The sequence below is a fragment of the Mustela nivalis genome, assembly GCF_964662115.1.
Source record: "Mustela nivalis genome assembly, chromosome: 15".
Lineage (NCBI taxonomy): Eukaryota > Metazoa > Chordata > Mammalia > Carnivora > Mustelidae > Mustela > Mustela nivalis.
This window is the reverse complement of record NC_139034.1, coordinates 57,307,361-57,451,539: the sequence shown is the minus strand read 5'-3', so window position 1 is coordinate 57,451,539 and position 144,179 is coordinate 57,307,361.

Here is a 144,179-nt window from a genome sequence, read left to right as displayed (position 1 = left end):
GGGGAATCATTTCTGCCTGGAGGTGCAGAGAGAAGATAGTATTTGAAGAGCAGAGTTCTAGTTCCAGACTGCATATTTTATTTATGCTCCAGCTTGGATGACATACATACATGTCAGAGTGGAAAACCAATTTGGAAAATCACTGTTCTTTGCCAGAGGGACTCATTGAATCATATGAATGGGAGGGAGTGACCCCTCACAGATCTGTGTGGAATTCATAAGGCAGAATGAAGGGAAATGTAGAGGTGGAGAGGTCAAGTAACAGAGGACTACAGAGTTGAGAATGAGGATTAATAAGTGAAATTGTTTTGGGGTTGAGGGAGTGTAAGAAATGGTGTGTGAGAGAGACAGTAAGAACTGGTCTTGGTGATAACTGAATTGCAAGCTCACTGAAAAGAATAATTTGGAGATAACTCATTTTGCCCCTGGAATTGTGGGCTAATGCTAGTCCTATTAGTGAAATAGAGAAATCAGGAAGTTGATTTCGGTGGGGTGGGGAGTGAGGTGGGGGGTAGGTGACAGTTGGAGTTTGAAGTGCTGCTAGAGAACCTACTCAGAGTAGGTTTATTTCTTGACCAAACTAGTATTAGTGAAAGTCTTATTTTAGGCAGATGGGCAAAGACAAAGGTTAGTAAAAGACAGCAATATCTGTTCTTCTCGAGAACTGTGAAATGTGTTACCTTCATCATTGCAGTTCTGAGATTTTGTTTCTCAAATTCCCAAGACTGAATTTCTGCCTAAATAAATAGCCATCAGATGACATTATGGGTCAATTTTTCATAGGGTATTATAGATAATCAATTTACAAAGCATTTGGGAAAATTTTCCTGTAGATGTTTTATTGGCTACTATTAGTGTCACATGTCAACCATCTATTACTTTGGATTTGCAACGGCAGCTACTCTTTTAGAAGAAATCTAATCAATTTGATGCATAGAGGTTTATTTTTGAGGTAAAATTCACACAATGGAGGAAAGCTCCTTTTGTTCCAATGAGACTATACCATGGTTTTAGGTTCCATTAGTATAGCAATATATAGTTACATTGTATATAAGTAGGCAGAATGATTGTGATCGATAAACTATGATGGTTTAATTCAAGAGTATGTTAGAAAATGAGAAAAATGGAGTTTTGGGAAAGTGCATTTTGTCCTTACAGTTGTAATACTATACATGGAAACAATCATCTCAGCTTTTTATAAAAGGCAAAACTGTCGGCCAAACTACATAAACTCCCCAGACTCCAGAGTAGAACCTCTGCCAGGGCTAATGTTGAGAGCAAATGTATCCGTTTTATTCCCAGACTGGTAACAGAGTCCATGTGTTTATTGGAACTTTGCCTCAGTCAAAGCCAGGAGTCTTTGGAATCTATAACATGGGCGGTTCTTAAGAGAAGCTTAACTGAATGAAATAAAATGAAACTAATAGGACGACATTTAATTTGTAGTTCTTGTTTTGCTTTTAGTTATGTGAATTAATTGGCATATAAATAACAAATGGGGGCCAAAAACGTAGGAATGGTCTGGAAAAGTCTCAATCAAGACCTTGGATATAGATGCAGATATGGCTGAAGACAAAGGTTTTCTTTCAGTGTCCTAGGAAAAAGCCCATGCTGTAGCAGTCACTTGGAAGGCTGAAGGAAGCTGACTGAAAATTATTTGCCTGATCAGTTGGAGGAGACAGGAACTGAGGAAGTGGATAGGTGGAGTTACTTGTTGAGGTGATGCAGGGAAGATACGAAACAATGGAGGGCACTCTGTATTCTTGAAGAGTAGCCTAGCCTGTGAGGAAGAAGGAAGGGCTGTGAATAGCCATGAGTGTGGGTTGCTGTTTGGCATCTAGTGTTGACATAATTCTTGCATAAAGCAATGCTCTTTATTCACTTTTGTTCTTGGTTCTCATTTGGCCACCCTGACTCCACCCAGTTCTTGTGAAATTGTCTCTGAAGATGGAAGGATTAGTATTCACCATTTTCTAAAACTTTTCTTAAGGAGAGTAACAAAATGTGACATCTGGTAGATGTATATTTTCATGGGAGTTTTGCTACAATATTATCTTACTATTATCTTCTTACAAATAGATCTCACTATTTTTTTCTTTCTTCAGAAATTCCTAACTTTTTATGGAATTTGAACTCGTGAAATAGACATGGAAACAAATGTGTCTAGTGGGTTTGCTGACTATAGTCTTAATGTGAGGAGAAGCACACATTGAGGTGGCTGGAGAAATCCTGATGACTAGGAAGTCTCCTAACTGTGAACTTTATGCCATGTTTTTGTTAAATTTTAGTCCCCCCACCCTCATCCCTGCCATGACATGACATATTTAAAGTACAGTTTCTAGAACTCAAGGACATGTTAAGTTCTAGCTATAAACTGAGACAGAAATCCTTAATCCACTAAAATATATTTATACATTTTCAAACCGGAGAGAAAGAGAAAAAAAGTAAGTCTTTTTTTTCTTAGAATATTACTTTAATTTTTTAATGATAAATTTTGGTTTATTTTTAATAGTTCTGAGAAATGTAGTCTCACTGTAGAATATTTAAAAAGTATTGAGTCTGGAAAGATGAGGATTAAATTTAATTATCCCTCCCCTTCTTCATCAGCGATACTGTGTTAGGGCTTTTATGTGTTTTCTCCTAGTCCCTTCTCTGTTACATCAATTTTGTCAAGAGTTTACAAAGTTAGCTCCATATTTTTTTTTTTAAGATTTTTAAAATTTATATGTCAGAGAGAGAGAGCGCATGAACACAGGCAGACAGAATGGCAGGCAGAGGCAGAGGGAGAAGCAGGCTCCCTGCCGAGCAAGGAGCCCGATGTGGGACTCGATCCCAGGACGCTGGGATCATGACCTGAGCCGAAGGCAGCTGCTTAACCAACTGAGCCACCCAGGCGTCCCAGTTAGCTCCGTATTTTATACATCTTTGTGTCCTACTTGTTTTTCTATAACATGAAAAAAATTCCATTGTCATTACAAAGCTTTAGAATAACCTGTTGTATAGGGGTAATATAACGTTTAATTATTGGGCCCTTTTTGGTTGGTACTAGTTATTTTTCAATTTTTGACACATAAATAAACCTGCCTATTTTTTCCCCATTGCCAATATTTCTGATCATAAATTGGAGACAAAATTTTTTCTTTTAATATATTTTTTTAAATTTGGGTATAGTGGACACACAATGTGATGTTGGTTTTAAGTGTCCAAGATCATGATTCAGATTCTCTATACTTTATGTTACACTCACCACAAGTGTAACTAACACTTGTCACTATACAGCGCTGTTACATTATCATTGGCTATATTCTCTATGCTGTACATTTTATCCCTGTGACTGTATTCATTCCATAAGTGGAAGCCTGTTTTCCCATTTCTCTTCATCCATTTTGCCCAACTTCTTCCCACTCCCCTACCCTTTAGCAACAATCAGTTTGTTCTCAGTGTTTATAGGGCTGATTCTACTTTTTGTTTGTTTGTTCATTTGTTGTTGTTTTTTTTTTTTTTAGATTCTACATATGAATAAAATCATATGCTATTTTTATTTCTCAGTCTGACTTATTTCACTGAGCATAATAGACCACATTATTTCTTAGGTTAGAGTCCTACACGTAGATTACTGTATCAAAGGATGGAATCATTTTTAAGGTTCTAGATACTAATCACCAAATCAGATAAGATAACTAGGTAAGTTTTATCTGTTCTCTTTTGTAGTGCATGAGAGTTTTCATCTCACTGTACTTTTCTCAGATTGTTATTAAATATTCAAAGAAAATTATATTTGGGTTTTAATTGGTGTTTCTTTAATGACAAGTAAAACAATTTTTTTTTCTCATAAAAATGTACCATTCAGATTTCTTCTTTAGTAGTTTGTTGGTCTTGTATAATTATGAAGGCTCTTTCCATCTCCATTTTACTTTCATTTTCAGAGTAGGTGGGAAACTAAAATCCATCTTTTTCCCTAGTCCCTAAATGTGAATTAGGTTGTACCAATCAGATAAAGGGACATGAGTTTTGAAAGGTGGAAGTGGGGACTGATTCTACCTTTCTGTTGCGAGGCTATAGAAATAGAATTACAGGTGAATTAGAGGCTTCCAAGAGGTGTGGAAGTTGATGGTACCCAGATTCCACATTCCATTGTTTTTACCACCTTCATGAATCGGGGGCACATGTGATGTTAGCAGCAAAGTTCTTAGCAGAGCGAAATTTGGATCCTGGACTCAATAATAAGATCTCAAGGCAGAAGCTGTATTGTGGCTCCCTGTTTTTCATTTCCCCAGCCCTTTAAAATATTTTGAAAGTATCTCTTAAATTTTTTCTGTTCGAAATATCTCAGATGGATTCTGTTCCTCGCACTGAGGCATGGCTGATACATTGCCCGTTTCTCAGGTCTTTAAGATTCTCTTTGTGGCATGTTTGCACAGGTCTAGGTACATAGGTCACTACAGATTTCTAGTGAAAGTCTTGAGCAAAATACTTTTTGCATCCAAAAAAATTGTAAAAAATGTAAAAAAAAATTGAAATTAAGTATTTAAATTAAATTAAGTAAAAAATTGAAATTAAGTATTTAATAACCCCTTCATTAAGAGTTTTTAGCCACTATACCCTAGTGTTAGTATATCTATTAGTATTCTTTATTCTTTCCAAATATATTTCTATTTTCTGAATTCCATCTCTTCTCTTTAGGCTACTCATTAATTCCCTTTATTACTTTTTCAAAATTATGAAACATATTTTAGCTTGTGACACATTTAGAAAACATAAAGGTTATAGTCATTTAGATTTTAAATACTTTTTACTTTTGTCATTATTATGTTTTTATACCCGTCAGAAAAGAGCTCCTTATTTTTCTTTTACTTCTCTTTTAGCTTCTTATTTTTCTTTAAAAAAATTTTTTTTTGGTATTAATATACTTTAATTTTTTTGAATGAACCTCAGAAATATGTTTTTAGGTTCTCAAAAGTAAGTCATGAGCTAGTTTTGGAAACATTGACCTCTTTATATTGCTGAATCCTTCCATCCATGAATATGGTTCACTTATCACTTATTCACATCTTTTCTTCATGTCTCTCCATAAAATATCAGTTATAATTTTCTTAATATATTTATCTTTCTTAGGATTATTCACAATCTTTTTTCCATTATGTTTTTTTTTTTAAAGATTTTACTTATTTATTTGACAAAGAGAGGGATCACAAGTAGGCAGAGAGGCAGGCAGAGAGAGAGAGGAGGAAGCAGGCTCCCTGCTGAGCAGAGAGCCCGATGCGGGACTTGATCCCAGGACCCTGAGATCATGACCTGAGCCGAAGGCAGCGGCTTAACCCACTGAGCCACCCAGGAGCCCTCCATTATGTTTTGAATCAATTTATCTGGGAAAGATTGGCTTTAGTGTATTTATTTACATCTGACTAGGTTTTTTTTTTTTTTTCTTTCTTCAGCTGATTCTCTTTATTGAATTAACATTTTAAAATCTTTAACAAACTTTATCTACCTCACACTGGAAAGCCAATTCTTCACATCAAGATGTAGGTATTCTAATAATTTTCATAAAGAAAAAAAGAACCTGAATCCACACTCATTTAAATAAAACTAATACATACCTACTGAAGTCTACATGTACATGGTCTTTTCACTAGTAAATGCTAATGGAAATATAATGAGAATTTTCCAATCTATATGGAGAAGCAGGGCACAAGTGCATGGACTTTGGATTGGTAGTAGGGGATTTTTATGTCCTCTGCCCATTTCTTGATTGGATTATTTGTTCTTTGGGTGTTGAGTTTGCTAAGTTCTTTATAGATTTTGGACACTAGTCCTTTATCTGATATGTCATTTGCAAATATCTTCTCCCATTTAGTCAGTTGTCTTTTGATTTTGTTAACTGTTTCCTTTGCTGTGCCAAAGCTTTTGATCTTGATGAAATCCCAATAGTTCATTTTTGCCCTTGCTTCCCTTGCCTTTAGCGATGTTCCTAGGAAGATGTTGCTGCAGCTGAGGTCGAAGAGGTTGCTGCCCGTGTTCTCCTCAAGGATTTTGATGGATTCCTTTTGCACATTGAGGTCCTTCATCCATTTTGAGTCTATTTTCGTGTGTGGTGTAAGGAAATGGTCCAATTTCATTTTTCCTTATGTGGCTGTCCAATTTTCCCAACACCATTTATTGAAGAGGCTGTCTTTTTTCCATTGGACCTTCTTTCCTGCTTTGTTGAAGATTAGTTGACCAAAGAGTTGAGGGTCTATTTCTGGGCTCTCTATTCTGTTCCATTGATCTATGTGTCTGTTTTTGTGCCAGTACCATGCTGTCTTGATGATGACAGCTTTGTAATAAAGCTTGAAGTCCGGAATTGTGATGCCACCAACGTTGGCTTTCTTTTTCAATATCCCTTTGGCTATTCGAAGTCTTTTCTGGTTCCATATAAATTTTAGCATTATTTGTTCCATTTCTTTGAAAAAAATGGATGGTACTTTGATAGGAATTGCATTAAATGTGTAGATTGCTTTAGGTAGCATAGACATTTTCACAATATTTATTCTTCCAATCCAGGAGCATGGAACATTTTTCCATTTCTTTGTGTCTTCCTCAATTTCTTTCATGAGTACTTTATAGTTTCTGAGTATAGATTCTGTGCCTCTTTGGTTAGGTTTAGTAGTAGGGTATTTTTAAAAAGCTGAGGAAAACATCCTGGTAGAGGAAAAACTATGCAGATAATAAAAAGATCAGTCATTGCCAGGAGTTTCAGGGGAGGGTAGAGAGGGATGAACAGATGAAGGACAGTGGATTTTTAGGGCAGTAGATCTCATCTGTATGATAATATAATAGTGGTTATATGGCATTATGCAAAATTCATAGAACTGGATAACACAAAGAGTAAGCCTTAATGTAATCTCTGGACTTTATACAATAGTTATGGATCAATACTATTTCATCATTTGTAACAAGTATACCAGACAAATGCAAGATGTTAATAATAAGGGAAACTGAGGGCAGAGGAGACAGAGAATATATGGGACCTCTCTTTATTTTCTGCTCAACTTTTCTCTAAATCTAAAGCTGCTCTAAAATGTGAAGTCTATTAATTAAAAGTAAAATAGAAGAACAACGCAGTAGGAATGATTTCGCAGAATAGTGTTGCCAAATTTGTTTAGACAAAAGTTGCAGTGGAAACTCAGAGGAAGGAGGTATTTCTTAAAGTGAATGTGGTCAGAAAGGATCGTACAAAATACAGAGTTTGATATTTTTGGAGGATTGAGTTAGATTGATGGGGATTTGCTGATTTGGCAGTGCTTAGTATGAGAAAAACATGGAAGTAGAAAGGTGTGAAATTTAAGACAGATGGCTAATAATTTGCCTCAAATACATTTTTTTCTGAGATGGAAAGTAGGCCTTATGTGGAGTTTAAGATAACATTTATGAAGGTCTTGAATGTCCGGCTGAAATGTTTAGACTTGTATCTCAAATTAACAGGAGCCACAGCAGGAAGATAACATGATCAAGGTGACCTTTGAGTGTTTAAAAGCAGAATTCTGTAAGGTAATTATAAGAATTCTGTGAAGGTACAAAAGGGGAAAATATTTTTCCCCCATCCCATTGCCTCAGGATGACACTTGTGGAGTTGGAGACAGAACACCCAGAGATACTGTTGATGCTGGGCCCAGATTTCTTCAGGTCTTTACAGTGGCCCCCAGCTCCTGTGCGCTTTCAGTCTAAGAGCCTGTACCTTCAGACCACCTTAGCCAACAGCCTGAGGGCTCCTGGAGCTGTTTTGCCTGCACATGTACAGAGAACCAGAAGCCTCTGTGAGGTACTGATTCCTTCTGACCCTCCCCACAGACTTTAGTTATATACCTTACTAGCTTCTGGGAACATTTCTTTTCTTTCTTTCTTTCTTTTTTTTTTTTTTTTTTAAGATTTTATTTATTTATTTGACAGAGAGAGAGAGAGAGAGAGAGAGAGATCACAAGTAGGCAGAGAAGCAGGCAGAGAGAGAGGAGGAAGCATGCTCCCTGCTGAGCAGAGAGCCCAATGTGGGGCTCTATCCCAGGACCCTGGGATCATGACCTGAGCCGAAGGCAGAGGCTTTAACCCACTGAACAACCCAGACACCCCTGGGAGCAGATCTTTATCACTTGTTTTATGACACTTTTTCTCAGAATTTGCTTTCAGGGTCTCTGACCCTGGAAAATTCTCTAGTAACAACTTTTGTGAGAGGTTTCTTTAAAACTCTGAAAAAACCTCTCCATCTTTCTGGGTGTCCATCTTATCTGATGAGATGGCTGGTTTGTGATTGTGATTTCTGAATTTCCCTTTAGCTTTAACGTTCTAAGATCCCAGCTCTAACTCTTCCACTGGGGTTCAGAGTGGGTACTGCAGTCCTGAAAAGATAAATCCCCATCTTTTTCTAGGGTTAGCTCTAATTCCAACATCAGCTCTTTAGGAATCATCTCTAGTACCAACTGAGATGAGAACAGTCAATGTGCCAGTGATTAACAATACATTGGCTTTATTAAAACCATTTGTTTAAGCAGTAAAGGTAATTTGTGAGAGAAAAATATATATATATACAAGTCAAAGGGGGATTGTTAAATTAGAGGAGAAGAAGGTGAGGATGCAAATTTTTCATCGTGAGTTGAAGAAAAAGACATCTGAGCAAAATAAGTGGAAGCTGGCCTGAAAGATCAAAAGACACATTTAAAATTTAAGTAATAAACATTTCGATGGGAAAAGGATGATTGGAAGTCAGTTTTAGTCAACAAATAAAACCTACTTTACTGTCACTTTATTTTCCTCAAAAAAGGCATTATTAAGGTTCTTAAAATGTAGTTTCTATCAGAACTTTATCTTATTGGAGCTTAGTAACAATAGACTTGAGAAGAAAATAGAAGGTCAAACATCTGAGAAGTGGGTTTACTCTTGGACAAAAGTGTGAAGAAAGCTGAGAGCCCCAAGTAGCCTTCTACCACTTCTTGCAATATTTCTCCCTCACATTCCTTCATGGTATCTGCTCATCAGATGCCATGGCCAGCCAAACATTGTCCCAAGGGACAGTTTCTCCTTCACACACCATCCTAGCCTCATCTTATTAGGGTTCTTCCTCTCTCACACAGTTTTTCTTTCCTCTGGACCCCACTTTCTGAGTGCCATTAGTGGATGGCAATGGCTTATTAATTACCTTAAGAAATCTATGCTAATGTGTTAGCTAGGTAACTAATTATCTTCTTGCACAGCAAGTTTTAATCCTTAAAAGTGAATGCTTAGCAATTTAGTCAATTATAGATCTGGTTAGGGGAGGGGAATATTTTTCAACAAAAGTTGCATTTTTTTTTCTGGCCCTTTTCCCTAAGAGGGACAATGACACAAATCTGTTCAAATAAATTAATGTTGCACTTTTGACCACTGCCCCATATGGCAGGAAGAGGATTATATGCCAACATGTAGGCTGAGTGATGTGCCCCACCAATCCTTTCATTGTATATTTGCATTAACAGGCATAGAATGGAGTGAATTCATTTGCCTGTTTTTCAGGATGATATTCACTGACCTATATATCTGCTAATCTGTGTAATATGTTTGTGTAGGAAAGTGCAGTTATAGAAAAACCTACAGCTTAGGAAAAGGGGACATTCCAGAGAGGTAACTTTCAATTTATCAAGATGGCCAATGGATTCTTTCAATGTTCCTCAAATCACAAAAATGACTTAATTTTTGGTAAGGATGATCCCCAAAGCTTTCTTTGGATAGTATGATAGAACACATAGGTGGCAGCACTAAGAACAGTTTGTTCTTGTGAAGTTGTGGAAGCAAAGCGCTGATTACAGAAGGCTTAAAAGCAAACAGGAAAAAAAAAAAAAAAGCAAACAGGAGAATTAGAGACAATGACTGACAACCTATTGGAGGAATTCTCCTGTAAATGGGAGGAAAGAAATGGTCAGTAGCTGGGAGTTAAGTGGGATCATGAGGGGATTGTCTTTATTTTATTGTGGGAAAAATAATAGTATTTTATATGTTAGTGGGAGAAATCAGTGAGAATGATAGGCTGATGATGTAAGAGAAAGGGGGGAGAATTGCTGGAGTGCTAATACTGGAAAGATGAGAATGGGCTCTGGCATTTGAGTCACTGAGAGATGGACTGGCCAATTTAGGGACATGGAAAGAGCATAGAAACGGGCAAGAACTGAGGATCTGGGCCCGCATGCAGGAGGGTGAGTAGATGTGATGGCAGGAGGTTGTGGAGTTCTCTAAAATTGCTTCCTTTAACAGGGAAATCAAGATAATTGCAGAGAATAAGGAAGGGGGAAGACAATGTAGGGGAAGAACCTTATGTTGATTAGAGAGTCTAGAGGGATGGCCTGGATATCCTGGGACTGGCATAAAATAAATGACTGTCTTGATTATCAGTTAGTGATTTTCAGGCCATTAACTGTGGCCAGGCTGTGAATGTTGGGCATGAGGGTTTTCTAGAGTTTTAGGTGTCTATCTTGATCTTTGCTGTTGGAGTCTTGCGGGTATCAGACAGACGGATAACATTCAATGCATAGACTCCTCCTAACTCATGATGATATGTTGCATACAATATCATTTCCCACCAGAATGAGTCCTAATGATTTTGTTTAGACATGCACTAATTCTAGGCTGATTGTGCCGTTGAAGTTAAGTGGAACTTTGAGAAAAGATCTTCCTGTTAAATCGACATAGCCACTGAACATATTTTCATCAATTTCAGAAAGCTGTGAACATAGATAATTATTACAGTTAATAAGAAAAATAAATTCCATCATCCTAATGAGGGCATATTTGTGGGTGCCAGAGATAGTTCTCCAAGTCATAAATACTCAGTATTTTTGTCCTTAGACTATGTCTCTGATGAAAATCTTTCAGCAGTTTCTTACCCCATATTGGAAGTACCTTCAGATGAAGGTTGGATAGTTTTTTAAGTTATATGCTTGGGGACCAAGAAGGGTCATGGGGAAAACATTTTGAGAGCACTCTTAGACCTGAGAGGAGAATTCAAACCAGAAACAAAGGTAAGTAACAACTTTCTCTTAGGAGAAGAGTATCACAGTTTTGTCTTTAAACAGTGTTAATTTCAATCCAGGGTGACTTTTTGGTTGACTGAGGAATGTCAGTAGCCACCGACTTCACAGAATCCTGAGGAAACTCAGCCTTTGGCTAGAGTAGATGTGAAAAGATCATGAAAACAAATGCCTTTAGGATGACTTTTCAACACGTGCAGAATTCTTCAAGTGAAGCTGATGTTATTAAGCCCATCTGCTGTAGGTCATTTAACACATAATCCATCCGCTAAAGGAAAGTACTGCCTTTCCAAGCCAAAAACAGGGAGAAAATATGTCTTTATAAGACCATTTCAAATTAATGCTGGCTGTTCCTGTCACTCTGAGTATGAGACAGGATCTAAAATGAACAAACATGCAGATGCCTCAGAGACAAATTTCCCAAGTTCTCCAAAAAATGGGGAAGAAAGAAAGTTAGAAGTAGCATTAAAAATGCTACTTCATAAAAAATGAAGTATGTTTTCGCCTTTTGAAACACGGTCCGTCTCTGGGAACATTTTTGTCCTGTTTGTAGGTGAAGATACTCTGGCAGTGAACATGGGCTGTGTTTCCAGCTGCTTTGGAGGCACATAGCCAGGGACTGGGACATGTCGTGAGTCTAAAAAGATTCTCTACTTTTGTGGAAGGCTTCCCTCTTTCCATTTTAATGGGGCTGCCAATATTAATTTTTGCCTTTCTGAACTTGTGGAGACAAAGTGTTACTAGTTGAAATTTTCCAAAGATGTAATAAAATGTTCATGAAACAACTCTTATTAAGCAAGTACTAAGTTAGAACTTAGTCTTCATGTATGGTTCTCTCTGGAGTATATTTTAAAGATTAAATAAATGGAAAATTTAGTCTAAAAGGAGCTATGCCCTTCCAATTTTAATTTTAAATTACTAGAACTTCAAGTTGGTATAAAGCAAAGTAAGTATTTGTAAACTATATATAGGCATTAAGCTTTATTTATCACAATAATTAGTTTAGTGTTTTATACCTATTTTGCCTGATAGGTAGATGAGTTTAAAGAATCAACATATGAGGGATGATTGTATCAGTTCAGTGACACATTATCTAATTATATGCCCTCAAAATCAAATGGTTGCAGTGAAGCAAAAAATTGATTCAAGTGCCCTGAATATCTGTGATGGTGATCAGCCAATCATTGTTTTTTTCTTTGTTTCTTTGTCTTAGTCACTCATCAAATAGTATTGCACTTTTGCTATTTGTCAGAAAGACTGTAGCAGGAACCAAGGTAGACATGGTCTCAGTGCTCAAAGGTCAGACTAGAGTCAGGCAGACTAGTATTAAACAAGAAATTGTAACAAGGTATGATGGATCCTGTAATAAGACAAGTATAGTTCTTAGAGGAACATATAGGAAAAAACATACAGGAACATGTAAAGAACAGTCGAGGGGTGGTGGATGGTCAAGAAAGCTTTCCCTAGGGAAATAAACACAAGAGACGAGACTGAAGACAGCAGCAGATCCAAAGGGCTGCAACCCACACCCTCTCTTTCTATCTTACTGGAGGCATTTCTACTCAGAAGCCATGTCAATGAGGAGTATCACCTAGGGACCAGAGATTTATAACCCTTTGTTCTTCAACTTACAGACTTTTACCAGAGCTTATTTATTATTATTATTTTTATCTCTGCACATATTGGGTATATGGCATATAGACATCTTAAAGTTCCTGTTTTCTGTCATGCCAAGTAGAGGAGGAGTTTGGGGTCATTATGGCATCAGCTTGTATTAATGATGGTTTGAGGAAAATGAATCATCATATTACACTCTATACATATGAACTCTGGCACCAGATCTTTTGTATATTACAGCCATCATAAATTCATATGTGAAGTCAAGATTATCTTCATCTGGCTGCAACCTGAAGAACTGAAGTGTATTTTAATTTCTTATATTTTGTTGTTTAATGTTAGTGCTGCCTAGGAAGAGCTATATGATAAGAGTGGTGGCTTCTTGAGGGTGTGTGTAATCATCCTGGAGATGTCAGTGGGAGCCTGTGATAATGATGCTGAAGAAGGTAGTTGGAAAATAACTTAAAGGTTTTTTCTGCAGAAGTGAGCAGAGCTTGGGAAGAATCAGGAAGAATTGTTCCTGATTGGCAAGATTTGAGCAATCAGCCTATTAGAAAAAATTCTAAAGCAGGAACAGATGTGTAGTGTTCTATGGACAAAGTCATGAAATGAGGGAATTTGGCTATGATCCCAGAATAGGAGAGGTCAAAGACTTTCATGAGGGGTATCAAGAGAATATTACAGTTTTGGGGTTTGAATGGCTACAGAGGAAATTTCAAATGGAATCTCTTGTGTGAATTTGGTCCTGGGTAGCAAAGGGCATGAAGTCTTACAATGAAAATGGCTGCAAGAAATAGTTCAGCCTTTGACTGATGGTAGAATTTTAAGGGAACTTAGAAGTTAGTCCCATAGACCCAAATGTCACTATAGTTGTTAGTACAGCCGTCTTAACAGTGCATGAGAAAAAGAGTGGCTGAACAAGGCACTTTTTTTTTTTTTAACTTCTGCTAAGCTGAGTAGTGTGAAATGGGGAGGAGAATATAGAAATACATAAATATTAAATATATAAATATATAAATATTTCTCCATGGAGGAGAAATTTTTTATGAAAGTCTAGATGGTGGCACCAAGTGGTTATCCATATAAGCAATCTCTCTCTCCCTGTTATGTTCTGGGGCCATATTTCATCTTGACCACCAAATCCAGTCAATAGCCACAGTCTGGTTAGCATGGTGCCATGATGACTCCATGGGGTATTTTGAGCCATTCTGTGCCATGTGAAGAGGCATGGTGTTTGGGGGCTTAATCATCCACACGCAATCCACAAACCTTGTCCATGTTTACCAATGATAGCTGAAAAGTAGAAAGTATAACTTTTTCTAAAATGATTTTACTTATTATTTGAGAGAGAAAGAGAGTGAGTGAGAGAGAGAACATGCACACAGGAATGGAGGGGAAGGAAGGGACAGAGTGAGGGAAGGGAAGAGGGAAAGAATCCTAGGCACGCTCTATGCTAAGCAGGAGCTGGATGCAGGACTCGATCCCATGACCCTGAGATCATGATCTGAGCCAAAACCAAGAGTCACACACTTAACTGACTGAGCCACCCAGGTGCCATGAAAGTACAACTCTTTGATAACAGGAGACTTTATTAGGAAGGAATTGAGAGTGAGGCCCAGAGCTGTATGTTGCTTATGTCTTCCTGAATTTGAATGAGTGAATCTCTGTCACAAATTAAACAAGATGTAAGCTTTCCATTTATTTGAACTTAATTGGGAACAAATTCCCAGAAGGATGATTTCAATACACCAGTTCATCTCCTAGGGTAACTTTATAAATTGAGAAGGCTCTGGGCTCATGGTGGCCTCTCTCTGAAGGTGTGTGAGAAGTACCCCCATAGTTTAGTGGAAAGTGATGCTACCTTATATTCTCAGCCAAATGAAAGGGTCTTTAAGAAGATCCCCTTTGAGGGGCGCCTGGGTGGCTCAGTGGGTTGAGCCTCTGCCTTTGGCTCAGGTCATGGTCTCAGGGTCCTGGGATCGAATTCTGCATTGGGCTCTCTGCTCAAGGGGAAGCCTGCTTCCCCCCTCACCCTCTGCCTGCCTCACTGTGTATATGTGATCTCTCTTTCTCTGTCAAATAAGTAAATAATAAAATCTTAAAAAAAAAAAAAAAAAAAGAAGATCCCTTTTGAGCTTCAAAAGCCGAACTTTGTGGTTAAGAGATGCAAAGGATTAATGGTAGGTTTAGGACCAAGAAAGCTCAAGTAAGATTGTAGAGTTGGGTGGGTCTGACTGTAGGAGGCAATTGGAAGGTAGAGCCAAGAAAAGCTCTGTAGTTAGAGGGTCTTAGTTTGCCCACAATTGTGGAGTTTCCTGATTTATGGCACTTTTGGTAATAGAACTGGGGTAGTCATGGGCAAACTAGGATGGTTGGTCACTCTGATATTGTGTTAAGATTGATCAGCACTCCTAGCATTTGCGAGGGAAGAGAGACCTGTTTTCTGTAGTCTAGATATGAACCACAAGGGAGAGAGCAGGCATGGGGTCATCTTGAGACTTATCCAGTACAGCCATCTGGATGGGCAGAGGAATATCAGTAGAGGGCATTCTGGAACATAGCATAGTATTCTGGAACATAGCTGAGAAAGGAGCCCAAGTGGCCTCTTGGAATAGGTACTTATTTGGCCTGGGGTGGTACAACTGCAGGCCAGCACAATCTAGCGGGGAACCTCTGAAGATCCAGTGAAAACATATCCTTGGAAAGAAAAAGTCACCTTTATTGGTGTGCCAGGTACCACTTGGAGATGCAGCTTTTACCATCTGGTGGGCCCAAAGCATGGGAAGCCACCTAGTCAGGGAAGAACTGGCCCATTTTCATACTCTTTCCTTCATCTCTGGCCAAGAATGAAATAGCAGCTGGAAGTCAAGTAGGGGCAGAAGTTTGCTGGATGAAATTGAAGAGAAGTACCATGTTCCTTTCCCTTGCAGGAAAGGAAGAAGATGTAGTAGTAATACTAAGTCAAGTGAGGATGTAATACTAAGTCAGGTCTGGTGTTTTGATACCTTGGATGGTACATTCTTATTTACTGTGTTTTAAAGTAACCAGAGTATACCTATTCCCCAATAATGAACAATGGTGCCTTGCAACAGACAGCTTTTCTCCAGAGGTAAAGGAGGATTATGTCCTGGGAGACAACAGTCAGGTTACATAATATTTGTAAAATATTCTGCACCTGCAGAAGGTAGGGTATTGACATCCTAATGAAAACACATACCCAGTAAATAATACAGAAATTCCAGGCCTATTCTGAGATAGTAAGTCCTAACCATGTCAGCAAGTATCGTATGTTTTAGAGCTCTCCTTTCCCAATTATATGCCAATGAGGAATAGGTATCATATCTTTAGATACTTCTGGGTTAGTTTTCTGTTTCCATTTTGGAAGAATCCAGAGTTGATGTCTGTGTACCCTGCTGTTAGAGTTCCTTACATTGAGAAAATTTTCTGATATTTTCAGGGCCATGCGTAAATGCAATCTTTAAACTTTCAGTTTGCTATGGTAGTAAATATGTAGGTATCTGGAAGGCCCACACTACAAGAACAACTGCTAAAAAGCTTTGCTCTTTCCCAAAGAAGAGTCCAGACCATTTATCACAGCCAGAGGCAATGCATGAAATGACGGTAACAAACAAATGAATGAGTGCCCAATAAATCACAGTAGCCTGATTAATCAATAAAGATATTGATTTTTTTAGTGATATTTTACATCCCCTCCCCCTCTCTCAACCAAGGGATTTACACAGGCCACTGAAAGATAAATTTATCTTCTATTCTTGGGGCTTGTATTTGACCTGTATAATAGGAATTGATCATTATCTAAATGTTGTTTTGGCTGGAATGTTGTAATTCGCTGTATTATAATGTCTAAAGTTGCCTGTACAGGTGCCACCATCTCTAGTTACATCTTTTTATAACACAGACTAATGATTGTTATCAGGAATCACCTCAGAACTCTCTTTCTGAATTATATGCCAATGAGGAATAATAATAATAGTAATAGTAATAATAGTAATAATAGTAGTAATAGTAATAGTAATAGTAATATTGACTGTAATAAAGACTGTTGTTAACCTGTGGCTAGTGTTCTCTATCAGAATCTTATGATGCTGCGCTGGGATGCCCAGTGCTATATCTTCTTCCTGAGGAAGAAAGGTTCCCAGTTCCACAGTGGGAAGCAGGGATTCCTACTTACAACTCTGGTACTGGGGGTCATGACTAGGTGGAATGTTGTGCACTTCTCTTGGGGTAGAAGAAAATGGGAGGGCATTTTGTCATCACTGACACATTTCCTAGCACAATGCCACCTCCCCTCTGTCTCTACTTTGGCCTCCCTATGAGGAGTACACAGCCTACCTCATAGGGCTGAGGCAGCCTCCTCATTTTCTCCTTTGTCCACAGCAACCTTGAGGGACTCAGTAGCAATTCCTCCAAAGTTTGAAGCAGTAAAATGTAAAGACATGCTTTTTTTAGTGTGGAAAATGGCACTGGATATTTCCTCATTAATGAATACTGATCTCTTATGATGCTGGTTAACATATTTTACAGTTTTTTGTTGATTTTTTTTTTTAGTAATTAGTTGGTTTTTGATCTTTGACTATAGATCTACATTCTGGTGTGCCTTTTTTTTTTTCCTCTTTAATTTAAGAACATTTCTTAAATCTCTTCTCGATGTATATTCATTCCCTAGATGGGTGTATCCAATTGCATGATTTAAATATCATGCATACGCTGGGGACTGCCAAATATATGACAATTCTTTTAGCCCCAGACTTACATATACAGCTGCTAATGTTGCATCTCCACTTAGATATGTCATAGGCATCTCTACCTTAACATGTACAAAATCGGAATACTTGGTATTCATCTACCCTAAAACCTGTTTTCACCCATACTTCCCCATTTCAGTAAGTGGCATTACTACCGACTTAGTTTTCTAAGCCAAGGTTTACCCAAGTCATCTTCACAGAGTTGACAGTGGGATTTTTTACAGGTGGTTCTAATTGTATCAAATTTAAATTGCTTCAGTGTCTTCCCACAGATTTTAAAAGATAATTAACCATCTTTATTGTAGTTGTCAAAGCTGTGCATAGTCTGGTGCCTCCCTCTTTTCATTTTGCTGCACGCTAGCTATACTGGCCTCCGTTCTTTCCCTGAACACATAATGTCTTTCCTGCTTTGGAATCTTTGCCTTTGTCTTCCTTCTGCCTAGAACTATGTTACTTCATATTTCTTATCTCAGGTTAAATATCGCTTCTTTAGAGATGCAATTTCTAACTCTCCCCACCAAAAATTATGTCCTTCCCCTGTTATTCTCAAAATATCTTTTATTTCCTATAGTCCAGTATCTCCATATGTAATTATTTTCTTCATTTATTTATTTGTTAATTTAGTGTCTTCACTTCAATCAAAAAATGTTTTTTAAAGCCAGTGCCCACATTTCTCTTGTCAATTAATAAATTCTCAGTGCCTAGACCTGTCTCAGCTTCTGGCATCTATAGACATTTTATATCTTACTTGCTAAAAAACTATATGCCTAAAATGGTGAGTAAACTACTGGACAACTGGTGTTTCCTTTTATCAAATCATTATCTATTACTAAAGGATTACAATACCTTGTGCTGTTGAAGGTGTGAGGCAGTTGCTCTCTCAAGCATAGTCAATAGAACTATAAATAGTGGAACTTTTCTGGAAGGCAGTCTGGTAATAGAAAATGTAAATGTATGTGCTATATGATCCAGCAAACCTTCTTTTAGAAGTCATCACAAAAAAAAAAAAAAAGAATTCATCACAAAATGGGAAGAGATTTATACCCAAGGAATAATAGTACAGAACTATTCATAATAGCACCAAACTGGAAACAGCCAAACACCCACTAAACTGGTTAAGTAAATTATGGTACATAAGTACAATTGAATAATAGGTGACCATTACAGATGGTATCAATCTATATTATTAACATGGATGAATGTCCATGACATATTGTTGAATGAAACTCTCAGATTACATATATTATGATTTATTCACACAAAGTTATTTGCATTGAGCTCTATGTATGTGTGTGTGCCTCTTTAGAGAGAAAATAGAAGCATGTTTATCCAAATGTTAGTAGTGGTTATATCTTCATAGTGGAAATTAGAAGGATTTTTGCTTTTCCTGCCATTCTTCAAGGAGAATGTATACCTTTAATACCAACAATAAAACTAGTTATTTATCAATCAATATACCAAACTTGCTGCTGGATTCAAATGGTAATATTTTATTTAGTTACTATGTATTTACAATATTTAATATATATTCACAAATAAGGTTTCTTTGTTGTTCTGTTTTATGGTTGTTTTGTTGGTTTTGATAGCAGGTTAGCTAGTTTAAAAAATTAAAATTATTATTATTATTTTTGGTGCTTCAGGACAGTAATACTTATAGGAATGATCACATTTTTTAAACTGATTATATCCAGGTCAGATGAACAGAAGTGGAAGAGGTGGTAATTCTTTGGTAACTTTTAAAATATCTTCTGTGAATACTAGACTGTTCTGAACTACTGTCTGTTTGATTAGTTAGTTTTGGTATTTTATATTTTCTTAGAAAATTTTTTATTTTCAAAGATACTGAGATAACATTTAAATGATTTTGCTTCAAAAATAGTATAATTCTGGTTATATTTCTGTTTTCTCACTTTTGCTCAACTAGCCTTACCAAAGTTTTATCTATTGTATTGTTTCAAAGTAACAGCTCTTTGAATAATTGATTTTACTGAATTCTTATTTTCTAATTGATTTACTCTTTTTTAATCAGCTTTTTATATTTATTAATGACATCATTTTAGCTTTCTTAAGTTCCGTTTCTAAATTTTTGAAGTAAATATTTTGTTCATTTATCTCATTTTTATTTAATTAAAAAAGAGCAGACTAATAAATCTAATTTTGGGAAGTAGAAGTTAGTAAATCTCATTTCCCATTTTCTATTATATGAACTCTCACTGGTAAGGATGATCAAATGGAGGAAAACCAAGAGGCAAATGTGGATTTTATAACTTAAAACACAGGGGTCTAATAAAAATTTGGATAAATAATCATTTATAAATAAAGAAATGAGAATAAACATTTATCCTACTTTATTTTCTTAGTGACATTAAGAAGACATTGTTCTCCTAAAACTAGAGCTGATGACATAACAAAGGAACAATTTAAGACCAAGGAAGACTTCTTAGTGTGTTTGTCTAATTAAAAGGGCAACAGTGAATTGTAGATACCATCCAATGAAAAGCAAATTGCTTTATTAAAAGTTATACTCAAAAATTTCTACAAAATTCATGAACCAGTACATGGAAATTCAAGAAAAGAGACATGATGAATATATATCAACTAGGCATATAATAAAATTTGTATGAGGAAAACAGGAAATATGAGAAAGAAATTGTCAAAGAAATTAAAAACAATGATGAAGATTCAAATATAAAGCAGAATGAAGAAACCTAACCTACATTTAGATAAATGTTGTTGATATTTTTGGGTTTTAAGGATAAATAAGAAATCTGTTGGTATTTAGGCAGAACAATCAAATGGCTTATGAAGGTAAAAGCACAAAGGCAAAATTTCTCCTTGTATCTCTTACCAATTGAGGGCCCTTCCTCAGTCTCTTGTGGGTAACTGACTTCTCCAATAGGCAAAAACACCCATATTAAGAAATAGTACTTTCCCCTGCTTGCTTAACTTGCTGTTTTGCTCATACCACATAGAAGTCAGATGTTCAGCAGGATCTGTGTGAATTCTGGAATCTGGCCACTTTCTCAGTGTTAGTGTGACTGATTAAGTTATTAATCTCTTTTAGGAGCTGATAACCCTCTTTTTCTGCTGTTTTGAGTTGAGGAGTGGGGAGGGGTGCTTATTAAGTTACACTGGAAAATTCTTTCAACTACTCCTTAGACAGCCTTTTTCATTGGTTGTAGTTTGGTAGGTCTTTACCTCAATCTTGTTTAATCTTTTTATATCTTTTTTTTTAAATAATGTGTAATGTATTGTTTCAGGGGTACAGATCTGTGATTCATCATTCTTACACAATTCATAACACTCACCATAGCACATACCCTCCCCAGTGTCCATCACCCAGCCACCCTTATGGAAAGGTCCTTAAAATTTTCTAGAATGTGGGTGGTACTCTCACCTAATTTCTAGTAATAATTGCTAATTATATTTCTTTAGATATGTAAGTGGAACAATTTATAGAGGTGCTAGAATTAAAGATATGGATTCCAATTGTTATCTTGGACCAGAAGTTTTCAAGATTACTCCATGTGAGACACTTGTTCCTGTCTGTCTGTGCCCCGTGTGTCCTACTTGGGAGATGTTTGGAGAGCGAAAGGGCAACTTCTGATTTTGAAGTATGTCCCCAAGATTTTTTTTCAGTGAAATTACCTATTGATTTAGTTTCTATAATAAGTGCTATACGATATAATTTTTGTATATAAGAATTTAGGAAAACTAAGTACTTTCTGGAACTTAAAAATAGTTCATTAACCAATGTTTATTTAATTATGGATCATTTATAAACTATTCTTACTTAAGTCAATGTTTCCCCTTAACCCAAAGTTTGTTCATGGTGTGTGTGTGTATGTGTGTGTGGCACTATTTAGTTTTTGTTAAAAAATAGAGGCGAGGTTTATGTAGCAAAGTCAGCAGAAATTTTCATGCTTCACAATTTTGTCACTGGAAGGTCCCCAAATTTCTTGATTCCTTGAGAGAATTTCTCAATGTGCATGTTAAAGAACAAGAAAAGAAAGTAGCATTTTTAATAAATGCTAAAAAAGCATTACTTGTGTCTTCAGAATACTATTTTGTAAAACAACAACAGGCTTATCTGTGTCCTTAATGTGGATTTGGAATGATTTGGGAAGACACAGATTGTTTTCTTTGATACAGTTTGAGGCATGAAATCTGCCATCTTGTTGGGCAAATATATATTGCATTTTGGGAGAGAAATATTAGAAACTGTGAATAAGAAGAGACACAGGTGCTATATTTAGTATTCTAAAGGTGTGCTTCAAGTGGTACAATAATGATTCTGATGAGCCAACTGTTTACACACATCACACACACACTGATTCCAGTGGTTGTAGAAAAGTAAATTTGTGACTTTGCAGAAGTGAATGTGGTCCATTTTCAGCATCGTTATGACCATTGACTGATTGCTTAGTCCACACATCTGTTGCAGTTGCCTTCTATGGTGATATTGCTTCTCTGTGTTAATTCCCTCCAAACTGAAAAATGCTGGAACAGTTAAGTAAAGTCTGAATTGTTGAACAAAAGACCATTTGCTCATCAGATTCCATTGATCTCTTCTGTGCCTGTATTTTGGGAAAACTTCTGGTTGAAGCTTTATCAATCTGATTCGAAATTTTATGAAGAATGAATTCCCACTAGCATCACACTGGTTTGATGTATATATTTCTATTTGCTGTATAAATCTCTTGATGTCTAGATTATGGGAATTGATAAAGTCCAATAGCTATAGCTAAAAACCAGAAAGAAACATATGTAAATATGTTATTATATATGTTACATATATTACTATATATAATAGTTTCTTCATCTAACCTATTCTCTTTCATTAATTGTAACTGTTTGATCAAATAGCATCTTGGAATACATTGCCATTCAAATATTTGAATTTAGATATGTGAGTAGATCACAGGGTCAACTACCCATGGACTCTCAAAGAGGAATGGCGGGGACTCTAAGTTGCCTGTTTCTGAAATGGCCCTATGGTGTTTAGATGAAGAATTGTGATATTCTGGATATAAAATTGGTGATCCTGAGGCTAATGAAATGAAACATCTCATTAACAACAAAAGTTCTGTACCCTATGTATCAAGTCTATAAGGAACTTCACAATGCTGGTCTCTTTTTTTCCTTTTATAAATATGATAGATGCATCTGCCTTTGTTAAGTCTTTAGATTCCCCAAATACATCTTCTTCCTTCTTCTGAAAAATCTGTGGCTTCCTCTCTTTCAACCCTCAGCTTCCTCATTTCTATTATTGAATCTTTTACTTGTTCTTCCTCTACTCCAAGATATTGCACCACTGGCAACCACTTTTGAGGCCCCTCTTCAAGCAAGAGAGTGGCACACAGGACTACCAAGAGTGGTAGAAGAAGGTGAGAGAAGAGAGGAGTCTCACTGTGTGGCCAGTTGAGTGCCCAGTCCCTGTCCATGGTTTTGGGGTTCTGGCAATGTTACCAGCATTATACTTCGTCTATGGTTTTTGGTTATAATTCTCTGTGTAAGAGTTTAACTATGGGGTGCCTGAGTAGCTCAGTGGGTTAAGTGAACGACTTTTGATTTCCACTCAGGTTTTGATCTCAGGGTTGTAAGGAGGGGCTTCACAGTTGTGGAGTCTGCTTGGGATTTTTTCCCTCTTCCTCTCCTCCTGCCCCTTGTCCAGCTCCCACTGTTTCTCTCTCTCTTTCATTCTCTCAAAATAAATAAAATCTTTTTTTTTTTTTTTTTAAAGAGTTACACTATGATCAGCTTGGAGGGTATAAAAACCATGGTCATTTGGGACTATACTGATTAAATAACAAGTATTTTGTACCTACAGACCAAATCATTTATATTACAACCATTTTGTTTTGGCAGAGTTTTAACTTACATTTATCTATTCTTTTATTCAAAAATAATTTTTAATAACTTCTAAAGTGGGAGTGAAGTAAAGTAGTCTTTAGAATTCCTACTATTCACAACAAACTGTAATGATTTTTCTTCCAAATGCTAATATTTAATTCATTTGTTAGGTACCCTTTTATCACAAAGTTTTTGTCCTTAGGCTTTGCTCAAGGGATTGGCACTCTTTGGATCTTAATATCATGACCAGTGAAATACAGACCACCAAGGCCAAACATCCTGAGTTTCAGAGTTTTGGAAGCATGGACTGAATTGCCTGCAGAGACTTTGGCCTAGAAGTGACACTAATTTGGTCTCTGACATAAGCAAGTTGATTCCTAGCCATAAAGGCAGTGGGATGTCAAATCGAACCAAGTTTTGCCTTCCTTAATCCCATCTGCCTCAATTACAGCTTAAGTATCTCTAGAGAAAAAGAGGAGGCTCCAAACATGATGTTGACTTTATGATACCATTAATACAAACCAAGATAAGATGGGTTAGATTCTTCCCACCCAATTAAAACAAATACATATTTTTGTTTCTTTTTTAATTAAGTTTTTAAATCTTAATTTCAGTATAATTAACATACAGTGCTATATTAGTTTCAGGTATACAATATAGTGATTCAAAACATGCATACATCACCCTACGCTCATCACAAGTGCACCCTTCTTAATCTCTATTGCCTGTTTCCTGCATCTCCCAGCCACCTCCCCTCTGGTAACCATCAATTTGTTTTTTATAGTTAAGAGTCTGTTTCTTGGTTTGGTTCTCTCTCTTTTTTTTTTCTTAAATTCCACATGTGAGTAGAATCATATGGTATTTCTCTTTCTCTGACTGATTTAGTTAGCATAATACTCTCTAGCTCCATCCATGTCATTGCAAATGACAAGATTTCATATATATACATATATATATATGTATATATATACACACACACACACACACACACATACACACATACATCCATTATATGTATGGGTGTGTGTTATTTATATATACATATACACATATATAATTATATTTAAAATTATATTAAAAATGTCCTTTTTTTAATCCATCCATCCACTGATGGACACTTGGGCTGCTTCCAAGTTTCCAGTATTATAAATAATGCTGCTGCAAACATAGGGGTGCATCTATCCCTTTGAATTAGTGGTTTTAACAAATACATTCTTTATTTGCATTTGTAAACTGTAAATCTCCAGTTGAAAAACCTGATTAAAGTTCCAAAATCTTGGAATGAGTCTTGCAGAGTTAAAGCTTGGTTGAGCTCCATGAATGCACAGTGAATGAACTCTAGAATGATTTCCCAGTCTCCAGTGTCGGCCCTTATGGTGGATGCTGAAATCAACCTACTTCTCTGCATTCAGGCTGCTTGGTTGTTTTTTTTTTAAGCAGTGGTACGTGATCCATATCTCCCCGGTCTCTTGTGGAAGTGTTCATTCTTACACATGGCCCCAGAACTGTTGTCAGTTTCCTTCCAGTGCACATTGCTGGATATTCTTCATTTGATTCTTGAGACCACTGGTCAGTTTTCTGTGGCATCCTGTGTGCTAGCAGGCTGACCTTTATGGATGGGTGGTTTGACCTTCCTTGCCCTCTGGATTCCATTTGAGGTTGGACTGTGGGATTCACAGGCAGAAATTGGAGGGTGGGATAAGAGAGTTTGGGGTACTTATTTCCCAGAGTCTCTTCTTGTTTGGTCATCTCTTGGTAGTGGCCATGTTCTACTAACATATGTGGTCAGTGTTTATAAACCACATATTCTGTCAGATGGTTTTTCCCTATTGCTATAGATCTCCCTGGGTTCCAGTTCCAGTTCCAGACCCTTCATCCTCTAGCAGGGTGAGTAGTGATCCCCAGTGATATTCAGATCCTAATCTCTAGAACTCATCAATATTACCTCATATAAAAAAGGGTATTTGCAGATGTGATTAAGTTAAGGATCTTGAGATAGAGAAATTATCCTGGGTTATCCAAGGGGGCCCTATAGAAAATATAATTTTCTTTTTTTAAGAAAATATTTATTTATTTGAAAGAGAAGAAAGAACGCAGGCAGGCATGGTGAGGGGAGGGGCAGAGGGAAAGAAATAGTCCCAAGCAAAGTTTCTGCTGAGCACAGAGCTCAGTTTCATGACCCATGAGATCATGACCTGAGCAGAAACCAAGAGTCAGACACCTGAGCAATTGAACCAACTAGGCACTCCCTGCAACCAAAAGATTTTATCTAGCTATTTATTTGAGAAAGAGAGAGAGTTTTCATGTATGCAAGCTGGGGAAGGGCAAAGAGGGAGGAAGTGGCAGAAGGAGAGGGAGAGAATCTCAAGCAGACTCCCCCCTGAACACAGAGCCTGATATGGGGCTCAGTTTCATGACCCAGAGACCATGACCTCAGCCGAAATCAGGAATTTGATGCTTAACCAACTGAGCCAACCTAGTGCCTTAGTTAAAAATATTCTTAAAAGAGAATATAGGGAGATTTGACTACATACAGATGAGGGGAAAAAACATGTGCTAGAAGCAAAGTCAGAAGGAGTAAATGCTACACTGTTAGCTTGAAAGATGAAGGGACCACAAGCCTAAATGCAAGGAATGAAAGTCAATTATCATATGGTTTCACTTACTTGTGGAGTATAAGGAATAACATGGAAGACATTAGAAGGAAACGAAAAGTGATTTGGGGGAAATCAGAGTGGGATATGAACCATGAGAGACTGTGGACTCTGAGAAACAAACTGAGGGTTTTGGAAGGCGGGTGGGGAGATGCATGAGCCTGGTGGTGGGTATTAAGAAGGGCGTGTATTGCTTGGAGCCCTGGGTGTGGTGCATAAACAATGAATCTTGGAACACTGAAAAAATAAAATTAAAGAAGACGCTGAAAAAGACAGGAAAATAGATTTTTCCATACCGCCTCATGAGGGAGAGGGAGAGTGTCTCTGCCAGCCAACACCTTGATTTTAGCTCAGTAAGATTGATTTTGGACTTCTGGTCTCCAGAGCTATAAGAAAAAAAAAATTCTGTTGTTTTAAGTCACTTAGTGTGGTAAATTTTTTCAGCAGCAATAGGAAACTAACACATTTCCCCTTGCCATTGTAAGCATAGTGGAAACTCTTCTTGCTGTTGCCAGTCTGGGTTGCTGCACCACCGCCTTGGTCTCCCTTACCCTGCTCTCACCTTTGTAAGATGTCCTGTTCCTTATACTCTATTGAGTTACCTTTGATACAATGCCACTTGTTTCCTGCTGGGTCCCCGACTGATACACCTTGCTTCCTCTTCTAAGGCCAGGAGAACTAAGAACCATGACAAGGAATTCTCATTTAATTTTCAGTGAGCTCCAAGAGGAAAGGACAACAGGTTTTACTTTGTTATGGTTGTTTTAATAAATGGATTAATTAGTACAGGAACATTGTCAAGCTGTATTTGGGAAGAGTACCAGTGGAGCAAGAAACAAAGGATCCTAAAATTATGTCATTTACATTTATGTAAATATACCATATGATGTGAGCTACACATGATGTCATTAGTTTTTCATAAATAGCCTTTTCGTTGTCAAAGCAAGGGTTTATCTTGCCAACCACAATATGAAAATGAAATAACTCTTACCAAAAGAATTCATTTTTAAAATATTTCAGATGATATGTATACTTTGAAACACAGGCTTTCTGAAAAAGCTCTTTTTTGTTGCTGGCTCATAAGTACTAGTCTGGAAAGTGAAGATTTTCAGATGTTATTACATACACACACAAAATCTAACAGTTTATTTTGTGGTATTTTATTCCCACTAAAGACATTAAAAGTGATTTTTGTGGTTTGCAACTCTAGAACATAAATGTATTAAGTGATAGTAAGCTGAGGTCCAGAATTAGTCTGTAAGCTAGATAACTTTTACACTTATGCCCTTATAGAATAACAAAACATATTATTCTCTAGAGGACAGATTTAATAGCTTTTTATAGATCTGAACTGAGCAATTATTCCAAAACCTCGCTATTTGACCTTTCTCGTCATTGTTGTTAGTGCTATAAAAAGTATTATGTATGTAGTGCTGGGCACTGAGCAGGAATCTTGGGCATGCACTATCCCTAAATGCTAAGCTTTAATCTTTCGCCGTAGCTCTTCTATTCTGAAGGGAAAGGTTTGCTCATGGAAACTAAAAGCAGCAGACAGGCCTTTGAAAGCATGTAGAAGGGTGCTTTATAAGTATTCAGTGAAATACTTATCTTTCTTTTTACTTATGGACCCCTGATTGACTGATTGTCTGCAGTCCTCCAAATAACATAATTTCCACTCCTTACATGAACAGTTGAATTCCATTCAACACTCTTCCTGGACATATTTTTTCTTTATAACACTCATTACTTGCAAAATTATTCTGTTTAATGTTTGTGTTTAATGTATTTTATCCTGTTTCATGTAATGTTTTATGTACTTAATGTATCCTGTTTAATGTAATATGATAATGTATTAATGTAAAATTATTTGTTTTTGAAGTCTGCCTTCTCCACAAGAATATAAACCCCATGAGAATTAGTACCTGCTATATCCCTAGATCTTTGCAAGTACTTGGCATGTATTAGGGATACAAAAAATATTTGTTAAATGAATGATGATGCTATCAGCTTTGAACCTTTAGGTGGTCAAGTTGACTGTGTCACAGGTTATTTAATGTAGCTATGTTTATAACACTACATATTTTCTCACTGGATAAAAAACCACTGTAGTATGTTGGGCCAAAGAGTATGTCCCAGACAGATTTCATCATCAAAGTAGACCTAGAGTTCAGGCCATGCCCCATCCATCCAGAGATGTTCCATTGCTCAGGAGTCAGGGATAAGCCCTTGTTACCATTGATGCTTTACTTTAAACAATTTAAAAACATGCTGTAACTCCCACTCCTGTACTCCCAGAGTAGGGACAAGGATTAAAAGGCTCCAGGAGTTTCCAATCTCAGTGGAAAATTGGCTGTCACATGGAACGAGATATATACTAACTGATTTTGCCATGCAATTGGGTTCTTAATGAAAGCAGCGTAAAACAAAACTGCACCCCTCTGTATTTCATTTGGGCATCTTGTACCTGGAATAAAGTGTAACTTCTGTAAATCTTTAAGTTGGATTCAATAAAGCAATAATACTCTACTGTGCAAACTGACCGTTTAGCTTAACGACTGATTTGTTACACCATTAACTTGTCCCATGCCTTGTCTTAGGGCTCTTTGCTAACTGAGTAGCTGTTAACTATTGTAATGAACAGATTCTTCCAAGGGGAAAAACCTCTTAAGCTGGGAAGTTAGTGATATCACTGGCTGATGTATTAAAGGTGGCCTTGGAATAATGAATAGATTTTTAAGGTTATTAAAGTTTAATCATAGAGGCATTGTAGGATCCTAAAAAATAATTTAGAAATAAAATCAGCGAAAGAAAAAGGCATGTTGAATCTTGTCAAGGTTTGCAATTTGCATGTTACATGTCAAACTTTTTAGCTGCTATTATAAAAAAACCTCTGTAGTCAAATTACATCGTGTGGAAATGTAGTACTATTATTAGGAGTAGCAGCCATGGTATGTATTCTCTTTTTCTGACCAGTGTACTCTGATGTAAAAATATCTCTCATGGTCTCCTAAGAAATAGATGAAGTCATGGAGGCAATCCATTTGGAATTATAGTAAACTGGTGGAATGGTGTAGCATCTTCAGGAAAAAGTCCTTACAAATAGAGCAAGGAATGGTTATGCTTACTAATCACAGGTAGCCTGCTCTGGATATCTACACTGAAGATAGTATCTCCTTGTCCTTATAGCACAGTCTTACCAACTTTTATAGAAAGGTACTCAAATCATTTACTTCTCCAATGTCTTCTACTTTGAGTTTTTATAAAATGCAAGGGCCCCTTTCTCCTGTGAAGCAGAGTCATCTCATATTCTTTTACAAAGCAAGCTATCTGGAAGTTCTTGATATGCGATTTTCCAGGATTATATTAGTATCTGTTCTTTCAAGAACATATTAAATGAAAAATAATGAAGTCATAAAAGCCTTGGAGGAAAACACCCATGAATACACACATATCACAGGGTAGGAGGGTTATTCATTATTGAAAGGCTTTCTCAGATTAGCGGTAAAGGCAAAATTCACAGTTGAAATGTTCATACACTTCATCACAAAAATAAAAAAAATTACTTTTGAATGCAAACTACTATAAAGTTAAAAGGAAAACTAGAGACTGGACAACAATACTTCTACATAATAGATTAAATACTTCTATGTAATACTTCTACATAATAGATTAAATGTTAATTTGCTAAGTGTAAGAAATAGTCTTAACCCACTGAGCCACCCAGGCGCCCCAAGAAGCAGTCTTATAAGTAAGAAGAATTGGAAGTAATGCAAATATCCAACAATGGGAGATTGACAGAATAAATGATGGGCACCCATAGAGCAAAATAAAAATATGTAGTCTTAAAAATGTAATTTCATAGGGGCGCCTGGGTGGCTCAGTGGGTTAAAGCCTCTGCTTTTGGCTCAGGTCATGATCCCAGGGTCCTGGGATCGAGCCCCACATCAGGCTCTCTGCTTAGCGGGGAGCCTGCTTCCTCCTCTCTCTCTGCCTGCCTCTCTGCCTACTTGTGATCTCTGTCTGTCAAATAAATAAATAAAATATATATATATATATAAAAATGTAATTTCATATAGGACTTGGGAAGGTATTCGTAATATAGCTAAATGAGTGTGGCAGTTATACAGGATATATAGTGTGACAAATATATTTTTATTTTTACTAACTGTTAAATGACCAGGACAGAATTCTGGAAGGCTTAACAATAAAATGTTTATAATGATCATCTCTGGTGGTAATATTTCAGGTGATTTTTAAATTATGTTATTCTAAGTTATCTAAAATGAGCATACAGTGCTTAAGTAAAAGTAAAAAATGCATCAAAACATATTAAATACACTGCAGATATATCATAGATGTCAGGCTGCTGTTTAAAACATTCTTCTACTTTTATTTTATTTTTGGTGAATTATCATTGAAAGCTTTTTTGAGTCGATGCCTTTGCAAACCATATTAAATCTTCCTGATGCTGGTCATTACAGCACCATTGCTCATGCTGGTAATAAAGACTCTGGCCATAAACCCTGCTCCTGGCATGGCTGTGCTAACATATCTCCATGCCAGGAACATAGTTAGGGGAATGAACACTGGACAAATTACATTAAAAATTTGCTGCCACAGTTTAAATACTTTTTCTACATATCTCATTGTGGTCTACCACTGGTATTCTGAGTAGGTACTAAAGGGACCAATTCTTGCTTTTACATTGTTTTCTCTATTCCCCCCTCCCCATCATAATAGAAGTATGATGCTATGTGTAATTCAACTATTAGTGGTGCCTCCTAAGTCTCTGTTCAAATCCTGCTACTGCCACTTTGCTAATGTGTGACCTTGGACAAGTCACTTCTCCTCTGTTCTTTGGTTTTCATATATTTGTAGGATGGGGTTGATACTGCTTCTCATCTCATAAGGTTGAGAGGATTAAATGGGATAATAGTTATAAAGAACCAAGGTAGTGATTGGCTCATAATAAGTACTCAAGGTATGTTAGCTATAATTGCCACACTGCTCATAACCTGTTAAAAACTCCCAAGTTAAGAGAATGTCCTTCTTTGGTCATTGTATGATTCTAAGTGTAGCTGAAAGGGCTGGTTCACTCATATCCATAGGGTTCTAACTGTGAGCTAACCACCTGGCTTTCAATCATTTCCACAATTCTAGAAGTTGACATTATTTTCTATTTTCAGATGGTAATACTGAGTTTCATTAGGACCTATTCTCTTCCAATCCCTCATAGCCCTTCCCTCTATTTATTCTGTCTGGCTTCCTGTTATAGCAGCCCCTAGAATCTCACAGGTGTGAATTCCAGCAGTTCTCCCGGCCACCTTCCCTCCATCAGACCTGGCACTTTTCAGGGGGGATTTGAAGAGTTCTGACTATGGAGCATATGAAAAGAATTGCTGGTCATTCTGCTATGGCCCTTAATATAGAAAGTAGACTCTAGTAAGTAGATTTTGGTCAATCCTGTCGAACGAGCCCTGTTTAGAACTTCTTTTCCTCTTGATTTTAGGTGCTACCTTCTGTTCAGTTATATCAGAACAGAAGTCTTGCTGAACTCGTGTTTCTGCTCCCTCTGCCATACCATATCCATTAAAACTCTCTGCCCAGATCTCTACCTATTGTGTACCTATTTCCTTTTCCTCTTCCATGCTCTGTTTTGTCCACTGTAGGACATTCATTGACAGAAACCACCTGCTTACTTGAGCCTCTGCCTAATGGCCGTTGGCTCCTTCAATGTACTATTGGCCAAAGCAGATTTTGTTTCTGCTGGAGAATCATTGGATCAGCAGCATGCTGTCTGTATTAGCTCTGTTAGGTCTGTGGGTCCTTCCAAACCTATCCATCTTGCCAAAAATGAAGCTCCATTTATGGGATCTGTAATCTGTTCATGTTAGAATCCTCTTCTCAATTCCTTTTGTGGTCACTGATGCCATCCAATAAATTAACTCCTCTTCCCCTTTCTATGAGGACTGGGGGAGGTGACATCATTACTGACTTATCTCCATGTGGGGAGCCTGGGAAATTATTCATACAGAAGATGCTTCTTTCTTCTGAATGGAGGAAGAGGTCAACTGGCCATTTCAACTCATGCTCAAAAAGCAAAAATGAGGTCATTTAACCTGAAATAATAAAATTGTTTGTAAAATTGTATTGATGTCTTAAACCTTTAGTGTTTAAGCATTTTGTCATCAGCTGTCAAGAGATAAAGATGTTCACAGAAAGCAGAAAATATAAAAGTCAATTCTCTGACTAGAGTGGAAAACTGCATTATTTGAAATTCTCTTGCCTGTCTCCTATAAAACTGAAGACACGTAAAAATAACCTCTTATTTGCATATAAAATGGTTGCATAAAATTGGTCTATAGCTTATCTGATGCTGTAAACACAAGGAAAGAAGAAAATACACATTTGTATGTACAGCTTATGTTAAAAAGTCTTATTAAACCTAAATTATGCATTTCCATTCAGGAAAAACTTCTCCACTAATAGAAAACTGCAGCCATTTTGCTTGGCAAAACACTCCAAAAGTTCACATGGTAGGAAGTATTTTGCTATGTTTATATAAGCTGTTGGTTATATACCAAAGCAAAGTATTTGATTAAAATACCATTTGTTAGCCTCCTGTGGAATGTGGCTGCACTACTGAGAAAGTGTCATTATTTTTGAGGTTGGTAATTGTGAATCATAGAGAGAGCAGAAGTAGGCAGAGACTGCAATGCAGACCCGATGCCCGTGAGAGCAGAGAAGGAAGGAAACAGGAGGACTGGACAGGAAGATTTTCAGACTAGTGCAGCTCTGAGATAGGCTCAGCTAGACTAATAAGGAGCTGGAGAGTAGAATGCTCATTAGCAGAGTTTCCTTTGGGCAGGAGCAGCCTGGAGAGTACATGGCCTCAGCATGAGTGCCTCAGCACATCCTGAAGTGTGGAGCTGTTAGCTAAGTGCAATCTTTGCAGCGTGTTCTCTCTTGAATGGAGATTGGAATGTGTACCTCCATGCTTGTCTTGCTACCATGGTAGCCATTTGCTGCCTCCAAGCAGATGTTCTTACATGCTATCCAGCTCTTCTAGTTGGCACTCGCAGGAAGATTTATCTGATATACTATAATGTTCCATAGCTATAACCAGACTCTTGCATCTTATTTTTTTAATAAAAATTTTAAATTAGTTTTGGTATCAAGGGTTGGTAATCATGAAGCATTTTTCTCCTGAAGTTCTTCACAAAATGAAATAAACTTAAAGGAGTAAAGGCAGTCTTTTATCTGATAAATTGGTTTCTTCTCTTCTCCCTTATCAGGACAGAGCATTCTTGGTGCCTGCTACCCAACATATCCTAGTGACTGACTAGAAATAAAACTCCTGTGGGGAGAAATAATTGCCATATATCATCAAATCCTTGATCCTCAAGTATCTTCTCCATTATTTTTTCCTACTTCTGGCCTCCCTGTTCCAGTTTGATTTGCCACTATTGAAGTTACGAATGGCTTTCTAATGACTTGATGGGGTGGGCTGGATTTAAGAAGGTGATGGGCATGCAAGTAATCTCTACTGATTGTAGATTAAGTTACTTAAAGCCAAGACTTAATTTCTAAAAATTATCTTTGTTTATAGGATGAAAGACATAACAGGTACTCAATTCTTGAATGATTGAACACATAATGATGTAGATGTTGGATAGGAGCCAAATGCAGTTCACTTGGGATGCATTTGGTAGTGATAGAAGGATCTGTGGTGCTCTTGTGAGTGTCGTTGTCTTCCTCTTGGGAGTTTCTAAGCCAGGAAATTTTATTATGGTGTCTAGATGCTACCTGAAAGATACAGAAAGACTTACGTGATAAGAAATGGGGGGTGCCTGGGTGGCTCAATGGGTTAAGCCTCTGCCTTCGGCTTAGATCATGATCTCAGGGTCCTGGGATCGTTTCCCACATCAGGCTCGCTGCTCAGCAGGGAGCCTGCTTCCTTCACTCTCTCTCTCTCTGCCTACTTGTGATCTCTCTCTGTCAAATAAATAAATCTTAAAAAAAAAAAAAAGAAATGGGAGGCAAGTTTAAAGACAGGGAGCATAATTGTAAAACTTATAAAGAGTTGGTGCATTGAGTGATGGGGCATTAGTGGAAAGTCTTAGAGGAAGCAAAAAAATATAGTAAGATTGGAACAGTATGGGCTTGTTGAACAAATGTGGCCTATTGCCTGTTTTTATAAATAAAGTTTTATTGGGACATACCCATTTCAATATGCTTACACATTCCTGTGGTTGCTTTCATCCCACAACAGCAGAGTTGAGTAATTGATAAAGCCAAAAACTTTTATTATCAGGCTCTTTACAGAAAATATGATCACTGAAATAGAGACTAAGAGTAGACATGATGAAGACCAATAGCATCAATTTTAGTTTTGTCTGGAAGCAGGAAGACTTTTTTGGAGATTTCCATTGATATAGTCTCAATATTTTGGTAACATTGGATCTTACTTCTATTACCTATCTCCTAGATATCTCTCTTTTTCCACACTCGTCACTTTTTCCTTCTTCAGCCCCCCTCCCACTGCATTTGCTTTACTCTTCATCTTCTTGTGTCATTTCTTTTCCTTTCCCTTGCTATCTTTTTCTTCTTTGCCACCTCAGGAATCTTAATTCCCCAAATTTTCTGCCAAGTTGTTAATAATACATACATAGGGAAACAGGGTTTAAATTATAGATTCATTGTACTTAGACTTTAATTTGTCTTTTTTCAGAGGTGGCATTTCTAGGACCATGTTTTCCTAAGGCAGAGCTCATCTGCGCTCTTCCACGAAGAACAGAATCCTGCAGTGGATTTCACACTAAATCCGCTCCCATCACTTGCTTTAGATGCATCTTGCTATACCAGTTTATGTGAGTGTCACCACCTGCAGCTTAAATAATGGACAATTTCACTGACTCAGTATAGCCTTTGGCTCTTATGTCATATTTCTTCCCTGCCTCCTCTAAAGAAATGCCCGTTTTTTTCCTTCCCCAGGTTATTACAAATCTAGTCACTATCACAGTAGCACAGTTTTCTAGTCCCTTTAGTTTTGCTCATATTGATTTTTAGCTCTATTTTATTTACATTGCTTTTAAAGTAGTATGTGGGCATTTTCATTCATACAGGTGGCTCAATGAAAGAACACTGTGCTCTTTGTACTCAACAAGCAATTTTTCTCATTTGAGATCCCTTTTAAATTAAAGTAATATAATAAGTAGTTAGTGCTTCCTGTAAGAGATTATTATCATTGCATACCATATACCATGAATACTATCATTTATCATGAGCAAACCAAAATAAAGAGGATTTGTGTACTATCAGTTAAGTTGGCCCAAAGTCAGTCATACACAACACCAAATTCCCACATATCTTCAACTTACAATCTATTCAATGAACATCTACTTCCTGCTTAACAGATTGTCAGAAAACCACACAGTATTACAAGATTTTCCTAGATCTTTTTTGAAAGGTTAACTTATGAACAAATGAAAGGTAAAAGAAAGACATAATATGAGCAAGTAAGTTTTTTTTGCAATTAAGAACTTTGATGCAACTTAAAGTAATGATAACGTAATTATCTGTAGTAGCATGCTCCTGTTAAAATTGCAGAGTAAGCCACATTAAAATGTTGAAGGGGGAATTTCAACTACTTAGGCAACAGTGATAGGCATGATGACTTAATTATTTTTTTTTGGAAACTGAATTTGAAGATCTTTATGAAGATTTAAATGATGGTCACTCAGATGAGTAAGAAGGAGGCATTAGTTTAGGGTTGCTGCCATTGTGAAGACAGAATTTCATGCAGATTCCAGTTTGAAGGAGAATGATCCAGAATGGCAGTTCAGAATTTCTTACTTTCTTTTTCTGTGAATTTCTGGACCTGCTTTGACTAATTCCCCAGGGAGTGATTTCCACAAAAGAGAAGGTGACAGGAGAGCTTCAGGCATCCAGTATAAGCCGCCCTTGACCCTGAAAACCCCTTGAAGCCTCTTGAATTAAACAAGGCCACAAAAATATCACTAATATTTATGATTTCTTTTTAAAAATTTGTTAGAGAGAGAGCACGAGTGGGGATGGGAGGACAGAAGGAGAGGGAGAAGCAGACTACCTGCTGAGTTGGGAGACCGCCCTGATGCAGGCTTGATTCCAGGACCCTAGAATCATGACCTGAGCTAAAGGCCAATGCTTAACCAATTGAGCCACCCAGGTGCCCCAATATTTATGATTTCTAATTTTATGTTTAAATAAGTTTAATGAACATCCTTACGTACATTTTTTCTTAGAATAAATAAATAGGAATGGAAGTTTGGGTCAGAAAATAAATATATTTTGAAGCTTTTGATACTTACTGCAGAAATGCACAGTAAAAAATGTGTAATAATTTACAGTCTGATGGCATTGTATGAGTGATCCTATTTCCCATTCCTTACTTCATCCAACCCTCTAACATTTACTAGTTTTCAAAAGTACTTGTCAGCTTGATAGATAAAACGTGGCAATTTATTTTATTAATTTGTGTCTTTTTGATAATAGAAATTTAGACAAGTTTTCACATTTTTATAGCACGTAAATATTCCCTACCTCTCGTGATATTTGTTCAATTTGTTTAACTTTTCCATCTTTCTCACATCATTACTCTGTGTCTTCCTGGTCTTTATCTATGTTTAGATAGAAGAACTTTTTTCAACAGATAAGGATAACAGAGCTGTTCAGACCAGTAAAGAAGTTTCTAACAGGATACTCAATATAGAATAGTTTACCTTTTGAGGCAATGGACTTCTTGCTGGAAGCATCCATCTTTGGGGATTTCTTCAGTTGTTGGAAGTTTAGAATAGAAAAATTTGGCTGTCTCTTCAACCTCTGAAACCCTGAGATCCCTCTGAATTTTTGCACTATGGTTCCTAGAGAAATTAAAAAACAAAACAAAACAAAACAAAACAAAAAAACACATAAGACTTTTGTCCCAGTAGTTGAGTTATTAGAAAACACCTGCTCCTTATAGAAAGTAAGAACCAGTAAGGTAACTTTGGAGACTTAAATGAGCCTCAACTCAACTGTTTACCCACAAAGACTGGGAGGGGCATGTTCTACTGCAATGAAATCTCAGACAGTGACTCAGCATGTGCAAACTAGGTGTTCATTACACACTGTTTTGAAGTAATGTAGTCAGGAAACACCAATAGCAGTAATCATCTTGACACAAAATATGACATTAGTTTTTTTTTTCCCGGTTTCAATGTAAACAGTGCATTTATAGTCCACTTAACACTAAAAGGTAATTTTCTCCTAATGAACAGAAGAGTTGTTAAAAAAAAAAAAGTCATGGTATATAAAGAGAGGTGACTATTTTTAATGGAATTATGCATGCTTGATTCTTATTACCATAATTAGCTTTTCCCCTGTTATGTGTTTTGTGGGTTTGTATTCTAGGAGAGTGTTAAATCAATAGCAGCCTCATCAGTGTCTGGAAAAAAGTTCAAGCCAAATGAACTTTCCCATATGGATGTAAATAAACTGCCATAAATTAACATGAGGGCTTTTTTCATCCTCTTGTAGAGCCTGAAATCACCAAGAATACATCTTTTTAGACATACAGTTATATCACATTTGGGGTGGGGGAAAGGTACCAAACAAAGTAAAAATATGAAAGAATATGCTGTTGTGTCAGCTTTTCTGATTTCTTCCCCTAGTATTCCTATTTCCTATGAAGTAATTAGGAATCCTTCTTATAGTAAGATGAATTATTTTACAAGTTGAGGCAATATAAAAAAAGAAGAAGAAAAGGATACAATATACAGAAACAAAAAGTGAGGACCAGGGTTTGCCTATAGCTCTCATTATAGTATAGAACTATTGTGAATTATCTTGCAATTATATTTTTAAAAAATTCTCTTAAGGGATTTTGTCCCATTGGTAGGTTTCTTGCAACATCATCACCTCATATCATTAATATCATCAAACATCACAGAAGGTCCTATTCTGCATAAAATGTATTAGTATTACTTCAATTTGGAGCTCATGATTTGATGCTGATGCCAATGTTGGTGATAAATGTCTGGCACTTACAGTGTACCAGGGTCGTGGGCTATGCCCTTTGGAGGTGTTACATTACCTCATTTAATGCTCATAACAATCTAATGAGGCAGATACTATTATTAAAATCCATTTTAAGGGGCACCTGGGTGGCTCAGTCAATTAAGCATCTGCCTTTGGCTCAGGCTATGATCCTGGGGCCCTGGGATCAAGCCCCTCAGTGGGCTCCCTGCTAAGCTGGGGAGCCTGCTTCTCCCTCTCCCTGCTGATGCTCTCTCTCACTATCTCTGTTGCCATCTCGTTCTCTCTCTCTCTCTCAAATAAATAAAATGTTTGGAAAAATAAAAATTAAAATCCACTTTAAGATGAGGAAACTGAACTTCAGAAAACTTAAATAACGTGACCAAAGTTGTCTACCTAATAAAAGATAGAACCGAGGAGTTCAGACTCCAGAGCCTACACTCTTCAGCAATATGATTTGTTAGCTACCCACCAACCATCTCAGAGAGGAAAATTTGAAAACTGACAGACTTAAAGGAAATGTGCACAACATAAACTGTGTAGGCTTTTAGAAAGCCAAGGACTAGAACGTGGTGGGGAGCTCTGAGTGGTGAGATGAGGATGATGATGTGTATCATACAGAGTGAGAATCGCCACTGGCAGTATTGGGAAGCAGGCTCAGTTTCAGTTTGGAATCCTCCAGTTTTCCTTTCCTGTCTTTTCCCACCTGGTACACTGCTTTGCTTTCATTCTCTATTTTCTTCCTCAGTGAAATGTCTACTAGAGTCCAAAGGTCTTCGCTGAGTTTTAGTAATAAGATTTAAGGTCTGTCTTATGGTAATAACCTTGTTTGTGTATTATTCTTATGGTATATACACAAACTGTGAAGGTTTAGGTATTGTAAAACTTAGCGAGAATTTTTCAGTCACTTCCTCATGGAAGACTCATGAAAGCTAATTCAAAATTAAAAAATGAGAGAGGTAAGGAACTCAAGGCAGTTTTTAAGAACTCTTTAGAGCTCAAAGGCATCAACTTTCCATTCTCGGAAAATGGGCTGTGAGTTATAGAGGACCCTGAGACCAAAATAAGAGCTGGAGGGTAAGTTTGTAGGGGCTGACTTGGGTTAAACCAGGAGAAAGGTTGCTTGTTAGCACTTGTTCTTCCAGCAGAGGCCCTGGAATGTGGACAAGGGAGCCCACTTTGGTCTAATTCTGGGTCTGTTAATGGCCAGAGACTTATCCTCAGCAAAGTAATTAAGCTCAATTTTCTCATTTGTATCACAGAGTTGATAGAGCCTTCCTCATTGTAATTGCCTGAGGATTTGATGTTTGAACATCTGTAGAACTCGTAGGACTAAACCACACCTAGCAAATAGTAGATGTTCTACTAAAATGGTAGTTTCCATCTTCCTCCACTCTTCATTCATTCCTGGTGGTGAAAATAAGATGTTCCCCACAATTTGGAGACTGGTAACTGCTTAGTGCCTCAAAGGTTAACCAATTTGTAGGAGAGCATCATCAGTGAAATTACAGCTACCATTGACTGAACATACTGAGCGATTCTGTGCTAGCTATTCTTGTGTTATTTCACAAGTCAGCCTTACGATATGCTTGTGAGATAGATGCAATTATTTTCTGTTTATGGAGGGGGAAGCTGTAACTCTTGCCCAAACTCTTGTCACATACTTGGGATTCCCTGGGCCAGTATTTATATCCAATATTATTAAACTCAAAAACCCATCTTTTCACTCAAATAAGTGCTTACATTAAAGGTCATTTTACTGAAATCATTACTGGGAAATTTAGAGTGCAAGTCTACCTTTTATTCCCTAGCTTATTCTTAATTTTTCCCTTAACTTTTAATTTTTTGGAAATTTTATTTTGTAATATTTGATTCATATAAGGAATGATCATATGCATGATACATTAAGGTTATAAAGCGAGATAACATAAACACTTTGAATCCATTTCCAATTTAAGAACTAAGAAATTTCCAGCTTTTTGGACTTACCTGTGTGTTCCTTCTGGATCTTTTTTCCTGTTTGCTTTTCCCTTATTTTAGTCAGACCAGGAAAGACAAATACCATATGATTTCACTTCTATGTGGAATCTATAAAACAAAACAAATGAATAAACAAACAAGCACAAAGCAGAATCAGATCAATACATATAGAGGACAAACTGATGGTTACTAGAGGGAAGAGGGCGGGGAAGATGGACAAAATAGGTGTAAAGGAAGTAGGGTAGGCTCCCAGTTATGGGATGAATAAACCATTAGAATAAAAGGTACAGTGCAAGGAATATAGTCAATAATATTATTTTAACATTGTATGGTGACAGATGGTAGCTATACTTGGAGTAAGCATAGCATAACATTCAGAGAAGTTCAATCACTATGTTGTATACCTGAAACTAATGTACATCATCTGTCAACTACACCCAAATAAATTAAAAAAAAATCAGTATCATCCCATATATAAGTATCTCTAGGCAATTCTTTTTTAAAAATTAACATATAATGTATTATTGCTTCAGGTGTACAGGTCTGTGAATCATCAGGCTTACACGCTTGACAGCACTCACCATAGCACATGCCCTCCCCAGTGTCCATAACCCAGCCACCCTATCCCTCCCTCCTGCACCCCCCAGCAACTCTCAGTTTGTCTTGTGAGATTAAGAGTCTCTCTTATGGTTAGTCTCCCTCCCAATCCCATCTTGCTTCATTTTTTCTCTCCTTACCCACCATGACCCCCCACCCTGCCTCTCAAATTCCTCCTATCAGAGAGAGAATATGATAGTTGTCTTTCTCTGATTGGCTTATTTTGCTTAGCATAATACCCTCTAGTTCTATCCACATCGTTACAAATGGCAAGATTTTGTTTCTTCTGATGGGTGCATAGTATCCATTTTAGATAGATACCACCTCTTCTTTATCCATTCATCTGTTGATGTACATCTAGGTTCTTTCCATAGTTTGGCTATTGTGGACATCACTGTTATAAGCATTTCGGGTTCATGTGCCCCTTTGGGTAACTACATTTGTACCTTTAGGGTAAATACCCAATAGTGTAGTTGCTGGGTCATAGGGTAGCTCTATTTTCAACTTTCTGAGGAACCTCCATACTGTATTCCAGAGTGGCTGAACCAGCTTGCATTCCCACCAACAGTATCTGTCGCCAGCATCTGTCATTTCCTGACTTGTTAATTTTAGCCATTATGACTGGTGTGAGGTGGTATCTCACTGTGGTTTTGATTTGTATTTCTCTGATGATGCCAAGTGATATTGAACACTTTTTCATGTGTCTATTGGCCATTTCGATGTCTTCTTTGCAGTAATGTCTGTTCATGTCTTCTGCCCATTTTCTTTTTTTTAAAGGTTTTATTTATTTGACAGAGAGAGACACAGTGAGACAGGCAACACAAGCAGGGAAGTAGGAGAGGGAGAAGAAGGCTTCCCGCTGAGCAGGGAGCCCAGTGTCGGGCCCCATCCCAGGATCCTGGGATCATGACCTGAGCCAAAGGCAGACACAAAGGCAGACTGCTAAAAATCAGTTGAGAATATTTGTGTGAGTCTGTCTCTGGATTCTTTAGCTTCTTCCATGGATCTATGATTCTGTCTCCACACACTTTGCTGTCTCTATTACTATAGCCATGTAATAAGCCCTAATATCAGAGTGATTTCTTCCACTATGTTCTTTGTTGTCAAATTGTTTTAGCTATTCAAAGAGCTGTGCCTTTCTATATGAGTTTCTGAAGGAACTTGCTATGCCTACAAAAAATTTTCAATAGAATTTTGATAGGCATTACATTAAATCTAAAAATCAATTGGTGAAGAATTGATATCTTTGGGCGCCTGGGTGGCTCAGTGGGTTAAGCTGCTGCCTTCGGCTCGGGTCATGGTCTCAGGGTCCTGGGATCGAGTCCCGCATTGGGCTCTCTGCTCAGCAGGGAGCCTGCTTCCCCCCTCTTTCTCTGCCTGACTCTCTGCCTACTTATGATCTCTCTCTCTCTCTCTCTGTCAAATAAATAAATAAAATCTTTAAAAAAAAAAAAAAAAAGAATTGATATCTTTACCATAGTGAGTCTTCAACTTATAAAGACAGTATGTCTCCCCATTTATTTAGGACATTGATTCATTTCATCTGTATTTTTTGATTTTCAGTATATAGATCCTATACATGCTGTATTTTAAATATACCTAAGTACTTCATTTCTTTTCAAACAGTTCTCAATAGGATTGTAATTTTAATCTTGGTTTTTGCTGCTTATTGTGATTGATTTCTTATGTTATTTGTTATCTTTTGAACTTTTTGAACTCATCTGTTAGTTCTAGGATAATTTTTATAGATTTCTTAGGATTTTCTGTGTAGATAACCATGTTATATGCAAGGGAGACAGTTTTATTTCTTTCTTTCCAATTTATATGCTTTTTTTTTTTTTTTTGCCTTATTGCAATGGCTAGAATTTCCAGTAGTATATTGAATAAGAGTGGTGAGAGTAGGTGTCAAAGATCCTTACATTGTTGATATTACAGGAAAAGCATTCAGCCTTTCATCATTAAGTATGATGTTAGCAGCAGGTTTTTTGTGGATGTTTTTATCAAGTTGAGGTTAACAACTTACTGAGAGTTTCTATTATGAGAGGTATTGGATTCTGTCAAATGCTTTTTCTATGCCAAATGACATGACCATTTAATTTGATTAGTTTTTCTTTTCTGTTCTTTTTTTGTCTTCAGAAGCAAAGGAAAAGAAACAGACTCTGCACTATGTTCTGGGCTTTTCAGCTGACAATAGTCATCGTTTATTACAGTTTTTGAACACATTAGAAAGTAAATCTCTACTGTAGATAGCCCTGTAAATCCAAAGCTATAGGAGGTTTAGAAAAATATGGGTTTTAGCAGCAGGTGTAAAATGATGACAGCACTAAAAATCTAATGTTGAATTTTTCTAAGTCCTTAGAGGTAACACTGGGCACGAGTCAGTCATGTTTCAATCTTTAAGGAGATGGAGAAGACATTTTGTTCCTAAATTCTTTCCCATTACTTTGTACTATGGAATCACATAGTTGATAGACTGAGTGAAAAGTAATACAGACGTTTGCTACCATCAACTGCTTATACTTCTGATTCACATTCTTAGAAAGATAAAATGCAAAGCAAACTGTTAGCAAAAATCCTCTCAAGTTTGACATAAAATGGGCTGTCCTGCTGGAATTAGACAGTGCATGCCAAAGCATTGTCTTCCAGATCAACTTCAAGCCATGAAATATTTGCACACAACGGACTTATTTATATTTTCTCTGTGTTATTCATCCCTCTTTTGGACAGGGCTTGGGCTGGGAAGTGGAGCAAATGCAAAGGGAAATGGGTAATGGACCTTGGTACTAAGGAGAAAGAAAGACTCGGAAATAGCTCTGAGGATATGGCGTAAGTATAGCTAAGATATGGATGAAATGTGACAAAGAAAAGCATCCAAATGCTTCATTTCTGTGACAACCTAAGTCCATATATTTGAAATAATTGGTGTGACAATCAAAACCTTTCAGTTTCTGTGTGGGTATTTGTTATATTGTCAACATTGTCCAGTTTTGAATGTAAACCTTCATTTGGTTTTGTAGCATGATAGGTTCTTTATAGCTCATTTGTTTCCTTTCTTATAAAATGTGTTGTTGCAGCTCTAATAATATGCTTTTGATGACATCACAGATGATTCATCTGTTAGTCTCATCACTCAACACACTAGGCCACACTGGCAGAAATCCTTCCTGCATTTATGCTACCTAATTTGAAAACTACTGTCAAATACTTCAAGAAAGAGAAAGAAACCCCAAGAGAATTAGGTGATAATATTATTCAGTGATATCTATTGAGAGCATTTACTTAATCAAAATAAAAGATGTGACACCTGGTATGCATCTGTCACTCTCGCTAGCTGGTGCAGAAGGAGAAAGACGGCTTGGGCTATGAAATACCTTCCATTGTGGAATCTTGCCTGAGTAGTGGTTGAGCAAGGAGGTGAAGGGAGAAGAAAGCTACCCGAGCTTAGTTCAGCAACATCTCCTGACTTCCTGAAAAATCACTTTGATGTCCTATGAAGTAAGTTCTTTGCAGTAAGTCCTTTCATATTTTGTACCCCTCTTCACCAATCTCTTTATTAGCCCCTGTCATTTATCAGAGAGAGAAAAAAATCTTCTGATAATTACTTCTTTGAGGGAGTCTGAGAGAAGCAAGTCATAGAGGAAAACAAAGACAGGCGGAGAAGAAGAGAGCAGGAATCCCAGAAGGGGAAATGGATAGTAAGTGGAAAGCCATTTGGCATTTGAATCTACCTCACCAAATTTTAGTTGAAAAGTATGCCATTAAAATAACCAGGACTTGGCATTTTAAGGGCTTATCTGGGGTATTTTATATTCTTGTCTTCAGATTCTGGGCCTGTTTTATGCTGATAAGAATGCTGTTTACTTTTTTTGCATTTTAGAATGCCAATATTTGGAGAAATCTAGAGTCTTTTTGAGTATTTTTATTTCACTGATTTTAGAAACACTTTTAGAATCTCAAATCACACCACTGCCAATACCCTCATATGTAAAATGTAGCTAATAAGGGTATCTATTTCCTAAAGTTATAAAAGGAGGAAATGAGCTGATATTTGTAAAGGGCTTAGAAATTCCTGACAAGGTAAATGCTATGTAAATGTTTATTAAATCGAAAAATAAAAAAAAATTAAAATTAAAATCTATAAAAGGGAATAATGAAATATTGAATAAAATACACTTTGGTAAGTGAGATTGTCAGTCATCATTGCACTTGATCTATGTTGAATTATTTCCAAAATTAGGTTGATAACTCCAGAGAAGTTCAATGTTGTTTCTGCCCCCTCATCCCATCGTTGGATGATGCTAAAGTTCCATATGGGTGTTACCTCTTATAGGTGACACAGGAAACACTAGTTTTAATTATTTCTAAACTCTTCTGTGGTGCTGAGGAGGACGCTTATTCTTTTTTTTTTTTTTTTCCCATTTCATTTTATTTTTTTTTCAGTGTTCCAAAATTCATTGTTTATGTACCTCACTCAGTGCACTCAGGATTGCTCATGCAATCCGTGCCCTCCTTAATACCTGCCACCAGGTTCAGCCATCGTCCCCACCCCCTCCCCTCCACAACCTTCAGTTTGTTTCTCAGAGTCCACAGTCTCTCATGGTTTGTCTCTCCCTCCGATCTCCCTCCCAGTGTCCTCTCTGTTATTCCTTATGCTCTGCAAGTAAGTGAGACCATATGATAATTGACTCTCTCTGCTTGATTTATTTCACTCAGGACACTTGTTCTTAGTTACTTAGGTTTTGGTAAGAAGATAATTGCATCATCTGGTGGTCTGGCTGAGATATGGCCCAGGGTAGCCAGATGGTGGCTGCCTTTACCCAGTAAAAAGTTTCTCTGGCTTGAAATGTGGTGAGCAACATCATTTGGCCTCTCTTTCAGGAAGAAGTTCAAAGTTGTTTCCAATTCCATGTTTTCTTTCTGTGTTCCTATTGAGTCTCTTACCATGTATTTCAGAAGCAATGCCAGAATAAAGCACTTACTTCTTTGACTGATACATTTACATTAATCATCACCCTTTCACCAGAACCTGACCTACAATTCCCCAAAGACAGATTTCTTGCTGATATTTTTGCAACAGGCTCAAAATATTAAGGCTGGAAATCTACCAGGGCTCGGGCTATTGATCACACTCCTGCTAGTCCCTGGCTATTGCTTGGCATTTTAGTTTATGGTTGTATTCAGGCTTTAGGGATTGGTGCACTAACCATTCACTATTGTAGATGGACATTGGATGAAAGCCTGACTTAAGGTTTGCAAAATAATCACCGTTTCCTGTTAACCAAGCCAACCAATTTTTAAAGTTTCCAGACAAGATGTCTACAGGCTCAATTAGGGTCTCAGTGCTAAAGAAACTGTACCAGATCTGTGAACTCAAAATACCAAGAGTATGTTCACCTAAAAAAATACCTGTGGCCATGTACATTCTTTAGACTCTTATCTTAGGAACAGAGACAACAGTTGCTTTTTATTTGTAATATTGAATGGTTAGAGTACCAGTCAAGAGTACCTAGGGACTTAGAGTCTCTCCTATCTTCCACGGATGTGTTAATTAAATTATACCTTTATGGTCTACCTGCTATATCAGGAACCTTTGGTTGAAAATTACTATCAAATGGGTTTCTGGATTTCAAACCTGGCTAGATGACTGATTCCCCATTTATCCCATTGTCTTCTATGAACAATTAAAAGAACAACTGGAACTGCTGCAGTGTGTTATGTGATGGCCATGTGCCTGATACTGTGCTAAGTACAATCAGTAAGCGTTGTCTCATTTCACACTCACATTACCCCCTTGAGCTAGCTATCATTCTGTCCATTTTATTGCTAAAGAAATCATTACTCAGGTGACTTACTTAATCATATAATAGTAAAGAGATAGAGATGAGATTTGAATCTAGGCTATTCTGAAGATAAAGCCCATACTTTCAGTCACTATGCAAATTTGCTTTCTCAACGGCAAGATTGCTCATTCTCTTTATTGAAGAGTTACCCAAATCTCTTGGTACATATGACAAGACAAGTGCACCAGTATGTCTGCCATGACAAGGAATACTGGCTAAGAAGTTAAAAGGAACCTAAATTCCATATTCATCCTGGGATGATCCCAGGATCAACATGGAATTGGAAACAACTTTGAACTTCTTCCTGAAAGAGAGGCCAAATGATGTTGCTCACCACATTTCAGAATTCTTTTAAAGTATCCATATCAACATTTCAACATTTGTACCTCATGCCTTCTCAAGAACTTGTTAATGCCATTGATTTTCTATGTATATTAATCTGTCTGTTAATGAAGAGAATCTATTCCAATGACATAAGATACACACAGCATTAATTTTTTACAGATGTGAGAGCAAATAGTCCATAATCAGCTCCTTGGCATCATCTTTGAGAACCCAAAGCTTGGCCATGTTTTTGTCCCAACTATCCTCAGGAAAGCCCCTCATTTGACCCATTTTATCTTCTCTAAGAGACCATGTTTCATAAGTATCTCATTATAATGAGCAATATTATGCACACAAAAAATTAAAGACCACTGAAAAAGAATTTTTTTCATTAACTATTCATGAGTATGTAGCTGGAAAGAGTTAAAAATTATTCAGAACAGGCAGATATAATAGAAAAAGATTGGAATATAACAGTAGTAAAGCAACTATTTAAATGAGAATCTTTGAACTGTGACATCCTATACCAGGTCACCTTTCAACATGGATGACCTTCATACTCTGTTTGTTTCTTTTTTTTTTTTTTAATTTTAAATTTTAAATTTTTATAAACATATTTTTATCTCCAGGGGTACAGGTCTGTGAATCGCCAGGTTTACACACTTCACAGCATTCATCAAGGCACATACCCTCCCCAATGTCCATAACCCCACCCCCCTTCTCCCACCCCCCTCCCCCAGCAACTCTGTTTGTTTCTTAAACCCTAATCTTATCCCTCATCACCCTTCTTGGGTCTTGTCACTCCATGCATTCTAACCCTTTCCCCCAAGTGAGTATTTATCTTGCCTGTCACATCTAATGCCTTTTTGGTTGAGTTACTCAGGATGGCAAAGGAAGGAAATGGAGGGAAAACAAAGAGAAGAGGAAGTCAGGAGAAGAATAATGAATACTTTTGAAAGAATATTATTGTCTGGGGTGCCTAGGTGGATCAGTGGATTAAAGCCTCTGCCTTCGGCTCAGGTCATGATCCCAGGATCCTGGGATAGAGCCCAGCATTGGGCTCTCTGCTCAGCAGGGAGCCTGCTTCCTCCTCCTCTCTCTCTCTCTCTCTTTCTATCTCTCTCTGCCTGCCTCTCTGCCTACTTGTGATCTCTGTCAAATAAATAAATAAAATCTTTAAAAAATTTTTCTAAAAAAGAATATTATTGTCTTAGTCAGTTTGGGCTACTATAAAAATTCTCCATAGACTGGTTGACTTGCACAACAAATAGTTATTTCTCACAGTTCTGGAGACTGGGAAGTCCAAGATCAATACTCCTATGGATCTAGTTTTGATGAGGTATTTCTTGCTGGTTTGCAGATGACCATCTTCTTATTATATTCTCACATAGTGGAGAGCAGAGAGTTCTGGTCTCTGAGTATCCTTGCAAGGTCACTTAGAGTATTCCTGAAGGTTCCACCCTCACGACCTAATCACCTACTGAAGGCCCCATCTCCAAATACCATGATATAGGGGATTTAAGTTTCAACATATGAATTTTGAAAAAACACATTCAGTCCATAGCAATCATTAAGATTATGCCCTATTTTCTAGTTAAATTTTTCCTTTCTGAAGTGTTTTACTAAAATAGAATAGCAGGGGCATATTTTACTCAATTGTCTTTACTAACTAAAATTCCAAAAGATTACAAATAACTGACTACTATAATATTTTTAATAATACTTTTATAATAATAATTACAAACATATGGGTAGTCTATACAAATGTTAAGTATCTCTTAAAATCCTCAGGTTATAATCAACAGTATTAATACGATATATTATATTATAATATAAAATAATAATCAAACAGTAATACATGGCTCTGTTTTCTTGTGTGTGTGTGTGTGTGTGTGTGTTTGTATAGTGGTGTTGTTAAAATATTTAAAAGTGAGACATCTTGTAATAGTTATCATATCTCTAAGCTGATTAGAGTTTTAATTGGAATCCAGTTAAATTCAAGACAAAACTTATAGCACCAACTAAATGAGTTTTTAATTTTTCATTGCCTTTATTTGAAAGGAGACTTCAGAGTCTTGCAAAATTTATCTACAAATTAATGAATGTATTCACTTTAAACAAAATAAACACAAGGTTCTATTTCATGCCCATTACGGGCATTAATTTCATCACTGTTTGAAGAAACACTTGTAAGGATGACAAAGATTGTCTAGGGTTATAACCAACCTTGAAATTTTACTGCTTTGCACTCAGATAGGTATCTCCTTGGCCTTTAATTTATGTATTTTCTTTTATATATTTTATGATAACTGGGAAACTAAACATAGAAATGCTCATTTAATTTTCTTTAGAAAAAAATGTAAAAACATATTCCTAGATATAGAACAGATGCAGAGGACTTGCATTGAAAATAGTAGAAAACTGTCATGTCAGCCCTCACAATCACATTTTTTCACCTGCTTGGGGAATTGTACATCTCTGGCTTGTTGAACACATTCTTGACTGTAAAATTGAAGACTGCCAGATCAAAAACGCTGCCTTAAGCATGTTATTTCTTAGCTTATATTTTATACTAAGAAGGAAAAAAACCATTAAACTACATACTAAAGCATAATGGAATGGTGTTAAAGAATGAAACCGATTTTAAGAAGACATAAGTTACAGAGATACCTTTGAAGATCAATCAAGATTAATTTATATAGCATTCTTTAATGTCTAGATTTACTGAATGTGGACAATCTAAGCCAAACTGCAATACTTAGTCACTTAGACCACAGGCCCCTTTAATCCTAAAAACATTCCTGAATTTGAGTAAATACCCACATTAAAATGGTGCAGTTTATACTTTAATGCTCAGCCCTTGAAAAAAATTTTTGCTAGAAGATGTAATTTTCCTTTGTCTCTAAAATTCTTTTATTTATTACTACATTAAATGAATCAGTAAAATATTTTAGAAAATAAATGTGTTCTATATTTATATATGAAGATAAGCAACCTAAATTTTTAGATCCTAAAAATGTTTAGTTCCTAAAAATGCCCCAAGAACTAAAAAGAGTTTTTAAGTAAAGCAATCTATAGTTGGCTTTTATGAAGGGCTCATTCTATGTCATGTATGCTTTATATACATTATCTCATTAAACCATCACTTCCATTTTATGAGGTCTACATTTATATCATCTCCATTTTTCAGATGAGGAAATGAAGACCTAGAGAGGGTGAGGAGCTTACCTAAGGTCACACAGGTGGCAAATGATGGAGTAGGGATTTGAACTTGGTAGTCTGATGCTATGGTCATAATCTTAACCTCCATGCAGTAATATATGAGTTAGGGACCAAAAGAGAATAAAATCTATATTTTTTGTTAAAAATTTAAAAAATTAAAATTAAATTTATAAATTTATAATATTTATAAATATAATATTTATATATAATATATAAACACATATATATTTATATATGTGTGTATATATATTAAATATATATATTATATATATAAAGTAACTTAAAGGATAGCTGTCTTAGTTGCCAGACCAGACAGAACTATAACTTTTAAAACTGCAGTGATCTTTAGCACATCTTGGCCTGCCTCATAAATTCTTGGAATGCCCCTTCACAATGTAGATTTCCTTGAAGTTTCAGAATTGACTGGGAAGGACCAGCTCCTCTCTGGCCAGGGCTGACAAGGCTGTGACGTCAGCCACCAGGTGATGCACGTGATTAGGTTCGTGAAAGAACAGAGAATAAAGAGATTTTGAAAACCTAAGCCCATTGTGGAGAAAGAAGTGTGCCTTTGAGCATGACTATAGTAAAATAGGGAATTTAGGAAGGCCAATACTCCAAAAAGTAGTATGAAATCATGCCCTTTTATTTACTTTATTTTTAAAAGTTTTAACTATATATTTGACACAGGGAGAGGGAGTGAGTACAAGGAGGAGGAGCAGCAGGGAGAGGAAGATGGAGAAACAAGCTTCCCACTGAGAACAGGGAACCTGATGTGGGGCTCAATCCCAGGACTCTGGGATTGAGACCTGAGCAGAAGGAAGATGCTTAACAGACTGAGCCCCCTAGATGTCCCGAGATCATGTCCTTTTAAAAAAACATGAAACCTGAAACTTTCTTGTAATGGACTATGAGATCAACTACCAGGCCGTAGGTTCAGTAGGAACAATAAGTAAGCATTCAGAAGCAAAAATGAGGAAGAGTCTAAGAACTAGATAGTCTAGGTACTAAATAGTAGTTAAACTAACCACTTTAAACCTACATAATATTGATTGTCCTAAGGAATGCAGATGATAGTTCCTGATGAGCATTGTCTTTTAGGAGAGGCTATGTTGGGGGCATGATCTTTGGCTTTTGTCTGTAAGATTTTTTCTTATTAAAACCTCAGTGAGATGACAGTTATTTCACATGTGCTTTCAGATTTTGCTTCCCTTATTCCTGATGGTCTCTGCTTTGTATGGTCAAGGATTTTATTGTTTAGGATGAGGCGTATGAATTTGTAGAATTATCTGTCTAATATCCCCATCATTATTCCCTGTTTAGTATTCCTGGCCTTCCTCCCTGTGTTATGTGAATCGTTATCTGATTCTGTTTATGTCACTGTCATCTGCACCTCATGATTATATTTGTGACCTTGGTCATATCACTCATTCTCTCTGTCTCAGTACCCTCCTGTGATAAAGAAGAATGACAGTTACTTTTAAGCTCTTTAGAGAAAGATGTATATCCTTAGTTATTTGTAAAATATTTATCAGAGTCCTGGGAAATATAAAACTGAGAATGTACTTAAAAAATATGGCTTTTGAAAATCTATTTTTTTGTTATTGTCTCATTTTCAAAAACTAGGCAGTTAACCCAAGTGTAACACCATTGTAAACAGTTGTTGTATATTTGAACATTTTACTGTGCTAGATCCTGCACACTATAAATAAATCATGGTCCCTTTCAACTAGGAGAGTGAGCATGATTTGCTCAGAATATTGGAGACATATAAACAAATAAACTAGATAAAATACATGTGTTGTCCTAATTGTTCCAAATCCAGGGAAGTTAACATGTCTTTGAATAAAACATAGATCCCAAGATCCATTCAGTAATTTCAACCAATATTTAAGCAAATACAACCAGTATAAATAGAATCAAATATTTGGGTGCTAGATTTTTTTCTGACCACTAGAATTATAAGAAGATTAAGCTCTTAAAAAAAAAAAAAAGATTTTACTTAAGGGCACCTGAGTGTCTGCCTTCGACTCAGGTCATGATCTCAGGGTCCTGGGATTGAGCCCCACATCGGACTTCCTGCTCAGCCAGGATTCTGCTTCTCCCTCTCCTCCTGCTCATGTACCTGCTCTCTGTCTCTCTCTCATGGATATACTTTCTCTCTAATAAATGAATAAAATCTTAGAAAAAACAAAAGATTTTATTTATTTATTTGAGAGAGAGCAAGAGCACATGAGCCAAAGGAGATGGGTAAAGGGAGATGGGCAGAGAAAGAGGAACAAGCAGACTCCCTTCTGAGCAGGGAGCCCGAGGCAGAGTTCCGTGCTAGGACCCTGAGATCATTACCAAGATCATGACCTGAGCTGTGGCCAGACTCTTAACCTACTAAGCCACACAGGTGCCCCAAGAAGATTAAGCTCTTTTGAAAAAATTTTTATTTATTTTTAAATTTTTATTTTTTTTTAATTTATTTGACAGAGAGACAGCGAGAGAGGGAACATAAGCAGGGGGAGTGAGAGAGGGAGAAGCAGGCTTCCTGCTAAGCAAGGAGCCTGATGCGGGCCTGGATCCCAGGACTCTGGGATCATGACCTGAGCTGAAGGCAGCCACTTAACTGACTGAGCCACCCAGGGGGCCCTAATTTTATTTTTTTAAAGTTTAATTTTATTTTTTCAATGTTTCAAGATTCATTGTATGTGCACCACACCCACTGCTCCTTACAACAAATGGAAGAGTAAGCACTTATTGAGTTTATAGACTAATGGGAGAGATAGATATTGTCCTAAAGAGAAGATATAGGAACAATGTCACTAGAGGGAAATTAAATATCTTAAAGCAGTTAACAGTTTATATAGCTTTGTATTTTAGAAATATTACTCTGAGTTTCCTGTGAAGAAAATTGGCAAGTAGGGAATCAAAGCAAAACTGGACAGAAGACCAATTCGTAGGCTATGAAATGCTGACAACATGCAAGATTCTTTGTTAAGCACTGAAAATTCTAGAATAATATATATGACACATGAATTTGCCTCCAAAGTAAGGTAAGAAGGTAAGGTAAAGAGGCCATTCCAATTATTGTACAGGAGGAACTGCCTGAGAGTAGATGAAGAGGATGGTGGGTTTTAATTCTTAACATCCAGGAGTGTCTTTCCAAGGAAAATAAGATCCAGATGAGTCTTAACTAGTTATTCAGCATATGCTGAATCTTCCCTTGGGTTAAAAGTCTTCCGTGTCACCTCCCCAAGTAAAGTAAGAAGTCTGTGTGGTTGTAAGCCCTTGAATGACATATTCATATAGCTAGTCCATTTTATTTCACTCTCTCCTTCCTGCTCAGCTTTCTCAGCCTCTCCTGCTGCTTTTAGCCACTTCTAGTCCCCAAAGGGAGCTGGAGAGTGAGGTAGGGCAGGAAGCAGAGAAAGCATGGCAATGAAAAGGAACATATAAAGGGATGGAAGATGAACATTTAAAATAAAAAGTGTTCAAGTGGGGAAAGAGGCATTTGGAAAGAAATGGAGTTTGTGAAAGGAATAAAAATGAGAATATGAAGAGGAAAAGGTGAGGGAAAACATGAATAGAAAGGATGATAATGCCAGAGTTTCTTAATCATTGTGATGGCTTTTTTGCTGATTTATTATGAGAAGTAGTAAATAGGGGGCCTTTATTAGATCACCAGTTCTTATCATCTTTTGTTTTTTTCCCCACTGTGAACACACATGGGAATGGTGGTCACATGCAAGGCAGACACTCATGGATATACCCAGGCTTATGAGCAATTTACAGCATATTAATTTTAATTTTATTCATTTTTCTTTGAGCTAAGAATGTATATTATAAGCAAATAGGTAAAAGTGATCTTGTTACAGAAATAACTAATTTATCTTAAAAATTAAAAACCTTTCAAACATTTAATTATTATTATAAATTACTTCTTAGAATTCTCACAACCAATTAGAGCACCTAGTTTGAGGATAACTGCAAGTTATTTATGAAATTTTGTATGGCAGTTTGCTGCAAAATAGAGAATAGTAGCTGGGGTAGTGCAATCAATTCAGCATATAAGTTTTGAGTGTCTTTAATGTGCTAGACATATTGACCTTGATCACTTGTCATAAGCTCTTTAAGAGCAATATCCTTCTTGATCCTGTTTCTTCTTTCTTCCTTTTCCTCTCCCTTGTATCTTAGCTTCTATTATTCATGATATATACTGCATGTTCTACAAATAAATGCATGAATTACGGTGCTTTGGTGCTTTATAATGCAAATGATATAGAGACTCCCTCTATGTACCATTTTATTTATTTATTTATTTATCTATTTTTAAAGAGTTTATTTATTTATTTGACAGACAGAGATCACAAGTAGGCAGAGAGGTAGGCAGAGAGAGAGGAGGAAGCAGGCTTCCTGAGATCATGACCTGAGCTGAAGGCAGCGGCTTAACCCACTGAGCCACCCAGGCGCCCCTCTATGTACCATTTTAAACCAAGGGGAAGAAAACACATGTGATTAAAATTGTGATGATGTGATTTCTTCATATGTGAGTGTTATTGGTTTCTTCCTTGTCCTCTTGGAGAAAATAAAAATCAGACTGGTGAGAAACCAAGCGACACTCAGAGAAGTAGGAGAACTCAGGTTTATTTTATGTCCGCAGACCCAGATGAGCTTGAACTCGAAATTCTGGGCCCTGGGTAGTGGGATTACAGAGCTTTTATAGGACAGGGCAGGAGGTCAGGTTCCAAGAGCTGTGCTGACTGCTGGTAGGTGGTTTTAAATTGGGGAGGAGAGTTGATTTAGGTAGGAATAGCGGTTAGGGGAGTGCAGGCTCCTGGCAGAAAGCCTGTCTACAGAAGCAGAAACAGCTTGTTACCTCTTGCTCCCCGTGGAGCTTCTGGTTATCTCTTGCTATTGCTAGTGACTAACCATCTTCTAGGGCCTGCCCCTGGGCCTGCTCTGGGTAATTTTCCTCTTCAGTCCCAAGTTTATATCACTCAAATCCTGTCACGTTTAAAAGAATTCTGTCTTTTCCAGGGACGTTCCAAGTTTTGCAACACACAGAATTAAGAATATCTGAATACTGATGCAAAAAACAAACAACAGATAAATAAGAAGCTAATTCAATCTAGAAGGTTAAGAAAAAAAATGCCATGGGTGATGTGTTTTTGAAGTAGTGTCGTTGGGGTCTGGAGCCAAAAGTCAAGAAAGAATTCTCGAGATGTCTTCATTGCAAAAAGATGTTTTTATTAAAGCACGGGACAGGACTCATGGGCAGAAAGAGCTGTTTCCCTGGGACTGTGAGGAGCAACTGATGATATACTTTGAGGTTGGGGGATGTAAAGGTAAGGGAGGTTCCAAAAGGATTTTTAGATGCCAGAGAAGACAGGATACCAAAGGCCTTGCTATTTGTCAAACCAAGGTTATTTTTACCTCTGGTAAGGCATTAATATTAAGAAAGTTGGGAGCTTCCTGGAGGCACATTATACTCTGCCTGCCTCAAGTATTTGTCAGTGGCCTGCAGGTTATAAGGACATTTAAGTTTTATCTACATATCCTTCTGCCTTTGTTCCCCACATCGTGGGTATTGGGTGAATGAGTGAGGGTTTAGCATGTGAATTGTTCTAGAGCAGTTGGAGATAATGAAAAAGAATTAAGAAATGGCAAAAGAACTTTTTGAGAAGCATTATTGTGGGTTATAAATTGGATAGCATATACAAATGGAGATGAAAATACAAACTGGAATTATATTGTAAATATTTTAATTGTTGGACTGTGCTTTGGATGTACTTTTATATAGACACTGAGTCCCATGGGATCCTAGCTTTTTGACAGGCTACATTATTATTGAAGACATAAGGCAATACGTTTTAATGGAGGTAACAATATGCTCACAGGGCCCAGAGAAAAATTCTGATGGGGTATTGATATTTAAACAGGTTTTTAAGGCTGTGAGAAGTCCTTAGAGTTGTGTGATGCTTAAGCCATGTAAATATCTAAAAGTTCTTTTTTTATTCTGTACTTTCTTTTCTTAAAGTAATTTATTTTTTAAAATGTTCTTTACAAATGCTTATTGAAAAGGATATATGCACCCCTATGTTTATTGCAGCATTATTTACAATAGTCAAGATACAGAAGCAACTCAATGTCCACTGATAGACGAATGGATAACAAAAAGATGTGATACATATATATGTATGTACATATATATTTGTGTGTATATGTATATTATTATATATACACACATACAGTATTACTCAGCCATAAAAAAAAAAGAATGAAATTTTGCTATTCACAATAATATGGATGGGCCTAGAGGGTATTATACTAAGTGAATCAAGTCAGAGAAAGACAAATACCATATGATTTTACTTATATGTGAAATGGTTGACAGAGGGAGGAGTAGGAGAGAATGGTCAAAATGAGTGAAAGGAAGTGGGAGTATAGCTTTCAGTTATGGAATGAATAAGTCATAGGACTAAAAAGCACAGGATAGGAAATATAGTCAATGGTATTATAGTAGTAATAATGCATGGTGACAGATGGTAGCTACATTTGCGGTGAGCATACGATAACATATAGACACTGAATCACTCTGTTGTGCACCTGAAACTAATGTAATACCACATGTCAACTACAATCCGATAAAAAAGTGTTCTTTACAACAACAGCAACAAGTCCTTAGGGGAGGAGGCAAGACATTCCATGATGAAGATAGTATCTCAGAAAACATCAAGTTGTTGTTTGAAAGTATAGAATCTTCCTTGTATTGAAATGTAGATTTTATAGTAAAGTGTGATAGGAAATGAAGTAAAAAATTTGTTATAACTACTCTTAATTTTGAATGCTTAGTAAACACCAGGTATTAAACAATTATCTTAACCTTTGTAGCCAAGTTGTGACTACATTCATCATCATCGTCAAGGTAAATAGTTAAAAGAGTACTGATAAAAGAGTACTAGTGACTGTTGACACTCAAAGAGAAATAGAAGCTTAAAATAGAAGTGGTTAAGAATAGTGGAGACAATAGAAATCAGTATCTCAAATCAGGGGAGAAATGTTCCAAGAAGATGAATGTGGGCCGCAGTGCCAGACTTCAGTAGTTTGAGGCCTGAAAGGAGAGAGTAGGAGCTAATATGTAGGCATCATTATTCACATTTCAGGAGAGCATTTTCAGTTGTCTATTGGAAATGGAAATTATATTAGAGGAGGCTGCAGGGAATGTATGAGGAAGTAGACGCAGCAGAGAACCTGCTGTTCTTAAGGATTAATGGCCCTCCAATGGTCACAAATGGGAGACTGACTCATGGTATCAACAAGAGCTAAGACTCTTCTATAGATGAAGAAGGAGGAACAACAAAGACAGCAGACTTGATCTGTGGGAGATAAAACATCCCTGATGTAGGGGCGCTTGGGTGGCTCAGTGGGTTGAAACCTCTGCCTTCAGCTCAGGTCATGATCCCAGGGTCCTGGGATCGAGCCCCGCATCCGGCTCTCTGCTTGGCAGGGAGCCTGCCTCCCCCTCTCTGTGCCTGCCTCTCTGCCTACTTGTGATTTCTGTTCAAATAAATAAATAAATAAATAAATAAAATCTTTAAAAAAAGACCCAAAAGACAAAACCAAAAAAACATCCCTGATGTAAGCAATGAGAGGGAATGGATCCATAGCCAGGTGGAAGAAGAGTTGCCCTTGGGAGGGAGAGACACCACAGCATGGCAGAGTTGGGTGGAGGGCTTCAATGTTGATCTGACTCTACACTGAGTTTTTGTTTACTGTTTTGTACCATATCTCCCTATTTCTACAGAAGCAAATAAGTCAAACCTGGTAAGAGGACCACTGTGATAATCATAGTAGCCAGGGCACTGTAGGGTGCTGAGATTGTTTCCAGTGTTTTGTCAGAATCAATGTTTCAAGCCTTCTTCATAAAGTAGCTATGGCTTTTCTGAGCAATGGAGAAATGGAACCCGTGTATCAGGTCACATTTATTTATATCTAGGTTCAGCATGGACCAGACAGGGCATAGTGTGAAATACAGGTTATGCAGGGATTTAGCTTCCAACCTCTCACCCCCTCTCAGAGAAAACCTTCCTCAGTGGATTCTGTAATTATAATACCAATTATATCCAACGAGATGTTTAGCCATTCGTCTATCCCATAATATTCCTGGGGTGTGCAGTTGCCCAGGAGCACAGAGTCCTGTCCAAGTACATTCACACTGCAGGCAGTGTTAGCTGCACACAATTTATGTTGGACTCTGTTTCAGCTTGTTGGACTTATTTTTTTTTGTTGTTTTCTTAGAGGATAATTTTTCCTTACTTAATTGAAATCTACTGTTTAGACAAGGAATAAAGACCCACTGATTTTCAGAGCAGATGCTCCATTAGGTCTGGCTTCATGAATTGGAAACCAAATATAATCACATGGTATATTATCTGAATGCCTTCCTAAGCAGTAGACTGTCTTCTCACACTTACCTGTTGCTGTCTAGGGCCTCAAAAATTAGATATTTGTAATTTTTTTCTTTGTAGCTTTTATTTTCTTATTTACCCTATGAGACTGTAAACATTTCTGAGGTGGTGTGGTGAGAGAGTCTTAATCAATTAACTCCATTGAGGATTTCCCTTACATATGGTATTTCTCAAGATATTTTATGTTATGTAATCAGACCCTAAAAAACTTCAAGAAGATAGGACAGATACCCCCCTCATTTTATAGATGAGGAAACTGAGGTTCAGAGATTAAATGGCTAGCCTATGTTAGGAAGATGTTAAACTAGAAGGAGGAGGCAGGTCACTGTAGTACTTAGAATCATCTTATCTTCCTTACTTAATTGCATAAGAATCAGGGCCTCAGGGCACCTGGGTGGGTCAGTGGGTTAAAGCCTCTGCCTTCAGCTTCACGTCATGATCCCAGCCAGGTTCCTGGGATCGAGTCCCATATCGGGCTCTCTGCTAAGCGGGGAGCCTGCTTCCAGCCCCCACCCCTCCCACCGCTCTCTGCCTGCCTCTCTGCCTACTTGTGTTCTCTATCAAATAAATAAATAAAATCTTAAAAAAAAAAAAATCAGGGCCTCATGGTCCTAGGAACAAGGACTTTTAGCCAGATTTGAAACCAAATGCCAAATGTGTCACTGTGTCACATTAAGAATTACCATATCTGAGTGGCTCAGTCGGTTAAGCAGCTGACTTAATTTCAGCTCAGGTCATGATCTCAGGGTTGTGGGATTGAGCCTCATGTCAAGAGGGATTCTCTCTCTCCCTCGCTTTCTGTCTCTCATCCTGCTTGCACGTGCGTGTGCGCGCGCACACACACACACACTCTCTCTCTCTCTGTCTCTCTCAATAAATAAGCAAAATCTTTTAAAAAAGTTATGATTTCTTGAGTACCTCCTATGTGCCAGCCACTTATCAATCACACACATTACTGCAAAGTTGGTAGTATTATCCACATTTTAATAAATAGAAAGCTGTTACTTAAAATGACGAATTGGCTGGTGGTGGGCGAGATAATAATATGTGATAGAGTCCGGATCTGAACATTAGTCTGCCTGGTTTACCCTGTGCGCCTTATTGGAGTTCACAGCTTATATGCCATGTGACCATTTCAGTTTCAGTTTCCATATCTTTAAAAATAGATAGATTGTACATACCTTGTAGGGTGTTTTGACAGTCACCTAAGAACGCAAGGAAAGTATCTAATGCAGTAACTTCTGCTGCTTCAGTGGCAGTGATGGGTGCTGTTTGGCACTCTCAGTTGGTGACTGCTGGAGCTGGAGCTTTGTTCTACATTTTCTGATTTCCAGCTCCCTCTCACAAGCCATGTGATGCTGAGGAAAGGTCTTGTGGGGCAGACAAAGAAACACGAGGAGGAAAAGCAAACAGGATAGAGAGTGGGGACAGTCGGCAGTGACAGTTCAAAATATAATGATGGGCAAGTGGCTAATCAAGAAGGGACCCTAGGGGAGGATTCAGTCATGTGTGCGGAGGAATGGCTGTGAAGTAAAAATAGTCCCAGTGGGAAGAGAGGCATTGATGGATGTGAAAGCAAGCAGAGACATCTTTTAGCTTCATTTACCATTTATTTGACTTGAGGTGAAGTAGGAGAAAAGATCCATTTAAAATGGATTTCAAATTATGAAATTAAAGAAGCTGCAAATTGCAGGTATAGAAATTGCCAATGATCTGACCATATGAAACTGCAGAAAGGATCAAATAAATACAATTAAGACATAATTGGAGTTAAAGATGGATACAGAGTTTGTAAGAAAGGACCAGACTATTTTGAATGAGTTTGCTCATCTGTTTACTTGTTCATTAAGTACTGCTCAGTTCCGGCCATCAGGGAGGTACAGTGATAGCAGTTAACAATACAAAGGTGAAAAAAGAATGGCCCTTTCCTCAAGGAGTTCAGATTCTGGCACAGAAACATATGTAAGGAAATAACTGTAACATGACATGATAAACCCCATTAAGGAGCCTTGTATAAGAGTATGATTAGAGAACAGAATAGGAACACTTAATATAGCCTGGAAGAACAGGTTAGGAACTAATTAACTAATGAGTTAAAATTACCATTTTTGTGGAGGATCAGTAGCAGTTCTGAAGGAAAAGTGGAGATTGTTCCAGAAAGAAGAAATAAGTACAGAGACACAGATACATCCTGTGCTCAAGGATATGCGATGTGTTACTGCTGGAGTGTTGGGTGGAAGATAACACAGAGAGCAATTTGTTATGAAGTTTGTAATTATATTTGTGGGAAATGGGGAGTCTTGGGAGGATTTGAAGCACAGAGAAAATCTTTTGGGGGGCAGTGTGGCAGAAGCAGGTGGATTCAGAGATCACTGCCTTCATCCAGGTGAGAGATGTAAGCTGAAATAAGGTAGCAGAATGGAGAATAGGGTCAGAATATGTCATCTTCAGGTTTTTTTTTTTTTTAAGTTTTCATATAATTTGTAATTTCAAAGTAGCTGGCAACAACCCAGGCCCTTAGCTCTCTCTCCAGTCAAGTTTCTGACTCCAAGCATAGAAGGAAAGGTTAAGCTTGGAACTGGAAGGAGAAATCTTTTGATGTGGGTAGATATTTCTGTTGGAGGAAATGTAGACTAAGCCCAGGCCAGACCTCATGGGTGGGTGGGAATATGGACGATAATTGCGGTTCTGTGGCCCCACTTTGCAGAGCAGACTTAATGCTCTGAGCCAGCACTCCTGAAAACTATTGAGGGAATTAGCTCAGCTCAAAGGTTCTGGAGCCTATAAATGGAACTCCTACATTAGAGGCAGCAACTCCAAGAGCTGTTTGGTTTAAAGGGAGTTAGGTAAAAAAAAAGTGTCAGAACTGGGAACAGCTAATGACTTATATAAAAATTACAAAATATATTTAACATACAAATGTTAGAAGTCTTTTTCATAACATTTAGAAATTTTTATATTTGCAATAAAATGTACTAGTTTGTTAATTGCTCAAAAATAGTTCAAAATTCATGGTTGTAAGTAAGTCATTCAAAACTCCTAATATCATATAAATTATTCCAAAGGAAAAACACTGATGTTATTTTAGGTATCTTAGTGTTAAATAAAGGAAATACCTTCGTGGTTATTTTGCTCTGGTATTACAAAGGTTAAATGAAATGGCTTTCCAACTTGTGGAATCCTTATACTTCACCAACAAGAATGAGAGATATTCCAGAAAAGTAGGGTAGATTCAACTTCCAAAAGACACAAGGAATTTAAAAACTTCAGATGAATGATTCCTAGCCACATTTTAGAATGGGTTAGTAAGACAGAAGATTGCTAATTGAAGAAAGGAAGCAGTAATCACTAGGAGCCTGGGAGTGCTCCAAGAATATCCAAACAAAAATAATTTCATTTCCTCTGTGGATGATGCTGTGAGAATCTATAGACCAAGACAATGCTTTATATATATAGTTATTTTCATTTTAGCAAGATGATATTTGAGAAATGTTTGTGTGACTAAAAAGAGAATGATTATACCATTAAGTCATATTTATACATGTTTAATCTGTCTGTCACTTTGGAGCAAAAGTCTGCACACTTTTGCCAGAAAATGCCAGAGAGCAAATATTTTAGGCTTTGTGGCTAATGGTCACTTTTACAGCTACTCAACTCTGCCATTGTAGTATGAGTGCAGCCATAGAAACACATAAATGTGTGACTGACAGGAGTTCCAATAAAACTTTCTTTATAAAAACAGAAGGCAAGTTGAATTCTACCCATAGGGTTTAGTTTGTTGATACCTGGATTAGGATGTTAAATAATGAGTCAAGATCAATCTGGACTAAAGTATATAGTGGCATGCTGTAGGATCCCACTTGAGACTATGCTTTGTTAAAAAATGTTATCCAGGGGCGCCTGGGTGGCTCAGTGGGTTAAGCTGCTGCCTTCGGCTCAGGTCGTGATCCCGGGGTCCTGGGATCGAGCCCCGCATCGGGCTCTCTGCTCAGCAGGGAGCCTGCTTCCTCCTCTCTCTCTGCCTGCCTCTCTGCCTGCTTGTGATCTCTCTCTGTCAAATAAATAAGTAAAATCTTAAAAAAATGTTATCCATATTGTCAATGAAATAGAAGGCAACTTAATCATATTCTTGAATAATAAAAACTGAAGCTAAACAGCTAACATTAGAAGATAGGATTCAAAATGGTTATTTGATGGATGAGTAATGAGCAAAAATAAGAAAGGTGAAATTGAGTAGGGCTAAATTTCAAGTTGTATCCTAAAGTTAAAAAAGAATGCTAAAGTGCAGAAAGAGATTTTACTTGATAGTTATTCCTGTGGAAAAAAAGATCTCTGTGCAACAGATGAAAAATATTTTCTTTTTAAAGATTTTATTTATTTATTTAACAGACAGAGATCACAACTAGGCAGAGGCAGGCAGAGAGAGAGGAAGGGAAGCAGGCTCCCTGCTAGGCAGAGAGCCTGATGCAGGGCTCGATCCCATGACCCTGGGATCATAACCTGAGCCAAACGCAGAGGCTTTAACCCACTGAGCCACCCAGGCGCCCCTACAAAAATTTCTAAAAATTTATTTATTTGGTGGGGGGCAGAGAGAGAGAGAAACTCAAGCAGACTCTGTGTAGAGCACCCAGCCCAATGTGGGACTTGATATCATGACTGAGATTACGACTTGAGCTGAAACCAGGAGTCAGACGCTGAAGCAACTGCACCACTCAGGTGCCCTCAGACCAAAATGTGTTCAGTGAGCCAGTGATGTAAGGTGGTTACCAAGAAGGCTGAGGATACCTTAAGCTGCAGTAACCAAGTAGAGTGCCCATGGCAAGATAAGTTGTGACCCCACCGGGTTTGCTGTGGACCAGAGTCTACTGGAGAGCTGTGTTCAGTTTCAGTATTATGTTTTATTAAATATTTTGCCATGTAAATCAAGGACAGACACCCCTTGGTTAGAGAAGGATATGAATATCTAAGGTGCTTACTCCTTAAACTGTTATAAATATTTTATGAAAGTATATTTAGTTGAAAAACAGTCATTTTAGAAGTTGCAAATAATTTCTGCCTTTTGGGGGAGTACAGGAATGAGGGCATATCTTTCCTTTGTTCTGGGAGAAAACATTTTGATAACCATCTTTAGTTACATATGACCTGATTTTGGTTTAGAAACCTCTGATTTAGCAGAGTGATTCAAATGGAGGCATTTTAGACAAACTTTAAGAATATAGCTGAGAAAGTCAATTATCATATGGTTTCACTTACTTGTGGAGCATAAGGAAGGAATAACATGGAGGACATTAGGAAAAGGAAAGGAAAAGTGAATTGGGGTACATTGGAGGCGGGTAGGAATCACGAAAGACTGTGGACTCTGAGAAACAAACTGAGAGTTTTGGAGGGGAGGGGGTTTGGAGGAGGGGTGTGCCTGGTGGTGGGTACTAAGGAGGGCAGGTATTGCATGGAGCACTGGGTTTGGTGCATAAACAATGAATCCTGGAACAATGAAAAAATAAAATTAAAGAAAAAAGAACATGTTCACATTAGAAGAACTCTGCCATTGAAGATGATCCGCATGTGTGTGCATGTGTGTGTTCTGATCTAAGTAGGACTTTGTTTATGGAAGGTTGGGAGATGAGCCTAGAACAGGAAGGCTATGTTAGTTTGGAAGATAGATTTTGCTTTGAACTTGAGCTGGGCTTAGTTAAGCACTACCAGGCCTGCCTCCATGTGTGCTCCTCATGGCATATTATCTGACAATGCATAACCTTGGACTATTGTGATATTCTTGTCCTGGTGATGTAGGCTTATATAGCATCCATAAAGAGGGTGATGGAGTTTCCCTGCAATGCAGTGGATGGTTCCTCTATAAATCATTTCTATTCTCTATTCTTGTGGGGCTGAAGGAAGTAGGGCTGGAACTCTTTTGGTGGGAATTCATTGGTGGGAATTCATTGGTGGGAATTGACCTGAGCCTGTGAATGCTTCATAGGAAGTAGCTAGGGACTCAGGGTGGGGCTGGCCTTGGGAATGCTAAGACCATCCATTTCTACTGGCAGTTGTTATTTCTCTGTTGCTGTTATCCTCAGGCCTTCCATCATATCTTGCTAAAATCATAATTTGCACTCAGCAGGACTTTGGGAATTAAAAAAGGTACCTATGGAAAGTAGGAGAAATCTAGGGAGGTTAGTTGTGAGTTAGCAAAAAGTCAATTGCAAGAACGTAAGAAACAGTCTGAAGTAAGAGTTGTCAGAAGTGACATATATTAATAAGGGTAGATCTGTGGAATGTGAGGTACTTCCCTGAAATTCCCAGAATATGCTAAAATACCAGGACAGGACTCTCATTTAAAAAAAAAAAAATGGACTTCAGGTGTTCTTAAAATCACCAAAACTTAATCTTTCATTATTTGATACTAAAAGGCAAAGTAGACATTTGAGTATGGCAAAATAAATTTGATATTTCCCTTTCTCCACTTGGAAACTACTCAAAGAACAGAAGAAAAATGAGCAAAAAATATTTTTTTGATAAAACCAGAAAGCATCTGGAACCCTGACCCACATTACAAGAGACAGGGCTACTAAAAACAATAAAGAGAGTAGAGAGAGCCTACTAGTGGTTAGAGTTAGGGGCCAGTAAATTACACTTTTCCAAGGTGAGAGGCATTCACCTGTTTGCACAGTTAGGTAGAAGGTATAGGACCTGTGGAGGGGAGACTTGGGTCATGAAATGGTTCCTCTCCAGAGGAAGCACAGCTGAATAGGGACTCACACAGATAAACTGTATTGGCTAAAGTGGTCTGGTCGTGGAGTGGGGACCTTTGTGGAGGAAGAATATCTTTCGATGGTGAATATTTTTAGTGCTGTCTGCCTATCTCAGTAGGACAGGAGAAGTACATGCTAAAGAATATAATCTTATTGCCAGTGAGAATATAAAATGGCACAACCAATTTGGAAAAATTGTTGTCAGTTTTTTAAGTTGTTATTCTGAGCCACACAGGTGCCCCTATACTAAACTTTCTTCTAGTTCACTAATACTCTCTGATAGTAAACTCATCTCTTAATTGCTTCATTTCTAAATTATTTCAAAACCTACCATTTACTTTGTAGATTCAGTTCTCTATGAAATTTTCTATATTTTAAACTATTTTCTTGAACATACACATTAGTTATTTTAATATCCCCTTATGATCATTCCAGTACTTACATTACTCTGGGTTCATTACTTTTTTTTTTCCTTTTTTCTTTTTGTCATTTGATCCTACTTACAGTTATGCTTGGAAAGTTTGGATTGCATGCTTTACATTGTGTATAAAAATTTAAAAATTTTTTAATAATATCACCTTCCTTCTGAGAGAATTATTTTTTTTCCAGAAGGCAGTTAGAGGTTAATCATTTAGATCTGATCAATGATGAGGTAAACTGAGGCTGATTTTCAGACAGGTCTCTTTCTGGTTTGTTCTTATTACTACTATCTGTTATCCTTCTGAAGTTTAACTTAAACGTCTGGTGAGTTTATAACCCCTGACCTTTGGAAGACCCTGAACTCATATTTTGACTTCTAGGGTCTGTGAAAATGTGAAAAAAACAAAAACAAAAACAGGAAAGATTCTGTTTAGTTTTTAAAGATCTTAGCAGCTCAGGGTGATTTATTTAATTTAATTTTTAATTTTTTAATTTTTTTTTTACCTCCTACTCCATTCAGCCAGTAACTAAAAGGGCAAAAGCCAAGCTGAACAATGGTTTACTTCCCTATGATTCTCTTTTCTCCTGGATTTTGGCTCTTTACATTCTGATTGCCTTTAGAATTTTGAATTCAAATTTTTCCTCCAAGCTCAGCATGGCTGCTATATGATTGGGGCTGCAGCTTTTTGTATGATTTCTATGAATCATGCTGGGAATTAGAAAATGTGTCCAAGAATAAAGTGGTTGTTAATGTGAGGTTTACCTCAGTGTGCTTCTCTTTTCACTCAAGAGTTTAATCCCTCAAGTCTGGGCTTCCTTGGTTGCTCTCAGATGCCTTTGAAAAGTTGTTCAGTTTTCTGCATTTTATTAATCTTTTAGGATTGTCCAAGTCAGAAAGTCTGGTTTCATATAAGCTATATATTGTTGATATGAGTAGAAGATCTCTGTTGTTTCTTATACATTAGAAGGCATGAGAATCATTTGGAGTGCTTGAAAACTATATTTTGGGGCCCCATAGCTGAAGATTATAATTTATATCTGCATTATTAACAAAGTACCAGATCATTTTGATATAGTTAGTATTACAGTCCAAAATTTACATCTTTTAGATTCTACAGGTCAAATCCTACCATCTACTTTTTTTCTTGTGATAAAATAAATTTATTTTTTTATTGACAACAATATTAAACACTAAGAAGGCAGCTAGTATCACCACAAACTTTTGGTTTCCTTTTTGAGGGGTAAAGGGCTATAAAAGCCAAAGAATAGAAACTTAAGAAAGGAAAGTGGGGGAGGATTCTATTTGCTGGGGGTGCAAAACTCCGTAGGCTTGAAATTAATAAAGAACCTATTAGTCATTAACTTTTCAATAAGATGACTTGGTAGTTCCATAGAGGATCCATATTCAGGCTATTGGAATTCATTCAACATCAGCCTGCCCTAAATGTAATTATCACTGAATTGATTCACATTCTATCACGGCACATTCTCAGATGAATTCTTTTGATGTATAGATCTTGCAACTTCTTTCCTTATTATGATCTGTAAGATGAGATTGTCTAAGGCTGGAACGATTCCCAGTTGTGTGTGTGCACGTACATGTGCATTGGTGTGCACATATGTATGTATATGTGTGTTTGGTTTGATTTTGTTTTAAAGTTATTGCAGTTGTATCTCTGCTGGGCTATTTCTATCAATATGTAACCTCTGTAAGTCTCTACTCTTCTGTTAAATGAAAAGGAAAATGCCTAGTTTACAACTCTATTTAATCTTTTGGGGATCAATTGAGACTATTCTTGTGAAATTGTTTTGTAATAATAATAAACATTAAATTTTTTATTAGTTATTTAAAGAGACAGAGGTACTGTAGGCAACAATTTAGGAGAATGAAAGCTCAAGATTTGCTAGCAGCCTGGTTGTTCAATATGCCTGGAGTGAGGTGAATATAAAAAAAAAAAAATAGTGAAACAGTGGGCAGTAGGGTTAGGGCCAAATCATGGAGGTCTTGATTACCAGGCCAAATTTGGACTTTTATTCATTATGCAATGCAAATTATTGCCTGATGACTAGAGGGTTGAATGATAAGACAAAAAATTATGCAGCATTAAGTATAAGATGTCCTTGAATGGAGCAATGAGGAATTAATTGGTTATTGAAATATTCTAGGTGAGAGGTTTTGAGGCTCTGAAAGGGAGAAGTGAAAATGAAATTGAAGGGATTTGAGAGGAGTTGACAGAATCAGTTCATCTTAGACATGAAGAAAAGATGAATAGGAATATTTGTACTATCTTTACTTTTAACTTTTGATAACTGGGAGATTTAATAAAAGTAGGGAACACAGTATGGCCCCAAGTCTCAAGCTTACATCTGTTTTAATAATAGCCTTTTTTAAAAAATATATAGTTTCAAAAGAGATTTTTGTGTTGTATGCAGTTCTTTTTCTCAAACTTCCCTCACATATGTGCTTTCATTGTTTTAAATTATGAGTATTAGATATTCAGTAGTATTCCATGTCTCATATATACGAGCCAACATTCTAACTTCCATGTGTTTATTTTTACATAAAACACATTTACTGAATTTTTCTGACACTACATTATATTATGTGTGTAAAGGCTAAATCTGGAATAGTTTAGCAGATAAAAATCCATTCTCCCAGTAAGCACAAGGGATTAACACAGACACCTCCCATTAATGTTAATCATCCAGCTTCTTGGCCATGAACATTTCACCACATTCAGGGGAAGAGGTCACACATGAAGAGGAAGAAGAGAGACAAGTAAATCATTTCCATATAGTGTATTGTATTAGCCATTAAAAAATGTATAAAAGACATTTATAAAATGAAGCGTCCCCCCCCCCAAAAAAAAAAAAACTTAAGGAGCATCACTTCCTTCTCAAATCTCTCAGATTAGCTTTGGATGAAATGACCTTCTTCTATCTGTGTTCTGAGTTGATAGGACTTGGCTCTTGATTATGTTTTCTGTTTATGTTCAATACCTGCCCTACAATCTAACATTTCATTGAAATGCTTCCTATGCTTCAGAAATAATAATAGCTACTAATTACTGAATGGCCAGTCTGCGTTAGTTGTTTAAGATCAGAGGTTCTCAAAGCGTGATTGCTAGACTCTCAGCATCAGTATCACCTGAGAACTTGTTAGAAATGCAGATTCTTGGCCTCCACTCCTGAACTATAAAATGAAAATGCCAAGGGATGGAGCCGATCACCTCATCTTTTAACAGGTTCTGCAGATGATTCTAATGGACTTTGACTTTTGGGAACTACTGTGGTAGACACAGTTCCAATCACAGTATGCCTACCTGTTAGGAATTGCCTTCTTTTTTGATGTCAAAACTGAGTCATTGAGAGCTAAAGTAACTTTCTCAAAGTTGTATGGGTCTATGATCTCAAAAGCAGGTCTGTAATATACTTTATATCTCACCACACCTACTGTATAGTATATTTTGACTAAAGACTAAATTAAATGTACTCATGCCATAGAAAAGCAAGGCTCAATTAATGACTTTTGTTATGTTATGAGGCCATGGGCAAAATATTTGGCCCTTTTGTGCTTGTTTATTCATACCTGGAGTAGGCTTGGGGATCATTTCAGCTCAGTATGTGTGTGATCAGCTAACCAATATGTCAGTACCCACAAATATGAGACAAGGAACTAAGCTGTGTGAGGTGACTAGAAAGATAAATGACTAGAAAATGCATTTCTAAAAGATAGTTACGCAAATAGCAAGAAAAAAATATGTTGATGAATTGATTTATCTTTATTTATTTATTTTTGTAATCTCTAACAGGTAAATCTCTACTGAATAGTATTAACAGCTTTCCATGTTTTAAGCTAAATTGAAACATTTGGCCCTAACAGTGAATGCATCATAGACAGTGTGAATTTTTAGTCCCTTATTCTTATCTTGCTCTTCTTTCCCTTCAAGGAATGATATTACTTCTCCTCATGTAAGATTACAATAGTGTGGTTACTGTCTGGTAAACCCTGTACATGTCACTGATCCCACTCCTCCAAGGAAACTGGCTTTTCTCAGATTGGTCCTTATTCATTTCACTAATATTTATAGAAACCTGTTATGTTCCCAGTATTGTGTACTGGATGGAATGTAGGTGGTAACCAGAGATATAACACATTCTCTACCTTATGGCCTTTGCCTGATAGTGAGTGTAAGTCATATACATACCACGAATGATTAAACAAAGCAACACGGTAAGAAATGTCATAGAGGAGAGTCATGCTCTTAGTGTGCTATGCATTTAGCGACTAGAGTAAGACGTTTGGGTTAGAGTGATATTGAAAAAATTCATACTGAAAGCCAAAAGCCTAGGGAGTATCCAGAGAAGAAGATAACAAAGGAGAGTGCACGTTATTCTTGGGCAGTGCGCTTTCTTCTCACCACTCCATCTCTCCCCTAGAACCTCTTTGCTCCTACTCTCAGGGAAACCCTGAACTGTCAGTATGCACTTATGTGGCCCAGTAACTGAGAGCTAGTATTAACTTGCACAATGGTTATATTTTCTATTCTGTTTTCAGTCTGCGTAATCTGGGATCTGTATTCAGAGGTAAAGGAAAGAGTCACACATTTTTCTGAGAGCCTTATTGACTTGTGTAAAATATTAATCTGACTTCATAGGAAAGAAATGGAGTGGGTGAGGGAAATGCTCATTGGTGAGGAAGAGGTAGAGGTGGGGTTCTAAGTTTGCATGGATCTTCCAGCGTTGGGAAACTCTGCATCCAGGAGGCCTTTGGGTGCCATCCTCATCTGTATGCTGTGACAGTCTGTGTTCCCAACATGGGTGCACTGAAGAACCTGCAGCTCGGTCCAAGAGCTCCTCCTGAAAGCAATTATCAGGGTTCACCATATGATTTTAATTCTTTGGGGATAAAAGAGAGACTTCACCACTTTTTGAAAAGGGTCTGAGCAGGAATGTTGGTAGCTTATGCATTATTTAGAGCCTGTCATCCTGCCTCGGTCTCACAAAGGAGAATGACAGCATTGTCACAGTGGTTTCAATGTATGTGATGGTGGAAATAGAGATGTTGGATTTTGTAGTTTCTCGGAATTACCTGTAATCTGATGACCTCTAATTAGCTTGGTTGAGGATATTAAGCCTTCATTTTTTTTTTCATCTATCACTGAAGATAGGTGTCTGGTATCTCATTATATTAAAAAGCCATATTACATATACATATACATTTGAGAAATGTTGTATAATGATAAAATTATTAAGTGCAGCTCATATTCCATCCAAAGTTTTGCATATGAAAGATTAGAGGATATTGCATGGACACTGCTGATAGGATTTAACTCATTCTTATTTCCAATAATGCTGCATAGAAATATTTTACTTTGTTTTACGACATTTTCAGTGAGGTACTTGGAAATTTGGATAAGACTGTTCCATCAAGACACATCAATAAAAATGCTTGGCAGCAGCATTTTATAATTCCTGTGCTCCTTTCCTTTGACCATTCAAAAGATCTCTTTTGATCTGCTCATGAGAGGAAGGAAGCTTATGTTTGAAACCTTTGAGTCAACTCTGCCCTTCCATGCTGAGCAGTTGCTAGGCTTTTTCACTTTCATTTGTACATGCTTCTGGAAACTTCTCCTATGAAAATTTCCCTCTCCCACTCCTATAAATCAGCCCTTCTTACCTCAATTCCTGTGGGCTTTTACCTTTCTCTAATACAGTGCTTGGGCTTTGTATTACCAGAATCATCTTATCTGAACACATCTTCAGTCACATTACTGTCAATCTAGAAATCTTCAGTAACGTCTATTTGGTCCCCATATAAATTATGAACTCCTCAGTGTAATAATTTGAGTCATCTTACAAAGAATATTGGTTAGTTCTACCTGGCCTATACTCTAAGTAGCCTGGGCTATAGCTATTTCTTGGTTTTTTTTTTTTTTTTAAGTTGTTTTTGAAATTCTTTTAGGTTTACAGTACAATTGAGAGGAAGGTACAAAGATTTCCTATATACCCCTTACTCACCACCCACCCCCCCTACACCTATAGCTCCCATCATTACCAACATCACTCTTGAGAATGGTACATTTTTACCAAGGTTGAATTTACATTAACATGTCAAATTTACTCCGAATGTGTAGTTACCTGAGGGTTCACTCTTAGTGTTGTACGCTCTGTGGTTTTGGAGAAATGTATGATGACATATAACCATCATTATAATACAATAAATGAGTATTTTTACTGGCCTGAAAATCATCTATGGTTTACTTATTCATCCACCTCCCCAAGCCTTGGTCAACCACCTATCTTTTTTATTGTCTCTGTAGAGTTTTTTTTTTTTTTTATAAATATTTTGTTTATTTATTTGACAGAGAAAAAGAGATCACAAGCAGGTAGAGAGGCAGGCAGAGAGAGAGAGGGGGAAGCAGGCTCCCCGCTGAGCAGAGAGCCTGATGCAGGGCTCGATCCCAGGACCCTGAGGCCATGACCTGAGCCGAAGACAGAGGCTTAACCCACTGAGCCACCCAGGCGCCCCTTGTCTCTGTAGTTTTATCTTTTCTAGAAAGTTATATAGTTGAAATCATATAGTATGTAGCTTTCTCATATTGGCTTCTTTCACTTAATAATATGTATTTAAGTTTCCTTCATGTCTTTTTATGACTTGACCAGTACCACACTGTCTTGATTACTATAACTTTATATTAAGTCTCATTACTGTAGCTTTATAATAAATCTTCATGTTGGATAGCATCAATCCTTTAACTTTGTTCTTTTCCTTTAATATTCTATTGGCTATCCTGGGTCTTTTGCCTCTTCATATAATCATAAGACCCATTTTGTTGATATCCACAAAATAACTTGTAGGAATTTTTATTTGGATTGCAATAAATCTGTAGACCAACTTGGGAAGAACTGACTTCTTGATGATATTGACTCTTCCTATCCACAAACTTGGAATATTTCTCCATTTATTTAGTTCTTCTTTGATTTCATTCTTCATAATTTTGCTTTTCTTCTATAGATCTTATATTTATTTTGCTGGATTTATAACTATTTCAATTTTTTGGTGCTAATGTAAATAGTATTGTGTTTTTAAGTTCAAATTCCACTTGTCCTTTGTTGGTATATAGTAAAGAAATTGACTTTTGTATATTGATTATTTGTGTATGTGTATATATATATATATATATATATATATATATATATATATATAACAATCTTACTATAATTGCTTATTAGTTCCAAGAATTTTTTTGGTTGTTGATTATTTTAGTTTTTCTACATAGATGACCATAGCATCTATGAACAAAGACAGGTCTTCCTTCTTAATCTGTGTGCCTTTTGTTTCTCTTTCTTATTGTATTACAGTAGCAAGTATTTGCAGACCAGTATTGTAAAGGAGTGGTGGGAGGGGACGTCCTTGCTTTGTATCTGATCTTAGTGTGAAAGCTTCAAGTTTCTCACTATTGAATATGAACTGTTTCTTATTGACATACCATGCTTTTATTTTAGTAATTTTTAATTTTCAAGTTAGACATAATAGCTCTACGAAATTAAGAGATTGTTGCCTTAATCTCTAAGGTTTCAAATCATAACCATTTCTTAACATCTATAAAATGCTACTTCCTCAATGAAAATTTTCTGATTGCTCACAGTCAGATATTCTTTCATTTGAACCTCTGTGTATAGGTTATCTTTTGCATAAAAAAATACAGCAAACTTAGTGGTAGTTAAAATAACATGCAAGTGTTATCTTACAGTTTCTGTGGGGAAGGAGCTCTGGCATAGCTTAGCTGGTCCTCTGTTTAGGGTCTCGTAAGGCATAATCAAGGTGTCAGCCATCTGGATTGGGTTTTCATGTAGAAGCTTAACTAGACCATCTATTTCTAAGCTCATTCAGGTTGTTGGCAGAATTCATTTCTCTGCCACTGCAGGTTTTGTAGATTTTTCCAAGTGAGCAATGGAGAGAGAGGATCTCCAGTAAGATGGGCTCTATGCCTTACATAATCATGTACATGTTATCGTACATATTGAATCACATTTGCCACTTTCTACTAGTTGGAATCAAGTCAACAGGTCTGGTCCAGTCTCAAGGGGAAGGAATTACACAAAGGCATGAACATCTTAAGAGTCATGGGCACCTCCTTAGAATCTGTCTGCCATGGTCTTCATTATATTTTCTGCTTCTCTTATGGTACATTTTATGCCTCTGCTATCTTTTAAGAACTGAGTTTCTCTTTTCTAGATTTTTTTTTTCAGCTCCATAGGTTCAATGATAGCCTATTTATGCTTTATTATGCCTACACTCTTCTGTGCAAAGTATTTGTGGGTTAAAAAGCTTATGAAGTCAGTTGATCATTAGATGCTTATATTTTTCTGTAAAGTCCATGTTTTTTCTCTTTATCACAGATTATAAGCTTTTATTTTATTTTTATTTTTTAAAGACTTATTTATTTATATTAGAGAGGTGGGGAGGGGCAGAGGAGAGAGAGTCCTAAATAGTCTCTGCACTGAGCAAGGAGCCTGATTCGGGGCTTGATTTCATGACCCTAAGATCAAGATCTGAACCAAAACCAAGTCAGATACTTAACCAACTGCACCATCCAAGTGCCCCAAACTCTTAAAAGGCAAGAGAGATATTTGTAACTTAGTTTGTATAACATCTAGTTAGGAACAAATTAGCAATTAACATTATACTCTTATCTCATTGAATAAATATTTTAGAGTCTGTAACTATTAAATACTTCGGTTTGTAAGATGAATATAATCTTGCCCTCAAGATGACAGAAATATTATACCCTGTAAGATGTGTTACATGAAGAATGCCGTGATGTCTTTGGTTCTTTGGGAATATGATGCCTCTCATATCAGGATACTTGATTTTCCCCCTTTTCTTAGCTTTGCTGAAATTTTAGCTATTATAGAGTGCTTCCAAACATCTTGAAATAAGGGAACTAGATAAGGGGTGTTATTTCTGGGGTAAAGGAAAGTGCTTGGTCATGGTCAGAAGGTATTGAAAGAGAGGTTCTGGAAAGGAAGGATAAAAAAATAAAGTGATCTAGCCTTCAGTGAAAGGGTTTTTTATAGGATTATTGTTCTTTGAGATATTAAAGGTGCTATTTGAAAAAAAGAGTGCTACTGTCCAAGAACTTAGAATGATGTTAAACAGATTCAGAAGGACATCCTTCAGACTACTTGATATGCTAATGAGCATCTTATTCTTCTAAGAGTAAGATTTAACGTGCAGGTTCTCTGAAATTTATTTCTTTTTGGAGACAAAAAGATATATATATATATATATATATATATAGAGAGAGAGAGAGAGAGAGAGAGAGAGAGAGAGAGAGAGAGAACAGAGAATTTCCTAGTTGGTTAAAAAAAACAAGTTGAAAGAAATGGCATCTTAAATCCTTCATTGACTACAGGGGACCCCCTCCCCTCTAATCAAAGTATTGATTAGAGCTGTATAGATATGAATGGGTAGGTGGAGAACACCTTTGTCTATTAAAGGAATAATGTTATTTTTATCCATCTATGTTTGCATCTTGAGTTTAAATAACTTGAACACAGCTTTTTCATTAGTTAGTGAATCTATGAGGAGAAAGACCCATCCATGGTCAATATAGTACTTAGCCATTTGAACAAGAATAAAAAATATACAAAAAAATACATATTTTTGACAGAAACTGAGTAGATAATAGCTATATATACCCTTATGGAATTAGAAGCTAAATATGGTACCCCCAAATTTAAGCTAAATATATTTCTGTATCTTGCCATACAATGTTGAATTTCTGTCAACCTGTTTACTAAAAAGAGCATAAGGTTTTTCTGTAATAGTTAAAAGTTTGTTGTTCTAGATCCAAGACCTGACGTTTTATAAACTTCATAGTGATTGTTAAAAAAAAATCCAAACAACCCTATTTGTTAGGATGTTTACTCTAGAGAATTGTGTTTTTCTTAGAAGTGTAAGCTGTTTTTGCCATAGGAGGTTGAATCTGTTCAACCACTTTTGAAGTTAACCTGCTAAATATAATTTTACTGATCCAATTACAATTAGTCAACTGATAAATGAGATCAGAAAATTCTGGAATGTTATTTAAAAGCATTCCTCTAAGTATAAGTCTATGTAAGTAAATATTAAATGTATTTCTAATTGAGCTTCAAAAACTTCAAAAACAAAATTAAATGACACAAACACCATTCTTTCTTAAAAACAAAACAAAACAAAACCAAAACCGACACTGAAATTCTAAACAGCAATGAAATGATCGTGATGCTCTTAAGAGAAAGGATGAAATAAAGCAGCAATATCTGGTTGGAAGAAAGGTGAGGGAATGGAATAAAAAGTTTTAGAAATGTTGAATTTGAGGGTAAATTGAACTGGAAAGAGATAACATTCTAATGTCACAGGAGTGGGAGTCAAAGCTCTGGGAAAAAGTCTGGGGGGAAAGAGCAAAACTTACATTTATTATAGTCAATTCTGGAAATATATCAGTAAGTACCAGGTAAAAGGGTCAGAGAGACTCTGTGGAGGAATCATTAGAAGAATATCTATCCATCCATCCATCCATCCATCCCAAGTTTTTATTTAAATTCCAGCTAGTTAACATATAGTATACTATTAGTTCCAGGTGTACAATTTAGTGATTCAATACTTACATCAACATCTGGTGCTCATCACAAGTGTCCTCCTTTATCCACAATACCTATTTCTCCCATTCCCTCAAGCACCTCCCCTCTGGTAACCGTCAGTTTGTTTTCTACAGTTAAGAGTCTGTTTCTTGGCTTTTCTTCCCCCCCCCCCCCCACCATGTTCATTTGTTTTGTTTCTTAAATTCCACATATGAGGACACCTGGGTGACTCAGTGGGTTAAGCCACTGACTTCGGCTCAGGTCATGATCTCAGGGTCCTGGGATCGAGTCCTGCACTGAGCTCTCTGCTCAGCAGGGAGCCTGCTTCCCCCTCTCTCTCTCTCTCTGCCTGCCTCTCTGTCTACTTGTGATCTGTCTCTGTCAAATAAATAAATAAAATCTTTTAAAAAATTCCACATATGAGTGAAATCATATGGTATTTGCTTCCTCTGACTGACTCTTATTTTGTTTAGCATAACACTCTTTAGTTCCTCCATGTCATTTCAAATGGCAAGGTTTCATTCTTTTTTTATAGCTAAGTAATATTCCATTGTGTGTTTGGGGACGTGTATGTGTGTGTATGTGTATTTACCACCACCTTCCACCATCTTCTTCCATTGTGTGTGTGTGTGTGTCTGTATGTGTGTGTATATTCTCTTCACCCATTCATCAGTAGGTGGATATTTGGGTTCTTTCCGTAATTTGACTATAGTTGATAATGCTGCTATAAACATCAGGATGCATTTATTTCTTTGAATTAGTACTTTTGTATTCTTTGGGTAAATACCTAATAAAATTGCTGATCATATGGTAGTTCTATTTTTAATTTTTAAGGAACTTCCATACTATTTTCCAGAGTGGTCGCACCCAGTTTGCATTCACACCATTGGTGTTAAGAGTGTTGCTCTTTCTCTGTATCCTTACCAATACTTTTTGTTTCCTGTGTTGTTAATTTTAGCATTTCTGGCTGGGGTGAGGTGGTATCTCATTGCAGTTTTGATTTGTATTTCCCTGATGACAAGTAATGTTGAGCTTCTCTTCATATGCCTATTGCCCATCTGTATGTCTTCTTTGGAGAAATACCTTTTCAAGTCTTCTGCCCATTTTTAACTGAATTATTTGGTTTTAGGATGTTGAGTTGTATAAGTTCTTTATAGATCTTGAAAACTAACCCTTTATCAAAGATGGCACTTGCAAATATGTTTTCCCATTCTGTGGATTGTCTTTCAATTTTGTTGATCATTTTCTTTGTTGTGCAGGAGCTTTTTATTTTGATGAAATCCCAATAGTTTCATTTTTCTTTTTTTTCCTTGCCACAGGAGATGTATCTAATAAGAAATTACTATGGCCAATGTTAAACAGGTTACTGCCTGTGTTCTCCTCTAGAATTTTTACGTTTTCATGTCTCACATTTAGGTCTTTAATCCACTTTGAATTTATTTTTGTGTATGGTATAACAAAGTGACACAGTTTCATTCTTTTGGAGTTTTTCCAACACATTTATTGAAGATACTTTTTCCGTTGGATATTCTTTCTTGATTTGTCAAAGATTAATTGACCATATAGTTGTGGGTTTACTCCTGGGATTTTAATCTGATTCCATTGATCTATATGTCTCTTTTTGTGCCAGTACCATACTGTCTTGATCACTACAGCTTTGTAATATATCCCGAAGTCTGGAATTAGAAGAAGTATTTAAATACACTGAAGCAAGACAGGCAAACTTTGTCAAATACATATGGGTTCTTAGAAAAATCTTGTAAGTAGACGATCTGGGAGGAGTACTCTTTTCCATCTAATGTTGGAAGAACTGAAAAAAAAAGTTAATGAAATTCCCAAGTGTATAATGTCAAAAAAAGTGATGACTTTCAAAAATTTCTTTGAGGAACTGAATGACTAGAACTTGCAAAGTCTGTTTCCCATTCTTCATATAATTTCCCTCTTAAGTGGCTCATTCTCAGCAAGATCTCTGACCACCTGCATTCAAATTAGTGTCACTCTTTCACTCTCTTTTTAACACTTATAAAACTTACATGAAATCAACCAGTTGTTATAATATATATATATATATATATATATATATATATATATATATATACACACACACACACACACACAAACATATTATATATATATATGATATATTATTATATAGTTAGGTATTTATTAGTCTATCACTTGTATGTCTCCCCACCTCTCCATGTTAGCATATAAGCTCCATGAGTTTACACCATAGAAATTCAGTAGATATTGAATTAATCCTTCATTATTTAAAAGGATGAGTATGCATATGCTATCACCACCACCCAGTTCTAGGGTATGTGAGAGACATGAGAAGGCTATTCCATTAAGTCTTAATTCTCCAGGTCTGGCCTGGCTTGGGAGGGAACATATAAGACTTAATCTTATCAGGTCTTTTTTTTCCCTCTTTGTTGTGTTTTCATTGTGTTCTCATTGTTGTGTTCTCATTGTTGTGATGTAGTTACTTAATTAAGTTCTGAACACCTATTAGAAAATTCTTCAATAGCCATATTGTGAATCTAACTTCTCATGGCAGGCTTAAAGTTATTCCAATATTTGGGATGGAGGTAGGGGTTATCACCAAACTTGGGCTGATCATTCAGAAAACCCTTCTGAGGAAGGCATCTGGGCCTATGTAGCTTTCAAACTGGCTTGGAATCAGATTTCTTTCTGAATGCCTGGGCAGAATCCTGACCCTCACCTTCTGACAGTTACCCTACTGGAGGCCTTTCAATTGCAGCTCTCTACTAATAGTTTAGTGAAAAATGCTGAGAGCATCTTTTCCTCTTTATCTTGTGTTCTTGCTAAACTGACTGAGTTCAATAGCAGCTCTGGAAAGCATTCTAATAATCTCCAAAGTGTTTAAGAAGCATTACTCACATTATCACAGAAACATGTCTTGCTCCAGAAATGTATTTACTGTTCTTTTAGAAACACAGATGCAGTCTAGGTAAATAATACAAAACAGTTCCTTTCTTGCCAAGGGAAAATGCTGTTTTTGTATTTATCTATTTAAAAGGCAAATGAAATCATTTGTACTGAGGGAAGATGTATGCTAGATCAAGATCTTAGACTTGCTCACTTCTTATTAACCTATATATTTATTTATCACTATCTTTTCAAGTTTATCTTTATTTGGTTTACCTGTGGAAGACCTTCTTTTAAGTCAGTCTGGTTATAATAAAATACATTGTTTTAACTCCTTCATGGATAGGAGACATGGGTTCTGTTAATTTACCATCTAGAAGTGTGTTGTAAGAAAAGGGTCTTGGGTAAATATTGGAATGATAAATTTAAAGTCATAACATTTAGAGATGATCTATTGTCTTATGAAGTTTTAAACTTATTTAGAATGTCAAATGTAACTAATCCTTTGTTGAGAGAGAGTATGACTGGATGAACACTAGCAGCAAAGAACAGGCATTTTCTGGCTTTCTTCCTTCGAGTGCATGATGTTAAGAGCTATTCCATTTACAGTTAGATGGTCATTTTCTGAATGGCAATGTTTTAAGTGTGATGATTCTTCTTTATTGTATCTCAACTGCATGCATACAATTTAACATATATTATGTGGTTGAAGTAATTCAAGTTATTGATGTAAATCTATAAAATAATATAAGCAAAGTGCCTGGCTCATGGTATATACTCAGTAAATGAATATTGAATGAATGTGTCCTTGCTACTTTAATTCCATTTCCAATATTGAAATACCATGTAAATTCTGTGGAAAACCATTGCTCATAAGATTGGAAGGGGAAGGCATTTTCAATCTGGAGCTCTGTGGTATATTTGTCAAAGAGCTCTAAGTGCAGCTAAAGCAGCTGGCTAAGGTAGAAACTTTAGATATTGCTATTGGATTTATTTTGAATACAAGAAGAGAAGAAAATTGTTTACTGTGGGAGTTCTGTTGATTCTCCTCTGTTCCTAGACCTAGTCTAGAGACCCGATAGAGACCAAAGTATATGAGCTAGTCTGAAATGAGTGTGCACATTTTTGAGCCTCAGGCATTTTTTTGTTCTACCCAATTGTCTCTTAGAGAAAATCTCAGAATGAGGTAGTGGGAAGATTTGAGGAGGTCCGGAATTCTGTTTTGTGCTCAGCACCGTGGGGGTGAGGAGCTGAACTGCTGGCCACTGGTGTGGTGCATGACCTGGGTGTCATATGTTATCTGACATCACTGTTGAACTCCTGGTGGCTCAAAAAATATAAAATCTAATGAAAAGTAGTACACAGAGCCAGAATGAATCAGCTATTTATTCCTTCTGTATTGGAATTTATTTTTAAAATGAAAATTAAGCCTTAATTTATAAAATTTAAAAACCATGAGTCATGAAGTGGGAAAACTTCCCAAGGGACATTAATTTGTCCCTCTTGCATATCTAGTCAACTACATAGATTATACAAAGAAATTGGGAATTTGGATGAATCTTTAACTTACATTTTGTCTTTTTTGAGAGACTCAACTGTTCTTATCTAGGTGGTTTGATGTTTTGTTGACATTCATTCCTGCAACATTCCTGTGAATTAGGGAAGTGGAAAAAATTTTCTCCCGTTTCCATAACACAATGTCCTATGATGAACTCCTCTGTGAATTTCCACATCTGCCTTATATGCTTCCTCTGGGCATTAATTTCCTAAAAGTTTAAATATCAGTCAGCTGTGCACCCTGCCTGCCAACTGCATCATGGACAGATCACTTTTCATGAAACTTAGTTTTGGCATCAGGTCACGTTTAACATATTTTTATGATTATTGCTGGCACAGAGTATAGAACTATGCGTTTACCTCTTATGAAAGCTGGAATAATGTAAATGCCTTACACTTGTAAGACTGAAGGGAAGGTTAAATAGGAATTATAGAAAACACTGAAGTTCCTGCCACACAATAACTGTTTCCTATAAAGATTGACCAAAACCTGATGCTAACTGCCTAGAGTTGGCTGTGATTTTAAATATGTTAATTGGCTTTTAATTGTAAATCTATTTTTACATTATGAAAAAGAGAAAATTCTTCATATAACACATAGAAAGCACATTACAACAGACTATGAAGATTCTCTTCTTCTTCTTCTTTTTTTTTTTTTAAAGATTTTACTCATTTATTAGAGAGAGAGATCGTAAGCCCAGGGAGGAACAAAAGAGGGAGAGAAAGGGAGAGGAAAGAATCTCAATCAGACTCTGAGCTGAGCATGGAGCCCAAGGCAGGGCTTAATCTCACAACCCAGAGCTTATGACCTGAGCCAAAACCAAGAGTCGGACGCTTAACTAACTGAGCCACTGAGGTGCCCTAAAGATTCTCTTTTCTTGATATTACATTGTATCCTTATTTATTCTCTTTCTTCATTTTACATGATTGGGGATGAGCTAGTTCCCAGAATTCCAACTGAAGTAAGTCAATAGTAGACTTTGAGAGTACAGGACAATAAAATATATAAATACCCATATTCTGTTGTTTCTTTGGGCAGGATTTTCTGGAAGCACTATAGAGCACCATGCAGGAAGACAGGTGGTCTTGTCTTCATCCCAGCTCTGCTCTGAGTCTCTGAGTCAGTCACTTATCAGACTGGAATCTCAAGTTCTTCATCTGTAAAGGGGAAACAGCAAAACACTTACTGTGTAAACCCCATAGGGTTGCTATAATGCCCGAATGAGATAATGTCAGTGAAAATTCTCTGGAAATTGGAAGGCATTACACAAGTATAAGGTATTAAAATTGCCAAGGGACTGTTGAGATTTTCCTAACCATTTCAAAACTAAAATAATCACTGTGGGTGGAGACCCATGCATGGATTCTTCCTAAAAAGAATAGTGGAAAATAAGCAGTTGTTTTCTGGAATTTTCCACATTTAATGACAATAGTTACTACTATCATTTGAAATTCTAAGAAAAGATAAGTTACTGGTTTCTTAACACATTTAGTAATTTTAATCTTTTCTATGTATGATATTCCTTATTCCGTGCCTTTAACGACTTATTATTATTTTTTAAAATTTCTTTTCAGTGTTCCAGAATTCATTGTTTATGTACCACATCCAGTGCTCCTTTTTAATATTTTATTTATTTATTTGACAGAGAGAGATCACAAGTAGGCAGAGAGGCAGGCAGAGAGAGGGGGGAAGCAGGCTTCCCGCTGAGCAGAGAGCCCGATGCAGGGCTAAATCCCAGGCTCAATCCCAGGATCCTGAGATCATGACCTGAGCTGAAGGCAGCGACTTAACCCACTGAGCCACCCAGGCTGCCCTTTTTTTACCCAGAAACCTGAATCATATTACTCTGGGGGAAAGTGAGATATCTATCCATGGAATAAAACTGTTTTGTAATCATAACTAAATCTGGAATGCAAAGGTATATGACAGATTTCAGTTTAAGCTGCCCAGTATCTAACATTGGGAGGAAAATATTCACTTGAAATCAAGAACCTTGACAGTATGTCAGTAGGATATAAAACTTGATCTCTGACAAAAGAATAGCATAGGATATTAGATAACATGGAGTGACAACATTAGGATTAGTAAATAACATTGAATTTTCATATCTCAAAACACTTTAATGTGGTTTTAGAGACATAAATGTCATTAGTTAACATATGTTGGAAATAATGTACATCTACGGTATCATGTGTTCATTCAATAGATATTTTTCTCATATGCTATATGTCAGGCACTGTGTAAGTCATAGGATACAGAGGTGAATATGTCGGCCTTTTCCTCTGTGTTGATGGATTAAACCAAGGTTAAATCTTGGAGTATTTTTAAAAACCTGTACTCCAATCCTAAAGATTCAGATTTAGAGATTCTGTAGTGGCATCTGAACAAGTAGATTAAGAAACACCATCATCAGTAACAAAAGCAACTCCTTTGGGGTTTTGATGTGTCACTCTTGTTAATAACCACTACTCAACATGCTAATAGGTGGGGACAGACATAGCAAGGTAAGAACAATTTCTGAGTCATGAACAGGATATTATGGCATCCCAAAATAGGGACACTGAATCTGTTCTCAGAGGGGGTTGGATAGGGAATTATTTCTGGAGAAGGTGATATCTAATCTCAAATATTTTGTGTTATTTTTCTAATTACAAACTTAATGTAGGGAACCAATGAAGAGCACACACATAAAAAATAAAAAAAATTACCATTTAATATCTGACTTTGATGGTCTTAAATTTTGCTATAACGTGTAGAGAGTAGGTTTTTTTCCCTGAACTATTCAGTTTTGCATATTCTAGATTTTTGGATGTAAGGTCTTTAATCAATTCTGAAATACAGAGAAATATATCATCATTACCTTTGAATTTTTCTCTCATCCTTTTTGTCATTTTCTGGGATTTCTGTTGTGTATCTGTCAGTATTTTATTCTGTTCTCCCTCTTAATTTCATCTCTTTATAACTTTTTTGTTTTTATAGATTCTGCAGTTTATTTCATCTATTTTATTTTATTTTTTGACTGTTATATTTTCAGTATCCAGTATTTCTATTTGATTATTCTTTTTGACTTCTGGTGCCTGTTTCATACAATCTATAACCTGAACTATTTCTTTGAGAATTTTATTCTTGTTTTTTGTCCTACTTTATGTAATAAAGCTTTTCTTTGTAACAAATGTCCTTTGTATTATTTATCTATTGCCACACAACAAATTTATGACAAATTATCTTAACACTTAATGACTTTAGAAAACAGTAATCTTTTTTTGCCATTCATGGTTTCTGTGGTTCTGAAATTCAGACAGTGTACAATAGGGATAGTTTGTTTCTGTTCCACACTCTCTGGGGCCTCAGCTGGAAGACTTCAAGCATGGGGACTGGAATGATATGAATTGCATTTTCTCACATTTCTAGTAGTGGATGCAGGTGTTGGCTGGAGGCTGGCTGGGGGTGTCCACAAGAAAACCCAGATGTGACTTCTCTATTTGGCTTAAGTTTCCTCACAACATGGTGTCTGGATTCCAAAAGAGAAAGAGAGAGAAGGAAAAAGAAGAATCAGGCAGAGTTGTAATACTTTCTTGGACTAGCCTTGGAAGTCAGATAGATCACTTTTTTCTTATTCCACTCTTTGAAGCAGGTATGAATCTCTGTCCAAATTCACAAGGAAAGAATATAGACCATAAATCTTGGTGAAGGGAGTGAAAGTTACACTGTAAGAAGAGCATGTTAGAATGAATGAACTTATAGGTGTGGGCATCTTTGTAAAGTATAATTTCTCATATACTCTTTATCATCTAGTTGTTCTTGTCCATGAGCTCAGTTTCACTTGGCGCTATAACTATACTATTTATAATTTGCAAGGTGTGATGAGCCAGAGCACTACCTTTGTAGACCAAGAATCTAAGACAGGCTTCTCTTTCTCTTCCAGAGAGAGGATTCTAGAAATACTTCTTTATTTCTCTGTGAGAGGTTCTTACAGGTTAGTTGTTTGTACCTGAGCTCTCCCCTTTCATTCCTATATATGTCTTAATTAATTTTTTTAGAGGAATTCAGTAGCTCAAGCTAGTTTATCATCTGTCAGGAGCTGAAGTTTTTTAATATCCTTCTTTACCTAGTAGTCTATAATTAAAGCCTTGATTTCTTCTTTGCCCTAGGACAAAGAACAGTGTGGTTTTGTTTCCTTACATTTCTGTTTGATTGGGGTTTTAAATTTCTTAAAAAATTTTCCATCTTTATTGCATCATGGTCAAAGTGACTTACACTATTTCTACTTTTTTGGAATTTGAAGTTAAATATATATTTTTTGTTACTGCTTAAAGAAATCTTGAAGAAAAAGTATTATTTTGGGGGGGGAGCTTTTTTTTTTTTTTTTCCTTGCTTGGATTCCTTTTAGAATTCTCTTTTTATCTTTGAAATTCAGAAAATGTTCAAGCCAGTTCCAGATAATGGCCTCTTTTTGTTATTATGATGTTACAAAACAAACCATTTTAATTTGCAAGTTCAGGTTTACATATACCTCAGGATTTTTTCCTATATTGTATCTATAATTATTCCTGGGGTTTCATATCTTCCTTAAAAGGGCTTTTCCATCTATTCTTAAATCTCAAGTTTATTAAGCTATTTTGAATGCAGTCAGATCTTTAGTCTTATCTGGAGTGATTTTTTTATTAATGTAAAGTAAGTAGCTTCTAATTATTTAATTTTCTTTCAGAATTTATATATAGTTCAAATAGCAGTGATTTAAAATGACACATTTAATGATTTTAAAATTCCCACACATGTTTAGAAATAATTCTGTGCTAGCATATTGTGCATTGATCTATTTTTCTATTTCTTTTGATATCTCCAGTACTGTTTTAATTATAGAAGCTTTACATGTATTTTCATACTATTTCAAGGCACATTACCTACTCTTTTCCCCCCCTTTTGGTGTTTTTCAGATTTTCATATGTATGTTTTCCAAATGGACTTTTGAAATTCATCTAATAATTTTGATGCTTATTACTTCTATATTACTACCAATCAGTACTCTAGGAAAGAAATGTTCTACATTGCATTGTCCAATATGATAGTCACATGTGATGATTGAGCACTTGAGATTTGGCTAATGCAACTGAGGAACTTATTTTTTTTTTCATTTCTGAGTATTTCTTTATTAGAAAAGAAATTAACCATTCACACTGGAGACTACAGAAGGAAATTAACTTAATATGGAAATTCTAGAACAAACTTTACAATAAGGGACTCAAGTTTTCATAAAGTAGAAAGAAAAAAGAGAGAGAGAAAATCATTTTGGACTGTGTTTCTCAAATTCAGCCACTTTCTCAGACATATTCTTAAGAGAGCGTTTGCAAATTTTCTCTGATAATATTTAAATTTTATATTTTATTTCTCTTTATAATATAAACAAGTTAATACTCATTCAGGATTATGTGGACAACCATCTTACATAACAGAGGTGCTACAGCCACTGTATTTGTACCTCTGATTCTGGTGGCGTCCACTAAATGAAGACCAACTGTGCTTAAATTTTCATATGGTGTTTCTCAGATTGGGTCCTCAAGACTCTTCATGGAGTTGTTGAACATTTCCTATGAGATTTGTGAGTTTTCAAGGTTAAGAACTGGTTCAGAGCAGAAATTCTCAAGATGGGATGGGGTGGGATGGGGTGATGACTGGGAAGACAGATGTAGCTTAGAAAAGCACATTCAAAATACCTATTATTTTTGTAATGCAAATTCTATAAAGTTAGACTCAATAAAATAGGCATCAGCAGAAAACCAGTTATAGATTCATCCTAAAGGGTGTAGGATAAACTTGGTTGAAAAACACTGGCTTAGAGGTAGAGGAGTCCTAGCATATAGAGAATAGTCAGTAAGAAGCATGTGTCAAAGAGAAATAACATCCTTTGAGTCACTGAGTGAATCCTAAGCCATAACTTGTCACAGCTTTTTCAAACCCAAAGGGCCAGTTGAGAGGTACTCAAGATGTCCATCAACCTTCTCAGACCTGTGATTTGGGGCAAGTTGATCCACTTTTAAAATTCAGTCAAAAGAAGGAAAAGCTGTTTTTGCCAAAAAATGTGCCCTGCTTCTTTCGTGCTCTCTCTTTTTTGGTGAATTTATCTCAGAATTTTAAGGAAAAAGTTGTTAGCCCCAGAAACATCCACCAGGAAGTTTGGTCATTTGCAATGCCATCCAGCTCTCAAGGGGGATATCAGCCTGGGGGCTGCTCTGTAATTAGTGTAGAGCTCCAATTTGCTTTAGCTGCTTCAACAGTTCTCCACTCTGATGCATTTCGATCAGATTAGTGCATCCACCTATACAATCTTTAAAGACCCAAGGTACTATTCTGGCTCCTGTGAGCTGTTGCAAATAATCCTGAATCTTGATTGTGTCACTGGTGGCTATGATATTGTCAAATTCCAAAAACCCTTGTTTGGAGGGCAATGGCTGAGGAGTTCGTAGATCCTTCTGCAGTAGAGGCAGGTGGGCTTGACGAACACAGCCACCTTCTCAGGTTGGGTTTTGCTGTCCACAAACTCTTGAGCCCATGCTGACAGGCAGCTGCCTCCTGGGGAGGAGTCCTCAATTGTAGGTATTTCTTAGGGTATAAACCCTTGAATTTTAAATTTAACATAATTTAATTATATTTAAATTTAAATAGCCACATATGGTAATGGATACTGTATTGGACAATGAAACTCTAAGGCCAGAAATAAGTAGGGAGAAAATAGATCATAGATATTCCTATGAGGGGCCCTTTATTTTTCTTATTTTCTTTTTAATGTGTGCTGATGTCAAAGTATGCAGGTAAAGTTCTTTATGCAGGCTTCTCTTCAGCCTAGATTCATGTCCAGGGACATGGTGTGACTGACCTGCTTTCTTCTTGGTGCCACTAACGATTGCATCAGGGAAGGGACCCACCATATCTAGTAATCCTGTATGTCTTAGATTATTCAGTTGTCACAACAGGTCTTAAATGACCTATAATAGCAGAAATCGAGTGCTTTTTGTTTATTCCCCTATTTGCTCTCATCCTCTCAAATGGGAAGTTAATGAGTTTCTAACAGGAGCTCTTCTTTGACTCACTTCCCATGTTAATTAACTACTGTCACAGTTTAGGTAGTAGAATCTTAGTTGTTGCTTTCTTATTTTGATTTAGAATTTCTAGCATTCCAATTCAGGAATCCATAGCTCCTGCTGCCTCAGTAACCATGTTGTATTGAATAAGCCAACCATCTGAATATCTGTCCTGCTGATGCTACATTCTTCTAGCTGTCTAGATCATTGTATTTTGTTTCATATGACCTTGACCCCTTCGCCATAACTGCTTGGATCATAGGTATCTGAATCTGACTCACAAATGCATAGACTGAGCAGCAATCTATGTGGTGGCATTAAAAAATAAGTTGAGCCAATTTATTTCTTTTCCAAGTCTGAGCTAAGAAAATCTAAGTAAATGATTCAGGGAGCCTTGCAGTAGTTGGTTAAGAATCCGTTAGGAAGAATCAGCACCATATCAGTTTTATTGTAGTCACTCACAGACTGATGAGGGACCAGAAACTTCAGTAACCATGTTGTATTGAATAAGCCAACCATCTGAATATCTGTCCTGCTGATGCTACATTCTTCTAGCTGTCTAGATCATTGTATTTTGTTTCATATGACCTTGACCCCTTCGCCATAACTGCTTGGATCATAGGTATCTGAATCTGACTCACAAATGCATAGACTGAGCAGCAATCTATGTGGTGGCATTAAAAAATAAGTTGAGCCAATTTATTTCTTTTCCAAGTCTGAGCTAAGAAAATCTAAGTAAATGATTCAGGGAGCCTTGCAGTAGTTGGTTAAGAATCCGTTAGGAAGAATCAGCACCATATCAGTTTTATTGTAGTCACTCACAGACTGATGAGGGACCAGAAACTAAGAGTAAGCAGAGGGAGCTAACTGGTTGCTATAGAACCTAGTGTGGAAGTGAGAGCCTGCTGCCTCACTTCCACCAGGTGAAACAAGTGCAGTTAAATAAAGTTGCCTCGGTTTCTGATGTCATTACGGTCCCAAAGTATAAAAATGTTAACAATAGCCATTTATTTAAATTTATATAATTTAGTATTTATTTTTAAACCACTTTATTGAGGTATGATTAGCACAAAAAACTGTACATAGTCAATGTATATATTATTTGTTTTCTGAGGATAACTTCTCGAGATTAGTTTCAGTTCTTTACAATTAAAAGAGTCTTGTCTGAAGGCTTGATAGAAGTTTTCACTAATTTTATATTTTGTTTGGTTCTGTTTGGGAGGAAATGGTGATTAGATACCTTTGCTCATGTCTCTCTTTTTCTTGAAAATTACCTGAGGGATGTGTGTTTGTGTGTGTAGTATATATATGATAGAAGGGAGAACATTCAGGGTCACCTGGGTGGCTCAGGTGGTTAAGCATCTTCCTTTGGCTCAGTTCATGATCTCATGGACTTGGGATCAAGCCCTGTATTGAGTTCCCCACTTAGCTGGGAGTCTGCTTCTCCCTCTCCACTTGCCCCTTCTTTTCCCTCTGCTCTTCCCTTTCCTCTTGCCCCCCCCCCGCTTGTGCATTTTCTCCCTCTCTCTCTCTCTCAAAACAAATAAAATCTTAAAAAAAAAAAAAAAAGGAAGGGAGAATATTTAGGCAGAGAAAACAGTATAAGGAGTGAAAGGCAAGAAAACAAGAAGTAGTACAATATGGATTAAAGTATGGATTTTTGTCTTGTTTATGCTGATCTTAAGAGATGCAAATGAGAGGAATTTTCTCTCCTTATCCTGATCATTCATTCATTTATGAATCTATGTATCCACCCAGCAACTGTTTGTTCAGTAACTTAATATGTGCCAGGCCCTGTTACAGGCAATCAAGATATATGCATTTGACAGAAGAGACAAAAAGGCCTGCCATCCTAAGGCTTAGGGGAGATATCATCAGCAATGAGAAAAATAAGTAAATAAATCTTTCAGCATATTAAAGTGAAAAGTGCTATGGAAAAAAATACTAGATTAAGTAGTCTAGGGGAATTGAGATACCTATAGGGTGTAGAGAGAGATGAGAAATGAGACGGCATTTTTGTCCTCATCTCATGGAGAAAGTCAACTACTTCTGTTATGGTGTCCATTGGGCAGAAAAAAGGGTCTGAATAACATTTTGTTTCAGGACTGATAAAAGATGCTGTGAGGTGCCTGGAGGACATCCCCTTACCTAGGTTTTTCTTTGGGGCCTTATTTCTCTTGAGTGAGGCTGGAGTTCTGGATGGAAGAGGAGGAAATGGTCTTCCCAGAATAATGGGAGCTGTATGTGGGAAAGGTTTCCAGAGGATTTCCATTAGTGGCACAGACCTACCCATGTGCTTCAGAGTATTGCCACTCTGGCCAGTGGCTGTCATGAGTGTCTTACGAGCAAGATGCAGTTAAAGAAGAGGGGGGGCATAGTTATGAAGGACATAACCTGAGCAGCATGAGATTAGTGTCCAGGGGAGGGTGAGGGAGCAGTTGGAAGGAAACCTCATGAATGAACAGAGTCACAGTGAAAGTGTGATCTCCATAAACTAAAGGCCATGACTTCTATTTTTATTTCCCGTATACCAGAGAAGACTCCAGTTTATTTTGCAAGACCAGGGAGGTTTGACAAACTCAAAGAAAGAAACAGTGAATATTTTATTATCCTCAGAACACGATATGTTTGATTGAAAAATTAATGTTATGTTTCTTGATCTGAGTGTGAAAATCTTCATTCCTGCCACATATGTTAAAGAGTTTTGTCTTTACTCAACAGTCAGTGAAGAGATAATGAAAAATTTTAAGGAGAGTGACACCACAAATTTGTATTTTAAATACAACTTTGTGTTGATGGATTTAAAGGGCATGGACAATAGTTAGAAGCCATCACACATTTGTCAGTGAGAGTTGATAGAACCCCCATAGAGTAGAGCCAATAGGGAAACTGAGGAGAAAGTTTGTTTCTCGATTGAGAGCTCAAATTGACACTAGATCTGTGGCCCAAGTAACTGGGTAGATAGGTGTTGTATCATTGACACAAAAAAGACAGAGGGTTGGTTGAATTTATTATATTGTGGTGCCTGTGATATCTCAAGGAGATATTGAGAAGGTGCTGTCTAGGGTTAAGCTGGATACCTGAGTGTGATGTTCAGGAAAGTATTCTAAGCTAGAGTCATGATGTAGATTGGTCCAGTTGAGGGTGAAGGGAATTGAAGGCATTGGTAAGTATATTCAGCACGTCCCCAGGAAGAGGACAGGAAGGGACTTGGCAGGGATTATGTGTAGGATGTAGTCAGAGCTAAAGAGGCTGTATCAGAGAAAGTCTCTCAAATTCTTCATTAACCTAGTATCACCTTGATATCACAGAGATATATGCTCTTAATGTTTCAGATAATTTTTGTTTTGTTACTTTTAAGTAAATACCATGATGGTAAGTGAAAAATTCCTCCAGATACATTTGGCAGAAAAAGAGCTCCATGAAATAATTCACACACACTGAAGTATTTGGTGGCTAAATCCATTTGTTAAATGCGGTCTAGTTTATACCCCATTGGAGATTCATGATAGCCATTAACACAAAAATTTCAAGAAAACCTTCTGCATTAAGAAACCAGTTTAACCTGGTATTTCTCAGAATTCCCCTACCATAAAACTTTCCTTTTAAAGTTCAATAGCTATTAATATTCCTCTAGAATGATTATGAGAAAGAACAAATCTAGGAAAAGATGGAAACTAACTCCTGTTTATTATCTCACAGCTGAGGTAGGATCAGATATGAAATCATTGGTCCAAAAGAAAATCATTTCAGAATGCTTGTAGGGTCCATCTATACTGCCACTACAAAGATGACTGACTAAAAGTTACTTCTTAAAATTTCTGGTATATTTTGTAGCTGCTACCATAGTACTATTTTCTTTACTCTCCTTCTCTTTCTCCTTTCTCTTCCCCCTCCTACTTCACTCCTTTGTCTCCTACTTTTTTCTCCCTTCTTTTTCCCTTCTTCTCTCTCTCCCTTCTGCTTTCCTCTCTATCTTAAGTAACTATAATCACAATGTACGTACTCTTCCCATACTAAAAATGCTAAAAATACTTGTTATAGTATTATAAAAATTTTCATTAAAAGTTTCAGTGGTTGCCTAACATTTTATTTTGTGGATTTATTATAATTAATCATGCCTCTAAAGGACCCTTGTTTCAAATGCATTGTTAGATAATACGCTGTGATAAATATGCTTACATTGAGTTTTTCTGCAGTTTGAGATATTTTCTCAGTAATTAAAAATTTTTAATTTAAAGTGTATCTTTTCATAAGCATATTTGAACAGTTTATCTATTTCCACAATGTGATGGCAGCAATAAAAATCTATCAGCATTTTTATTAGGAATGATTCTTCTAATGATTAAAAATACTGTACTAGGACTTGATAAGTAAAACAGTATTTGCATCACTCTCCATCAACTTCTCCCTTACAATGATTTCTCCCTCATTCCTTTTTTAGTTTCTCCCATGCAACCTACAAACCCATCTTCTTTACCCCCACTTAAATCTTATTTTCTTTTTATTCACACCTTTCCTCATCAAACCCCTTGAAAAAAAAATCCAGACTCACTTTTCACCTTCCAGTCGACCATGCACATTCTGCAATCAAGCATCTGCTATCACAACATAAAACACTTCACACATTGGATTCTATTTTATCTTCTGCTAGACTGTATGTGCCTTAGAGTCAGGAAGGTTGGTCTTGGTATCTATAGCATTGGCACCAAATGTATAGTGAAGAAAACAAATTCTTTCAACAAACATGGTATGATGTTCATAGAATGATGTTTATCCATTCTTCACTTAAGCATACATAAAATGAATTCATATTTCTTTGGCTTTTGGAGTAATAGAAATCCAATATAACTTTTTTTTAGCAGTTATTCTATATTGTAATTCCTTTCCCTTAGCATTCACTGGGATGGTCTGTCTTTCTGTTTGTGTCTGTTTGTGTATCTACCTCCTTAATTGCCTGCCAGATATATCTATCATCTGATTATCCATTTTTCTATTTTTGTTAAATTCTGAATCTTTACTAAGTTTCTATAAGTTGACTTGATAATGCTCTGATGGTTGTCAATGCAAGATAATTTGTACCATAGATGCAGGTATGGCATATTTTCTTTGAGATGATGTTACTCATAACTGTAGGAATAGAGTTTGTGACTAGGATCACAGAGGCCACTGTGGTTCAGGGAGTCAGATGAACTATGGAAGCCACTCGTGTAAAGGGTTTGTGTCACATTATTCCATCTCTTAAAAGAAGATACTTGGAGTACCTGGGTGACTCAGTCGGTTAAGTGTCTGCCTTGGGTTCAGGTCATGATCCCAGAGTCCTGGGTTCAAGCCCCAGGTCATCAAGCTCCCCGTTGAGCAGAGAGTCTGCTTCTCATTTTCCCTCTGCCTCTCCTCTCCTGCTCCTTCTCTCTCTCTTGTTCACTTTCTCTTTCTCAAATAAATAAATAAAATTTTTAAAGAAAAGAAGATATTGCCAATTACATGACTCAGCTGTGTGATCAAAACACTGTACATGCTGCCAATACCAAAGGAAATAAGGAAGAAGTCCCTTATTTGGAGCAATTTTTCTAATTGAAGTAAATAACACATATGTATCACTGGGAAAATGTACATGCACATATGTTTGCATTGTGTCCACTACTAAGGAATTACTAAAGCTATTATAGGATTTTGAATGAGTTTATCTGGAAAGACTGTGAGAGAGATCAATATTAAGTCATATTAAGAACTTTCATCTTAAGACAAAGAGAGGGTTGCTTTGAAGAGGAGGATAAAAGCTTGGGGTAGAGAAAGAGGTGTGTTTGAAAGGTAACAGTGAAAGTGAGAAAAATGGTAGACAATTGTGATGATGTCTATTCATACATGTAAGAAGCAGTTCTAAATCATTTCTCAGCTGAGCAAAAGGTGCTGAATATGAGTAAACATCATAGGGCAGGAAGTTGTTGGTATTTAACAAAAGAGATTGTTGCCTTGGCATACAATTATGGATATAAGACTGAAAAGGCAAAGGAAGAAATATGAGTATATGACATGGTGTATAGCCTTGAAGAAGAGTAAAGATACAGATGAGATTACAAGCCTGTGATTGGTCATTATGCTTATGGAGACATTGGGCTAGTTCCTGACAAAACCCTGTGTCTGAATGGAAGATACCATTCTATACAACAGAAAGGGGGCGTGGCAGGAAGAGAGAGCAAGTCTCGGGAATCATAACTTTTAAAAGTAATATTGAACAAAATGTAACTGAATTATTTAAGAGAAGGAATGGCAGGGGGAGAAAGCATCTTGCACAGTACTGCTTCCTAGGAGAGTTAGCAAAAGAGCCCCCAAATAAGTGGTTTTTCTAGAGGTTTGTGTGCAAAGGCAGATGGGGTTCCAGAGCAACCCTTCTCACGAATTCATCAAAGAGGATGAATTCATGAGAGGCAATTGAGAGGACATTTTGTGAGAAGGAATATGAGAGAATGTTTCTGCCATAAAAATGCCTTCTTTCAACCTTAAGAGTGAGGAAAACATTAAATTACATCAACTGTGGAGTTTAAATTTATTTTGTTATAATATAGTTAAAGAAAATAACTTGTGAATGCCAGTAATGAGAGAATATTTATAAAACCTTCTTTCTCTTATTTTCCTTAATCAAATTATTACTCAGCAATGTGGTGCCTAAGAGTCTTTATTGGTTTTACTTTGTTTTTAGAGATTGCTTTTGTAAATCGTAGGGGAGTAGTGCTGTCTGTCGTTAGTACAGTTGCTGCCTCCTTAAGGCTTTTCTGAAATTAGAAGATAATGGTAGTTGGTGTGTTAATCCTGTGCAAAGGCGATATGTGGAAAGGGAAACACTTGAGTCTGAAGATTTAATTGATCATCAATCAGGTTTGCCTTTTTTAAAATGTTAAATAATCACCAGTTTGTGAGCAATAAAGCCAGTATCTAAGAATCAACGAGAGCATATCACAATGGGTTAAAAAATATGTTCATATACTTGTTTTTGCTACCCAAGATAAAATCAAGTTTGAGAAATAAATAATACTTTGGTGGTTAGTAAGTGTTCAGAAGTACCTAATTTTAACCCAATTTTTAAAAATAAATTTTGTTAAAAAATAATATAGAAATTAAATGCACACGAACACTAAGAATAGAGCTTGATGAATTAGTACAAAGGGAATACATCTGTGTAAGCATCCCCTAGAACGAGAATTAGGATAGAAACAGTACCCAGATATTCTCCTTGTTACTTTCCTCATACTCCTTCTCAAAAGCAACAGCTGTCCTGAAATCTAACATCATAAATTAGTACTGCCTGCTTTTAAAAATATATTTAAATCCATTGTACAGTGTGTATTCTTTTGTGTGCCTTCTTTTGCTCATCATTATGTTCATGTGATTCATCCATATTGTTGAATATAGTGGTAGTTCATGGCTGTGAATTATTTTCATATTTGAAAGAAAAATGACCCATGTTATTAAAAATTGGGAAAATAAATGTAAAAGACTGCTCCTTATTAATATTCAAATATGGGTATAATAGTGATTTTGAGAAGCCTAAACCTCAAGACCGATTGCTTCAGAGTTCGCTGCTGAAACTATGTGAGAACAGGTAGCCTATTAGGCAGATGATCCCAAGAAACACCAACAGGGGAGTGTGGAGAAGAGATGAAGAACAGAAGAACTAAAGAGGGTCAGTAAAGAGATTGCTGCTGCTTTTGACAATTGAGGCACAATTCCACTGAACACCTCTGGGAGATGATGTAGAAATCACCAATAATGATCCCAGCCAAGGGACAAAGAAGCTGGGATAGTTATTCACACCTTTCACTTTAGTTGGAGACTGCTCTCCATGGTGTAAACTCTGTGGTAATTCCAGTCCACTGTGCACATAGGCAGAATATGTTCTCACAGTTGAAGAGAGCTGTCAGAGAGTTGCAGGTAGTTTGCCAGCAGAACTTGCAACTAGAAAGCCAGGTGGTGAGAAAGTGTTAAGTAGAACAACATCTGCTACAAATACGATCTCAACCAAAAGACTAAAGTAAAACACAATAATGAATTACTGTTTGGCAAGTAGCTGTGGTCAGAGTCACTACGAAGAAACATTAAGTGTTTGAATAATCATCTTTATATCTTGAGGAACACTCTATTTCTAATGAACACATATATATTTCCTTGGGGTTCCAAGTTGGGTCTTTGTTTTGAATGCTTGGCGAGGTATTGGTTGTGGGCACCTAGGAATAGGGGCTATATGATCATAGCCATGGTTCTCTATTGCAAATTCTTGATTTACTTTGATAATTAGCCATTTGTAATTGACCTCTAAAGAACACTGGATTAAAAATCAATTGCGGAGGTTACATGAAGAAATTGAATTGTGAAGTCCAAAATAGTCCACCAATTTGAATTTTTTAAACTTGGTCTTTGATAAAGAATTAGATTAAAATTGACCTTTGATTTTCTATGACAGACTATTGCTGTGTTTGCATGAGTTTCAAATTTAGAAGTAACAACTCACTTCTGTTATTTGGAGAGCTTGGAAACCTTTTAGTTTGCAAAAGAAAGGTATATTATGATGTATAAAATTATTTATGAATTTTCATTTCCTCCTTACTGTCTGGAAAGCACTTGAAAACGATACCCATGAACTTTGCATATTCATGATTGTGTAGAAATGGTATTATTCAGAATTCGGTTTAAAACTATTGCTCTTAGCATATTTTTCCAGCTCCCACTTCACTCATCAAAACTACCCGGAGATGAATATAGTTCTAAGAAGCTAGGTAACTTTGTCAGCTCATTTTAAAAAATCTTTGTTTTGAGTAGCCTACTGTATTTTCAATACTGTTGAATGGAAATTCCCTTTCATGAAGTTCTTACTCATTCTCCTCCATCTTGACACAAGGGCAGGTCAGAGCACTTTTGTTCATTTTTTCCTGGAAAACAGGCAGAGACATACAATACTCTTACCACTCCTTTCCCATTAAATTATCTGTTTTTAGGCTGATCCTTAAATTGTTCATAAGAACATGGTGCCAGATCCCTTTTTCCTGCTTTTTTTGTTCAAACTTACATTTGTTGATGATGTTTTGGTGGTGTATTATCCAGAACAGAGACCAATATCCAAGGTGTGCTCCTTCCTTGAAATATTATAGAAATCTTTATTCTCATATTTTTAGGAGCTGTTTCTCTTAATAAGGAGTAGGATGAATTAGGAAATCTTTGTTTTGACACAAACTGAAATAGAGTTTGAAAGTTGCTGTGTGTATCGGGAACCATGAGAGGTTTTAAGGGGGAAATTGTACAACTAGTTTCAAGTTTTATAAAAGTAACTTTGGTAGCAGTAAAGTATAGGTATTATAAGGGAAAATAACAATTTATGATTGAATTCACTCTATTTTCACATCATCTATAGATTTGATTAATAAGCAATCAATGTCTATATCTAAGACATCGTGATACACGCACTGGACAGGAAAGTGAGGAAAATACAGTCCCACAGGATCAAACAAGTTCCTCCTTCCAAATTACTTACACTTTCTTCAGTATGATCATTCAGCCACTTACATCTCCATCCAGTGCAGTTTTATCTTGGACACCAGGTGCTAATAAAAATAATGATGATTGAACCATTTTTATCACTTATAGGATACAGACACTGCTCTAAGTGCTTTAAATATTAACTTACTTAAATTTTCTTCCTAACTCTATGAGGTAGTGTACTTTTCATTATCGTTTATAAATGAGGATACTTGGACCCATAATTTAAGTAGTATGTACAGCATCCCACAGCTGGTAAGTGGCAGAGCTACATTCCAAGTCAGAGTTTTGGCTTAAGTACATTCCCTGAACCTGTTCACTACACTACCTCAAAGGAGTCAAGACAATGTAGAATGAATATCACCTAATTTGACCATACAGAAAAAAACCTCATTTCATGGGTTCTTGAAAGAGATGTTTATACTACTCCAAGAAAACTCAATCTGTGGGAATAAGGACTGGAAGACAGGAATAGTAAGACTGTGTGTTTCTTGCCACTTTTGAGAGTAAATATATTTCAGTTGAGAAATGGGTTCTTTAAATAGGTAAAGGAAGTCCCCTTCTGCCAAAAATAAATTATAAGTGGTGTTTAATTTCATTTTTTTTTTTTTGAAAACCATCCAGTTTTTCTTGCAGAGTATTTTATTAATAGTTAAGCTACTTTTTAAAATTCCAGTTTACACTGAATTGAATATAATCACTAGTTCATATTTAGAGGGGGTTTTATTTTATTTTAAAGATTTTATTTGTTGATTTGACAGAGAGAGACAGCAAGAGAGGGAACACAACCAGGGGGAGTGGAAGAGAGAGAAGCAGGCTTCCCACTGAGCAGGGAGCCCAATGTAGGCCTCAATCCCAGGATTCTGGGATCATGACATGAGCTAAAGGCAGACGCTTAATGGCTGAGCCACCCAGGTGCCCCAAGAGTGTTTTAAATCTAAAAAAAGAAATCCATGTTCTCTTGAGGTTCAATTTTAGTACTTGCCCCCAAACTTTTCCATTTATAGTCAATTCTTGTTCTTCATGGTAGTTATGTTGTATAAAGTTAGTACAAACACTGTATTAGTGAATATTGGCCCACTGGTCCTAAGAAATACAGAATTGGGTTCCTGTGAGCTTCTCGGTACAGTATTTTTGTCAACCAATCAATATGTAACCTTGTTTAAGTGTGTTTCTGTTTAAAGATACCTTTTTAAATATGTACTGTTGATGCATTAACACCAAACGCACAACAGCACTAAACTCATGCCTGAATGAAGCTTATCTAACATATGTATTTTCTTTGTAAGACACACCCAGCATAGCCTTCTTGCATTAAGGACTTAAGCATTATGCTTGAAAAACATTTTAAACAGAACAATCGGCAACATAAACATAAAAATGCAAAAATCTAGCACTAACTAAACAAAAAAAAAGAGGATACTTATGTACAGTATCAGGGCTGAAACAAGGCAAAAGTTAAATTGCGACTTTTGATTTCAATTGGGAATGTGCATGCTGGGTGACTCAAATTTCTTACTACCTTCACATGTCCACAAATGACAATGAAAACATTATCGGTATTGATTTTGGAGTAATAAGTAAATTTTAGCAAGTCGGCAAATTAAAAAATACAGAATCTGAATAATGGGGATCAACTTCCCTTTGTATTTTATTAAAACACAGTTAAGGCATCATGCCTGAAAGGATTCAGAAATCTCTAGTATTTTTTTCTCAAGGAAATTATTTCTCCAAGTTATCGCAGTGTTTTTAGATCATCTTTTAAAAAGGAGAGTCAGAATTATTATTCGAAATGGTTAAGACTTCTCTTGCTGAGAAGTATTAATGAGATTAACTGGGTTTAAAGTCTACATTTTTTTCTTTCCTTATCTCTTGGGATCACTGGGGATTACAGGTATTATCATTAGATAAAGCTTTATGAAATAGTTTTAAATATCTTCATATAACAAGCTATTAAAAAAGCTAAATTTGTCAGACTCCTGGAGATCAAAGGCAGAGATGAAAAGTAGGTAGGGAAAAAAAGACATGTTACTCTATAAAGTGGCAATAATAAACTTGATGACCAGCTCTGCAGCACAGAATATGAAAACCACAGGACAATGGACTGTCATCTTCAAGAGCTGAAAGGACAGAACTGCCATCCTGGAATCATATCAATTGTGGAAATACCCTTCAAAATTGAAAGCTAAATAAAGACTGTTTAAGATGAGGAGAATGTTAGACAATTTGACAGGAGCACACCTGCAGTACAAAAATATTAACAAGTTCAGGCTGGAGAAAAGTGATCCTTGGCAGAAATTGTAGGAAGGAATAAAGTAATAAAACAATAAAATACAGTGGAAAGGTACATGCGTGGGTAAAGATAACACAATATTGACTTTTCAAAATAAAAACAATAAAGTCTTGTAGGGTTTATAATATATATTAGAAGTAAGATATATGAAAACAATAAAGAAAAGGGGCAAAGTATGTAAGCAAAGTTAAATGCTTGTGAGTTCCTTACTTGAGAAGTAGTAGAAGCACTTAGTTACGGTGAAATGTAGTAAATGAAGGATGGGCATTGTAAGCTCTAGAGTAACCACAAAATAATCCAAGAATGTATAACTTCGAGAAGAAAAAGAGAATAATAAAAGCTACTTGATTCATCAAAAAGAATGTAAGAAAGGAAGAATAAAGGAACAAAGAATAAAAGGAAAAAGTAGTAAACAGGAAGTTCTTAGGCATAAGCATAACTACTTTAATTACATTAAATGTAAATAAAATAAGCAATTCAATAAGAGTTAAGATTATCAACCTAAATAAAAAAATAAACCTCAAAATCCAAATGTATGCTCTTTGTAAGAAACACTAAAAATATTGTATATTTTATGTATAAAAATATTGTATATTACAGACATAAAAATTGGATTCAAAGTAAAGGATGGAAAAGACAGATAATTTTCTTTTCTTTTTTTTTTAATTTTTAAAAAATATTTTGTGTATTTTTGCGAGAGAGAGAGAGAGAGAGAACAAGCATGAGCAGGGGGAGAGGGGCTCAGCAGGGAGCCCAATGTGGAACTCAGTTTTGGGACCCTAGGATCATCAACTGAGCCAAAGGCAGATGCTTAACCAACTGAGCCATCCAGGCACCCAGGAAAAAAAATAATTTAGCACTAACACCAAAAAGCTAATGTACCTACATTAATATAAGATAGGATATATTTTGAGATAAGAAAAGGATTTCATAATCTTTAATTTCCTTTCCATCAGAACATACAAAAGTCCTAAATTTGTATGTACCTAGTAGCAAAATTCAAAATATAAAAAGCCAAAGTTGACAAAGTTAGAAGGTTTAATTAACATCTTTATAATCAGAAGTGGGGTTTTACCATACCATTTCAGTTATGGACGAAAGAAGAAGACAGAAAAATCATTAAAAATACAGAAGATTTTCATATTACAACTAAGAAACTTGACCAAACTGAAAAATATACAATGTAAGTATAACTTGAGATATAACTAATTCAGAATGCACATTATTTTCAATGGCAAATGGAACATTGTCAAAAATAGACTCTATGCTGGACCATAACTTAAGACAGTGACTTTCAAAGGGCTGAAATATACAGAGCATATTCTCTGACTGTAATGTAATGAAACTAGAAATTAATAATGTAAGCATTATTAGAAAATCTTCGAGAGCTTTAGAATGTGATTATTAGTAAATGAAGAAATCACAGTGGAAATTAGAAATTAATGCATGATCTTGGAAATAGATCATGAAAGTACAACATATCAAAACTCCCTCAGTGGGAGTTGTAAAGGTTGGGACACTAGATATTTGGTCTAAACTCTTCTCTCCCCAAAGAGAAGATGGGAGTTGTGAGTTCCCTCCTGAATATATGTTGCTGCCAGGGGTAAAGTTTATGGAGAGTGTGTCTGAGCCTTTTCTGCCTGTTTAAATGTGGGTTTTTCCTCATTTGCCAGACATATGAGAGTTACTTAGTTTCTGGATTTCTTTCAGAGGGAATTACTCTGAGTGAACCTATAGATTTGGTGGGTCCTTGGGAGGAGGACTGTTCAGGGTCCTCATAGGTTGCCTGTTATCTTAGACTGGAACTCCTGCGGTGACATGGTCATCCTTGTTTTGTTCCTGTTTCAAATAAAACATTCAATATTTCACTATAAATATGACATTTGGTGGGTAGTGCCTTAACAATTTTTTTTTAGAGGATTCTTTTCTTTTCTTTTCTTTTTAATTTGATAGACAGGGATCACAAGCAGGCAGAGAGGCAGGCAGAGAGAGGAAGGGAGGCAGGCTCCTCGATGAGCAGAGAGCCAGATGTGGGGCTTGATCTTAGGACCCTGGGATCATGACCTGATTAGAAGGCAGAGGCTTTAACCCACTGAGCCACCCACGCGCCCCTGCCTTAACAAATTTTAAGAGATCGTTTATATTATTAGTTTTCTAGGTTTGTTTAAAAATCATGAATATATGTTTCCTCTTGTCAAATGCTTCCTTACAATTATGAGAATTATTGTATGGGATTCTACATTCTGTTAAAATGTTGAAATGTACTGATTGATTTTTAATGTTAATGCAACATTGCATTACCAGAATATGACTTGGTCAGTATGGTTAATCAATATTATATATCGCTGCGTTGAATTTGCTAGCATTAAGGATATTGTGTCTATGTTTATAAGAGACATTGGTCTGTAATTTTATTTGTTTGTTTGTTTGTTTGTTATATCTTTTTCAGGGTTTTGGTATTAGGGTTACACTGGTCTAAGAAAACAGGTTAAGCAATCTTTCCTTCTCCTCTTGAAAACGTTTTCATAATATCAATGCTATATCTTTCTTAAATATTAGATTTCATCAGTGAAGTCATGTAGGCCTTGATCTTTCTTTATGGAAAGCTTTTTGTTTTTTTTAAAAAAAAACACAATTTTTAAAATCAATAGGGGTATTCAAATTTTGTCTCATTTTTTGTCAATTTACTTAATTTGCATTTTTCAAAATATCTGCTGGATTTGTTAGCACAAAATTATTCATAAGACCCTCACATTTTGTTAAGTTTTACTTATTTATTTGAGAGAGAGAAAGAGAGAGAGAACATGCAGTTTTGGGGGAGGAGCAGAAGTAGTGGGAGAATCCTAAGCAAACTCTGCATTGAGCAAGGAACCCAACATGATTCTCTATTTCATAAACCTGAGATCATGACCTGAACCAAATCAAGGGTCAGATGCTCAACTGACCATGCCACCCAGGTGCCCCAGATTCTCATATTTGTTTTAATAATTGTAGAATCTACAATGATAGTTTCTTTTTTCATTCATAATGTTGGTGATTTGTGTTCCTTTTTTTGTGATCGGTGTAACTAAGGCTTTTAAAAAATATTTTGTCACTATCATTTGTCTATTCATTTTATTGATTTCTGCTCTTATCTTGAACAGAAATATTTTTCTATATTTTTATTTTGGGTTTTCTTTGTTATTTTTCCATCTTCTTCAGGTAGAGTTTTAGGTCATGGATTTTTTTTGACCTTCTTATTTTCTAATTTAAACATTTAAAGCTATATGTTTTCTTTGAGATACATATATTCTGATATGTTATATTTTCATTATCATTCTGTGAAAATTTTTTATGATTTCTATTGTGATTTCTTTAACACATGGATTATTTAGACATGTACTGTGTAATTTCTGACTTGTGTTTTTCTCTTTATTTTCTTCCTATTAATTTTTTAAATTCAAATATAATGAACATACTGTGTTATATTAGCATCAGGTATACAATATACTACAACAGTTTTATTCATTTCTCAGTGAGTTTTAGAGAAATGTACTCTTAGTCACCATTATCTATTTTACCCATCCCCTCACCCATCTTTCCTCTGGAAATCATGTTTGTTCTCTCATTTAAGAGTTCTTTTTAAATTTCTCCCTTTCTCCCTCCCTTCCTTCCTTCCTTCCTTCTTTCTTGTTTCTTAAATTCCACATATGAGTGAAATCATATGGTATTTGTCTTTCCCTGACTGACTTATTTCACTTACCATTTTTCCCTCTAGGTCCATCTATATTGTTGAAAATGGCAAGATTTCATTCTTTTTTATGGCAGAGTATTATTCCATTGTGTGTGTGTGTGTGTGTGTGTGTGTGTGTGTGTGTACGTATATATGTATATATAATGTATATATGTATATGCACACATACCACATCTTCTTTATCCATTGATCCACTGACGGACGCTTGGATTGCTTCCTTAGCTTGGCTATTTCAAATAATACTTCAATAAACATAGGAGTACATATATCCTTTCTAATGAGTATTTCAGTTTCTTTGGGTAAATACCCAGTAGAGAGATTAGTGGAATATATGGTAATTCTATTTTTAATATTTTGAGGATCTTACATATTGTTTTCCACAGTGGCTGCACTAATCTATATTCCCAGCAACAGTGCATGAGGATTCCTTTTTCTCTACATCCTCATCAAAACTTATTATTTCTTGTGTTTTACTTTTAGTCATACTGGCAGGTATAAAATGATATCTCATCATGATTTTGTTTTTTTAAGTGAACTCATAACCTCAAGATCAAGCCAGGCATCCCTCTTTGTGATTTTACTTTACATTTTCCTGATGATTAGTGATGTGAAACATCTTCTCATGTGTCTATTGGTCATGTGTATGTCTTCTTTGGAAAAATGTCTATTCAGGTTCTCCTATTTATTTTTCTTTTAAAAAATTTTTTATTTATTTATGTGACAGACAGAGATCACAAGTAGGTGGAAAGGGGGGCAGAGAGAGAGAGGAAGAAGCAGGCTCCCTGCTGAGCAGAGAGCCTGATGCGGGGCTCAATTCCAGGACCCTGGATCATGACCTGAGCCGAAGGCAGAGGCTTAGCCCACTGAGCCACCCAGGCACCCTCATGTTCTCCTACTTTAATCAGATTGTGGGTTTTTTATTTTGTTTTGGTGTTGAGTTATGTAAGTTCTTTACATATTTCGGATATTAACCCCTAATGAGATATATCATTCACAAATATCTTGTTCCATTTGGTAGGTTGCCTTTTTGTTTTGTTGATGTTTTCCTTCACTCTGTAAAAGCCTTTTATTTTTATATAATCCCAGTAGTTTAATTTTGCTTTCGATTCCTTTGCCTGAAGAGACATAACCAGAAAAATGATTCTATGGCTGATGTCAAAGAGATTACTTCTTATGTTTTTTTTTTTAAGGAATTTTTTTGATTTCAGGTCTCACATTTTAGGTCGTTAATCCATTTGAGTTTATTTCTGGGCTCTCTGTTCTGTTCTAATGATGTGTGTGTCTATTTTTGTGCCAGTACCATACTGGTTTGATTTTTAGAGTTTTGTAATTTACCTTGAAATCTGGGATTGTGATACCTCCAGCTTTGTTCTTCTTTTTCAATTTTGCTTTGGCTATTCAGAGTCTTTTGTAATTCCATACAAATATTAGGTATTTGTTCTATTTCTGTGAAAATTACTGTTGGTATTTTGATAGGAATTGCACTGATGCTATAGATTGCTTTGGGTTAGTAAGGACATTTTAACAATACTGGTTTCAATCTCTGAGCATGGAATATCTTCCATTTGTTTGTGTCATCTTCAATTCCTTTCATCAGTGTTTTATAGTTTTCAGAGTGCAGGTGTTTCACCTTTTTGGTTAAGTTTATCTCTTTGGTGTTGTAAGTGGGATTTTTTTTTTATGGTACACAAACTTTTATTGAAGTAAAATTTACATACTACAAAATGCACCTACCATAACTGTACAGGTCATTGATTTTTTTAGTAGGGGGTTGTTTTCTTAATTTCTCTTTCTGCTGCTTCATTATTAGTGTATAGAAATGCAACAGATTTCTATATATCAATCTTCTATCCTGTGATTTTACTGAATTAATTTGTCATTCTAGTAGTTTTTTGGTGATCTTCAGCATTTTCTCTATATAATATCATGTTATCTGCAAATAGTGAAAATTTTATTTCTTCTTTACCATTTTGAATGCCTTTTTTTTTTGAATGCCTTTTATTCCTTTTCCTTGTCTAATTTTTATGTCTAGGACTTCTGGTACTATGTTGAATGAAAGTGGCGAGAATGGACGTCCTTGTCTTGTTCCTGATCTCAGAGGACAAGCTCTCAGGTTTTTACCATTGCATATGATTTTAGCTGTAGAATGGCCTACTATGTTGAGTATGTTCCCTCTAAAACTACTTTGTTGAGAGTTTTGTAATAAATGGATGTCTGTTGTACTTTGCCACGTGCTTCTTCTGCATCTATTGAAATGGTCATATGGTTTTTATCCTTTATCTTGTTAATGTGATGTATCTCCTCTTGATTTTTAATTTAATTCTCTTGTAACAAGAACATATGTACATATGATTATAATCCTCTTATGTGCAAACTCATTTTATGGCCTCACATATGGTCTGGCTTGGTCAATATACTATGTCAGGCAGAGAGGCAGGCAGAGAGAGAGAGGAAGAGGAAGCAGACTCCCTGCTGAGCAAAAAGCCCGATGCAGGGCTCGATCCCTGGATGCTGGGATCATGACCTGGGCTGAAGGCAGAGGCTTTAGCCCACTGAGCCACCCAGGCACCCCTGTACCCTTTAAAATTATGTACATTTTGAAGTTATTAGGACTAGTGTTTAGCGTCCATTAGATCAATGTTCAGTTTTCTATATCTTATTAAATTTTATCAGATTGTTCTCTTGATTTATGAGAGAGGGGCATTAAAATCACCAGTTGTGCTTTTGGTCTTGCCTATTTCTCCCTTTAATTCTGTCAATTTTTTCTTTATGCTTTGAAGCTCTGTTTTTTATATATTTAAATAAATAAATTTATTTATTTCCCTTTTTAAATTAACCTTTTCATTATTGTTGAAATTTCCTTTTTGTCTGTACAATCTACTGTATCTAATTTTAATGTAACCACCACAGCCTTCTTTATTTATTTATTTATTTATTTATTTATCAGAGAGAGAGGGGGGAGAGAGCAAGCACAGGCAGACAGAATGGCAGGCAGAGGCAGAGGGAGAAGCAGGCTCCCCGCCGATCAAGGAGCCCGATATGGGACTCGATCCCAGGACGCCGGGATCATGACCTGAGCCGAAGGCAGCTGCCCAACCAACTGAGCCACCCAGGCGTCCCCACCACCACAGCCTTCTTATACTTACTTTGTGGCAGAAGATTCCCAAGAGCGTCCCTAAGATTTATTGTCCTAGTCCCCAGAATTATGAATATGATGATAATAATTTCTATAATTATGGTATATTATATGGGAAAAAAGGAGATTATTGGGGTAGGCCTGCTCTAATTGTATGAGCTGATTGATCGAGACAACTGGCTGATCACAGAAATCAGAGAGATTGTAAGTATAAGGGGTTTTGACAAAAGGAAGGTTCTCCATTGCTGGGACAAAGAAAGTCATATAGAAAGATCTGAGAGAGGACTCACATTGCTGAAAGTGATCTCTAGTTGACAATGAGAAAGAACATGGTACATCTGGCATACAACTGCAATAAAACTGAATTTGGCAACCACCTGCATGAGCTTCATAGCAGCTTCTCCTCAGAGCCTCTAAATAAGAGCCTACGCTGGACAGTACCTTGATTTTGTGAGACCCTGAACAAAGACTCCAGTTGAGCCTGCCTGGACTTCTGACTTAAAGACACTAGGAGATAGGAAGTGTGAGTTGTTTCAAGCTGCTAAGATTGGGGTAATATGCAAAGCAGAAATTTTAAAAAAGTAAAGAAACTAATACACTTTGCATGATATATATTTCTTCTATCCATTTATTTATTTAGAGAGAAAGTGAGGGAAGTGAGAGAGAGAGAATGTTAAGCAGGTTCCTCTCGTGCATATTTTCCTTTATGTCATAATGCATACTTGTAATAGCTGCTTTAATATTGCTATCTGCCAGATACAGCTTCTTGGTCATCGTAGGATTTATTTCTGTTGAATGTCTTTTTTCTTGTAGAATGGGTCTTACTTTATTGGTTCTTTGCGTGTTAAGTTACTTAGGGTTGTACACTGTACATTGTGAAAGTTACAGAGTAGACACTTTAAATTCTGTTGCATACTTTTAAAGAGTCCAGATTTTTTAAAAAATTAGACATTATCCTTCACTGGATTCATATTGAAATACTGTGTCTTTGACAATGGCTCAAGTCTCATTTCAGTTCTTTTCTTTAGCCGGGCTTCCTTGAGTCTTCCCTACACATGCATTGTTTATGGTTCAGCCAGATATTTGGATATAGCCAGAATCTGGGACTCTCTCTTTCTGAAACCACCTTTCTAGGATTTTCCTTTTCATTTTCCATTAAGGAATTCTGTTCTATGAGTCTTCAGACCAGAGAGATTATTGCTTTTTTTAAAGGTTTTATTTTAATTCCAGCTAGTTTACATATGGTATTATATTTAGTTTTAGGTGTGCAATACAGTGATTCAGCAAATTCTATATATCTCCCTGTGCTCATCACAACAAGTGCACTCCTTAATCCCCATGACCTATTAAATCTATCTCCCCACCCACCTGCTCTGTGGTAACCATCAGTTGGTTTTCTGTAGTTAAGAATCTGTTTCTTGATTTCTCTTTTTTTTGGCTTTGCTTATTTATTCTGTTTCTTAAATTCCACATATGAGTGAAATCATATGGTACTTTTTTTTCTGATTTATTTCACTTAACATTACACCTGCTAGTTCCATTTGTGTCTTTGCAAATAGCAAGATTTCCTTCTTTATGGCTAAATACTATTCCTTTGTATTTATATAACACCCTTTCTTTATCCATTCATCAATGGATAGGCACTTGCACTGCTTCCATATCTTGGCTATTGTAAGCAATGCTGCTATACACATAGGGGTGCATGTATTCCTTTGAATTAGTGCTCTTGTATTTTTTGTGTAAATATCCAGCAGTGTGATTGCTGGATCATAAGATAGTTAAAATAGGGATGCCTGGGTGGCTCAGTTGGTTAAGCATCTGCCTTCACCCCAGGTCAGCAGCCCAATGTGGGGCTCTCTGCTCAGCTGGGAGCCTTTGCTTCTCCCTGCTCATGCTCTCTGGTGCTCTCTCTCACAAATAAATAAAGTCTTAAAAAAAATAAGGCAGTTAAAATAGTTTTAACTTTTTGAGGAACCTCACCACTGTTTTCCATAGTGGCTGTACCAGTGTGCCTTCCCACCAACAGTGTAAGAGGGTTCCTTTTTCTCTGGATCCTCATGAGTACCTATTGTTTCTTGTGTTGTTAATTATAGCCATTCTGACAGGTGATATCCCACTGTAGTTTTGATTTGCATTTCCCTGACAAAAGGTGATGATATGCTTCTTTTCATGTGTCTATTGACCATCTGTATTTCTTCTTTAGAGAAATGCCTGTTCATATCTTCTGCCCATTTTCAATTGGACTATTTGTTTTTGTGTGTGTGTTGGGTTTTACAACTTCTTTATATATTATTGGACAATAAAGCTTTATCAGATTGTCATTTGCAAATATCTCCTCTTACTCTATGGGTTGCTTTTTAGTTTTCTTGTTTTTTTTCCTTTGCTCTGCAGAGCTTTTAATTCTGACATAGTCCTGATAGTTTATTTTTGCGTTTGTTTCCCTGCTTCAGGAAACATATCTAGAAAGAAGTTGCTATGGCTAATGTCAGAGAGGTTCTGCCTGTGTTCTCTTCCAGGATTTTTATGGTTTCAGGTCATATCTTTCATTTCAAATTTATTTTTGTGTATGTTGTAAGAAAGTGGTCCAGTTTCATTCTTTTTTGCCTTTTTGTCCAGTTTTCCCAATACTATTTGTTGAGGAGACTGTCTTTTTGCCATTGGATATTCTTTCCTGCTTTTGCAAAGATTAATTGACCATATAATTGTGAGTTTATTTCTGGATTTTTTATTCTGTTTCATGAGTATATATGTCTATTTTTGTGTCAGTTTCATACTGTTGTGATTAGTATAGCTTTGTAATATAACTTGAAGTCCAGAGTTCTGATGCCTCCAGCTTTGCTTTTCTTTTTCAAGATTGCGTTGGCTATTTGGAATCTTTTGTGGTTTCCTACAAATTTTAGGATTGTTTGTTCCAGTTCTGTGAAAATCACTGTTGGAATTAAATGTGTATGTTGCTTTTGGTAGTATAGACATTGTACCAATATTTGTTCTTCCAATCCATGAACATGGAATATCTTTCCATTTCTTTATGTCATCTTCCGTTTCTTTCATCAGTGTTTTATATTTTTTGGAGTATAGTTTGTTCACCTCTTTGGTTAGGTTTATTCCTGTGTATTTTATTATATTGAATGCAATTGTAAGTGGGATTATTTCCTTAATTTCTCTTTCTGCTTCTTCATTATTGGCATGCAGAAATGCAACAGATTTCTGTGCATTGATTTTGTATTCTGCGACTTTACTGAATTCATTTATCAGTTCCAGCAGCTTCTTTGGTGGGGTCTTTCAGGTTTTCTATGTAGAGTATCATGCCATCTGAAAATAGAGAAAGTTTTACTTCTTCCTTGCCAATCTGGATGCCTTTTAATTCTTTTTGTTGTCTGATTGCTGTAGGCAGGGCTTCCATTACTATGTTGAATAAAAATAGTGAAAATGGACATCCTTGTCTTGTTCCTGACCTTAGGGGGAAGAAAGCTCTCAGTTTTTTTTCCATACAGGATGAATTTAGCTGTGGGTTTTTCATATATGGCCTTTATTATGTTGAGGTATGTTCCCTCTCAACTTACTTTGTCGAGGGTTTTTTTTTTTTTTTTTAAATCATGAACAGATGTTGTGCTTTGTCAGATGCTTTTTCTGCACCTATTGAAATGATCATATGATTTTTATCCTTTCTCTTATTGATGTGATGTATTACACTGATTGATTTGTGAATAGTGAGCCACCCTTGCAAACCAGAAATAAATCCCACTTGATTGTGGTGAATGAATTTTTAATGTATCATTGGACTTGGTTTACTAATGTTTTGTTGAGGATTTTTTTCATCTATGTACATCAGAGATATTGGCCTGTAGTTCTCTTTTTTATGTGATGTCTTTATGTGATTTTGGTATCAGGGTAATGTTGGCCTCATAGAATGAATTTGGAAATTTTCCTTCTGTTTCTATTTTTTGGTATAGCTTGAGGAGAATAAATATTAACTCTTCCTTAAATGTTTTATAGGTATCATATTGACAATCTAATTCTAAAATGCATGCAGATATTAAAATACCTGAGATAGCCAAGACAAACTTGAAGAATAAAAGTGAACAACTTACACTAGCAGATATAAGATTTATTTATTATATAGCCACAGAAATGAAGACAGTATTAGTTTAGAAATAGATCCACATGTATATGGTCATCTGTTTTATGACAGAGAAACCACTGCAGTTTGTGGGAAGAAGGCAGTGTGGGAGTATAGTTTTTTCAATAAATGGTGCTAGGTCAACTGGATAACCATATGGAGAAAAAGTTAACAGTGACCCCTATCTCACATCGTATGCAAAGATTCATGTGAGATGATAGACCTAAATGTGAAATACAAAGCAATAAAACTTCTAGAAAATACATAAAGAGTATATTTCAGAACTTAAATTGAATTATCTACATCAAAATATCCTAATCACAAAAGAATTTTGTGATTCTTCACTAAAATTAAACCCCTTGGCTAATCAAAACACAATCAGGAATGAAAGGGCAAGTCAAACACTAGGAGAAAACATTAGTAATACACATTGTTAGATGTATCTGTTAGTTAAATGCCTTTTAATAAAATCTACCCATCCACCCATCCATCCATCCTACATCACTGTTAACAACTCAGTAAGAAAAAATGAGCAAAAAACCAAAACAGCAACTTGAATATATTTGGATATTTGAATAAGGATATTTGAATGCAGTATTACCAAAAGATTCTCAAAGTCATAAATTTGAACAAATTTAATTATATATACAGTCTGAACTACCACATACCAAGCAGAATGGCTAAAATGAGAAGAACTGGTGATATACTGGCAACCATACAGGGGGTGGTAGAAGTGCAAATAGTTAGACAACTTTGTAAAACTGTCATGAGAAAGTTTCAAAGCTCAACATTTCCATTCCTTCTAACCCTTAGTAGCAGTCCTGAGCATATATCCAACGGAAGCTGAGTGTTAATATCCACCAAACTGCATGTACAAGAATAGTGCTATTATTTATAATAGCTTCTAAACAAGAACAACTCAAATGTCCATCAGTGTTAGAATAGATGAATACATTTTGATATATTCATGAATGCAATGCCTCACAAACAATAAAAAGAACAGAATAACCTAATGAATATCACAGACATATTGTGGAGCAAAAAGAGCCAGACACAAAAAGAATACATATTGTATGATTTGATTTATATGAAATTCAGTATGAGGTTGAGCTACTCAGTAGTGATGGAAGTTGATATAGTGGTTACCTTTGGGAGAAGAAGGAGTATTGGCCAGAGATACTCTATATCTTAACCTGGGTGGTCATTATATGGATGTGTACATATTTGAGAAGTTTTACATTTAAGATTTGTGTGCTTTTCTCTACAGAATCTGTAAATTAAGAAAAAAGATCTTAGTTAAGAATGAGTAGAAATAAGCTGTAATCACCATTTTTCACTCCAGTGCTTATGTGTACAAATTAAGGTCACTGTTAAAAATGATTGAACAATGATCCACATGCAAGTACGTGCCAGAGAGTGAATTTATTCCTGATGCTTTCTCACCAAGTAATTTCTGGGAATTCCCCAAGGAATGCTTATATTTTCTGTAACCTGTTTTCCCATTTGTCTCATATGCCTACTACATATTGTTTGGTCCACAGAATACGAGGGGCCTTTTAGATCACCTTGGGGTTGTTTTGTTTTATAACTTGTCTTTTTTAAAGCTCAAATCTTCTATAAGGTCCAAGGTGAACACAGCTGCTTCCTGTCAGTTTCCTCAAGGTATAGACAAGTCTTATCACAGTGGTCCAGCTAACACGGTGCTAACGGTCCGCGGTCCATGTGCTATAGTTTGAGTTATCCAGCACTAGATCACTCCCATCAGTATCACAATCTATTCCACATTCAGGGAAAACCGTTTCTCCTTCTTCTAGGTAACAGTCTAGCAAAAGACAAAGTGATTAACTCTGATATACAAAGAGTGAGAATTTGCAGTTCATTTGTGTTCCCAAAGGATTCATCCTTCTGACTTTCCCAAAACACAGGGAAGAACACCAGTCCACAAATAGTTGTTCTTTAGCTAATACAAAAAGGGAAGAAAGAAGAGAAAGATGGAAGGATGAAGAGAAGGAATGAAGAAAGGAAGGGAGGGAGGAAATAAAACAAAGGAAGTCTCACTTTACTGGGCTCCTCCTCAAGTTAATTTTTTTCAGTTCTGATTTTACAGGTCACATAAACATTGTGTGGGATTTTTTTTTCCTTCAAATTCAAGAAACATTCATAGATTTCAAAGTGTCATAAGAGCGAACACCCGCAGCTAGCACCGTAACTGTTTTAAAACAGGAGAAGCAGAAAACATGAAGAGCAGATAATCAGTTTTAAACCCTAAGACATAGCAGACCGTATCACAACAGTACCCACTGGGTGTCATTTTATCTCTAGGGGCAGGTTTTGTGCAGGTGGTGTAGGTCATTCTACTTTAGAACGCGGGGAAACTGTATAAAAACACATGCAAGGATTGTGACCACAGGACAATTCCCTGATTTTTCCATTGTTCATGTATGGACATGAGTGACACTTTGATATTATTGTGATCCCATGTAGAGAACAGCCAACCCTCCTTCCCATGCAGGACACCGCCAACTTTCTTCTCCATTCTCTTCCTTTAGTTTTATAGACACTCTACCACTCTCTGGGACACATCAGGAGGATTCACAGGGATCCTAAGATAGGAGAGATTTGTGGCTTATCTCAGGCAACTGCCATATCCTGTCTGATGTCCCACTTTAAGAAACAGCAATTACATTTTTCTCCAAGGTCTGGCTGAATGTGATAATTCATATTGCTCATGTGATCATCACCCTGTCCCTGATGAGGGTTGTCACCTTCACTTGAGTGTCCTTCCCAGAACAAATGAGAGAAAGTAATGGAGGGAGACCAGGGAGGTGCTTGAGAGCAAGGCCAGATTTCTCATGTATTTTTAGTTTTCTTTCTTTTTTTTTTAGATTTTACTTATTTATTTATTTGTCAGAAAGAGAGAGAGAGAGAGAAAGCACACAAGCAGGCAGAGAGGCAGGCAGAGGCGGAGAGAGAGGCAGGCTCCCTGCTGAGCAAAGAGCCTGATGGGGGATTCGATCCCAGTACCCTGGGATCATGACCTCAGCTGAAGTCAGCAGCTTAACCCACTGAGCCACCCAGGCGTCCCTAGTTTTCTTTTATTAATAAAACAAATTCAAGAAATAGACCCTCTGTTGTATTCACTGATATAACTGTCCTAAAGCCCCATGGCCAGAGTTATTGAACAGCTTTTGAACATGGCCTTTGTCTTGGTTGGCCCAATTATGCTACTAAACGATAAACTGAGGCATATTAAAAATTTCGAGTTTATTTGAGCAAACATCAATTCAAATGGAGCAGCATCAAACCCAGAAGTTGTCAGAAACACTCCACACACAGGAGCTCTGGGAGAGGGTTTTATAAAGAAAAGTGGAAGCAAAAGAGAGTTATTGATTGGCTACCGCTTAAAGCCGGTTGGTTATTAGTGATTGGTCGTCCTCAGTGTTTTTATTTCATGACCTTGAGGCACTTATAGGTTTGGATTTAGCTTTGTTTACACAGGCTGCCAGGGCATTAGAGCCACCTCAGGCTAATGTCCTCCTTGTTTAATTAATTTGTCAGTACCCAGAAAACACAAAGGAAATCAGTTCATTGCAAGGTTGCCTGAGTCCCTTCTCTGAGATGCAGACAGGCTGGACTTTCTTCGCCTTCCTTACTCACTCAAGTGATGGGCTTCTGCTTCCTCTCAGGACTTTCCCTCTGTTTTACTACCCCTGGCCCATCTCAAGCCACCTGCAGTACAGTAGCCTTTTCTTCTCTTGTCAGGGAAGTTAGAGAAGGACTCTATCTGTCTTGTATCTGGCGGGAAGAGGCACCCTTATAGCAACTGTCTTCTTGGTGAAATCAGAATCACAAGCATCAAGGAAGGAGCCAGATTTCAAGAAAGACAGGTGGTAAGGGGCAGGATTCAGGTATTTTGGTGAGTGTTAAAGGCTGCCTTTGAATAACTATTTACCTGTTTTCCTACTTACCTACTTCACTACCTACCTATACACACACACAATCAAATGTAGATACTTGGAAACCAGGACAAACTAACTGTTCACAGGGTTATTTAGGCAAAGAGGTAAGCAGTTTTGCTTGAGAGTAGGTGGTTCTAGGAATCTGGACAAATGATACTGTGATAGTCAGGAGTTTGGCTAGGATTGATGGTTGGAAATTGATGGTTTGAATACTTACAGGGCTGAATTAGAAACAGAGAAGATTGTCTATAGTGTGCTAAAAGAAGGAGTCCCTGAGCAAAATTGTTTCTTAATTAATTTCCTAGAATGGCCAATTTTGGTATGAACAGTATACTATTTCCCTCATACCTCTGGTGAAGCAGTTTTTGCAATAATTTATATCTAGCCTGAAAATAATTTGTTACTCATGGTTGCATTATGAGGTGGGGTGTAAATATAATGATAAGCCTTGGTTTTCAAGAAGACTCAATTTGTAATATTCTCTTCCTTCAAATAAATCTGCATTTATCATAGCATGATTTTGATTTGTGCATCAGAATGTATAAGCTATGTGTCAGGAACAAAGAAGATAACAATATTTCCAAAATCACCCTAAGAAAGAGGTCCTATATGGTTCCAGTTGGCCTAACCGAGGGAGCAGAATTTCAGGTGCCTGGAAAGCTCAGTCAAGATGCTGTTGGTGTGAGCTCATGCCTTTGTTTGCACAGTGTACATGACATGTCATGTCTTCAGTGGCAGAAGGTTTCATGCTATGTATGTATGTGGGGAGGGTGGTGCTGGCAGGGACATAGCCCTGGTAAGGGTAAAGTCCCTTACCAGATGGAACTCTGATTTTAGTTAAGATGACCCAATTAGCCTTGATTCCAGCATGTGCACAGGTGCTATGGCTTGAAATAAAATAGTAAGTGACACTGGTGAAATGTGTGTGATGGATATGCATGTATAGGTATATGGGTTTCGGTATTTTTTATGAAAAGCAGGCTATCCATCTGACCTTTGCTTAAAATATTAAAGTTCCGAAATGTGAATCAGTTACAAGTTTTTCTAATGAATCAGTATTCTCTTAACAGATGGTCAAATAAACACAACGTTTCTACCTTCCCAGAAATCATCTTAAGCACAAAATTGTTATTGTTTGTGAGAAAAGAGCAATCTTGTTTAAATGCTAGTAAACAAGCACCATGTACCTCGCTTACCTCTGTCTGAACCTCAGAAAGAGGACCCAGGTGGGAGTTCAATTTAATGAAAAATGCATTAGGAATGGTACTGGTGGCTCAGAGGGTCTATTACTCATTTGAATCTCAGCCAACCAGGTAAACAGGCACTGGTCCATGAACCCTGGCCTGAAAGAATCAGGGAAGGCTTAATGAAAACCATGCAGTGGTCCTAAAAGAAGGGTTTAAACTTTCCTTTTTTTCTGCCTTTTAAAGCTGTCTGTGGGAATCACATTTGTATTTTATGAGGACCAGAAGGTGTTACAATTTGCATTGGTGATTGGCATAAGGAAAAGACTAGAAAAGATAAAGCCATGGTGAGTTAACTGTATTAGGGGAACTTCTTAAAGGCCCAATGTTATATATATATATATAATATATAATATATAAATATATATATTATAATATATAATATATATGTATGTGTGTGTGCATACACACACTTGTTTTTAAACAATTATTTTTAAAGTCTATTTATGTTGTATAAATAAAAGAGAGCCCATTCAGCTGTGTGTAGGGCACTATGCTAGCTACCATGGAAAGTTTACCAAGGTTGTGGAAGTATAGTATCCAAGTTGAACAACTTATAATGTATTTCTAGTGAGAAGATTAAGTAACATGATGGAGGTGGGGTATATGTGACAGAGAAATGCTCTCTTCATCCTTAGGGCTGCTGTAACAAAATACCATAGACTGGGTGGTTTATTTTAAAAAAAAAAAAAAAAAGTTTATTTCTCGCAGTTCTGGAGACCAGGAAGTTCAAGGTCAAGGCACCAGCAAATGTGATGTCTGGTAAGAGACTGCTTCTTGGTTTATAGATAGCCATCTTCTGGATGTGGCCTCAGAAAGGAAAGGGAGGGAACTCTCATCTCTTTTATAAGGGCACTAATCCAATTTACTTTGGCTCTACCCTGTGTCTTAATCATCTCCCCAAAGCCCCACTTCCAAATACCATTGCATTGGAGATTAGGTTTTAATATATGAATTTTGAGGGACACAAAGGCATAGAAAGCAATTCAGAGGAGGGAGAGAGCATATGGTAAGGGGAGCTAAGATGCATTCCTGAAACAGGTGGTACATTAACAGGGCTTGACACATGATGAAGAAATCAATTGAGAGAGTTGACTATAGGAAAGATAAGAACTAATTGGAGGAAACATAGTGATAAAGATAGGAAAATGTGGGACATATTAGAATAACATATAATCTCATCTTTTTGGAGCATAGGCTACTTCTTGAACAGGGTTTTTTGTTTTTATTTCCCCAACCTCAGTGGTATTGGCAGTTCAGATTAGATAATTCTTTGATACAGTGGGCTATCCTGTGACCTTTAGCTGCATCTCTGGCCTCTACTCATTAGATGATGGTAGTATCCTTCCCATCCCATCCCTCCATGTTGTGTCAGGCAATTTCCCCAGACATTACCAAATGCCTTCTGGGGGGCAGTATGACCCTTAGGTGAGAATCACTGTGCTAAATACTTACCACTGCAGGGATGGGTAGCATCAGCATCACCTGGGAACTTGTTAGAAATGCAGAACCTTAGACCCTCATCCCAGACCTACTGAAATAGAGTCTGCACTTTAATAAGATCCCCAGATGATTCACCTGCACATTAAAATATGAGAACTAGGGACGCCTGGGTGGCTCAGTGGGTTAAAGCCTCTGCCTTCGGCTGAGGTCATGGTCCAGGGTCCTGGGATTGAGCCATGCATCAGGCTCTCAGCTCTCTCTCTCTCTCTCTTTCTGTCAAATAAATAAATAAAATATTTTAAAATATTAAATAAAAATAAAATATGAGAACTACTCTGAGAAGTAGAAGAAAGAGCTGGCAAGATTGGTTAGGGGTGAACTAGGATGGGCATGAAAGGGCTTAAACATTTTGCTATAATTTTAGATTTAACTTGGTAGTCAATGAGGCTATACTGAATTTTTTTTCTTTTTATCACAGTAAATTTAAAAATAATAGTCTGATTTTGCCTACTTAACATTCTTCTCACCCTTCTTACTACCTCTATCTCAATTTTAATGGGGATGACAAATAGAGAGAAAAGCTACATTTTCCAGTCTCCTTTGTAGTTGAGGGGATTATGAGAATACATTCTAAGCAGAAGTTATTTCGGGAATTTCTAGGAAAGCTCCTTAAGAAGGAGACTGACTCAGATGGCATGTTCTTTTTCCCTTACATCTTTCTTCTTGGAATGAGCAAGATGGTTTGAATTCCAGAAGCCATCTTTAAGGTTTGAGATGAGACACTCCTTAAACATGGTGGAGCCCAAACTAGAAGGAATCTAAATCAGAGAGAGAAGGATATACCCCATTCTTGTTCAAGCCACTATTTTTCAGAAATCTATTATTCACAGCTGAATACAATTCAGTGATTGAGTGGTTAAGATTATTATTGATGTGATGGATGAATTGGAGGAAAAGAGATCTGTATGGAAGCTATTGAAACAGTTTGGACGGGAAACTGGAAGACCATAATGAAAGTGAAGAGGAATTTAGAATCTTACTTTCTTTGGAGGTACTGTCATCCTTAAGTTTGTTAGTGGTGATGTAGTTGATAAACACTTGGAAGTCAGGAAGAGGAGTAGTCTTGTGGGAATGTGATGAGCTTGATTTTGTACATGTCAGACTTGAGGATTAATAAGGCAGATGTGTCTACCCAGCAGGCAGTTGCTCAGAAGAGAAGTTCCTGTGCAAATATAAGGTACTGGTAAGTGGAAGTTGAGCGGGATTGAGGATTGGCAAGATGAAGAGCGAAGGAGGGGTGCAATTGTGAGTCTGTCATTGAACTGGAGAGAGAAGCATGGAGGAGAATAATGGGCCGGGACTTGTTAAAGCATTTTTGCTGAACAGGTTCCACAGAGGAATTTTTACAATGGTGTTTAAAGGTGGAATTCAAGGACCTGGAGCTATTTTATGAGTAAGTCTGCTTGCTTAAGGAGCACTTCCTCCTCTGCAATGACCTCATAAATCAGTGAGGTCAAGTGTTTGTTCACTTTCTGCAGTTAGGCTGAGTAACTGAAGCACACTCCATCTTTTCCAGATTCTTCTGAGTTCACCATGACTCTTCAGACAGCTTCTTGAGCTAATGCTGTCATGGAAACTGTTGATCCATGCAGTGTATGGCATGGCCAAGATTAGTGCCTTCTGAAAATATTTTCTCGTTTTTCCCTCAAAATCTTTTGCATATCCAAAGAAATCAATCCCACGGATACTTATTAAACAGCAAATACAAGCCACATGAGAGATGTTTTCAGGAATGCAAAGATGGAAGGCATGATTTAGACCCTCCTGGACCTTATGGGCAGGATGGAAATAAGATAAGTGTGGTAACTGGTAAGAAGGATGTATCATAGGGTGCTCTGGTTCTAAGCTCTAAATGCTGAGGGGTACAGCTAAGGATGGCACTCTCTTCTTGTTGGAGATGTATGAGCTCTGCGGTCCATGTGCTTCCACTTTTTTGGGGAACACTGCTGCACTCTTCTTTCTTGTCCATTTTACTTCTTCCCTCTTCTAGAAATAAACGATTGCAAGTCTTATCCATTTTGCCCCAAAATAAACAAGTTTCAACCAGTGTGTCCCTTCTCAAAAATGATTTTTCATTACAGACACTGTTTCTTACTGCATATTCACAGTCTCTTACCTGCAATTATGAAATTCAAAAGCTCTGAAACCAGGAGGTATTTAGTTTTTGAAAAATTTTTTATCTACTAGTCATATGGTGGCTTAACCTGCCCTGAACTGATGGGAGGTGCTATGTAGCCTTTATTTGTCCTCAGAACATTCATGTTATTTGTTGAAGAAATATTCATTTGGTTAAGGAGTACTGCTTTATGTCTTGCTAAGGGAAACCGTATTACTACCTTTTTAAAATTTGAAACAGTCTGAATTCCAAAACCTATCAGAGTCCAAGAGTTTTGGGTGAGGGAATGTGGGCCCGTAGTGTTCTCAGCGTCCTACCTGATGCAAAGAAGGTGAGAATAAGCGCTGTAATGATTGGGAATGTGGAGACAGCAGGATCCTCATTTGCAAATGATGCCATACCCTAACTGGAAAACCTGTGAGAATCAACTGAGAAGCCAGGGATGTAAGTGAGATGACTGAACCCAAAGTAAGCACATCAAAGTCAAGGCTTGTACTAGCTTCTGAACTAATCGTACAAGTCGAATTTAGGGAGCCCCACTTAGTTCATTAGTCTAAATGACTGAGATCAAATGGCCTGATCCTGGACTCCAAACTTAGTGCTGGGTTTCTGCCCATGCTTGTGGCCAGCATCTCACTTTGCCTTCCAATTTCTCCAAGATTGCCAGGGATGGCAGACCTGACTCTGAGCAGGAGCTCTGTGATCAGGGAGCGGCAGCCTGCCCTGCCAGCTCTAGCCAGCTTGCCTACAGAGATCTCCTTTGACATGTCCCTCTGCCCCACTAGGATCCTAAACCTCTACCTGGCTGTGTTCCATTGCTTGGATGCATCAGACCCTTGTTTTCTGGTTATCTCTAGAATGCTGCCCCTGATGTTATTATGGATGTCAACTCTGGTATTTTTTTAGAAGTGACCCATAGACAGCTCTGTGGAGACTTTACCTACGGTGTGGTGGTGCAGCATGTCATGTAAACAAGCTCACAAAACACAAAAACCAAGTGGCACAGCTGTGCCTCTATGCCCAGAAGCTGTTGGGTTTCAGTGACATTTAAAATCTGAACAGTGACTAATAATGCACCAGGGATATAAACTCTGAATCATACAAAACTATTAATTGTCTCTGTACTAGGTAAAACTAGAGCCATGGGAATTATTTTGTGTGGTTTATATTTGGGCTTCACATATCAGCAGCCATAGCAGATTCAGTGATATAATATTGTCATCTTGTAGTGCAGATATATCCTGTCTACCACTGCCCGTATCTATAGCATGAGTCCACATGAAGCAACAGGTAATGGTGCTAGTAGTTATTATTTAGTAAGCATCAGGCACTTTCCATGCATCGTCTCATTTTTTCAAACAGTAACCCTGTGAAATAGATGTTTTCACTTTTAGCCATGAAAAAGCTAGCTCCAGATTAAATAACTTGCCCAAGATCACAAAACCAGGATTAAAACCAAACTCAGTATGACTTCAAGATTTTTTAAGCTATTGTGTCCCCCATAGTAGAGTGGATTTAAACAAATTTTAAAAAAAGAACAGGGGTGTCTGAATGGCTTAGTCGTTTAAACATCTGACTCTTGATTTTGGCTCAGGTAGTGATTTCAGGGTCCTAGGATTGAGTTGGGCTCCATGCTCAGCAGAGAGACTGCTTGAGATTCTCTCTCTCCTTCCCCTCTGCCCCTCCCCTGCACAACTAAATAAATAAATAACTAAATAAATCACAACTAAATAAATAAATAAAATATTTTTTAAAAATTAAAAAAATAAAAATAGGGGCACCAGTGGTGAACAAAAGGCCTCTGCCTTTGGCTCCTGTCGTGATCCTGGGGTCCTGGGATCGAGCTCCGCATCTGGCTCTCTGCTCCGTGGGGAGCCTGCTTCCTCCTCTCTATCTCTGCCTGCCTCTCTGCCTATTTCTGATCTCTGTCAAATTAATAAATAAAATCTTAAAAAATAAATAAATAAAAAATAAATTTGGAAAAAGAACAAAGCTTTCACCAGTAATCCTTACTGAAGAAAATTTTGTAAATACTTCCAAGAACATAAAAAGAATAAAAATATAAAAATTCAAACATTAAACTATACCCTAGCCACATTTTTCCCAACCTCCCTGACACATCCCAACATACACAACAAGTACTAATACTGTAGAGTTTAATACAGTTAGTCAATGGAATTCATAAAGCTTTGACCTCATTTAAGTTATCAGATAAAAGAAGCTTATAATAAACAAACAACAAGAGCAATAAAAAATTGTGTACCAAGAGCTTTGGAAACATCTGAGTACAAATCACTTTCTAAACACGAGTTTCTCTTATTATTGATTGTATAAGAAACATAACCTTAGACCTTCCTAGCATAGCAATAATAATGAAGGAAAGCCCTTATGCTCAAAATGATTAAAGCATTTAACACACAAAGTGAGCACTGGGGAGAAAGTCTTGTCTTCATTATATTAACTGTTATGCAACACAATGAATATAATCTCCCTTAGGTTTTACTAAACATCCAAGCTCTTTAAATTACATTATTTTATTCATTTGAATTCACCTTGGATTTACTGGAGAAAAAAAAAAAAACCAAACCCACAATAAAGGAGGTTTAGTTAACAAGATACTTTAATGGATCTTAAAATCCAGGTGGGGTGAAGGCAAAATCAACTCACCCTGAAGTCACATCAGTTGGTGGCCAAATACTTTATGGCGTGAGAGCAAGTGTATTCATCATTAGAAGAGCATAATTAAAATTATTGTCTGCATATGCCCTTCAGCTCAGGTTATGATAATAAATATCACACAGTATTTTGGTTCATTTTCAAAGCATTTTATAAAAAGGAAAATAATCAGCCTATAAAGTAGACTGCAGTATTTGCTGTGATGCTTTGCATATAAGCATTCAATGAAGGTAGTTGACTGGCTGAAGGGAGAAAACACTTTTCTTGTTTTTAATCACATTATACCTGTTGTGGACATCTTGGCATCTATTTATTTCGCATTTACAGTTTCAGTATTCTCATGTGGTACTCATAGCTGTGATATGCAGATTTGTAACACTTTGCCAAAAATTGTTTTTAAAATTGGTTTTCCTCTAGTAAAAATAAAGTGTCATTATTTTAGTAAGTGTAGCAAAAGGAAGAAAATTAAAGTTTTTACAGTTCTATCATCAGAATAAGCGATATGTTCCTCAGTGTTTTTATGTCTGTATATATCTGAAATAAGAAAAAAATTAGATTTTGCCGAAGATATGCCTTATTGTTTTTATTTTGCATTTTTTTCCTTATCAAAGGTCAAGAACTATGTCTGTCTTTGTCACTGTTGAGGTCTTAGCACCCAACAGTGTCAGAAACATGCTAAGCACTCAGTCATCAATTACTGAATAAATAAATTTGTTATTAAGATTTTTTCATTTCATTACACATTCTAGAATTTCTTTTTAATGACTGCATAATATTCCATCCCATAGGTGTATTATAATTTGTTTAACCAAGTCCCTTCAATGTTACTGATTTTTCACTGTTATAAGTGGGAATAAATATTACTATAGCAAATTTTTTTCTTAGAGTCCATTTTGACTTCTTTGGAATTTTGAGTGCAAAACAAAAATTTTTAAAAGTTATATCTTATTATCAAAAAGTCACCAAACATATCTAAATATTTTACTTTGGCACATGTAAATGTATAAATGACAATCCCCCACACCTTTGAGGACAAGTACAGAGAAAAACCTAGCTAGTGGGTAAGTTTAAGTGACTAGCATCTATTCCTTAATGAGGTTTTATTTTTCTCAAGAAGACATACTATGAAATGAATTAAGTTGCCAAATTTAAAGATTAACAATAGTTGTTGGAATGAGCCTCTTTTGAATGTCAGTAATCAATAGTACCCAGTGTCATTTAAAGACTGTTCTTTTGGCAGTGAAAATACAACTTTTTGATAAGTGAGAGTGAGTGAAATTACAGTAAATGAAGGCATTTCATTGGATTGTACAGATCAGTAACTCATCCTAGATTTCATTTTAGAAGTAAATACAGCTGGAGCACTGATGTATGTCCCAGAGGTGTCAGGTTAGAAAGGATTTAATACCTCAGGATAAACTATAAATAAACAGTATCATTTTGAAGAGCTACTGAACATTCATTAGTGTCAAAGAAGGAATTTGGAAATAAAATAGCCATCAGCCAGCAATTGTGATGCTAGTAACATCTCAGAATTCTTCATTAGCAGAGAAAGAGAAAATACATGATCAAGAAATGGCAATGAAGAGATTTTCCAATTATTTTTGACACCAAAAGGATATAATTCATCGTCTTGGATATGACTCTTTAAATGTGTGAAATAAAAGAGTGCTCCTTATGTAGTCCGAACATTTCAAAAGTCCGTGAGCTCCTTGAAAGTAATTCACTTCAGCTGTCAAGTTGGATATAAAATGGTACTAAAGAAATTAATTTTAAAAAGCATGAAAAAGACAAAGCCACAAAAATGTAATAAAAAGTCTTATGATAGTGAATTTAAACAGTACTCCCCTTACCCCCTAAATTTTGTGAAACTGAGAACGACAACCATAATATATATATCAGGAATAGTATGAAGAAAGTCTCACAACAGAGATCATGTTCACAACCCCCTGAGAGTGATATCCAGTATACGTAAGGATAGGGGACTTTCCAAAATGCCTGAAGAAGCAGCTTTCTATGACATTATTGATACCTGGATATCGACATTGTAATGGTTAATTTTATGTGCCAACTTGACTAGGTTAAGGGATGCCCAGATATCATGAACCATTTTTTTCTGTGTTGTCTCCAGAAGAGATCAGTGTTTGATTTGGTAGACCGAGTAAGGATCATCCTCCCCAACGTGGATGGGCATCATCAAATCTGCTCTGGCCTGAACAGAACAAAAAAGTGAGCAAGGGTGAATTTGCTTTCTCTGCTTGAGCTGGGACATCTGTCTTCTCCTGCCCTCAAACATTGGTGCTCCTGGTTTTTAGGCTTTCAGATTCAGACAGGGATTTTTACCGTCAGCCCTCCAGTTCTCAGATATTCAGATTTGGACTGAATTATACCATCAGCTTTTCTGGATCTCTAGTTTATATAGAGCAGATCATGGGATTTCCAGCCTCCATAATTGTGTAAGCTAATTCAGATAGTAAATATTCTCATATATGTATATAAAATATATATAAATATATATATAAATATAAAATATAATATATTTTATATTTATATATATAATATATAATTTATATTTATATATATAATATATAAATTATATATATTTTATATATAAATATAAAATATAAAAATATTTAAAATATATATATAAAATATTTAAAATATTTTAAAATGTATAAATATATCCATATATTATATATAAATATATAAATATAAAATATATATTAAAATATATGTGTGCATATATATATATATATATATATATACTATTGGGTCAGTTTCTCTGGAGAAACTTGACTAATACAAACATAAAAGTTTTCCCTTCTATGGTGTTTCTTCCAAGGAACAGAGGAAAAGAATAGTGTGTTAGAAATAGTCTACCAATTTTCTGCTCTTCCCTCAACTGTCTACACATTAATTAGTTATTTGTGTGGTTTTCAACTCTGCTTTTATGAATAGGCTGATAGACATGATTCTACGGAGTATACTTTTCATACAGTGATAATTAGAATGTAAGGACTGAGTATGGATTATCTTGTAAGTTTGTATAAGGTACCAGCTTACCAGGGTATTTCTTTCTAGAAAGTTACCTTGCTTTCTTTTCTTTCTTCCCACCTCTCCCTTATTCTGATTTTATTTTAGTTTATTTTTTCAAAGATTTTATTTGTTTGACAGAGAGAGAGAGCACAAACAGAGCAACAGGCAGAAGGAAAGGTAGAAGCAGGCTCCCCACTGAGCAGAGGACCTGAAGTGGGGCTCCATCCCAGGATCTGGGGATCATGACTTGAGATGAAGGCAGATGCTTAATTGACTGAGCCACCCAGGAGCCCCAAACTTTCCTCTGATTTTAGAGAATTACTTTGGAGATCTTGTATATTTGTACTTTTTTCCTGTCATGATCTTGAGGAAACAAGTTTATGTTTTCCAGAAGGAAGATCGAGAGAGATACTTTTTGCAAAGAACTTAAGAGTTGCTTGAAAGTCTAATAATCTAACTTTTGTTTATTCATTCAACAGGGTATTTCCTGAGTGCTGTGTGCTCTATTAAACAGAGAAGATACATACCTTACACTCACGGAGCTCCCATTTTATTTTATTTTATTTATTTATTTTTTTAAAAGATTTTATTTATTTATTTGACAGAGAGAGATCACAAGTAGGCAGAGAGGCAGGCAGAGAGAGAGAGGAGGAAGCAGGCTCCCTGCTGAGCAGAGAGCCTAATGCGGGACTCGATCCCAGGACCCTGAGATCATGACCTGAGCCGAAGGCAGCGGCTTAACCCACTGAGCCACCCAGGCGCCCCGGAGCTCCCATTTTAGTTGGAAAGCTAAAAATAAATAAAAGAAGGCATGCAAGACTAAACCAAATGACATGAAACATTTATAACTCATGATAAGTGATAGGAAGGAAAAGAACAATGCCTGCGATTAAGATAAGAGGGGACATTCTACATTTTATAAGGCAGTGAAGGAAGTCTTCCCCCAAGGAAGTGAAATTTAAGTTGCAAGCTGAAGGATGTGTAGATCCTGGTCCTCCAAAGAGTGGGTAAAGAGTGGTCCATGTAGAAAAAGGGCCACGAGGCAGGTGCAAGCCTGTTGTGTTCACAGATTTCAAGGAACACTGAATGGGATAGATAATGCATGGTTACGAGAAAGGGCTCGAGTCAGCTGGTGAGAGTCAGGGCCAGAACACACAGGATCTGTGAACCAGGAGAAAAAAAGTTCAAATTTTATCCTAAATTTAATCCTTTAAAATATTTACTCAGAACTGTGACATGATCTTGACAAAAATCCAACCTATGTTTTAAGAAGATGATTCTGGCTACTGAATATATAGTGAAAGTGAGAAGGAGTGGAAGCAGAAACATTGTTAAGAGTTGTAGAAGTTTCAAGTAGAGGGTGGTAGTGATATTAGCAGAGAATATGGAGAGAAGTGGGTTCATTTGAGATATAATTTGAAAAGAGCATCAAATTCATTATGGGTAATAAATTGTATGTGGGGGTTGAGAGAAAGTACAGAATTAAGAACTAAGATTTTGGCTTATGCATCAAGGTAAATGGTGATGTTTTACTGAACTGCAGCTGACTGTAGGGGCAGATTGCAATATATGAATTAAAAGAGAACAACTTGGGTGCCTGGGTGGCTCAGTGGTTAAGCCACTGCCTTCGGCTCAGGTCATGATCTCAGGGTCCTGGGATCGAGTCCCGCATAGGGCTCTCTGCTCAGCGGGGAGCCTGCTTCCCTCTCACTCTCTCTGCCTGCCTCTCTGCCTGCTTGTGATCTTTCTCTGTCAAATAAAATAAATAAAATCTTAAAAAAAAAAAAGAGAGAGAGAACAACTTTTCTAAATTTGCTCTGGTGATAAGAGTTACTTGGCAGTAGATGTTAAAAATATTTGGCCCCATCTTAGGCTCACTGAAACAGAATCTCTCAGTAATAGGCCTAGGAAGTTTTCATTTTGAAAAGCACTACGAAATTTTTTTTTTTTTTTTTTTTAAATCATCAGGGCAGTTGGGAAAACACTGTACTAGGGAGAGGAGCCTCCAAGGATGAGGGATCCTGTGTAATAAAGTGCAGACTTGGAGGATGGGGAAAGAAGAGGTTTGACGGCAAGGAAGAGGAGATTACAAGGCTATTGGACTTCCACTGATTAAACCAAGGACCCTAATCAAAGTGCCTAGCATGGTATCTGGCATAGTAGAGAAAAATCAAAATTGTGTGCCACTGTCAGATATACAAAGAAAGGCCCTTTATTTATTTATTTTTTAAATTTGATTTCTTTTCAGTGTAACAGAATTCATTGTTTATGCACCACACCCAGTGCTCCTTGCATTCATTACCTGCCCTCCATGAAACCCACCACCTGGCTCCCCCAACCTCCCCCCACCGGCCCCTTCAAAACCCTCAGATTGTTCATAACTGATCTAATCTTAATAGAGAAAAAGTATTTGGTCAAATCCAGTTAACCCAATCTGGTTTGTTAATTTAAAGAATATCCCTAAGTATTTTATTTTTAAAAAATAGAATCCATCTTCAGAATTTTCTCTTTGTTCCTTCATATCTTTCCAAGAGGGCATCTGTCTGCTAAAAAGGAGGTTTATGAAACTCCCAAATGGAGGGAAGAGAGCCATCCTCTTGTAGTGTCCTTGGTTTTATTGGCCCCGCAGAGTTGGCAGAGTTGACCTTTGATGCTAAGGTCTGAATAGGGAACTCTTTGTTGTTGTTTTAGTTATCAGAGCTAGGGCTTCAGCCCTCCTGGCATTGCCCCACTTCAGCATTGAGGTTTGCCTTTGACTTCTCCCAACACCTTGAGGTTTCAGGGTCTTATTGCCACAACATCTGGAAAGCTAACCCTATAAATGCCTTTGTGTGTGGTGTGAGAGAGCACTCAGGAGGTTTTGGATACCTTTCAGGATCCATGAGCACCGAAGGAGGCTCTGGGATCCTCCCTTGCCCACACCGTCCACTTCACCATTATTCCTCTGCAACAGCCACCTTGGGCATGATGCCAGTCTGTAATGCAAATCTCCTGTTACACCCCCCTATGGGAGGTAGAGCCAAAGCCTGTTCTACTTCTGTTTTGGCCCGTATCCTGTCTAATCGTTTTCTCTCTTCTCAGCCTCTGGTGCAGAGAGGGAAGGTATACAGCACACACAGGTATACTTGCTTTTGTCTCCATCTTCTGTCTTTTCTGTCCCGTCTACAGTGCACTGGGTGGAGGGGCACAGGCGCTAGCCTTTCTTCCTCTGATTCCTTTCCTCCTATACTTATCTATATCATCTCTTCTCTTCCCTGGATGTGGCATCTGCCCTTTTGTACTTTTCCCCTCCCTGGGGCTACAGAGGAATGACCCCTAGGGAATGAGATTTAAGGCAAAGTAATAAGTGACATATTGTTCTAAATTTCTAACACAAAATCTGAGAACACTGTGATATAAAGTTTATTGCTTCTGTTATCCCTGATCTGAATTCCAGTGTTGTTACTAACTAGAGTAATACAGTTACTATAGTTGTTAGTGAAATAACGTATTTACTTTCTTGAATCATATGGAAGAGGAGCCCTCGATATTGCTATCTACTGTAACCCTTGTGTTGACTGAGTAAGAGCTTGAGTAATACAGTAGGTATTCCAGCTTTAAGAAAAGAAAACTGATCTGACTCTTCTGAAGCAGTGAGAAGGAAGAAATGGGGGCCAGTGTGGGAAGAGACCAGATGAGAGCCTTAGGAGGCAGGGAGCTGGGGGATGCTTAAGATGTTGGAGTTGAGAAAACACTAGAGAGAGACTAGTGCCTAATTCTATAGATGTTTAAACAGGTCCCAGCAGTGCCAAGTGATGTGTATGGATTACACAGCTAATGAGAGATGGGCCTGGGAATTGATGTCACATCCTTGGCGATCTGCTTCCCAATCCAGAACTGATTCATGGCTTCAACCCAAGGACTGCATTTTAACAGAACTTCATGGTAATTTGTATGGTATTATATTAATTAATTTAATTCATTGTGTTAGATGAGGTGGCACTGAGTTGCTATAGCAGATAAAACCTGCAACAATACAGATCTTAGACGGGTTCTTTCTGCCTTGTGCCTATGCCATGCTGTAGGGCAGAGGCTTCTAATTCTCAGTGCACAGCACCATCACTGTCCTCATAACTTTTTTAGTGCTCCTAAGCCAAAGAAACACCTAGCAGTTCTGTTGATTAAGCAGTTATCCCCAACAACTTACTAAGTATTTATGTCCTAACAACCTAGGAGCCATTTGAAAAAAACTCATACACATAAGCTGAAAGAAGAAAATGTTTTTATTCTTACATACCACAGTTATGTACCAATTGGAGTATGTATGCTCATTGGGTATTGCACAACTTAAATTTTGAGATCAGATTGGAAACCACCCACTCTCATTTCCTGGTATGTGTTGGTTTTTATGCAGCACTTGCTTTTTATGACAGCAACCACAGAGATAAGAAATTCTGGAAAGAAATGTAGTGTGGATCCAATGTTGAAACTGTAGGCTACCTCAAGTTAGCAGTTTGTGCAATATTTGATAGATGTTGCTGTGTTTCCCTTGAAAATTCATAATATGCCAGGAAACCCTGTGACTTCGCTATGGCTCCTAGGGGTGTCCAATATACTGTTGAGCAACGGCAGCTCATGAATGCTGGGATCACTGTTTTCCAGTTGAAGGATGGAAAACGAGAACCAGAGGTTGCTCTGGTCCATGTGTGAAAGTGGCGCATTCCACTTCTGCTTCTCTTCTGCTAATTAGAACTCAGTCATTCAGCCACCCAAACCTGTGACTGGGAAATGTGGTTTAGCTCCTTGCCCAAGATAAAAAGAGGGTAAGATTTTGGTGAACAAAGAATAGTCTCTGCCACAATCTTTATCCTTAGCACAGTATCTTTTTGAACAAAATTGTGTCAAATGGTTAGAATAAAATAGAAAAAAGATGACTTTGCAACCAACAGGTTGAAATTCCAAAGACATCTAAGATTTAAATATTTTCTATCTGCAACTACTAACCAAAGCATTGATTTAGACCAAGGTTTCTCAGTCTTGTCACTATTGACATTTTGGGCCAAATAACTTTTTTGTTGTGGGTGCTTCCATTTACATTGTACGACATTTAGCTGTATCCTGGTTTCTACCTATTAGATGCCAGTAGCACAACCAAAAGTGTCCCCAGATATTTCCACAGGTTTCTTGAGAAGGAACACAATTACCCTGTTTAAAAGCCACTTATTTATACATAATTCTATTTGAAGGGATTAAAAGAAATTAATCAGTGTCACTTCCCAATTAAAGAATCCTCAGGAATATTTATATATATGCGGTTTAAGTTTTTCATAGTATATCTCATTGAGTTCATTTTAATTTTATCTAAGCTATTTTCAGATAGTCTTTCAATTGTTAATATGTCAATATTAATGACCTCCCACTTTGGGATCAAGTACCTTTGGGAAGTGTTGGTCATTTCTGGCTCACAGTTAAGTCCCTCCTGGTCATCCACCCTTACCCCAAGGGAGCTGAAGCTGGTTACACCTCTACCCCAAGGGACAGTCTTCATCCCATCACTGATGGATGTGGAAAGGAGGGGAGTTACAAGTTTCTCCCCCTCCCCCTCATTTGGGGCCACCTTGAGATTTTAACTTCTCCCACTGTACAGATTCATTCTTCCCTCACTGCTTTATAGCTGTAGCTCCCTGGGGAAGTCACTAAGAAACTCCATGCATAAAAATCTGCCTGAGTCTGTTTCCAGAGAACCTGACCTACAACATATACTTTGAACTTTTATTTTAACTTAATACAAATAGTATCATTGTTTCTCCTGCCTTTTGATATTGGAAAAATGTCTTTTCCTTGATTACTGTTCTGCTTAGCAGAATCCTACCATTTTTAAGCATTAACTGTATACTTATACATCACCTGCGAGTTCAATTTCAGCCTTTTAAAATGTAGTAAGAACCTAAATAAGCATTCAAGGCTGAGTACAGAGTGTTTTTAGATTTTAAAACCTATTTTACAGTTCTGTTGCCATAGCTAATTCAAAAGCAATTTTTGCTGAGGCTCACTTTTACCAATTCTCTCCAGATTGTTCTACTTAGTTGTAGAAACAATTATTTTATTTACACACACTCACATTATCTGTTTATGTACTGTTTAATTCTATTACGTAATTGTTATATGTATATAGCACTTCTATGTAATAGAATTAAATAGCTATATATATATGTATATATATGTACATATATATAAAATTTTATATATATGTACATATATATATAAAATTTTCAAGGGGCACCTGGGTGGCTCAGTTAGATGGGCATTGGACCCTTGGTTTCAGCTCCTGTCATGATCTCACGGTTGTGGGGTTGAGCCCTGCCTCTGGCTTTGCTCTGGGTGTGACATTCTGCTTGAGATTCCTTCCCTCTCCCTCTGCCCATCCCTACCCCACTGCACACTCTCTCTCAAATAAATAAATAACTTTTATTTTTAAAAAGGATCTCATTGTTCCTCTTATAAGATGGACCTAATAATACCATCCACAGTGTGTATGCTATTGTATTATATTGTGGGTGTTAAATAAGCCATTTTAAGTGACAGAGCCTAGCAGAGTGCCTGGCACATATTAGATGCGTAATACACTTAATCGGATGGAAGGTGATAAAATATTCTTTATTTAATCTCATCTTGAGTATCTGATGCTGACTATGGACTTTTAAAACTCCTCAGCTGAAATCTCAGTATAATTGCAGAACCTCCCTGAGGCATTCCTTATATACTATTATGTCTTCCTCATCTCTTCTTGTAAACTCCATGAAGTGAAAAAGCCTGAAACAACTACCTTCTGCTCTTGTTTTTTAGATGGGGGCTCAGAATATATATTTTCTATGGAGTGAAATGAATTATATTTTATAGGAAAATAATATGGAGATTTCAAAAAATATCAAATATACATATTTTTAAGAGAAACAATTTAAGTGTGTTCAATAGGAACCAGTTAGATATCTCCCAAATCCTTTTCTTTAAGTTTTGAAGGGTAATTTATAGGCTAAACATACACTTATACTAAAGGTCTTACATTTGTTCTGTTAGGATGCTAATGACATTTATTTCTAGTTATAAGGACAGTGAAATTGTGACCTGTCTGGTGTGACAGTGACTGGTCCAGGAACAGCCAGGTGGCAGTGCAGATCATCTCTCCTGAATAACGGGACATCATGATGTCAGCCAAATACCCAAGTACAGATTTGAGCAAGTGGGGAAAATACCATTTCTGGATTCGAGAGTTTTAAAATCAGATTATCAAGTGGAAGGTCATTATTATGCTGTTTGAAAAGTCAACACTCAGAGTTTCTACTGTAGCCACTTACTTTTGCCAATGGTGGCCAGTGCTCAGTATCTTGAAATTGTAGGCAAAGGACCCTCACTTTAGTGGATTCAAAGCAGAAAAAGAATTGAGCAAAATACACATTCTTCTTCTTATCAGAGGAACTAAATTAATTACTGTTTTCTAGAAAGGTCGATTTCATCAGGTGAGAAGAGATACAGAATTCTATCCTTTGCTTTTTTTTTTTTTTTTTAAGATTTTATCCATTTATTTGACAGAGGGAGCTCACATGTAGTCATAGCAGCAGGCAGAGGGGGCGGGGGAAGGGGGAAGCAGGCTCCCCACTGAGCAGAGAGCCAGATAAGGGGCTCAATCCCAGAACCCTGAGATCATGACCTGAGCCAAAGGCAGAGGCTTAACCCACTGAGCCACCCAGGTTGCCCCTGTCCTTTGCTTTTTAATAAGTGTCTACTATAACTGAATGCTCCGGGGGATCGTTGGAGTTGGTATTCTCTCAGGCTATAAAACGGCTTTAAAAATTCTTCACTTCACTTCTATTTATATATCTTTGTTTTCTTCCCCTCAGGAATTCATCTAGAAAAAGTGGAAAAGTGCTAGAATGCTTGCTTTTACAATCTGTTACTATGTAACTAAACTGGTTCCAAGTGGCTTGTTGACTTCCAAGGTTTAATGGGTTAATGGGTTCGAAAAAACTTTAGAGGACATTGTGTAAAACTCGAATTGGAAACAAACACATCATGGTTTTAAATGATGTTATCCTTTGAGAAATTTTCACTAAATTAGCTCCATATTTTCAGTTTTCTGAAGTGCAACAAGTATTTGATAATAACCAGGGAACAGGCGTATTGTTTACAGTTAGTTATTTCTGATGATTTGTTAACCAGTTCTGGAAAGCTGACAGCATAATCCCTCCTCCATCCCCCATCAGATCTCCTCTAGGTTTGCTGAATATCACTCATGTGCAAGCTTGTTTTATATTTATATTTAATGAGATCCTGAATTCTCGATTTTGGGTAGCACCTACTGGTTTAAAACTAAAAATACTATAACTTTTAGACACTCCAGTATTTAAAATTTAAGATTAGATACTTTAAATTTAAATCAACTAAGCAAATTAAATTGGACAGAATCAAGGGTTTGGACCATAAGATGTGCTAAATAACCAGCTATGCTATAAGAATTTCAATAACTATAATATCTGTTTTGAAAAATTCCTTGAGGTCATTGCTCTGAAGGGCAAACACTCAGAGAAATTGCTCTAACTAGGTTTGGGAGGTCCTAAGAGATGCAAAGAAACATTGATAATAAGGACATAGGGTTCTTTCAGGTTTCCCTGGGGTGTGGGTTCTGCAGAAGCCCTGGCCTGGAAATTGGGAGGAGAAGTAAGAATGCATTTTATGAATTTCATTCTCAGGCATGGAGGCCGAGGGCAGAAATCCAATGGAGGTCTTACTCGTCTTAGCACATTAATCAATGGACTCTGAATTAGTTAGGATTCCCTAAGGTTTGTAATTTTTCTGGTTATGTTTGTCATCTTATATATTTGCTATGGTGATCAGCAGTAAATCACTGAAATGTAAGGTCTGAATGTGTTAATATTGGGAACAGTGATGAAAGCAGTTACTCGCTTTTTACTCAGAGCCATTTACTCCCGTGGGTAGAATGAATGGTATGATGGTCACCAAAAGGAATGAGACAGAAGAAACTGGGCCCAAGCAGTGCCTGAACCTCATTTATTGAAATGCCATGAGCTTTGTCCCTATTTCTGTAGATTTCACCTAAAGACATTTTTAGAACATTGTGTTGAAATTTCTGATCATCTAAAATCCTTAAAAATGTCCATGTGTGTTTCTAAACACCATTATTACCATGTTAATGGTGTCACCGACAGTGTTAGAACTTTTAAATTTGGGTTATTTTTATGCAAAAGAAGACAACTGTGATGTCATCCCTCAAAACAATAACAGAAAGAAGGCCAGATCATGGGACTATAGGTATATGGATTCCACTTCTAATTATGGCTTTTATTTCCTACCTTTATGAAGTTCACATTTTTTATTATGCAGATTTTCAAACCTACCATAGTTTCCCCCAGCCCCCATCCATGTTTCACTTTGTACAGTTTCAGTTACTTGTGGTCAGCCATGGTCCAGAAGCAGAGGATTCTCCCCCTGATGTATCGTCAGGTCAGTAGTAGCCTAGTGCTATGTCATAGAGCCTATGTCATTCCCCGCATTTCATCTCATGCAGGTATTTCTCCATCTCACATCATCATCATCACAAGAATGGTGAGCATGATACAATAAGATATTTTGGGAAAAAGACCACATTCACGTAACTTTTATTATAGCATATTATAATTGTTCTATTTTATTAGTAGTTATTATTAGTTTTTTACTATTCTAAGTTCTAAATTAAAGTTTATTATAAGTATGTATATATGGGAAAAAAGTACACACAAGAATTGGTACTCTCTGTGATTTCAGATGTCCTTTGGGGTCTTAGAATGTATTTCCTGGGGACAAGGGGAGATTACTGCTCACAAAAGTATAGAAAATGGTATAATGAACCCCTATCTACCACCTGGATGGATGACCGAGATTTCTTACTTGCTTTATCCATCTCTTATTTTAAACTAAAATATTTTAAAGCATATCTAAAATCTCATCTGAGGACTTTAAACTTTCCATTGTGTTTTAATTTCATTTTCTATTTTACCAGTCTCACTGCAAGTAATTGTAGCAGATAATACCATTATTACTTGATAGTGAAGGAAGCTGAGGCCTGTACTTCAACTTGTCTAAAATCGCCCAAGTAGTTAATAGCAAAGCTGTGAGCACCTCCTTCTTAGCCCACTAGACTTGTTGAGATAACTTAACAGGTCCTAATGCTCCCTATTCTTGAAAATGGCACCCGGTGTAGGAATGAGTCTTAGCAACTCTATTGTTTTACTACATGATGACCTTGCCACTCCCATCCAAGATGAAACTGATGGGACTGTGGTATTACAATGAAGCTATGGTAAGCTGGTCAGATTCTTTCCTTTTGGAATTTAGTGTTGGAGCTAAAAATACTAGTTATTGAGTTGTTCTGTTTTGAGAATAATGGGTCAGAGAAAGTCTATCTGATAAGGAGACGCTTGAATGGAGTTCTGGAAGAAAAGAGGAAGCAAACAATCCCTGATACCAGTAGTAGGATAGTACACAGAAAACAGCAGAGATAACTTAATCCAGAGTGATCCAAGTATTCATGTTTGTCATCCTTTGTTTAAAAAAAAAAAAAAAATCAAACAGCAAAACCCAACACTAAACAAATGAAACAAAACAAATTGCTAATCCTAAAAATATTTTCTCAAAATAATATGAAAATTTATTTCTTAACACCAGAGAGCATAAAGGATCCTAGTATATGCAAATAACTCATTAGAGGTCATATTTCTTATTATGCTACAACCACTACTTTGTTAAGAAAACAAGGACTTTAGAGAAATTTATGAGAACAGGGCCAACTATGCCTCTAGGCATCGCTCAGGACAGCAGTGTAAGTAGGTCAAATATATCTTTTTTTCCTATCACTTCATCTTTTGTCCTTTTTTCTCCTCAAGTGACACAGTCTGCTTGATGCCATCCCCTAAATTTAATCTAGCAAATATTTATTGAATTTCTTTATGAGCATATATGTTATCAGCAGACTGTATTATTACACACAGTGTCGCTCTCAGGGTGTTATTGGTGGAGGGATACTGGGGGCCTCCATGGGTTTTTCTTGGAAGAAGCTACACAAAACCCTTGAGGGAGTGATGAATGTGGATTTTCCAAACAGGGGTAGAGAGAAAGACATTTCAGGTGGAAGGACCAGCACAGGAAAAATTGTAAGGTGTTTGAGTACAGAGTCTAGACAGGCATAGCAAGGAAGGTTTGAATGGGATGGGAAGAGAAGGAAGAAAACGCTGAAGGAGCACCTAATTGTGGTGTACCAAGCCAGGCGTTCTAGATTATTCTTCACCCAAGACTACGTGAAGGGGTTTTGGAGGCCTGCCAATACACACAGGGCTCTGGAAAGGGTCAGAACTCAAATTCATTGTGTAAATTAACTCCAGAGAGGTATCAGCTCCAGATTTTCATCTCTGATTGTGGAATGGAAGGCTTGGGCTACAGTTAAAGGAAGTTCTGCATCCAGGGAAGTATTTTTAGTAGTGGAAAGTTGAAAGCTGGTTTTATTATGCAGCACATGTCACTTTCAGTCACAACCTACACAGCACAACTCTGCTATCTAATTTTTAGAGCAATTTATCCTAGCACCCTCTGGGATTTGCTCTACAGTGAAAGGTAGGATAGGGTGCCATCCTTGCCCTGAATTGGCAAGAAGAGCAAAGTAATGTTAGGGCAGCAAACCATTATAATGTTTTTTTTTTTTTTTTTTAATAGGGCTGTTTCCTCACCTCTCCTTTGGGAGACCCTACTTGTCCCATCTACTGCAAAGGATGTTAGTAACATTTAAGACAATGAAGCTTTGCTTTTTATTCTGGACAATTCCATCTAAGACATTGTCTTTAATTTTAACACAATTTAAAATTTCAGTCACTTTTCAGAGGTTTGTGAATGGGAGGGAGGTGCTGATTTTTTTTTTTTTCTTTTTGACCAGAATAATAACAGTAGAAATAAAACTAAATGGGGAGATAAAATGCCCAAGTTTGGGATCCTGGCTTGGCCATTTACTAACCTACAGGTCTTGGGTGACCCTCTTGATCTTTTAAACCTCAGGGATCTGCAATTCACTCACCATCTACCCTGTGGGGTTATTGTAAGGATTTTATGTTTTTTGGTTTTGGTTTTTTTTTTAGAGAGAGTGTGAACTCATGGGGGTGAGGAGGGGTAGAGGGAGAGGGAGAGGGAGAGAGAGAGAATCTTAAGGAGAGCCCATGCCCAGCACAGAGCCCAGTGCAGGATTTGATATCATGACACTGAGATTATGACCTGAGCCAAGATCAAGAGTCAGATGCTCAAACAACTGGGCCACCAAGGTGCCCCAGAATTTTAAGTTTAAATAAAGAAGAAAGTGTCTTGTAAATTATAATGTAGTCTACTGGTATTTAGAATCGTTTGTAGAGCCATTCTTGTGTGATTATAAGCTGGTGCCACCATCCATATTTACAAGATATTTTTGTCATTTCATCTGACTCATTAATAAGAAAAAGTAGTCCATAAGCCAGCACATAGGCTGACCTATAAATCACACTCTGCCCTCCTTTGAAAAATCTGGTGTCTGTCATGAGTTTAGCCTACCAAACACTAAGAAGCAGTATATAATCCTTCATATCTTTACTTGTACAATATCCCCATTTACCAAATTCTTGGTATATTTTATCATAAACATGTCCTAAATGATGGAAGTGTAAGAGAAGCAGTTGAAATTTTACCAATATTTGAGTATTGCCTTCTTATTAAACTATGAAAAAAATACACGTTCTCTCTCTGCTTCAAGAGATCCGGGTACCAGGGTAAGGTATGGCTTCTGTTTTCCAGGTATGCAAATTTTCCGTATGCATAAACATAGCAATACTTAGAGCTTTGAGATCTCTTTAGGTAATGAAAACTGCACTCATTAACCACAGTTATATCTTCAGTCAATGAAAAAAGAAAATAAGAGGATTGTTATTGAAAGCAATGAATGGACACTAAGAAAAACTTTGGTCCTGTTAGACTGTATTTCATATAATCTACACATTTTTTTACTTTCTTTGAAGTTAAAGTTGATTCTTGAAAGAGACTTTTTTGGGAAAAGGACATTATTTTATTTTCCAGGGCATTGTGTCAGGTAGGTAAGCTGGTAGGCAGACTTTATTCTTTCTTTATCTGTAACATTTATATGAAGAATTTCACGGAGTAAATGCCACTTAGGAAAAGCTTTTCATTTTAATAGGCAGAAAAGACTCGCCATCCAGAATTTGAAGTCATGTTACTTAATAGAGTCCAAAGCACAACAAAATAGTTATTTTATCAACTAATCACATACTGCTGAATTTGATTTAAGCCCGCTCTACTGCTCTCATAACATTTTACAAATCACTGTCTGCACTTCAATAGGTTCCATGCAATGTGCTGGTGGAATCTATTTCTGTCCATAAAGACCTTCCCATCTTGGGAGTGACATTAATGATTATCTCTCCCTTTCACATGGGCGCCCACCAGCTGAATTGCCTAGGTGACTTCCTGCCCACTTGGATGATTAGAGTTTCGCAACTGGAACTGACTTGGGCAACAGGATCAGATTCCCCACCCCCATCTGGCAGCTCACTGCTTTGGTCTCCTGCACCCTAAGGACACAACTGAGGGCAGCACTGTCACCCCTACTTATCTCTCTCTAAGGATTAGAATTTCTCATGGAATAAATGTGAAGGCAGCAGGGCATTGCTTCATTTTAGGTAAACATTAATATGAAACAATAGATCTCCCTGGGAGTGAGCTGCTGCTGTTGCTTGAATTCCAATCTACTTCATTAAGACTGAAACTGAACAAAAAATAAAAAAGGAAATTAAACCTAGAAAAGGGGCTGAAAGGAGAAAGCAGCAGATTTTTAAAAGCTTGTCAAATGTATAACCTTAGAGGAATTAAGGAGAATAATTACTTGTCTGCAAAAGATGCTGATTTTCCATTGTTCCATATAATGATGTCTTTTTAAATACTGAATTTATGTTAGAAATATGTTTGCCATTTCACCCAGAACTTTAGCATTTTATACTGTAATAGGAAAGGCATTATTCTTGTTTGGGTGGTTTATATTTGGGGATTTCAGCAGATTATTTTGTTGCCCCAATTTTTCACACTGTGTGCATACCTTTTGCAATGCGATTTTGTGGCTCTTCCCATTAAGAAATGCTCCAGTTTTCTCACCTCTTGAATATGGGTTGGATTTGTGACATGCCAAGTCTAAGTCTAAGCCTTGAGCATCTCCTTCCTCTCTTGGAACCCTGCCACAGCTGTGAGAATAGCCTGCTGGAGGACGAAATATCATGTGGAAGAGCTTAGTTCTGACCACCTGAAACAATCCTATACCCACTTGAACCCCCAAAACTGACCCGTGGCTGGCCACAGATGCCTAGGTGATCCCCATTGACACAATGACTCATTACAATAAGAATTTTTTTGTTTTAAGATTCTGAGTTTCGGGTGGTTTATTATGCAGTGACAGCTAATTGATACAGAAACCAAGAATATGTCATATTATTTATTTCTGTTTCCATATACCCATTAATAAGGATAATATTTGTAGAACTTTAAACTAATAAAACAACCAGATAAAATGAATTAGGGTTCATTGGTACACTTGAAACCATATCACCTGAGTGACAAGCAGTAAAGCTAGAAATACAATCTGTGGCTGGATCCTTCAGAATCTTATGACTCATGATAGGGTGGTTGAGTCATTTGTTTGTTTTTCTTGAGGGCTATTGTGAGCCTATGACATGTTTTGGGGGCATATTTTTTATTTTGAAGATATTATAGGAAGTCTCAAGAATAGTGCAAAAACCCCTGAACCCTTCACTAATCTTTCTCCAGTAGTGGCATCTCATTACACTGTAGCACAATATGGAAACCAGGAAATGACATTGATAGGATGGTGTTATGTAGACGACAGTCTTCATTCTGTTTTCACTAATTTTTGCATGCACTCATTCTCTTCAATCTTGTAATTTTGAGGATCAAGGAATATAATCAAGGAATAGAGTCATATCCCATGTAACCTGTTTTAGAATTGTTTCAACATGTTGTAAGCAATGGAGCAATATGATTGATTTCCATTTTAGTCAGAGCACTCTAACTGCTCTGCTCAAAACAGAAACAGGAGACTTGGGTGGGCAGGTAAAATGACATTGCTGTGATTTGTTCACAGTGTGCCTGGCACCGTTCTAGTGTATTAACTCATTTAATGTTCACAAAAACACTATGAGGTAGAGTGTTATTATTATTTTCACTTCGAGATGAGGAAGTTGAGATATTATGAGGATAAGTGATTGTTGTGGCTTCATAGCTCGTAAAGAATGGAGCATTAGATGCTTTGCCCTGAATACTGTACTATATAATTACTACTGAATACATGTATTATCATGAGTACCATTTATATGCATGCTTGCACTCTGATTTTAAATTTTTATTGTATTTAAAATTTTTTTTTAATTTTTATTTTTTATAAACATATATTTTTATCCCCAGGGGTATATTTAAAATTTTTAATTTCAATATAATTGACACACAATGTCACATTAGTTTCAGGTGTACATCATAGTGATTCAGCATCTTTACACGTTCTCCTGTGCCTACTGTAATTTTTATTATGCCTGATTTGTAATGTTTCTACTTGCCAGCCTATCTAGAGCGATTATGTTTAACCTCTCAAGCACACTGCTAGTAGAAGGGAGTCTGCCCCCTCTATAAAATATTTAACTTCCTATTAGAGGGGTTCCTGATGTTTAAGGCTCTAACAACCTGCCTAGGGATACTTTTACAAATGACTCTGAGACATATAATCAGGTCAGAAGTTTTCCACCAAGGCCAAGGCTAGAATGAGGTCCTTGGGAAACAAAATGTGTGGACACCCTCCCTCTCAGGTCCTAACTTAACAGGTGCATGATAGCTGGTGCATCCTAACATTTTCGGCCCCAAACTCCTACCTTGCCTCACCCGCATCTCAGTTATGTTTTCTACTCTTTTTTTCCCTGGAGCTTAAGCACCTTCTCCACGTGCTTTCCTCCCCCAGCTCTATTTAGGAGTTATTGACAAATAAAATTATAATAAAGTATACAATGGGATGATTAGATATATGTATACATTGTGAAAGGATTCCCTTCTTTGAGATAATTAACATATCCATTACCTCACATATTTACTCCCAGCTTTTGGGATGAGAACAGTTAAGTTGTACCCTCTTAGCAATGAATGATGGGGGATAAGCCTGGAGCATATTGCTATCGGGGGACACATAGCCTTTTTTATTTTTTATTTTATTTTTTTTAATGAAGAAAACATGTTCTTTGGCTTTTCAGAATCTAGATTTGTAACCAAACACCTATTCTTGGGAGACAATGGTTTTATTTCTGGAAATGTTTGTAAAATTTCATATAAACAAGACTGGTGTTTCTTGCATTTTAATTGTCTTTTTCTCAAACTCCTGTGATAGCAAAATGTTTTTTATGAGGTTTTTCTCTAGAGTACTAAATCTTGATATAATCAATACTATATATGTTAACTATCTTCAGGCTGTCTGTGTAAGTTTGAATTATTACATTCCTCTGAGGTCGAGACTATTTTTCTTTCAGCTATCACTTACCATTTATCTATCCATCTATAGTATATAGATGTTTTACAGGAATATTTCTAGGTACATAAATAAATTATGTGGCTGGTGGCAAAGATTCGTTGTTAGAGCAAGGCTCCGGTGTATTATATTTAATAACCCAAACTGTGATTAAAAAAAGAGAGAGAGCAGCAAGAGAAAGGTTGTATTCTTATGAGTCCACACTGGTCCCATCCTCACAGTGCCAGAAAAGATGTCAGAATGGGACTATATTACCTGTGACACTAACGTCAAGGGCACAGCATCGTGGCCTTCTATCTACAGATAGAAAGTGCAGTCAATTAAGCACCTCAATTCAATAGTTTCAAAAGCTTTCAACAACTAGATTCATCACATTATATTTTCCTTTTCACAAATGCTTATTGAGCATTTGTTGAAAAACAAAAAACAAAAAACAAAAAAAACCACGTTAGATTCATTCTCCCCAGCCTCCCCATTTCTCCTTCTCCTTTTCCTGCTTCCTCCTCTTGACCTCTACCACTTAGCTCCACAAAGGACTGGGAACAGGTGAGATGAGAAAGTGCATGTTAAAAAGGTAATGAAATTGAAAACTGAGATGGAGGAAAATTTACACAAAAGTAAAAATTCAATACCAAGGAAAGGAAAAATTCACAGACTCGAAGGGTCAGCCTAATTGTTAAAGAGTTGAGCTTCAAAATGGGATGTGAATTTTTGGGAAGATGAAACAAGATGGAAGACATGAATGGCTATATAATTCCTGTTATTAAAAAAAGGATGTAGAGCAGTTTCTCAGGGAAAACAGAGTTATCCTAGCATGATTTTTGTTTGTTTGTTTCTTATGGGAATACCAAACATTTAAATTTTTAGTTAGTCCTCATAACAAGGCACGTATTACTGCAAATAGCTCACAAGTTGAGGACACTGAACAGAAACACAGTTTGTTTGAAGTCATACTGTTAGATGTTGGTATCAGGACTCAAACCTAGGTCATCTGATTCTTAATCTGGTTCCAGAATGTCACAGTTGTTTTCGTAGTTTGCCCTTTCCTGAGAAACTCTAGCTCACCCTGTTTTATTGTTTTTTGTTTTTTTAAGAGTGAGATAGAGCAATAGAATGAGTGAGTGAGGGGAGAGGCAAAGGGAGAGGAGAGAGAGAGAGAGATAATCTTAAGCAGGTTCCATGCTCAGCATGGAGCCTGACATGAGGTTTGATCTCATGACACTGAGATCTGGGCCCATATCAAGAGTTAGAATCTCAACCAACTGAGGAACGCAGGCACCCCTCATCCTGTTTTATTTAATGGATGCATTCCTAAAAATTCTTTCTAAAATCAATCTAGCAAATATATATGAGTGTATATGTATATACACATTCACACACATATTTATATGTATGTATAAATAGATATGTAGATTATAAATATATATTGCAAATCAAATCATACTTTTCATTGTCAAGATTCATAATTCCAGGGATGTTCTATCGTATAACTGATAACCATTTGGCAGGAGTCCCCAACTTTTAAACTTATCTTTAATAAACAAATTGAAAGTCATAGTTTTTAACATTTTCATTAGCAACAGCACCCTCTTTTCCATGGAAATTCCCTCCAGAGCCCCATAGATGAGCATATTGAAGGGGCACTGCTCTGGAGGGGGCCTGGATGGGACAGGTGGAGGACTACGCTCTCAGAGAGCCCAGGGTCCACTCCGTTAAACACAATTTGAAACAAATGACTTTAGAATTCACAAATATCCACCATATTCACGGTCTCATTTAATTATTTATTTTGTGGTTTAAAATAATGCTGTTGGGAAAAAATAATAATAATCCTGTTGGGTATATCAGTGTAGAATTTCTCTTTTTTTAAAGTTACAGAAATGGAGGCTCCAGTTAATCAGGTGCTGGTCATTACTGGTCAACTGTCAATTGTGTTCTTTATTGACCCATTGACAGATTTTGGAAGACAGAAAAGACAGTGGGCAGTGTGAGAAGCTGAGAGCAAGTTGCTTCCTAGCAGTGCTTCTTGGGAGTCCATTCTCATTTGTCAAGTAGCCCTAAAGCGGAGGGTGGGAGAGTCCGTGGATTGATGGTAACATACGTTATGGTTTAAGAATTAGCAAATGTCTTGACCATTCTGAAATCATTTTTGTAGTGACAAAAGTAAAAATATCAGTAAGGGAGTCTTTTAAAAAGAATAGGGGTAGTAAAGAGATTGTGGTTGTATAGGAAAGAATAAAGTAAGAATTAGAAATTCCTTCACTCCAGAGTGGTTGGAAAGAAGATGATATATATATGCTTCTCTATTTTGCCTGGATTGCCTTTCTCTTTGAAATAAATATTGAAGCCTCTTTCTCTTTTAAATTTTCTATCACAAAGAACATTCAAACATGCAAAAGTAGAGAGGATAATGTAAAGTCCCTCCTGTACTCAACACCCAACTTCAGGAATTTTATATCCTATGCCCAATTTTTGTTTCATCTTTATGCACCTC